The sequence below is a fragment of the Lynx rufus genome, unplaced genomic scaffold, assembly GCF_022079265.1.
Source record: "Lynx rufus isolate CCGP_SWC_20201006 ecotype Redwood Valley unplaced genomic scaffold, mLynRuf1.p SCAF_2, whole genome shotgun sequence".
In the NCBI taxonomy this organism is placed as follows: domain Eukaryota; kingdom Metazoa; phylum Chordata; class Mammalia; order Carnivora; family Felidae; genus Lynx; species Lynx rufus.
In genome coordinates, this window is record NW_025814834.1 from 22,246,141 (window position 1) to 22,390,319 (window position 144,179).

Sequence of the window (144,179 nt, forward strand, 5' to 3'; positions counted from 1 at the left end):
ATAAATATAGGCTATTATTCATAATGTGACTTAATTTTTATTTTCAGGCTCAAAGTGCTCTGAAAAGTCAAGTTTAAAAAAAATGCTTTAGTCCTTTAATTTTACTCTGCTTGCTTTGATTGCACTGGGGCTTTTCTTTGAATATCTAAGCAACAGATTTCCAAATCTCTCTTAAGTTACATAAATGAGCAGATAATAATCTCAACCATTATTTGTTGTTTCCTGCTAGCTTTCCTCTCAAGAAGGTGACTTTTCACTGATGACTCCCCAAATTCTAGGAGTTCTTTATTGCATTCAGCTAGGTAGTATCTATAATCACTACTGTCTAATATGTATTAGGTTGAGCCAGATGGAATCACTGTTATCCAACCATTTTTGACCTAGAAAAACAGTAATTTCATACGCCTCACTCTAATATCTTTGCTCCAGTCAAACCGGTGCCAATGTTTCCTGTCATTTGTGTCTGTGTTCACGCGATTTTTCCCATCAGAAATAATCTTTCTCCTCCCTCCTACTACTTCAAACCTCTCATCTTCCGAGACTTATCTCCTACTTTCACCTCTCCCACAAACGTAGCTATGATCACTCAAATCATCATTAAGCAATTTTAAGCATTCTCTCCCCTGACCTTTTGTGATACTTCTATGTACACCACATAACTGAACACAATTATGATCTGTCTCATATTATTTGTATTGTTTCTCACATTAGTCTTGTCTGTAACTAGACAGTCAATTCTCTGAGGGGAGAAACTATAAGTTTAAGCTTCTTCTGTAGCCTTTCAATGAATAATTGTGCTGAAAATCAATATGTCCTCCGGTATTTCAACTGATTTGGACTTAACATCCTTCAAAGTTGACCTTAATTAAACCTAGGTTTATGTAGGTGCTTAAAAGTTGAACTTTAGAGTTAGGTAGACTTGGGTCTATTTCCTTGCCCTTTCAATTATAAGATGTATGCCCTTGGGATAGTTACTAACAATATGAAGCCCCATTTGTTCCTCTGTCAAATGGAGAGATAATGATGTCAACACTGTTGGGTGATGTTAGGGCTATAGACTCTTTTTTGGAAATTTAATATAAATGCAATGTATTTTTAATATTTTGAGTGATTCCAGGAAAGGTAAGATTATCATTGTGTAATTCTGGGTTAAGAATGAAAAGTATTGTTATAGTTATTTTAAAGGTAATGCTTTTTGGTTTGACTCAACTTCCCAAGCTTCCAAATTGATACCTAAAAATGGCATAGATAGATGTATAGATAGGTAGGTACATAGATAGATAGATAGATAGATAGATAGATAGATTTCGGGGGAGTGAGGGGCACAGACATTTTTAAAAGTTGAAACACACTGGATTCCTGTCTAGTTGAGTACACAGGATGATATTATGTCTCTTATTACCTAAGAATAAAACTCTCATCATTATATCATTCTTGAACCTGGAGTTTTTTCTTTTGCTTTGATTTTGGAGAGAGAGTAGGCAAGCAGGGGAGAGGGGCAGAGAGAGAGAGAGAGAGAGAGAGAGAGAATCCCAAGCAGGCTCCCTGCCCAGTAAGGCTCTGGATGCTGGGCTTGATCCCACGACTCTGGGGTCATGACCTGAGCCTGAAATCAAGAAACCGACACTCAACTGACTGAGCCACCCAGGCACCCCAAACATTGAGGCTTTTGTACAGTAATAAGTGCCAGCATTTATTAAGAATTTACTATGTTCTAAGGACTTTACTAAGTGTATTAGCTTATTGTATTCATACAACAGCAATAAAATATTTTCTATTATCCTTACTTCACAGATGAAAAAATATCTAATCTATCTTTTGCTATAGTGAGAAAAGTAACTAAATGAAGGGATTTGCAAAAATATGAGGAGAGATTTAATGAACTATCTCTCACAGAGAGTGACTTTACAACAGTAACTAAATTTTAATTCAGCTTTCTAAAACTCTAGAATGTATTGCTGAAGGGCTATTAAGGGTTATTACCAATACTAGTAAAGTGAATCCAATATGAACAAGGCATAATTTCTAAAGCAGTATATATAGATGGAAAAAAATAAAACTTTGTAATGACCATTGCTTTCAGGGATAATAGTATATAGTCATTCACTCATTTATTCTTCTTTTTATTGAACACATACTGTATACGAGGCATACTTAAACATACTAGTTACCTCTTACTTGTCCATTGAAAGAAATTTAAATTATTGTATGGATGTTGATTAAGCTGATTACAAAATTTTGAAACACAATGGAACCCAAACTAAGGCCAATGCTCATTTCCTAAATGAACATTTTATGTGCAAACAAACAGCTGCTGGAATTCAACAGAATTTAAAACAAGCTGTTTGTAAATTTTACTGACAGCTGTTTTTGGTGATTTTTGTCAACAGAATTTTCCTGCTTTGCATCGCAGCATTTTTTTATTATCATGTCCCCTCGAAGAATAACTTGCTTGCTTTAATCACGTTTACAGAGATTTATGACTTGATGCTTATTCAGTGGTAGAGCTTCTCAACACAAAATGTCAGTGAGCCTGTTATAAATTGCTTCTGGCATTCCTACTCTATCTTTTATTTGGCTGGGAGTATTTCCACCTGAAAGTGATAAATTCCTGCTATAACCACTTTATGTGCTTCAGTAATTACACTGTACAGAAAAAGGGGGTTTCTACTGAGGTGTCTCCTTAAAAATAGCAAGCAATAAAAGGCAGTGGAATGGGCTGAACTCTGAAGTCTATTGAACAAAAAACAATGACCAGTGAAATATCTGTGTCAGGCTAAATTTGATAAATGGTCAGGAAATACAGAAGATACCAAAACCTTTAAAACCACTGCTATAGGGACACATTAATGTAACTATGTCCTTAGACTAGTTACTTTTGAGCCTGTGACAGAAATTTGGCAGATGCCCACAAGAATGGAGTTAACACTCTTTCAAACACCATCTCAGAATATCTAGATGCTTCTAGAGACTTGGGTAAATTTTCAGTAAATGTCAAGGTCTATGTGACGTTCAGACTCTGTCTTAACTGCAAGTCTGAGACGGCAGCATGTCAGAAAAGTTCGGGATAATCCATTGCAGCCAATAACTCGATCATATGCACAATTGTGCCAATCAAGAAGAGATCCACATTGGTCATGATGGCATGTATGAGTGGTGGGTCCTGATTAGTTTTGGCCACACTTTTTTGTTTGGCCACACACTTTTGTGTTTTGTTTGGCCACATACAGAACAAAAAGTGTGTTCTGTATCTATAGCACACAGAACAAAGTTACTGTTTTTAATTGCTGAGGATGTTTTGCTCTTAGAGGATGAACAAAATGTTGTAAACAATTTCCAACTTAATAGAACAAACACTATAAAGATTTTTTTATTATCTAGTACAAACATCATTCCATGGATGGTGTTAGAAATCCAGTGGACACTTCATTTGAGATGATACTGAAAGAGATTAGGATCGTTAAACAAAATTCAAGCTTCCTTTCAGAGTTATTGAGTCATATTTGCAAAGCAATTACTCCAGCAAGCATCTCTGATCCAACAGTCATGAAATAAGTGGCTCCTTCTTACTCAGAATATGCACTCTTTCTTAAGAGAATTTAAATTTTTTAATTGTTTGTTTATTTTTGAGAGAGAGAGAGAGAGAGAGAGAGCATGAGCAGGGGAGGGGCGGAGAGAGAGGTAGACACAGAATCCGAAAGCAGGCTCCAGTCTCTGAGCTGACAGCACAGAACCAGATGCGGGGCTTGAACCCACGAACCGCAAGATCAAGACCTGAGCCGAAGCTGGACGCTTCACCGACTGAGCCACCCAGGCACCCCTCTTAAGAGGATTTTAAAGCAAGTATAACTGGCTTAGTGCAGCTCAACAATGCCAGAACTAGTCCTATAATTCGGAAAATGTATTCAATGCCTATTGTGAATTAAGCTTTGATGTATTATTAAAGCTTAGTCCAGTCCATCATGAAGGGATTTCCATTGGTTGAGCTACACTACTGGTTTAGAACATTTTCACAGTTTGTAATTCCTTTCTCACCACAACCCTACCAGTGTGAGGTTGGGAGATGTCAATCCTAAATTTAGAAGAGATGAAACTAAGTTCCAAAATAGGTTAACACAACGGGCCCCTGGGTACAATCGTAGGAAATGGCAGGACTTGGTTTATAACCCAGTTTTGCTTCACTCCAGAGCTCTATGCACTTAATCATTATGCCACATTGGATTCCAGAAAAAATAGCACAGAGCTTATGACTTTAACTTAGGTTAAGAGCATTTTCACGCAGGAAGGCCAGGTGAGTCAAATGTAGAGAGCACAGACCACACTCCTGGATGCTGTGGAGGTTTGTTCCATTCAAGTGTTCCTTATCGATTGTTCTCAAACTGCATTTTTTGCAGGGACAGGGGGGAGGGTCTAGGTTTCATAGAGGTCCTTGCAAACCAAATTTATATCTGAAAAAGACGATGCACTCAACAGAGTCAAAGCAGTTGATTCCACCGTGTGACACCATAATTAAAAGTCAGAGAAGAATTTGGGTACATGCTGAATTTGTGAGGTAGCTTCGCATTCCACGGGAGGAGAGCCTTGGCATTATGTCTGTCCCATTTTGCTTGTTAAATATGTTTATCCAAGTGCATAGGAGGGAGATTTACTATGTGAAATCCTTCACAACACAACAGAAGAAAGAAATTAGCATTTAGACAGTTTGTTTTCAACAAACTGTTATATCGAGCCTGAAGATCAGGAAAGAGACCAGACCGAGATGCCTTTGGAGTATAAACAGCACTACAGATGGTAATCAATGCAGTTAGGAAGGGCATGAAGAGAGAAGGATATATAAACAGGCTAAAGCAAACCAATTTGTCTGCCTCACAATGCCCGTAGGAACCAAATGTTACACTGGGTGGGCTGAATAATTTTGGAAGAGTCTAAGGTACTGCTTAGCTGGAAGAGAACAGACTAGGAGCAAAATGGAGCAAAGAACCTAAACTCTGATGTACTCGGGAGGTCCTTGCAGGGACACAAAAAGGGAATTAAGACATTTTAGTCCCTTTTAAACTGGAGACAGGATATTGCTAATACACTAAGCTAAGGCTTTACCAAGACCCCATAGATGGAATGGATTTTCCTGGGAAGTTTTTCTCTGGAAGCAGAGTTACAGGATCTTAGGCATTCTTGCTGTACCTCATCCTGGATTGGCCCATCTTTTGTACACATAAATGCACATGGGAGAAAGGACTGGCTTTTATCTTTTATGTTTAAATTTTTTTTAATGTTTATTTATTATTAAGAGACAGAACGTGAACAGGGAGGGGCAAAGAGAGAGGGAGACACAGAATCAGAAGCAGGCTCCAGGCTCTGAGCTATCAGCACACTGCCCGATGAGGGGCTCGAACTCACAAACCGCAAGATCATGACCTGAGCCGAAGTCAGACACTTAATCGACTGAGCCACCCAGGCACCCCTAAAGGACTAGCTTTTAAAATTCAGGATCTAAGCCTGGGAGGAAAGGTTGATTAAAAAACACATATCCCATACCATCTCACACCTGTCAGAATAGCTAAAATCAAAAATAGAAGAAAGCATAAGTGTTGGTAAGGATGTGGAGAAAAAGGAGTTCTCATGCACTGTTGGTGGGAATGCAAACTGGTGCAGTCGCTGTGGAATACAGTATGAAGTTTTCCCAAAAAATTAAAAACAGAATTATCATATGATCCAGTAAGTCCACTACAGGATATTTAACCCAAAGAGTACCAAAACACTAATTAGAAAAGATATATGTACCCCTATGTTTATTGCTGCATTATTTGCAGTTGCCAAAATAGCCAAGTGTCCATCCATAGATGAATGTATAAAGAAGATTGATCTATCATCTATCTATCTACGTGTCTATCTCTATCTACACACACACACACACACACACACACACACACACATACAGTATAATACTACTCAGCCATAAAAAAAAGAATGAAATCTTGCCATTTGCAACAGCATGGATCAATCTAGAGGGTATGATGCTAAGTGAAATAAGTAAGTCAGAGAAAGATAAACAGCATATGATTTTAGTCATATGCAGAATTTAAGAAACAGAACAAATGAACACAGAAAAAAAGAGAGAAGCTGAGAAATAGTCTTATTAATAGAGAACTGGTGGTTACCAGAGGGGAGGTGGGTGGGTGAAATAAATGAACGTGGGGCGCCTGGGTGGCGCAGTCGGTTAAGCGTCCGACTTCAGCCAGGTCACGATCTCGCGGTCCGTGAGTTCGAGCCCCGCGTCAGGCTCTGGGCTGATGGCTCGGAGCCTGGAGCCTGTTTCCGATTCTGTGTCTCCCTCTCTCTCTGCCCCTCCCCTGTTCATGCTCTGTCTCTCTCTGTCCCAAAAATAAATAAAAACGTTGAAAAAAAAATTAAAAAAAAAAATGAACGAGATTAAGAGTACACTAATTGTGATGAGCATTGAATAATATGTAGAATTGTTGAATCACTATATTGCACATCTGGAACTAATATAACACTGTGCTAATTATACTGGAATTAAAAAGGAAAGGTAGGGGGCGTCTGGGTGGCTCAGTCGCTTAAGCATCCGACTTCAGCTCAGGTCATGATCTCATGGTCTATGAGTCTGAGCCCCACGTGGGGCTCTGTGCTGACAGCTCAGAGCCTGGAGCCTGCTTCCGATCCTGTGTCTCCCTCTCTCTCTGACCCTCTCCCGTTCTGTCTCTCTCTGTCTCAAAAATAAATAAATATTAAAAAAAAAGTTTAAAGGGAAAGGTAAAGTGGGGTGCCTGGGTAGCTCAGTTGGTTGAGCGTCTGAGTCTTAATTTTGGCTCAGGTCATGATCCCAGCATCCTGGGATTGAGCCCTGAGTCAGGCTCTGTGCTGAGTGTGGAGCCTGCTTGGGATTCTCTCCTCTCTCCCTCTGCCCCTCTTTTCTGCTTGTGTGCTCTCTCTTTAAAAAAAAATTTTGGGGGGAGCACCTGGGCAGCTCAGTCGGTTAAGCGGCCTACTTCAGTTCAGGTCAGGATCTTGCAGTCTGTGAGTTCAAGCCCCACATCGGGCTCTGTGATGACAGCTCAAATCCTGGAGCCTGCCTTGGATTCTGTGCCTGCCCCTCCTCTGCTTGCACTCTGTCTCTGTCTCTTAAAAATAATGACAGAGCAGCACCAGAGGAAGGCAATGGAAGGGGAAGCTGCAGATGAGAGAGTAACCTTGCTTATTCTCTTGATGAGTTTACTACGCTGCCATCAACCAGCTGCTGAGAATTTCATGAGATGTAGCAAGAGGTGATGGGGCAATGGCAGAGGGAAAGAAGAGGAAACTAACAGCAGGAAAACCTCACTGCCCCTGCACCACAACTCATTTAACAGCACTGTACAGATAGTTCAGTAACAACTGTTTGGTCCAAAGTGTGAAATTTGCATTTACTCTGCTCAGTTACATTATGTCCTAATTACAAAAGCATCTGATAAAAGTATTCAGTGTTATTCTGTGGTAAGTAAACCATTAACAGTACTGGTTATGTATGTCTCCCTCTCTCTCGCTCAAAAATAAGTAAACATTTTTTAAAAAAGTACTGGTTATATATGTAATCATCTTCATATTACCTACCATATATTGAGCACTTATGATGTAGGTGATTTTACATTTATCTCATATAATAATCCTCCAGATCTACAAAATAAATATTCCCACTTTACAGATAGGGAAACTAATGTTCAGAGGACTTAAGACTTGATTTAAATCACACAATTATTTAGAAGAGGAAGTGGGATTAGAAGTAGGGATGTCTGGCTCCTCCATTATATACCATAGCATCTCTAAGTGTATTTAATGTTTTAACTTTTCTAGAGTTTGATTTCTCTGAGGCTCTGCAAAGAGTAAGCAATGGCTTAACAGGGTTAATAATCAAAATCAATTTCTTGACTGCCTGTGAGTTTAAGAAAATATTTGGTTAGTTCAATATGCTATTATAGGTCAGTTAAAACACCCTCTAAGATCTTCCTTAGTTTTACCTATTCCGTTTCCACTAACCAAGTGGTTATTTGGCAATGTTTTAGATGGCTACAGTGTAGCCTAAGGATTGGAGGGGACTTGGGTGGACACAGGGATATCAGCCACAAGGCTACAGCAACAATCTAAGTAAAAAATGAGACAAGGGGCCTGTGGTGGAGTGAAGACAGAGAAGTGGGTAGATTTGAGAATAAGTCAGAGGGGAAAATGCAATGATTTGGCAGCGGATTGGATGGAGAGGGTGAAGGTGCTCAGTACGTGTTGTCCATAAAATATGGTGAGCAATGAAAGATCATTGTGCGGATCTGATGAAGTTTTGGGGTGATGGTGGGGTGGTTCGAAGCTGACAGCCAAGTAAGAATTCTTGAAGATGTCTTTGGTGCAAAAATGTGATTTTATTAAAGCATGGGGACAAGACCCATGGGCAGGAAGAGCTGCACTGGGGTCCTGACAGGTAGCTCATTATATATCCTCAGGTTGGGAGGGGGTCAGGGATAGAGTAAGTCTTTAAGGAATTTTGGAAACAAGGTTTCCAGGACCTTGAGGGGCTAGCTGTTGCTAGGGAAACACTATTTATTACCATTTAATAAAACTTCAGCCATGAGACCCTTTAGATATACATGGGGGGCGGGGCACAAACTTGGAGTATGATTGCCAGCATATACCTTGGGGTAGCTGATATAAAGGAAGTTGACTTACAGGATCCTGGAGTTTGGGACAGTGTTAATGTTCTCTTTTGCCCCCCAAAGTGTCATCCTTGAAGCAGCTGAGCTCATAGAGGGACGTCACTGCTGGTTTAAAGACTTGTCAATGGGCAGTAAAAGAATTTAATTTTTCATTTGCCTTAGTTTCCCACATTACCACGCAAGCACATAAACCCCTTTCCTTTGTTCTGGGTAGCCAGGAAGTGTCTGAGGATTATCATGTTTTCCACCTGCGCCTGGGGGTGGGTGGTGGCCAGCCTGTATTTTGCCTTTAGCTTTCCCCAAGCTCCCTCATCATATCTTTAACAAAACAAAAAAACCTGGAAGGGGGAGGGGAAGGAGAAAATTAACTTTGTTAGGAGTGAAGAAGGTGGCACATTCAGTGTCAGGACCAAAACTTTTACAAGTTCTATGGTAGTCAAAACAGCACTGATTAGTCTCTACTAAACAGACAGATTAGTCTCTACTAAAAGTTCCTCGCTTTGAGGTCCCTAAAACCCACGGCTCAGAAAAGTCAAGGACTCGCTTTTTCACGTCTTCTTCCCTCCAGGTTGCCTGGACCCGTCCCCTTTCCCGCCAACTGCAAGCCCCACCCCTCCGGCCCCGCGCGCGGGACTTTTGGCGCGTTTCCGGGGCTCCGCCTCCCAGGGCCCCGCCCTCCCAGCGACCCGGCCCGCACAGAAACTGGGACCGTTCGGGCTGGGGTCGGGTCGGAGGTTGGTCGCGTCTCGGTCGTTGCCCGAGCCCGCCGAGCCCGCCGCGTCTCCAGCTCTGGGAAGAGCCCTTCCGGCGAAGGCGGGGCGATGCCGGGGAACCGGCAGCCGAGAGTCCGGTCCGGGAACGAGCCTCGTCCCGCGCCCGCCATGGAGCCGGAGGGGCGCGGGGCCTGGGCCCACAGCCGCGCCGCGTTCGACCGGTTGGAGAAGCTGCTGCGCTGCTCGCGTTGGTAAAGATGGACCCTCGGGGGAGTTGCCGCGAGGGCGGGGGGAGGGGATCTTTTCAAACCCCCGGTTCTCTCCTTCCATTCCTGCCCCGCAGTCGGGTCGGCGAGCAGACTTTGTGCTTGCCCAGGGATCTGGTGTTAGTTGTCCCCTCCCTCGCTCCCATCCCCTTCCTTTCCGAGCTGCTTGCTTGTCTTTTCTTCGTCTAACCCGACTAAGGTGGTAGTTGTCGAACTTTAGCGGGCCGAAGACTCGTCCGGAGGTGTGGTTAAAAAAATGCAGATTTCAGGCCCCGCCTCCATACTTTGAATCTGTAGGGCTGGGGTGGGGCTAAGGCATCGGGACTTTTTACTGGGCTTGGGATCCCTCCTGCCCAGGGCTGCGCAAGTTTGAAGGGGCCCGCTAAGCTTCAAGCAGCCGTCACTCCTTGCTGAGCTGACCCTTTGACCATTACTCCGTAGCAGCTCTTTCTTGGGAGAGGAGAGTTTGGGGGACCCTTGCTGGAGGTAGATTGAAGATGGCAGTGTGATGGACACCGCCATTCTATTTCTCATTCAGTTTCTCATTTCCTTGGTTTAGTCAAAAGGCTGTATGGCTTGGGGTTCCGGCTCTTAGAGATGCTATTTATTATCATTTTTTGCTTCTTATTTTCCTTCATGCTGTTGCACCATGGGAGCGCTCTCACTTCAAGGTTTTCATTATATCTGAAGACATCATGTTCATGACTGGTACTCCATGCTTTTCCTGTAGCTCTTCCTAGTATCCAAACCAAGAAGGGCTTGTCACCCTTATCATTTCTTCCAAGAGCATTGATTGAGCACCTGCTGTGTGCACAGCTCTATGTTTCTGCATGGATATAACTCAGGTTTTCTCTCCGCTTGTAGCCGGCCTATGTCTTTTTTGGACTTTGTTTTGACCCCCCCCTCCCCGATTTCCAACCTGCAGAACTTACATAAAGCACAAGTTACCGCAGCTGTTTCTTTAAAAATGAGGACTTAATGTTTGTCACCGAGTTTTGCACTTACATTTGGTTTTACAAAAACTTAAAAAATCACCGCGCTCCTTAGAAAAGCGGCACTTTTGCTAGAATACATGGAGACATTCTGAGTTGTGTGTGTTTTTTAATAACACAGGGGTCCTCCATCTGAGAATAAGAAATTTAAAACTAGCTCTGCTAGTTGCTATAATAGAAGCAATTATAATAACACCTTAGTAGTCAAACAAAAGTTAGACATTCAGATAGGACATTTCTGTATGGAAGGCCCTAAGGCAACATCATAGTGCTTCACTTAGAGTGTAGAGTCAGGATGCCTGAGTTCAGGTTCCAGCTTTGACATGGCCCAAGTCATTTATTTATTTATTAAAATTTTTTTTTTCTTAAATTTATTTTGAGAGAGAGAGAATGCATGAGGTGGGGAGAAGGGCAGAGAGAGAGAGAGAGAGGGACAGAGAATCCCAAGCAGGCTTGTGCTGTCAGCACAGAGCCCTGTGGCGGGGCTTGCTCCCAACAACCCTTTGATCATGACCTGAGCTGAAATCAAGAGTCTGACCCTTAACGGCCTGAGCCATCCAGGCATACCATGTGTCAAGTAATTTAATTTCTGTGCCTCAGTTTCCCCATCTGAGTGATAATAGTGCTCTGCTCATCCACCTATGGGGATTCATTACTAATAAAAGATACTATTGAACACCTGCAAAGTGCTATTTTGGCGTTGGGGATTCGTTAGTGAACAGAGCAGGCAAAAACCTCAGTCTTTAGGAAGCTAACATTCTGTGGGAGGGGGGAAATGAAATGAAATTATATGTGTAAAGTGTTGAGTATGGTGGTTGTTATAGAATAAGTGATAAGTAATAGGTGTCTTATAAAAATACAAAAAAAGCATAGCCTGCTTGCTGAATGGTTTGGTGAAGGCAAAATAGGTGCTTTATAAAAAGAAGAATAATCCGTAGGTTGTCCTGAACTATAATTATAATACAGCCAATTTCACTTAAAAAAATTTTTTAATGTTTATTTTTATTTATTTTTAAATTGTTTTTAAATTTTTTATTTTTTTTTAAATTTTATTTATTTTGAGAAAGAGAGAGCACAGGTGGGGGAGGGTCAAAGAGAAGTAGAGAGAGAATCCCAAGCAGGCTCTGCAACATCAGTGCGGAGCCAGATGCAGGGCTTGAACTCAAACTGTGAGACCATGACCTGAGTGGAGACCAAGAGTCCGGATGCTTACCTGACTGTGCCACCCAGGTGCCCCGTAATGTTTGTTTGTTTTTAAGAGAGAGACAGAGTGTGAGCGGGCAGGGGCAGAGAGAGAGCGAGACACAGAATCCAAAGCAGGCTTCAGGCTCCAAGCTCCTATCTGTCAGCACAGAGTCCGATGCGGGGCTCGAACCCACGAACCGTGAGATCGTGGCCTGAACTGAAGTCAGACGTTTAACCAACTGAGCCATCCATGCATCCTGCCAGTTTCAGTTTTTATCCCTGCCAAATATTTTTCTAGTTTCTAACAAAAGTGAGCAGACAATAAGAGCCAGAGGACTGAAAGTAGACATCAGTAACTAGGTCCAGACTTTTATTACAACTTATCCTGTTGGCTGGAGAATAATACTGAACTCTAGTGAATTTTCTTAAAAAGTTAATATATGAACCACTGATGGAATAACAACTAAATCTCAATGGTGTCTTTGCAGATTTTCACCAGGGCTTGGCAAACTTCTTCTGTAAAGAGTCATATAATAACTGATGCTGACCACCATCTGTGTTCTTACTATTTTTTGTCTTTTACAACCCTTAAGAACATAAAAAGCATTCTTCGTTCAAGTCTATACAGAAACAGTCTACTGACTTGATTTGGTGCATAAGCAATAGTTTGCTGAACTGTTTTAATAGATAGAATGTCTTAAGTTTAAAAATCCTCAGTGTAAAATTTTATATGACATGGGATTTAATATTTAGAAGTGACTTTGCATTCCTGTTGGTGTCTCTGTATGTCTTGGCACTGTCTACAGTGTATAAAGCGTGGCCCGTTTCTTCTTACCCCAGGAAGGTAATCCCTTTTTCCCCACCCGCGCCTTTCCCTGTAGCTGCCTGACGCCATTGCTTCAAAGAACAACTCAGGATGGTCTGCTTCTTGCTTTGCTACCTACCATTCCTGGCAGTGTCCTGTTACTTGAAATTGTGTGTCAGTATGCCCTTTTACAGAGTTTCAAAGTTCTACCCAGTGGACTAGTGATTACCCCGATTACCCTCACATTCAGCTTGCAGCTGTCATCTATATTGTGTTCCCAGGTGTCACCTGTCTTATACAGCATATTGCATCTGTTTTACGGGAAGCATTGCTTGTGGCTGAGGGTGGATTGGCTACATTACAGGGCATCCTTTCTTGACCTTTAACATAAGTAGGACTCCAAGGTGAAGCTGATGAAATTTTTTCAAGAGGCCAGATGTGACATTTGTGTTAGGTCCAAGCCCCACAACCAGATAGAAGCTATTTAAAGATTTGGAAAAATGAGACAGGAAGACCGTATCATTTGAGAGGCTGACAGAAAGCATAGTAATAATGTGTTCCTAAAGGAAGTAGGAAAAAATAATAAGGGCTGTAATGTAAACCCCAGGTGTCATATGACTATTTTGTGAGTTAAAATTAGGTACCTCTTGACATTTTTGGGTGTGTGCAGGTTGACCTCTACTATAGTGTAATTTGGAGTTATAGCATTTAAAAAAATTTTTTTTTACATTTATTTATTTTTGAGAGACAGAGTGAGACAAAGTGAGAGTGGGGGAGGGGCAGAGAGAGAGGGAGACACAGAATCTGAAGCAGGCTATAGGCTCTGAGCTGTCAGCACAGAGCCCAACATGGGGCTCGAACCCACAGACCATGAGGTCATGACCTGAGCTGAAGTTGGACCCTCAACCGACCGAGCCACTCAGGCGCCCCTGGAGTTCTAGCACTTTTTAAATCAACTTTTAGTAAAAAGTAAAAAAGCAATCTTGTGATTTTGGGCATAGATGATTTTATTTTTCTAAATTATTTTTTGTCATTTTAAAGGCGATCAAGATTATTTTCTCTTATTGCATCGCTTAGTGATTAAGAACATTAATTTTGAACCCTGGCTTGAAATCCTGCTTCAGTGATTTTTGGGTAAATTAGTTTATCTTGTATGCTTCCTTTTCTCATTTGTGAAAATGAATTAGTAGTAGTTTCTATCTTATGAGGTTACCAGAATTAAATGAGTTAATATCTATAAGATTCTTAGAGCAGTGCCTTTTATGTTCTATGTGCTATATGGATGTTTGTAAAATAAAGGATGGATTTCCTGACCCCAGCATTAAGCTTTTGTCTTCATTAGCTTTGCTCAGAAGCACTTTAATAGGCCAGTGATCCTTAAGTGGGATGATTACTCCTTTAGCTTGCTCTGATGCTGGTTCTTCTTTAGGACCATAAGTGATCACTGATGGACAACATTAGTGGTGACATGGTGAGACATTTTTTACCTTTAAGGAGCACACGCTTAACTATAAGGGGTAAAATGCACACAGAGTTCAGGGTAAATTATGATGGAGCCCAAGGAGATGTAGAGAAGTATACTTGGATGGTGCCAGTGGAGGAAAGCTTCATGGCTTTTGAATTGGGCCTCGGAAAGAGTTTCGTAGATGGAGACTGGTGGAGTATGCTAATCACAATATGCTAAAAGGTACTGTAGAATAAAGGGGAAGTGAGTCAGATGGGCAGAGAGTAATTGGTAGCCTAACAACTGACTATTCAATTGGTTCACATAATTCCTAAGTAGAGCAATTTGTGTAACTTTCCTGTCACTCTGATGTCCTCATCTATAAAATGAGGAAAATGGACAAAGGGCTTTGTAAGACTCCCTCTAGTTCTGCAGATTACATAATTATGAGTTTCCTTTGGATACAAATTATTGTTTAAAACTTTCTATTGACTTTTAACATACATCCAGAAAAGGGCACAAATCATTGGTGTTCAGCATGTATCCTATATCTCTTCCAAATGTAGAATGTATTTACTTATGTGGTATTTTGATTCTTTGATACACATTTCATAAAGACAGGTTCACATTTGTGGCCACAGTGCTGAATTCATGGTTTCTTAGTGTTTGTTAAATTAGTGGATGAAAGAATTTAGGTTAAGTTAGGATCACATTTAAGGAGTCTTTGCAAGTGGAAATACCATAAGGGCCTGGTTAATTTCACTTGACTCACCTAGAATCCTCTGTAGGTTCCTGGGGTTAGTTACTCATAGTAAACAATGACTAGGGTCTTGAGCAGATGTAGAAGCCAAGGTCTTTCGCCCTGGGAGGTAAAGGTAGAACCATGAGTTACACAGACCCATTATAGGCCTCCACATACCTGGTGTTCTATAGTGCTTGTGTCTGCCAGAGAAACTTACCACAGACATTGAGCACCTGTTCCCCATAGCATTGGGGATGGTCTTACAAGTGAAGTTCTTGTTAATATGAACCTGGGACTTTGAGGAGAGATTTTAGGCTGGGAGTGCACTCTTGACAGTCATCTGCATTAGATGTTTGAAAGCACACTTCTGGAAGTGAGCAGGGAAGAGAATATAAAGAGCCTTAAAATCAACATTTGAGCATTAGGTGGAAGAGGTAAAGCTTTAAGGACAGTTACTTAGATACTGTTTTGCTTTGGAAGAAAAGAAATAGAGGACAGAATAACCAGAAGTATTTGAGGCAGGTATGCATAATATTCTCTGTGCTCATCTGTCTCATAACAATAGATCCCATTATAATCAGTCATTAATAGACAGGAGTCTATTGCCCATTTGGCTTTTGGGATATTGGCTCCTTGATTTATTCAATATTTATCAACACTAAATAATTAGACATGATTAAAAAAATTTTTTTCCCATGTGATTTACTTGAATCTGGCATACAAAATACACAGAATAAGATGCCTTTGTGTCATTATTCATATCCCTTGTTAACAATTTTGTTTATTCTGAAGACAAATACAACAGATTGTTTAATTGGCTTGAAGATCCTGTGCATTTTGGTGTTAAATGTGTTGGTCCACACTTAAAAATAACTTGGCGATTTTCTAAAATGTAAGAGCATTGTGGTAGCTATCTTGCCTAATGTTAAGTAGCAGTTTATCTCAGTAAGCTTAGGGAGCCATTCTGTTAAGAAATAGGTCTGCCTCAGTATTGTAATCTCAACTGAATTTACTTTCCTTTTCTTCTTTGCAAAGAAATTTTTATATCAATAGGCCCTTTTTAAAAAAAAAAAAATTGTTTGTTCTCCCTACTTAGTTCTTCCCCAAGTTATAATCCTCTGACTGCGCTGATCTTTCCAAATCAACTACATGTGAAGTAACAGAAGTATGACTGCAGATTGGAAAAAGTAGAGTAGCTGAATTTTCAAGGTACAAAAATCCTGTTACCATGCAAATGTCTTTTCTTATTCTTCTGGACTTTTTTCTTTCTAATATATATGTATATCAAACAAAGAATAGGGTAAAGATAAAATAGAATTCTTAATATAAATTCATTTTTGCATGTACTCTTCCATTTGCTTCATTCACTGAGGATTTATCGAAATTCTGCTGTTCGTATAGCACCATGCTAGGGAGGTAGTGGTGGGGAGCTCAGAAAAAATGAAAGTCAAGATCTCTTGTTTGTAGGGCTAGAATCTATTTGGAGACCGGGGGGAAAAATAAGGAATCAAGCAGATAAAATACAAAATAATTTAGCTTTCAGCATTGATTTCCAGGGCTCCAACTAGATGCCATCTCTCTGGAACTTGAGAACATTTTGTAATTCTCTTAAATCATACACTAACTTTGCTTATCAGATTACCTAGTTAGATTATAAGCTCCTTTATATAGATTGTATTGCAGTCAACCTTGTGTTCTTTACATGTATGGTGTAAGGTACAGATTTTGCATGAGTGATGGTATGGAAACTAAAATTCAAGAATTTCTGTGCTTTGTTTAGTGTCATTTTTATTATATCATCCTGTATAATATTTGGGTAATGTGTTGGGCTTGAGTAGTTTTGGGAGTTGTGAGGAGGAGGTGTATTCTAGGATGGGAGAACAGCCTGAGCAGTCTGGTTTTGGATCTTGGGTATTATTTGAGAAATGTTACAGACACTGGCCTGCTGAGAGCAGAGGTTTTTTTTTTTTGTGGAGGAGCAGTGCAAGAAAATGTTGCTTGCTTTGGAGTTAACTGGATTCTGAAGAACTTTCTAATATTAAGTTTTTAAAAATTGAAATAATACATGCATTAAAATATTAAGGTATATGGTGATTAAATATTTAAGGGAATGACAGGTGGGCCTGAATCCTTTTCTTTAAGAACCCACTATGATCAATTTATTATGTATCCTTTAAGAGGTTCTCTGTGTTTGTATAAGCATTGTAAGCCTCAGATGAGAAGATACTATACATCAGGGAGATGTATCATGATTTATTTAACCATTTTCTTGTTAAAATTTAGATTGTTTCTGGTCTTTGGCTTTAATAAGCTGTGCTGGAGTGAATATCCTTGTCCATGGCCTTTACAAAGTTTTAGTTGAAATTATTTGTGAACAGGGTGCCTGGCTGGCTCAGTCAGTGGAGCCTGCAACTCTTGATCTCAGGGTTGTGAGTTCAAGCCCCATGTTGGGTGTAGAGAGTACTTAAAAAAAACTTAAAAAAATAAAATTACGCATGACTATAATCAACAAAGTCATTAAGTCAGAGACGTAATAAAAATATTCATTTGCTTCATCTGTACTCCAGATACAACCTCTTTCATCTCTTAGTTCTTCATGGTTTACATCTACATTTCCAAATAATAGGTTTCTATTGCTACCTCTTGATTTTTTCCATTTTAGACATTATTTATTAACTTTCTAACTTCCTGCACTAAAAGATCAGTTTTCTTACTATTATCTCTTCACTTTCTACTGTGGGAGATGACTGGGTATAAAATTTGAAGGACAAAATAATTTTCAATCATTATTTTGAAGGCTGGGTATCCCTTGTCACCCTTGGGATGTCATATGCTGTTCTGGATCCTTAAAACAAAAAATATTTATATGCATATATGTATATATATGTGTATATGTATATATGTGTATGTATGTATGTATGTATATGTGTATATGTATGTGTGTGTGTGTATACAGACATATATATATAACGTTTTATTTCTTAATCTCTGGAATCTCTTTATTATCCTGTCTAGACAGACATCTTTGGTATTTTAGAGTTTCAGTTTTGCAAGCACCTGAGTATCTCTGAAGGATAAATTCCTGACACAGGAATAGTTGAATTAAAAGTGGATGCATTTAAAATTTTGATACTTACTGTCTGATTGTAATAAAAATTGTTTTATTGCAGAGTATCTTCTCCTCTAAGCTCTAGCCATTGTCTGAAAGCCTGGCTTTGACAGAGATCAGTGCCACTCTTTATCTGCTCTGTGAGCTCTTCATTAACAATTTTTTGAACTTGACACCACACCTCCCTCTCCAGTCTTGGGTATAACACCCCTCTCACTGCTCCTTCCACTATGCATGCATACATACTTTTCTGCACATGCACATACTTCTCTGTCAGTCTTCCAGTGTCCTTCCTCATCTGCTAACAGCACCAAAAAATATATTCTAGCTCACTAATTAGAATTAGTATAATTTATCAATTATTCATAGATACTGGAATCATTGCTAATCACACTATAGCATCTCATTGCTAGGGTGAAGGGTCAGAACCAGAGATAAAGGGTTCAGAGTTATCGTAAAAAGGAAATTTAAGTTTAGAAATAGAATCAAGGCATTGAGTCGAGTACTGCCATAGAAAGCCAGAAGACTGTGAACTGCATCCTGGGGATAAGCCTATAATTGAGAGACAGGAAAAGAAGCAGCTAACGAAATGCTGGAATAGGCGGATAAATGTGCTATAAGAAAACTAAAACTCAACAGAAGGAAAGGTTTCAGGAAAGAATGTGAGATCAATGTTGCCTCACAGAGAAGTCAGGGAGAACGAGGCCTAAAAATGCTTTAGGGAACAGTTTCAGCAGAGTTGGGAGTTCAAGCTAGGGAGATAAGGAGATGGAGAGAACCATGTAGAGCACTTTCTGAGGACTTTACATCCACAGAGAGGGGAAGAGCTGGGGCTGAAGGTAGAGTGAGGCAGGAGCTGAAGAAAGGGCTACTTTTTAGGGTGGAGGAGAGAGTACCTGTGCGTGTTTAGTTGCAGATAGAAGAAGAAATTTTGCTGAGTGTAATGATGAGAATCGACTACTTTAGGAGACAGGGAAGATACTGGCTCTAGGGACAGGGAGAGCAGCACATTTTAAGAAGGAAGAATGACTGCAGGACATCTTTCCCCCTGAGCCCAGAGGGAGGGACAGGGTTATGGGTGAAGAGGAAGGAATAGGCCCAGGTGGTGAAAAGCTCACAGTCAGGTTAATGGGATTTAGGAGCATGGAGATTGTTTTGAATAGCCATCTATTCAAGCATTTGTTATACAAAGGTGAAGAAAGTACCAACTGAATTTATAGAGACCCGTGTATATATCTGTCTGTATATATCTGTCTTTTTATCATTGTTATTCATCCCCTGAGAGTAGGCAAGGAAGGAGTGGACTGTGGGGCCTATCTGGTACTACTGGCATCTGTGAGTGTCTAAAAGGTCAGTGCAAATAGGGTGGTGGTGGAGATGTCCGTGAAGTAGTAATTGTGGCCTGGGAATCCAAGGAGCTAATGAACTGAATGGCCTTGTCTGAAGGCAGAGAGCAACTGAAGGTGGAGGTTTGGTCAGAGTGGTGGAATAAAAAAAAATATAGGGAGTATATAATGATAGGAGGAAGTGAGATACATCACTTCTGAGATCTTAGAGCCAAACTTGTGATGAAGTAGAATTCAACACACTCGATTAGGAGAGATCAGATTAGATTTGGTGGGTGAAATAGTGAGCAGAAATTATAGGAGGAGCGTGAGCATTGTAGCAGAGATCATCTTCATTGCCAGAGTCACAAAAGTGCCTGGCACTTCACAAGTCATATTTTTACACTGTGATCTGTGTGGTGGGATAGAAAACTCAGACATTGTGAGTTTTTAAAAAGCAATGGGTTTTATAATGTCAGTGAGCACCATTTTTGGTATCTTGAGGATAACATTATAGGTGTGTACTCTGTTTTTAGCATTCTTTCTGAAAGCTCAATTTCACTTTAATGTTCACATCTATTAAATGTGCTATTTGATACTTTTGATCTTTCAAGAAATGTGGAAAACTGTTTTTATTGATATGTGGTACATATACAGAGGTAATTGGATAATAATGCTGTAAATACCTAAAGGTCCTAAGGTTAGTGTAATAAACCAAGCACAAAAAATATTCATCCTTCAAAAGCTTTATTTTCTCCTGTTTGCTCTTGCTGCATTACGCTCTCTGAATACAATGACTTGATGTGTTTATTAATAAGTACGTACTGTTACTTTCTGAGGATTATCAAATGTAGCAGGTATTTTGATGCACAGTAATTGTGTTTCTCTCTCTCTTTCCCCAATGCCATGACTCTCATTCCGTCCGTAGAATGTCAACCTGATGATTCCTGTTTGCAGTTGCTTAACGAACAAAACAGTCAGTTAATTGTGAACTGAAAGAATGGCTGTATTTTTGACAAGGCATCTATGTAAAATAAATTGCCTCTTAACAATAGCCAGAAACCAGTGCATTCCTATGGGAAACCATGAATGCTTACGGTCAAGGTGGTCAGATGTTCTGATTTTCCTGGGTCAGTTCTGGTTTACACCTGCTATCCCAGTGTCCTGTTTAGTTGTCATGCCCTGTCACTCCCAGAAATGTTCTCATTTGGACGATATGTTATATGGTCATTCTGCCTTTTAGGCCTTATTTTGAAATTTATGGTCTATACTTTGAATCATTAAGCGAAGATGTATCTTAGTAATTGAAAGAAGCAGTCAGTGGTCGGTTTTGCCATCCTCTATAAAGGTATAGGGATACTTACACAAAGTTCCTTCTTTCTGAATTCCCACTACATGCATTATAAAAAATGTTACAGTTTGTACTGAGTTTGCTAGTAGCTATTTGAATTCAGCAGATGTGTGATGACACAATATTTAATCAGGGAGTAACAGCCTTTCAAATAAATATATCCTAATCTTCTGCTTTGGAAAGAGAAATACAGTAGTGTTGGCCCTTGGATTTATGAAATGTTGGGTAATAAGTGTTTATCTCACAATGACCTAAGTCTTGATTGTCTTCCTTTCTTCAAACAGCACTAATATTCTGAGGGAGCCTGTGTGTTTAGGGGGATGTGAGCACATCTTCTGTAGGTAAGTAATTATGACTTGATCCATAGTGTAACTATATTTTTTACTAGGTCATCCTCCTGTAACCATATTAGTAATATGTTGTGTGTTATGTTTGTGTAACTCTCATAGGCTACAAATAACTTACTGTACATTGTCTCATTTTGATGCATAAAACTGTCTTACTTTACAAATAAGAGCATCAAAGCTCAAAGGGGGTGACTTGTTCAGAGTTGCATAGCTTAGCAAGTAGCTTGGGGAGAAAAATCTGTTATGTAATTGAAATACAGCTCTTTTTTTTTTTTTCCCTTCTGGTTACTTTGGAGTCTAGACCTTCCAGATTGTGAAAATCTTGCTCTGGATTAATTTTCTGGGGCTTCTGTAACAAAGTACCAAAGACTGAGTGGTTTGGAATGACAGAAATGTATTGTCTCACAGCTGTGGAGGCTACAAGTCCAACAGCAAGGTGTCAGCAGGGTGGTTGTTTCTGAGGGCTGTGAGGAAAATCCTGTCCCATGATTCTGTCCTACCTTCTGGTGGTGGAGAACCTTTGTCTTCTGGCAATCTTTGTCCTTCCTTGGATTGTAGGTCTATCACTGATTTTGACCTTCATGTTCACACAGCCTTCTCTTTAGTGTGCATGTTTGTCTCTGTGTCCAAACCTGCCCTTTTTGTAAGAATGGCAGCTTTCCTGGAGTAAGGCTCACCTCGATAATCTCATGTTAATTTGATCTCGAGAAAGACCCTATTTCCAAATAAGATTAGGTACCGGGGGTTAGGACTTCAACATCTTTTTGGGGGACACAGTTCAAGCCATAATAGTTACTATGGAATTATGTTCATGTTATAGTATGAAAGCCCTGGCATATAGATTAGAATATTAGATTTTCATCTCATTCTATTTCTTATTCTGGAGAAATCAATTAAAGGACTGAATGTCTTGGTTTAATTGTCTCTGAGACAGGGTCCATGTAGCCTCCTTTGCATCAGTTTTTTAATGACTTCAGTAATGACGCATGACTATCTGGCATGAACGACTTCGGCATGAAGTTTAAGCACACAAGAAAATAATTTACTGTGTGACTGCTGTGGGCTGATGTGTGGGAAGTGACTATGCTTGGGGTCCCAGTTTTCCTTCTGGAAACATGGATTTGATATATGGGGCATATCCAGCTGGAGGCTGGGATAGGGAATAGTACATGTTGCCCATCCACTCTCCGTTTGGATGATGACAAGGACTTCACATGGGCAGGGCACGTGCGTCAGTCATCCTCCTTTCCCCTGTGCCCACGTCAGAGATCTTCATGGCAATAAAGCGGACTGCCGACTACAGAGCTGCTCAAGGCAGAAACCACAAGTAATACCCAACTGCTCTTTTCTTCCTTGTCACATCATTAAGTTCTGTCACCTCCACCTCACAATGTGCCTTGAATCTTGAATTTTCCCACTCTTCTCTGTATTTACTACTGTTTATTTGATCCAAGCCACCATTGTATTATCTCTCCTCAGACTAGTATAATAAGTTCTTAACTGCTCCCCTTCCTCATTTTCTACATTCTTAATAGTGATCTTTTAAAAATGTAAATCACATCCATATCCTTACCTTCCTTAAAGTCCTCTAGTGGCTTCTTTTACAGTTAGAATAAAATCCTTACTCTTCACTATAAGGTCTGGAAGACCTGTACAGGACCCAATTCCTGCCTGTCTCCAGCCACACTTCTTTCTAGCTCACCCTGTCTAGCTAGCTACCTTCTCCTTTTAGTTCATTAAACACACCAAAGTCATTCCCGCCTCAGAACTTTTGTACTTGCTATTTCCTCCTTCTAGAATGTACTGCCAAATTTTTGTGAGGCTAACTTTTCATCAGTTACATTTCAACTCAGATGTCACCACCTCCAAAAGACCTCCCATGATGCCCTTATGAAATATGCCCACTTCCTGTCCTTACTTGGTAGTAAGCAGATTTATTTTGTTTCAGCTGATGTACTCGCTGTATGTAATAGATCGGTGACAAATTTTGATTATGTGATGCCAAGAATTGGGTAACTGTATTCTTTGCAGATTTGCAGCTGTGTAAAACTGCTAACCAATGTTGTAAATACCATGCAGTTTTTTTAATGTTTATTTACTTTTGAGAGAGAGAAAGAGACGGAGGGAGGGAGGGAGGACCAGAGAGAGAGGGAAACAAAGAATCTGAAGCAGGCTCTAGGCTCTGAGATGTTAGCACAGAGCCCAACATGGGACTCAAACTCACACACCGTGAGATCGTGACCTGAGTCGAAGTTAGACACTTAACCGACTGAGCCACCCAGGCACCCTGTAAATACCATGCAGTTTTAAAAGATGGTTTGATATATACCAGTCTAGTTGAAGCATTGAAGTGGAGGGGTGCTGGTTGGAGGGGCACAGATTTTTATGTCATCGACAGTGTTATGGTAGTTCCAAGGTACTTTCGTGTCAATCCCTGATAAAAGTAGTCCATGTATTCTCTAAGGTAGAAATCATTTAAAACATATGGCAGACATATGCAGACTTTTTGGCTTTGGATCATTTTACACCTTTAAAAATTGAGGATCCCAAAGCAGTTTTGTTTGTATGTGTGTATTTACCATGTAAAACTGAGACATTTAAAAAATACCATTCACTTAAAAATAACAGTAATAAACACATTACGTAGTAACATAAGTCACACTGTTTTAAGGAAAAGTAACCATTTTATAAACCAAAGAAAAACTAGTGAGAGTGACACTGTGTTATATTTGTGCAAATCTCTTCATTGCTTTGATGAATAGAAGACTGTAGATTCTCGTATCTACTTATGTAATCATTCTGTTGTGATCTAATGTTTTGATTGCAGTATGTGAGTGAGGAAGATCTTGTATTATACATATGCATAGTTGGAAAAAAGAAGGATTTTTAAATAGACTTTTTAGATAATTATGGATATTCTTCTTTGATACGACACCATTACTTAGCAAGTGCTAGTTTCTTTAGATTTGTTACAGTGTGGACTTTAAAAGGATACCAGTGAACTTTTTGTATTCTGTTCCAATAAATTTCATTGACTTATCCTATGCTGTGAATGGATCTTTCACCCAGCATGATTTCCTGACCACATCTGTCGGTCATTTGGAAAATACTGGCTTACTGAGTTATACAGATCTATTGAGAAATAATATCTTTCCCCAGAATTCTAGATTAATGTTCACAAAATAATTTGAGAACATTTATAAGATGAACATTATAGAATGTGTAAAATAGACTGAGTACTGGTGTGGTGCTGGGTAAGTGTCTCACCTAATTGGATCTCATTTTCTTTATCTGAAAATAAGGTAATGATTTCCTGATGACTGGATTGTGACTCTTGTCAATAGTGTTCCTCAAATACTTAAGTATTACATAACAATTGATGATTTCAGTCCCCTGTACAATCAGTTTCCCTATTTTCTCTGTTGGAGTTTTAAGTTAAGGGTTCTTAAGTACAAGCAAAGAAACTCAAAGAAGTCCCTTTCTTTGCTAAAGAAATTTGACATTCATCTGGAAACTCTCTCTTAGCCCAGGTATGGATTACAGATTTGTTTTATAACATTTATTGGGTTACTTTGCATCAGAAATCATGCCAGAATCGAAGATACAAATAATAGAACTAACCACAGGCTTTTTCTGGAAGGATCTCATAAGAATCCTCTGTGCCTACAAATGAGTGGGTCACATGAAAAGGAATGTGGTATTTGGGAGAGATGTGGTTTTTATCAGTTAGGTTACCCAGTCTTGTTGGAGCTCCTTTGGTGAGGCTAAGGGAAGAGTGGATTGTTAGGTTTCTTATTTCTGAATCCACAGATAAGCTTTGGAGGGGGATTGTGACCCCCCCCCCTTTTTTTCTACAAGAGCTTATGTATATCTTCAGATTTGCAAAGGGTTTGTAACCCCTAAAGTTAAGAAAATCCCCCTAACTGTGAGACTAACTCCTAGACAGATAACCTGAGATGATTTGAGTCTACAGGTTATAAAAATGTCTGAAAGAATCAAGTATCTTTTCTCAGAAACTACTTTAAAACCTTTAGACACTTGTCTGCACACAAAACAAAAATTACCTTTTCCAGTCTCTTTGCAGGAATTTTCCATGAAACATAGTGTTAAGATTTAGGATAGAAAAGGTTGAAATGCATGGCTGTTTTGCATTTGGTACTAAATATGTTTCTTTATGTCCCTTTCTGTACTCTTACCCCTTAGAAGCTATAGATTTATTTGCATGAAAAAGATTTGCAGAGTAATGTCTAAGTAAAATCTCTTCATATCAAATGGCCTAAGTGACTTTAGGTACAGATTTGTATGTGTGTATCATACTCTTTCAAAAACATCATTGTAACAAATATTATATGATTGCCCATTGCTTGTTAAGACAACCTTTATTTACTTCTGTTCAAACTGTTTATGTTTATCTTTTGGAATTAAAATTCTGCTGAATGCATTGATATGTATATATATATATATATTTTAACATTTTTAAAGTAATTGTGTAAGTGACTGCATTGGAACCGGATGTCCAGTGTGTTACACCCCAGCCTGGATACAAGATGTGAAGATAAATAGACAGTTGGACAGCATGATCCAGCTTTGTAGTAAGCTCCGGAATTTGCTGCATGACAATAAGCTATCAGGTGAGAAAGATCACTCTCTCTCTTCATGAAATATCTGATGATGAATTCATATTGATCGCAGAAAGTATGTAAAGATCTGTCAGGAATTCTGATGGCATATTTCAGATTTGAAGATTGACAGCGTTTGCAATTATTTTGAGAAGTGACAGATAACTTAGAGATCACTTAGAGAAAGCAGGGTCCAAAGAGGTTAAATGATCTCACCTAACATCACATGTGTAGTTAGTACTGGAAATGAGAAATAGAGCCCATTTCTTCTGATTGTCAGTCCAGACACTTTGCACCACCTACATTGCCTGCTTTTTACACTTATAATAATTTCTGAATAATATACATGGAAAAGTGATTTTGTCCTTAAATTCACTTAAATACACTTTTACAAGATAGAATACAACCTTCTGTGCATCACTTTTCTAGACTGAATTAATTAGATGAGCACATTTTGAAAGAGCAAAAATCTAATATTCATTTTCTTTTCTATTTAAATGGGGGTTAATGTTTTTCAAATTGTTCTTAGACTGTGTGTATTAACTATATATCTTCCCATTGTGCTTTCTGCTGAGAACTAATTAGCTGTGGAAAGAAAGTAAAAGGTTTTGAATCTTCATAATTAGATACTGGAATTGTCTTTTTATTGATCAGATCATGTCATTTTAGCTTATGTTTATAGGATAACCTTTTCTTGATTGGCAGGATGCTGTGAATGATTGATAATGCTCACATAAAATGGTTGAATTTCCATTTCTAAATCTTCTGATCTTAGATTTCTGACAAGCTGTGTTATTGTCAGCTACTAAAGGTGAAGTTGATTAGACAGATTAAAGAAACAAGGCAAATACTTTGTCTTATTGACTAGGTCCATATTTTTAAGAAGAATTTAAATCATAGTCTACCTATGAAAAGTTTTCTTCATCTCATCATTGTATTAGACTATTCTTTTAGGATATAATATGCTATGTGATAAAGTTTTACATGTTTTCAGATGTAATTATATACTCGTATACATTTCAAAAAGTATTTACCTTTTTGAAAAAATAATACTGCATTATAAATCTCTTTAAGAGCATAATGAAGAAACTTCATTATTATCATCTGTATTTTTTTCCTTCTTACTCAGAGGTAGGGCTGATAGTGTTTAATTTTCTAATTAAAATGATTAGTGTATGATATGCCCCTCCCTACCCCCCCCCCCCATACAGATACCATTGATTAAAGAGAGTTCATGCATCTTTGGAGGGAGTTGAGGGGGAGGATTAAAATCTTTGTTTTTTTTTTTTTTTTAAGATTTTCTAATTTTTAAGTAATCTCTACACCCACTGTGGGCCTCAAACTTACAACCCTGAGATCAAGAGTTGCATTCTCTACAGACTGAGTCTTCCAGGTGCCCTTAAACTCTTGATTTAAGTGTACAATATGAAAAATGTTCATGTCTGCCTGAAAGTGGCTTTTGTCAGATCTTCAAGATGTGTGGTCTCTTAGGAACATTGGCCATGCATTGACATCTGAGGTGCTATTCTGAGAATTCTGTCTGTCGTGATGGTTTGATGTGATTCTTCTCCAGTTTCTGTGTAGTAATATATTAGCTTGCTCAGGCTGCTGTAACAAAACACCACAAACTGTGTGGCTTAAATAATACAAATTTATGATCTCACAGTTCTGGAGGCTAGGAGTTCTAGATTGAGGTGTTGGTATAGTTAGTGCCGTCATAGTCTGTGAGGGAAGGATGTCTGTCAGGGAAGGATGTCTGTCAGGGAGGTCTGTGAGAGGAGGGCCTCTCTGCTTGGTTTGTAGATAGCAGTCTTCGTGTTACATGGTGTTCTCCCTGCATGCGTGTTTATGTTAAATTTCCCCATATTTATAAAGACACCAGTCTTTTTGCACTATAGAGTCCCACTCTACTAGTTTTTACTAACTATATCTGTAATGACCCTGTTTCCTGAGGTCACATCCTGAGGTACTGGGAGTAGGACTTGGATAGATGAATTTTATGAGGAACACAGTTTAACCCATAACAATGTAATGTGTAATGTGACCTTTTTAATGCTAATAAAAAGGGAGCGGAGTAACTCTTGATGGGTAGTGAATTATAGCATAGTGGGGTATGGGTATAGTGCCTTGGGGTGCAAAGAAGAATAAGGTAGGGGACTTCTCCAGAAATTCTACTGTCATTAATGATGGTTGAGTCTTTAGTATGGTTTTCATATTTTGTGGACCATGTATGAAATGTCTCCATATTTAATCACTGCTAAGGATATTTATAAAAATTATCAGGTTTAGAATAAGTTTTTGCATGGGGCCAGAGGCCGTTTAGAATGTTGTCTTTGTCATGTAAAAATAGATTGGGAGTTTGAGGAGAGGATTATGGTGATTCATTTTTCGAAAGCCGTTTTGTGTTCATTTTCCTTATTATAGTGAGTAGTAACTACTTTTGTCTGACCAGACTTCAGCAGTGCTGGCTTTATCATTACTTATTTTAGCATGAATTGAAATTTCACAGTTTGGATAACATACAATCAAAATTTTAGGAGCAGGAAGGTCATCCTAAATCACTTATTCTGTAGGTGAGGAAATTGAGGACTTAGGTTATGCAGGAACGTCACAGTGTGAGTTTGTTTACTTACTTACACTGTACATTTAGCACAATGCTTTGGTTAGGTGTATAGGTGTTCATTATACTTGTTGAATTGGAGACAAATTGGCAGTGGTAAGGGTTAATTCATACCCCAGAGACTAAACTTAATTAAAGCTATTTTATTTAAAATTTTTTTAATGTGTATTTATTTTTGAGAGAGAGAGCATGTGCATGAGTGCACATGAGCGGGGGAGGGGCAGAGAGAGAGAGAGAGAGAGAGAGAGGGAGGAGAACAGGATCTGATGTGGGCTCTGGGCTGACAGCAGAGAGCCCTGTGTAGGGCTTGAACTCATGAACCATGAGATCATGACCCGAGCCGAATTTGGACGCTTAACTGACTCAGCCACCCAGGCATCCCCAAAACAATTTTAAAACAAATTCTCAGGTTTTGATTTCAACAATTCATTTTATAATGGTAACATCTTCCTTTTCTCCTTTTACAGAAGATGGTAAATCTAGAGTATAAACATATTGAAATATAAATCTCTGTCCAGAGCTATAATTTACATGGTGCCAAGCTTATTCTGCTGATTAGTGGCATCGCATTAACTTTTCCTCCTGAGGTTCTGCCAAAACAAACTAGCCTCAAAGGGCATTGGAGTTTTTTTGAGGGTATTTCTCTGTTTCTTTATAGTGTATTCGATATTTTATGTAGTACCTTATGTTAGTTTACGTAGCAAGTACCTCTAAAATTAAAGTGGTATAAGGTGTACTAGGTTACTAGGTAGAGGGAACTAACAGTTGGGGACAAATTATGTTTTATCCTCTTTTTTTTTTAATGTTTGTTTATTTGGGGAGAGAGAACACAGGTGTGTGGGGCAGGGAGGGGCAGAGAGAGAGAGAGGGAGAGAGAGAGAATCCCAAGTAGGCTCATGCTGTCAGTGCAGAGCCCAACACAGGGCTTGATGCCCCAAACCATGAGATCATGACCCGAGCCAAAACCAAGAATTGGATGCTTAACCCGCCGAGCCATCCAGGCATCCTGGTTTATCCTCTTTATAATGAGGAAATTGGAAACAGATCTCATAAAATAAGGGTGTTAGATTAAGTGATCCCAAGGTGTAGCTTGAAAATCATCTAGTTCTGTTAAATGGGTGTTGACGATGATGAATTAAGTGGGATGGTCAGATATCTACATCTCTATTTTTTTTAAGCCCTGTAGTTCACAATTTATCTTTCAAAAGAACCTTGTTAGTTGCATTTACTATGAAATATATAATTACTGTAATTAAGGTGGGTAATTAGGAAGAACTTGTCAAATCATGGACATGGTATATGATATACTAGAGATAAAGAAGCCTGATTTATAGTAATGCTTTTTAAAATGAGCTTCTAAATACTTGAACAGGTTTTCCTCAGTTCAGTGTATTTTCAAGAGAAAAGATTGTCACAAATTTTTCTGAAAACCATTTATGGATAATTTTACCTTATTCTTTATAACATAATCTGTTTTCTACTAATGGAGTTAAACTTAAAAGTTTGTATTTTATATTGCTTCCCATCATATTAAATCAGACCTTGCAGGTGCTGGTTAGGCTCTGTGAAGCATTTGTTGGTATTGGTGGTGACGTCTAAAAAAAAAAAAAACATTTTGATTATGCTTTCATGGGATCACAATTTCCTTTTCTGTTTTCTGGCTTCCAAAGAGATGCTTGTCTTTCTATAGTGAATTACATAGTATTTCATATATGTTATGACTTTCTTATAATAGATGAAGATGAACATTTGAATAGTTGTGTTGCTGTTGTTTTTTTAAAATAGAACTGAATACTTCTTAACTTACAAAATAATCATTCTTGCGGTTGAAGGCGTTAATGTTGCACAGATGGTAGCAAAGTACTTTCCTTTGATTTTTAATAAGGGACTAGTTTGTCAAAGAGATTTCTCAACTTCTGTTGTGAAACCTATAATAGAGAATAATTTGAAAGGCACACAATGTACATCATTATAATCCTTTGATGTAGATTAATGATAGCTAAATCACATTTTCTAATTGCCTCTTTTTTCTATAGTTTATTATTAAATTTTAAGAAAAAACTTGGCAAAGCTGCTTCTTAGCAACATGTGCATCTCTGTTCCTCGATATCTTGTGGTGTCCTCAGAAATATTTATATTCGGGGATAGAATTTTTAAAAATGTCATCATTAAGAAATTTACTATGTGGAGGAAGGACCAATATTTTTCTTCATGAAATGAATATGACAGTTTATAATGCTTAGAAGCATTCACTCATAAAAATTGTTGTAGCTGTTAATATTGTGATTTATGTTCCAGCAAGGTGGGGGTTTTGCTTTTTACAGGTTAAACTTAGAAATGCTGTGTAAAATGCAGAATTTACAATCATGTTTGCTGCTGTGGTCCTTGCTTAGTTAGGACAAGATGCGTAATTTCAAAAACAAGTCATTTCTGATACAATTGCAAGTCTAGAAAAAAGGTCAAAATGAAATCTTCCTGAGAGTATTTATTGCCACTGGATGATTAGTGAGATTATTGTGTATGTATAAATTACATGAATATATGCTCTTTTCATTCACTTCTTTGTAATTTAAGGGATACATAGACCTGAGTATGAAATTGTGTTTTGTTTGTTTTGTAAAGATTTTATTTTTAAGTAATCTCTATACCCAACATGGGGCTCTGACTGACAATCTCAAGATCAATAGTCGCACACTCCACTGACCAAGCCAACCAGGCACCCTGAAATTCTACATTTTGTAAATTTTATAAGCATTAAGGACTTAAAAAAAATTTTAATGTATTTATTTTGACACCCAGAGAAACAGTGTGCCTGTGGGGGAGGGGCAGAGAGAGGGAGGGAGACAGAAACCCAAGCAAACTCCGTACTGTCAGCACAGAGCCCATGCAGGGCTTGAACTCATGAACCTTGAGATCATGATCTGAGCTGAAACCAAGAGTTGGACACTTAACCGACTGAGCCACCCAAGGGTCCTAGCATTTGACTTGTTTTTAATTGAAAATGTCATCATCTATCTTTAAAAGAAATTTTGGAAAATCAAATACAAGTTTTTACAGACTACCAGAGGATTAACCGTTAAGTCTTTGTAATCTAGATTCTTAAAAAGTAACACTGGTAACATTTCGTGTTGACCTTTCCTCTAGATGTGAAATTATATCAGAAATGACTTGTTTTTGAAATCTACCAATCACTGCAGAGGAAGGACCTTGTTAGAAATTAGGCATTAAGTCTTCTGTGTGAATGGATACCTCACTCTGATTGTTTTTATTTCCAAGATACCTCATCTTGATTGTTTTTATTTCCAAGATCCTAATATAATAACACTTTGTGGACCAAGTGATGTTCAGCTAGGATGTAAGAAGGATGCCAGAGAGTCTGACGTTACTCAGCTACACACTCCTGGCTTCAGCTGGGTTTGTTGGTTTACTCTCTGGCCAGTATAATGCTACCATTTGCACCAGGAGGAAGGGATGGCTTCTTTGGAATAGAATGGAGTTTGACTGAATTCCTTCGCTAGAGACATGTCTATGAAATTTCTACAGAGCTAAATACGAATTATTTGTTTTTTAAAATCTATTTTTCATTTTTCTTACCTGTTTAAAGTGCTGTCTTTACGGATCTATTTATAAACATAGGAGCTTTATGCTCACGAAATAGGAGGTGAAAGAGGAATAGAAAAATCAGTTTTGAACTAAAGAGATTGGAGATTTTAGTTTACTCATCCTCTGGTGTATTAATGATTTTAAATGATAAAATAAAAAAATGTTCTGTGTGAATAAAAAATACCTAAAAGGAATTTAAAAATAACTTCTTTCATAATTTCCTTTTCTCTTGTTAATATTTTAAGGCATGAGAATGTTGAGAAGAAATCTATTCCCAGAAACAAATAAGAAAAATGAAACTAAAATTATGTTGTATCTCTTAAGTATTCAAACTTTTCAGGAATAAGCACACTTGGCAATTTTATATAACACCTTAGTAGCATCAGACACATTTATTTCCTACATAGCAGATGTTACCAGTTCTTAGGAAAAAGATACCACTGGTTTTCTTTTTAAAGTAGCATAGTGTTAGAACGAAGTTTGTTAAAATTTTGCTTTAGAGTCTGTAATGGAAGAAAAGTCTTATAAATAAACAGTTCTCTTCATCTTGAATGAGGAGTGACTTCTCAGGAAAAAAACATTAATATGATAGCTTGCTCTTTCTTTCTTTTCTTGCTTTTCTTGCTTTTCTTTCTTTCTTAGGACAAATAAAACATACTCCAAGTACCTTTGTTGGTCAAAGGAGATTACTAATTCTGTCAATTTGGAGAATGAGTTCAGGCAGTAGGAAATTATTTGTTAGGCATTGTTAACCTTGTCAGGTGGTGGTGGTAGTTTTTCCAGTTTCCCTGCCTTTCCTGGGTTCTTTCCTATACCTGAAACGGCATCTTGGTAATCCAGTTCCTGTGGAGAGGAATGCTGGATTGGGTGACCTCCCTGCCTCTCCTCTCTTTTTAGCTTTAATTCTTTAAGTGAGAGAATTGAGTGACTCTCAAGTTTTCTTCTAGCCTTTAAAACGTAACCTCTCTTATATAAATGCTTCTCAAGATTTAAGAGCAGATATCAAATAATTTATTCGCCAGTATTTTTCGAGCACCACTGATTGTGCTCACCACTGTGCTGGGCTGACCTGGGTTGGTTTTACCACCCCTGTGTGGGGTGGGAGGAAAGAATTTTGAGGGAATATATATATATTTTAAACATTTTTTTATTTTTGAGAGAAAAGGGGAACACAAATTGGGGAGGGGCAGAGAGAGAGGGAGAGAGAATCCCAAGCAGGCTTCTTGCTGTCAGCTTAGAGCCCAATGTGGGGCTTGATCTTGCACACCTGTGAGATCATGACCTGAGCTGAAACCAAGAGTTGGAGGCTTAACCAACTGAGCCACCCAGGTGCCCTGGGAATATTTTTTTAAAGAAAAACAAATGGGCTGAAAGGCAAAAACTAAATAAGACAACTTGAAGGAGGATCACTGACAGAATCCGAAAGTAGATCACTATACAACTCATTCACTGACTATTTCTTACTCATCTGTTAATGGACAAGATTGGTAGGTCTAAAAAAATACAATACATATAGAGATGATAATATATAGAGAGGAAAGAAAAGCTCACTTTTCCTGTGTGCCTCCTCTACTTCACTAGATGTGTGGGTTTTCCATACATTAAGTTGTTCTGTGACATTGGCTGGGTGTCCTACAGTTTCACTCTGTTCTGACACTGCCTGTCTGGAGATAGCATTAAGAGCCAACACAGGTTAAGAGCTCAGTCCCACAAGTCTGCCCCCCACCGCCCTTCAGATGCTACCTGGCTGTATCTTGGAGGTTCCCAGGACCTCCTTGAGTTTGATTAATTTGCTAGAGTGACTCACAGAACTCAGGAAAATGTTTTACTGAACTAGATTACTGTTTCCTATAAGTGGATGTAACTCAGGAACAGCCAAATAGAGGAGATTCATAGGGCAAGGAGTGTGGGAAGGGGTGTGAAGCTTTATTGCCCTCTCTGGGTGTGCTGCTCTCCCAAGACCTCCATATGTTCATCAACTTGGAAGCTTCCTAAACCCTTCCTTTTGGGCATAATTGATTAAATCATTGGCTTCTAGTGATTAGTTCAACTTGCAGCTCCTCTCTCCTCTTGAAGGTTGGGGGTGGGACTGAAAGCTTTAACTTTCTCATCTTGATTGGTTCCCCTGGCAACCAGCCTTTATCCTTAGAGGGACTCCGAGAAGTCACCTCATTAATGTAAGCTTAGGTGTGGTTGAAAGAAGCAGTTACGAAGAAAAGACACCCATTTTCTCTTTATCACTCATACTATTTTAGAAACTGGAAACATAACTAAATATTTATAACAAAAGATGCCCCTATAGGTTCTCTTGGAAAATTACAAAGGTTTTTGGACCTTTGTACCAAGAACTGTAGATGAAGACCTAATATATTTTATTACTTTAAATTACAATATCGCATGTAGTGATACTTGGTGAAAAGTTTTAATGTTTTGTGAAAATAGGTATGAGTTCAAATGCCAGCCCTTTCAGCAACTAGGTGTATGACCTTAAACAAGTTTTGTTTTCTGTTCAATTTATATAAGAAATATAAGAGAGCATTCTTTTTACAACAGATTAAGCTATATAAAAGTGTAAAGTGTGAAAGTCCTCCTCCACCATTTTACCTCAACTGAAAAGTAGAAATTGCTTTCTTTTACAGAGGTGCTGTTTTCATTGTTTAGTTTTCTAGTTCCATGAATTTATGAAGATATTTGGACATAAATGCAATAGAATTTTTATTTATTTATTTTTTTTAATGTTTATTTTTATTTTTGAGACAGAGAGAGACAGAGCATGAATGGGGGAGGGTCAGAGAGAGAGGGAGACACAGAATCGGAAGCAGGCTCCAGGCTCTGAGCTGTCAGCCCAGAGCCCGACGCGGGGCTCGAACTCACGGACCGTGAGATCATGACTTGAGCCGAAGTCGGATGCTCAACTGACTGAGCCACCCAGGCGCCCGCAATAGAATTTTTAGAACATAAATGAGATTGTGCTACACTTAACAAGTGTCTTGAAGTGGCCACATAAGATCTTGTAGTGTAAATGATCCATAGTTAATTCATTGCCGATTGATGAACACTGATTTCCCCCCCTGATTTATGCTATTAGGAATATTGCTGCAGTTAACATTCTTACACATTTATGTTTGCAGGTACATGCATGGATATTTTCTATATTTGGTAAGATAGATGACTAGAGGCCAAATTGCTTTGTGAAAGGGTGTATACATTTAAAATTTGCAAGTATTTTACCATATTGCCTTTGAAATTCCTGGATTTGATTTGCTGATGTTTTATTTGGCAGTTGTGCAACTTTGATTGTAATTGGCAAAAGGTCCATCGTGGATTCCTGCATATATAGAGTGGGTTGCGATACAGGACATGAACTCTAAGCTTAGGGAATTGACTTTCTGTGGTAAGCCCAAATGGGCTTGCTTTTTTTTTCCTGCTGGGAGACACTGCCCAGTCCCTCAGATATGCGCGCTGCAAACACAGTCCTGAGAAGTGTCTGGGTACAGAGCAGCCAGGGCCTTGCCTTCTTGGCACACCCTGCAGACGCATGCAGGACACTCAGAACCCCTGGCAGCTCGTGTTCCCCCCTTCCCCCCATCAGTGTTTCTTCTCTAGTTGCCTTCAGTGGTGTAAGCCTGAAGCACGTGACTCATCCTTGTCACCGCCACCTTCTTGTATTCACTTCACCAAATTTTATAAATTTTATCTCCTAAATACTTTTCAAAGATTTCTTTTTTTTCCCTCCTACCACCTCTCCAGTCTTGTTACCTTCTACTTACACTCCTATTCTGGCCTCTTAACGATTGCCTTCTTCCAATCTCTTTTCTCTCGCTCCACTCAAGACTGATTTTGTAAAACACAGATGCACTCATGCCATCTGACTTACATAAAACATTTTATTGGTTTGAAGAGCATCGAGGAGGTCCAGTGGCTGGAATGGCAAGTAAGGAGAGAACAGGAGATCAGGAGGGTAGTGGAAGATCAGGTTGTTTCTGGCCTGTTAGGTGGCTACTAAGATTTTGGCTTTTTTTCAGAGCCAGAGTGGAAGTCTGGAGGGTTTTAGTGACATAATTTGATGAGTTATAAAGGGATCGCTGACTGCTCTGTTGAGAATAGACTTATGGCGGAGGAAGCAAGTACAGAATCAGGGAGATGATTTAGGAGGTTATTATTACTAATCTAGTGCATGATGATGGTGTCCTATACCATGCTGGCAGGAATGGAGGCAGTTAAGAAGTAGTCAGATTTTCGATGTATTTTGCAGTTGGAGCTATAGAACTTGCATTTTGCATATAAGGCATAAAAGAGATAGGAGAGGCAAGTTTGATTCTAAGGTTTTTGCCCTAGGCTACTGGATTCATGATATGCCATTTACTGAAATGGGGACAACTATAAGAGGAGCAGGTTTGGGAAGATGTGGATCAGGAACTCAGTTTTGGTCATGTTCTGTGTGAGATACTTATTAGGAGTAGACGTGCATGTTAAGAGTTGTTGAGTAGGCAGTTGAATATTAGTCTGAAGTTGAGGGGAGAGGTCTGGGTGGCACATACATGTTTGAAGTTGTCCCTGTATATAAGCAGATATATATATATATAATGTTCACATATATATGTTCACAGATATATATATGTATATAAACATATATATGTATATGTGTTCACATACATATATATATAAACAGATATATCTGTTCACATATATATATCTTACATATATATGTGTGTGTGTGTGTGTGTGTGTATGTATGTATATATATAAGATTACCAAGGAGGTGATTGCAGGTGAAGAAGTCTCAAGCCCTCCCACCTCAGAGATTGATGGAATGAGGAACACCAGAAGTAATACTTGTGGCTGAACTCTTTATGTGCTTTATATGCTAAGCTCTAGCCACGTTGCTTTTTATCAATTGAATATGCTAAACTCATTTCTACCTTAAGACCTTGGCACTTGTTCTACCTTCTACTTGGGAACCACTTTCCTAGATATTTATGTGACTGCTTCCCTTTTGTAATTTGTCATGAGGTCTCAACTCAAAAGTGAGTTTTACAGAGAGGCCTTCCTTGGTGACCTTAGCTAACGCAGCAAAGTGTTTGTACGGGTACTCACCCACAAATTGTGGCACCTTATCTACTTGGGGACAGTGATTCTTTTCTTTTTTAAAGTCTACTGATTCTTTGTGTTTTAATTTCTGATTATTTATTTTTACTTTTTTAAATTATTTTTATTTATTTTTAAGTTTATTTATTTTGAAAGAGAGAAAGAGAGTGCAAGCTGAGGAGGGGCAGAGAGAGGAGAGAGAGAATCCCAAGCAGGGCTTGCAGGGCTCAACTCATGCAGGGCTCAAACTCATTTACCGTGAAGTCATGACCTGAGCTGAAATAAAGGGTTTGGGTGGTCAACCGACTGAGCCACCCAGATGCCCTTAATTTCTGATTATTAGTAAAAAGTTGAAGAAATTCTTATAGTACATATATTGTAACTGTATAGCTTAATGAATTTTCACAAACTGAACTCACCCAATAAACAATACAAGTATCCTAGAAGAATAAACACTATTCTAGAAGCCTCTTGTTGCCCCTTTTTAGTCACTAACTCCTTTCCCCATAGTTATCGGAGAGTCAGTATTTTGACTTAACACATCATATTAGTTTCAGCTGGTTTTATGTATTGTTTTGTATCTGGCTTCTTTTGCTCAAGCGTATATTTCAGTATGTAGTTAAAGTTCATTCATTTGCATTAGTTTCTTGTTTACATAGCTCAAGATTATATGAGATGACACCTAAAGAGTTGTGACTATCTTCAATCCCCTAGATTCATTTTGTTTGAAATAAGTTGAAGTCATGTTGTGTGAGTCCTCCAATTTTGTTTTTCTTCATTATTGATTTAGCTTTCTAGGTCTTGTGCCTTTCCATATTATAGCTCCTTTGCTTTCTTATGTAAATTTTAGAATCAGCTTGTCTATTTTTACAAAAAAAAACAACTAAGATTTTTATTGGATTATATTACAGTCTGTAGTTCTATTGGAGAGAATCAATGTCTCAAGATTGAGTCTTATTATTCATGAGCATGGAATGTCTTTCCATTTGTATGGATTTCTTTCATAAATATTTTATAATTTTCAGAACTTGTATGTGTTTTGTGAGATTTATGTTAAGTATTTTATGGGCTTTTTTGGTACTTTTATAAATGGTACTAATGTTTTTTAATTCTGCATTTTTTTGTTATATATCATATAGAAACATAGTTGAAGTTGAACTTGGTATATTGACCTTGTATTCTGAGGCTTTGTTAAGTTAAAGTTACCTGTTAGTTTCATTAATTTTTTAAAAAAAATTTTCCTTGAGATATTCTATGTAGTGATTCAGGTTAATTATAAATAGATGGTTTTATATTGGTGTGCCTTTTATATCTGTTCCTTGGGGTGCTATCTAGGAATTTCAGTATATGTTGACTAGGAGTGGTGAGAACAGACATCTTTGCCTTGTTCTTGACAATAGGAACAAAATGGTAGTTGCAGTATTTTACCATTTAGCATGATATTAGCTGTGTGTATTTTTGCCCTTCATCAGGTTGAAGAAGTTCCTTTTTGTCCCTTGTTAGTTGGTCTTTTTATAAAGTCATAAATGAATGTTAGATTTTGTCATTTTTTTCTGTATCTGTTCACAAAATCACATGGTTTTCCTTTAGTTTGTTGATGTAGTGAATTATTGTTGTAATGAATTGTTGGTTATTGATTGGTTTTCAGAAGTCTCAATGAACAAGTGTTAATTTTTTTTACTACTGCTTATTAAATCCCATATCTGCCTGCCTGCCTGTCTATCTATCTATCTGGCATATCTTTTCTCCATGGCTCTTATTGTCACCAGCATGCTGTATGTTCTACTAATTTACTTGTATGTTCTGCCCATCCTCAGTGGAATAGAAGTTCCATATTTTGTTCTCTGCTGTATCTCCAGTCCCTAGAATGTTGTCTGGAATTAAAGTAGGATTCTGTGTATACTTGTTGAATGAGTGAATATCTCCTCTCAAGGAGTTCATAGCCTAGGACAAGGGAAAGGTACACAAATGAAGTGTGATACACCTTAGGAGAACTATGAACAAAATCCTTTGGGAGCTCAAGATGGGGGAGATTAAGTTTGTGTAACAGATTTCTTTTCCTTTTTTCTATCAGATTTGAAAGAAGACACATCTAGGCAAAATGTATTCAATGATGCAGAAAATAAGAAGAATTCAATAAAAATGTGGTTTAGTCCTCGAAGTAAGAAGGTCAGATATGTTGTGACTAAAGTTTCAGTGCAAACCCAGCCTCAAGTGATAGATGATGGGAACGCTCAGCAGGCCTCAGTGTACAAATTTGTCTCTACAAGTCCTCCAACAGGTGTTCCTGAGAGGGCTAAAAAGGCTTCCACGAGGTCCGGAAAAAAACAAAAAAAGAAAACTTTAGCTGAAATCAACCAAGAATGGAATTTCGAGGCAGAAAAAGAAGATGGTGAACCTGACTCCAAAGAGGAATTTAAGGAAAAGCTGGTGTCTTTCTGTAGCCAGCCATCTGTTATCGCTAGTCCTCAGACAAATGGTGACATAGACTTACTAGCAAGTGACTCTGTAACCGAATCGGAGTGTTCTAGAAGCTTAACTGAAGTCTCTTTACCATTGGCTGAGCAAATAGAGTCTCCAGAAACAGAGAGCAGGAATGAAGACGCGACTCCTGAGAAGAATGCTTGTGTGAATCATCTTACATCTAAGCAGCCCTTGCCATCAGGTCATAATGGGCGACCTGGACGTCGCAGCAGACGGTCCAGTCTCATTTCTAAGAGATGCAGAAGCAGCATTCCTGGCACGAGTGGGCAGCAAATGCTGCTTTCAGAAAACAAACCACTGCCTGGCTGCTCTTCACCACCTCCAAGCAAACGTAAAGTTGGTGACACATTAAGGAGGAAAAACAGTAATATATCAGACGAATCCATGAGCCTTTCACCAGGTTCACCACCTTCTACACTGAATAGTCCAAGTTACAGACGGATGATGTTCAGCCCTTCAGCAATGAAGCTGTCTCCCGGTAGCCTTACAGCTGTGAAAAGAAATCATAGAGGAGAGACTTTGCTTCATATTGCTTCAATTAAGGTAGGATGCTTGCTGTGAAATACAATTTTAGAATGAGACCGACTATAAGAAACAATTTCTGTGGAGCCTGTGAACAGTGACATGAGATTACTAGGATAATTAACCTGCTCATGTGATACCTCCTTTGAACCAGAGAAGCAGAATTCGTAGGGACTGTGTCCCTACCTCAGAGCAGTGGCCCCTGGGCCTGAGGAACATAATCTTATAAGAGAAAGCCAGTATTTCAGTATTTCAGCTTCTCCTTTGCCAAGGGCTTTCATTTCTCTATTCCATAATGATTTTGTTCAGTTTTCACCAGTTTCTCATGCTTTAGGAATATAGACAGGGGCCAAGTTACTGCTGGCAACACATTGTTACCCAGCCAAAGAGCTAGGGACAGTGTGGGAGATGACAGACTTCTGTATGTTTGACACTTGTAGTGGGCACTGCCAGAATTTGCAAGGTTGAAAGATGTGGTCTGTACATTTTTCCAATGACCTGGAAATTTGATTATCAAAAATGGCTCCCGTGGTTGACCCTGAAGGAACGTGTCTGTATCCCACAGCCAGACATTTCTTTTAATAGTGTGTTCATTAAAGTTACCTCTCTTTATTTACTGCCTCAACCCTAGGGCTATGGCAGTGTTAGTTTTTTTGGAAACTAGCCCATTTGTCAAGCATGAGGTATACGTGCAAGGGTTAACCTTTGGAACTGACTCAAGAACTGCACATAGAGGGGAGCAGTTAGCACCACAGCTTTACAGACTTTGATTTCATGCAAGTGTTATACGAATCAAATACAGGTGAGCTTAGTACTAAATTAGGATAGCTTTTATGATCTTTTAATAAGTTCACCAGGAGATCCTTGGGTGTTTTGCACAGATAGAGATCTTTGGAAGATCTGGAAGGAACCCATTGGAGGCCCCCGCATATAAGGCTGATGAGCATCAGGCAACATCTGGGAAGAATATGGAATAGACATTGAGTCCAGACATTCCTGTATTTTTGTATGGTGAAAGGGAAAAGCACAAAAATGAGCTTCCCCAACTGTTAGGGCTTTAATTTTATTTTTTTTCTTGCTTTATCTTCCAATAAATGATGACTATAGAGTACTCTATATCTGATACCAGTGAGGAGGGAAACTGCAACATGACTACATGCCGGTTTCTGCACACATATCCTTTGAACAACTTGAATTTTCAGTTGGTCCCTGTTATATTTATTTATTTTTTTTTGCAAAGCATTGATTTAAAAAACCAGACTATATTTTTGTCCTATTTGTTATGTAAATAATAGATATGCGAATAAGCTATTATAATCTTAACTTTATATTGCTATAAATGCTTCATAGACACAAGTAGCTAGCATAATAATGATGTTTTCATTTCTGACTAATATATAAGAATGTAGACTGCTTTAGTTTCTACATTTTCCTTTCTGGGAATTATTTTCAGACTACCAGGCAGGATTCCATTTACATGGGTAGAGAATTTTTCTTTTAACCATATGTTTACTAATGAAGATCTCTAAGACCTAGGCCATGGTTTGACAAACTGTTTCTTAAAGGGGCAAATATTTTTAGCTTCCCAGGCCATGTAGTCTCTACAACTATTCATGTCTGCCCATAGTTCAAAAGCAGCCATAGACAATATATAAACCAATAAAAGTTGACATACAAAATCATGCATCTGGTCTACAGGCCATAGTTTGCCTACCCTTGGCCTCAGCAGTGGAAAAAAGACAAAGAATCTTAAGACAGGAAAAATAAGATGCGTCTTGTGAATTTTCTCTAGTGAAGATTGCTTCATACAAGTTTTGTCGTATTAACTAGTTTACCTAGGAAGAGTCTTCTTGCCAGCATTAAAGTTACCCATTTGATTCTTTTGCACTTATCAAATACTGTTATTGTCATTAGTTGGCAGATTCTGATACAGTACATTTAAGACAAGGTAATTGATTTCTATTGTTTTTTTTTAAATCACTGTTTAATAAGAGTGCTCTCTTTTAAAAATATGTTATGAGTTGAATGTAAACCCCCACCCAGGTTGATTTTCGTAGAACAAATACGTGCGAAAAAACAGTTGATTTGTCAGTATATTTGTCTTTTTATAAGTAGTATTCATTTCATTTTCTGCTCTAATTTTCTCATTTGCGGCTGCAAATGTATACTAGAAAACCAAATATTGTGATTCTGCTATTTTATTTTTTGTGTCCACCTACTTTAGAAAAAGATTTGAGGTGGCTCTGAAGTTAAAATACTAAAAATGGAACAAGAAACAGGGAAATAAAAGTTACTGCTGCTGAACAGAATGTAGATTTGATGACCTTTCAGGCAGCCAAGCCTAGCCCACTGAAAATAAAATCCACAGTCCTTCCTATGGTCTACACAGCCCTGTATGATCCTCCTCCTTCAGGCTTCTGCTCAAATGCCACGTCTTCAGAGAGACTTTCTCGCTTACCTAACCAAGCAGTCCTGCTTGTTTTGTTTTCTTTCAGTTATTTCCTGACATGTTTTATTTTTTTAAGATTTATTTTATTTTTTGAGTGCAAGTAAGGGAGAGGGGCGGGGGGAGAGAGACAGAATCCCAGATAGGCTCCACTCTGTGTGGGGCTCAGTCCCTTGACCTGGGATCATGACTTGAGCCAAAATCAAGAATTGGACACTTAACTGACTGAACCACCTGGGTCCCTCTATTTCCTGACATTATTATTATAGATCTCTTAGTTTCTTGCTTCTCTCTTTAGAATGAGAGCAGGAATTCTGTTTCTTCACTGTTAGATCTCCAGGATCTAGAACATTGCCTAGAACATAGCAGATGAATTTGATGAATAAATGAGCAAATTTTCCACTCAGTCATGATCTGAACCCCATTCTCCTGTCACACTGAACTTTATTTAGCCTTATGAACTATTCAGTATGTTCATTAATGCTACCAATACTTTGCACGTGTTCTTTTCTCTGATTTATATTCTTTCCTCTACGGCTTCCCTTTTCCTTCCTGGCTCTTTGTATGTAACCTTAAAAATCCAGTTTACATCCTACCTTCTTAATAAGTCTTTCTCAGGATTCCTAGAGTTAGTTTCTCCTCTATGGTGACATTATTTTGTTTGCATTTATATTCATTTAGCTTTCTGTGGTTATCCAGAATATATTCTTCATTTAAAATTTAATTTCAAAGTGAGTAATAACTGCAGGTTTCAAAAATACGAATAAAAGTATTTATAGTAGAAAACCTCACTCCTGTTTCTGCCCCTAGCTGCACTATTACTGACAAGCCCTTTTTGCTTAACCACCTTACTAGTGTGTCCTTTGTGAATTTCTTTATGTAAATATAAGCAAGTCTATTCCATATTGGTACACAGCTTTCTGTATGTTTTTATAGTAGCATTGCCTTCTGTACATTTTTATTATTTGACTAGTCCTTACTAATGGATGTCTGTTTGTTTCCATTCTTTTGCTTTTATAAACAGTGCTGTGGCAAGGAATCTTTGTTTCATATGTGACCAGGTGTATTTTTAGGATAAATTCCTAGAAGTCGACTTCTGGGTTAATGTAGAGCATCCCTTACCTTATTTACCCTGATAACCTCCATACCTGGCAATAGAAGGGTCTTGGTAAATATCCAGACTGCCTAAATTCAGGCTGCTGGATGTTGGACCACTACTATGTCACCGGCAGATACTGTTTGTACTGTCAGTTCTCAAATCCTTTTTTCCTTCAGGATCCTGGATTTACAGGTGAGCCATTCTACTTTTTGGACATTCAGCCCTGTATGAATACAAACCCTACAGACCCTACAGGATTCTTCTTGAATTCCTTATTTATACTTTCATTTTATTATACTGCAGAATTTCAAGCAGAATATTCATTAATATGATGTCTGGGATATTGTGCATATTCTCATGTAACCAGAACAAATTTGAGATTCAGTTGGCTCTTTTTATTGCCCGTGTTTCTATTTGAATGTGGATGTCACCTATGGTTAAAATGCTACTGAGAACATTTTGTTATAAATGAGAGATTTTATGAGAAAGTGTTACTGTGCCTAGGTGGAAACTAAGATAAACACTCATTTATTCTTCTGATTTAATTTTTGAAAACTTAGTATTTGATATTTCTCTAGACATAAAGAAAATTTTGATTTGTTATTTTATCATGTAGGATTTGTGGTTGCTGGAATTAGCCTCAGATTTCTAGCACAGATTCTTCAAATGGTAATGATTGCTCATAATTCATGCCACAGCATTGAATGTATCATGATATAGAAGGCTTGACGTTGACACGTCATGATATATTTTTGATGCAGACAGAACGAATCATATTTTTCAGGCAACTTATAAGGCATGATACACTTAACATAGCAAAGGTGATGAGGATCTCCTGGGTGGAAAGAACATCCCTTGTGAAAAGTCTCCTTCAGGGTCTGACTTTGTCATTCATCGTATTTTAAGGCAGTCACATTGTGTGAACCCCGTTTACTGCTCGTCCTTCATACCAGCTTCCTGAGGAAGTTGCAGAGGACTCCCGAGCAAACTGGCATCTATGATATTTTCAAGATTGTAATTTCTAGAACATCTCTTGGAGGCAGTATCCATTTTTCCCTCTGTCAACCACCACCTTTATAATACTGAACCTTCTTAATACCAGTAGCTTAACATTACACAGACTAGGTTGTCAGAAGCTTCTGTGAAGTTATTTTATTCAGTAAACTCTTGAAAGCTAGGGAAATGTTTAATATATTTTAGAGCTTCATTCTGGATGACAAAAAAAAAAAAATTAAACAATATCTACTTGCCAAAGGAAAAGTTCTAGGTAACTGATTAGTTCATATATGTGGAAAAGCTTAACCATTTGGGATAAGTCATTGTCATTGTAATGCCCTGTACCTTTTTTATCAAGATATTTATTCTTAATTGTATTTTAGAAGAGCTAACCTTTATAATAAGGAAAAAAAATGTGTGTGTGTTGGAAAGTTACTTTATATTGCTGTAATATGAACGGATGTGTGAAGAATCTGTTTTTGAATGAAAGATTAGCAATTAGAAAATTCATTGTGGCACACACGTTCCGTTTGTTTTCAGCCTTTAAGGTATTACTTGAAAATACCAAATCCATTTAAAATTTCTTGTAAGCCTTGGTAAATACTTTCCTTGGATGATTTTTTTTTTCTTGCTGTGGTTTAAGAAACTCTCAGTTACTCTTTGAAGTTGTGGAGAGTCTGAAAGTGCTTATTACTGAAAGTCTGAGTGCTTATTACTCAGAGAATATTTTTTTAGTGAAGAAAGTAATTTAAAGAAATTAGAAGCAAAAGTTCATTTATTTCCCAGAAACTCCATATTGGTTCAAGCTTACTCCGTTACTGTGAACTCTGTCTAATTTTCATAATTTTATTTATGTGCATGACATTAAATTTACATAAAGTAGAACAATGAAAATGTGACAAACTTTTAAGTACTAGGGAAGAGAAAGCATATTGAGTATGAAAAACAAGCAGTTTGCAAATGGGCTATATGTTCCAGGGAAGTATAGGGGTGCTTTGTAATAGAAGACCCTTTGATAGTTTGGCAAGATTACAAGAAAGAAAAATACCACTGTGTAGCATCTTTCCAAGAGAATCTGCTTTTAGTTTCTAAATGTCTCTGTTTCTATGTGAGTGTTCTCATGTGACTTTTCATTCCACAGTTGTATTTATATTTATGGGCTTTGTTAGGTTAATGTGTTTTTGTGATTACTATGTAGAATTAGAATGGGGAAATCTTTCAGAAGGCTTTTTGTGTAGTTTTGTGTGTGGATACTTTCATGTTGAAGGTTGGAAGTGTGTGTGGTTCTGGCAGTTCATCTGCCCCAATAATCATGGGATTGTTTAAAAAAATTCAAGTATCTTGACAGACATTCCTAGTTTCATTGGGAATGGACTTAAATATAGAGCAAAGGTTGCTAAATAAATGGTAATTTGTACTACTAATATAGAATTTGCACCCCTAAGAAACTGTGGGAAAATATGTTTTTATTGGGACTGGGACAATTGATTTGAAACATATATAATGTTTATTTTTTAGATCCATTAAATATTTAGGGTCATTTTGGTAATTTAGGAACTTAAAAAAGTATGTTGCAAATGGATTTTTTCTTAGTTTATTTTGAGAGAGAGAGAGAGAGAGAGAGAGAGAGCATGTGTGGTGGGAGGAGCAGAGAGAGAGAAGGTGAGAAAAAATCCCAGGCAGGCTCTGTGCTGTCGGTGCAGAACTCAACATGGGACTCTATCCCACAACCCTGGGATCATGACCTGAGCCTGGCTGGATCAAGTCATAATGCTTAACTGAGCCACCAAGGTGCCCAAGCAAATGGATTATTTATTTTTATTTTTATTTTTTAGAAAACTAAGTAAGCTACCATCTTAAGATTTGTTGTGCTTGAGAGGCAGCAGCCCAAAACAATCAAATGAAAGCAAATGTTACTGTTTTTAGGAGACTTAGTGACTTCTACATATAATCAAACCAATAGGGGAAAAACTCATTTTAGAATATTGAGGATGGGGGTGAGAGAGGAGAGATTTCCTTCTCCCTAAAGAAGCTCTTCACAAAACCAGTTGAACACCTATGTGTCATAGGTAACTTTTGCTATATGTAATTTTTAAAAAAAAAATTTTTAAAGTTTATTTCGAGAGAGAGCACAAAAAGGAGAGGGGGGGAGAGAGAGAATCCTGAGCAGGCTCCTCCCTGTCAGCGCAGAGCCTGATGCGGGGCTTGCGAGATCATGACCTGAGCGGAAACCAAGACTTGGACACTTAACTGACTGAGCCACCCAGGTGCCCCATTTGCCATATGTAATTTATTTATTCAGCCTTTTTCAGAGTAAACTCTGTCAGTAATATTTGGAGAAAATAGCCTTGCTTTTACCTAGAAAAATATCTTATAGCAAATAAGGCGAATATAAACTAATGTATTAAGGATAAATGGAGTAACTGTCGATAAAAAAACAATTTGGAAGTTTCAACTGAGTGGCCTTCTTGACCTTGATTTTGTTTTAAACAGTACTTGGAAATCATTTTAATGCATGCTCAAAAAGGATGTTTTTCACAAATGAAGTGATGAGTTTAAATACTTCATTATCATCCGTTGATTTTTGGTTAGTGCCCTTTATTTGGTATTTTGAAATGACTTTTGATAAGGGTTGCTAATCTTAGAGATTTTGAACTTGATATTCAAGGATGGACCATATGACTTCATGACTTCTTGGTACCTTAGAACATTTCATCTATACATGACTTATTATTTATTACTCATGAGCAGTAGGCGTTAGAGAAGAGATTTAAATTTGATTCTATCTTTAAGAAGACAAAATTTTAAAAATAAAACAGAACTCAAATCTCAATATCTTCTTTTTTTATTGATGATTTTTAATTTCGTTTTATTTTTTTCATTCTATTAGGGCGACCTACCTTCTGTGGAATACCTCTTACAAAATGGAAGTGACCCAAATGTTAAAGATCATGCTGGATGGACACCATTGGTAGTTTTCTATTTGTTTTTTCATTCTCGTTTTATGTCTTATAGTTATTATACTGTATGCAGTTGTCTATACACTCTCTTTTTAATCTGAAGAACATACATTTCACTAAGCAAGAGAAAATGATTACTTTTCATCTAGCTTTTCAATTGTGACAGGGAAGAAATTGGCTGCCTTTTCACTGACTACCTTTAGATTTAGGAATCCAGTTACACCACATTGCTGAATATAGCTAATAACATGGAGGTAACTATTGGAGCCGACATCAGGCCTCATTTTGCCACATTCCAAATTATTGGAACCAGATTTCTTGGAACAAAGAGAGGTCAGAGGGACTGGGTATAGGATTATATCATAAGGCAGTGATTCTTACTGAAGATCTATTGTAGCCTCATTTATACCCTACCCAATCGCAAATATATAGAGGCAGTAGAAATCTTTGCTTACAGTGAACGTTTTTAAAAATCTGCTTATTATTACTAAAACTGCCATGTGGAGTATAGTCTGGAAAACGAATAGCACAAATACATGGGAACAAGTGCTGTGTGAGCTAATTGCATGCAATTTGAAGACAGCTATAGAAGTGTCAACAGAGGAGGTAGAAGCCCTTACCCTGTAAGCTGGAAATTTATCATAAAATTGAGAGAGTCTTATTAAGCCAGGTGTAAAAAAGGTTTAAAGTTGTAGAGAATGACTTCTCCTTGCCAAATTTTTAAGCTGGGAGGGTTTAGTCTGAATAGAGTCACTTTGTTGTTTTGACTCTGCAGGCTAGTTAACCTTTTCAAAGAAAGGTCAATTTTTTTTTTTTTTTTTTAAAGCCAGTAAGGCAAGTTGTAAAAAAGATTGGTGAGTGATTTATTCGAGCACCTGATGTCTAATTTCTGTCATTTTCTCCTGGAAATAGACCTACAGATATTTGGTGGGGTATTGCCCATTATGAATTGAATAGATGTTCTTAAAAAGCACAGTATGTCAGTGGTTTATTAGAATATAGTATAGTGGCATTTTTAACAGTTCATTAGACATAAGGAAAGATTTGCACACGAGGCATCTTTGAATGCCTTGAATGAATGCCCTGTTAACGTCAGTAAGCTCTTTTTACTCTACGTTATTTGTGTTATCATCGACACCAGCCATACAGTAATCTGTAGCTTCAGCAAATAGTCTTGTCTTGTAAATACTCTCTCCAGGATACTCACTTTGTGGGGTGGTTATGTATACATGCGGGTGCACCACTTAGGGTATGGCTAGGTACCTGATTTAGTAGATTCTATCAGCCTTGGAGAATTTCACCTTTTATGCATGATCTAGTTGTTAAATACTTTCTAAGTTTCTTGTTTTTAATTTTTTACTGTGGAACAGTTGAGGAGCTAGAGTTGGTTTATAGCTACATTTTCTTCTTAAAAAATGAGCAGTTGACTGAAGGCTCAAATAAATACCATCTTTTTCCATGAATTGCATACATCTTGATCATCATGTATGTCATCACTAAGATTGGTAATAGGGCTTTTGCTCCAGGCCGACACTTACGGTCTGTATGAATATTTAGGTTAGACCAATTTACTGACTGAAGTTCACATTTATTTTTCTAAAGTGCAATTTTATTATGATATGATGCATTATTCTTCCTCATCACTTTTTTTACTTCTTATTTAATCAGCACGAAGCCTGCAACCATGGGCACCTGAAGGTGGTGGAATTGTTGCTACAGCACAAGGCGTTGGTGAACTCCACTGGGTATCAGAATGATTCACCACTTCATGACGCTGCCAAGAATGGGCACATGGATATAGTCAAGCTCTTACTTTCTTATGGAGCCTCCAGGAACGCCGTGTAAGTTGTTCAACTTAAAACCTGGTTTTTAGTTGACTTGTGTTCTTGAGTGAAGGCTGTGAGGAAGCAAGGACTTGAATACCGAAGTTGGTGGCTGTCTTTCTTGTCTTTTACAACTGAGGTTAGACATGACCATTATATTCTGTATTTAAAATCAGCACTCATGCTTGGGGCGCCTGGGTGGCGCAGTCGGTTAAGCGTCCGACTTCAGCCAGGTCACGATCTCGCGGTCCGGGAGTTCGAGCCCCGCGTCAGGCTCGGGGCTGATGGCTCGGAGCCTGGAGCCTGTTTCCGATTCTGTGTCTCCCTCTCTCTGCCCCTCCCCCGTTCATGCTCTGTCTCTCTCTGTCCCAAAAATAAATAAAAACATTGAAAAAAGAAAAAAAAAAAATTTAAAATCAGCACTCATGCTCTTTTCCTTTGTGATACTTACATATTTGAGGGAGATTTGCTCCTTTAATTCAGAAACAATTGCCAAGTTAATTTTGGACAAATTCACTTACTTAGAGTCTGTAGATTGAGTCATACTTATTAATAAGAAAATAATTAGAAGCACAGAAATAACTGTTTTGTATGCTTCCCAGTATTTCAGAATTTGTTTTAAATATTCTATTTTTTTATGATTTTCCTTCATATTTAGTTAAAATATGTAAGAATTTTGATGTTGGGCAAGTGCTATTGAGTTATTTCTTAGATTTTTCACATCATTCAAATGAAGCTGTGGGTAAATTGTTTTGCAATGTCAGGGCACAGAGATGCATTAGTGAATGCTGGCGGCTGCATTTTAAAATCGCTATTGTCAACAGTGTCACAAGCAATTGCCATATGTGGATTTTATATCTTTAATCTATAACTTGGTTCATGTCTCCCTATATATTATTTTATTCTTTTCAGTTAATGAGGTAGTTGAAATGGAAATAGAAGAATTGCCTCTTCATGTCCCCGTTGCTTCAATAGGTTTAGAAAGAGCACCTGAAAATCAGGCTTACTGTGGTTACAGAGGCAAATAAGAATTACAAAATGCAGAACTTCTAAGTTGTAATTTTTTTATAGCATAATTGAAAAACAAATTAATAAATAATGCAGGAATGTACCATATCTTGGTGCTGTTAGTTTTGGTAAGTGTGTCTAATATCCTTTGTGTCTATCACATGTGATGAGATAGTTGGGGCAAACTCAAGGGATACATATTTTTATGTATTTTTTTCTGGTTTGTGAGTGTGTGTGCTCATGCGCGTGCGTGCACACACACACACACACACACACACACACACACATTATATATATATACACATGGACCTAACAGATATGACCCTCCTGGGGGGATAGCCAGCCATTTGATAAAGCAAATGGTTACTTGGGTCAGGTGAAACTGAATAGTTTCCATCCGTGGGTTCTTAAATCAGCCATGACTACTTTAATGAATGGAGCACTGGTCAGGGCGTTAGGGAATTCAGCTTTTATTTGTGACTCCATTATTGACTTTATAGCCTCAGGCAGGTTAATTTCTGTGCCTTGGTGTCCTCACCTATAAAACATGGGTGATGCCTGCTGCTTTTCTGTTTTTTTCAGAGTATAGTGAGGATTAATGAGCCAAAACACAGGGCCTGTCTTGTGGTTTGTACACCATGATTCTTCACTATACTGTGAAGCTTATTAATATACAAGGTGTGGGCATGAGACAGTGAGCCTAGTCTGCCTTCACAGGTGCCCCTCAGATAAATATGTTGTTTTTAAATAGGCTTACCTAACGAAGTGGCAGATTTAGGTATATCTGTAGCCCAGCACCATCCAGTAGATCTTTCTGTATTGATGGAAATGCTGTATATCTGTGCTGAGCACTCAGTAGCCACTAGCCATCTGCTGCTGTTGAAGACTTAAAATGTGGCTGTTGCTACTGAGGAACTAAATTTGGAAATGTATTTTGTTTTAATTGAATAGCCACATGTGCCAAGTGGCCACTGAATTGGACAGCTGGTTGATATAGTTAGGATAGTGGGGAAGAAGGATTTATTTGGGGAAAGGCTGGGAATAACATTAGGTAGAGGATGGTTAGGGAACCATGGAGAGAATGCAGCAGTAGATTGAATCTAGGGTTTAAGAGTGTGATAGCTGTTTCTAAATATTGTTATTCCTTTTTTTCCAGACTGGTTGGTGGTCATCATCCTTAAGTATTTGCTGTGTTTTTCGCTGTTTTATTTCCTAGTAGTGGTTGTTCACCGAATTGACTTCACCCGTTTCCTAACTGGTCTCCTTTTCAGATGGCTTTTCTTTTGTTCATTCCCCATTACTGCAACCTAAGAACTTGAAAAAAAAAAAATAAATAAATAAATAAATAACACAAGTCTGGCCAAATCACTTACTAGCTTAAAACCCTTCATTGGCACCTCTTATTGTTTTTCAAAACTTTCAGACATTCATTTGTGGTGCAAGTTAGTAAGTATTTGAATGCATGAAAAGATGGTATATTTTTTCCTCTCTTTTGAAAAAGGGTCCTATGAGATGACAACAGGAATTGCTTCCCCCTGCTCCCTAATTCACTATAAGTGTGGAGTGAAAGTCTAAAGCCATGTTTCCATAAGCTGCACCTTTGCTAGGGTGGTAGAACTGGTTTCCTATGTGCTCCCCGGGCAGAATTGTTAGTCTCTTGTCCACTGGGCATCCATAATCCATAGCATGTTACCTTTTGTAGGTTCATGGCTTTCCAAAGTAATTCCTGTAGCCTTGGTGTTTTTAAGATCTGTTTTTCTGCCAGAGTTCTATATATTGTCTTTTTGAATTAAGTACTGACAAGTGACTATAGATGAAATTCATTCCTTGACTTCCTCCATTTAAGAGGAGCATGGGGAGGGGCATGGGAACTGTATGGGCTTCTTAGTACTCTTTTTTTTTTTTTTTTTTCCCCCCCTTTCTCCTGAAGCTCTTGTCTGGTAAGATGGCTCCTTAATGCCACTTTATAAGCCGTTAATATCTCAGACTCTGGAATCTGAGTTGGCAAGCATAATACTTTCTGTTGTTTTTTTTAATTTAAATTTTAGTTAATTAACATACTGTGCAATATTGGTTTCAGGAGTGCAATTCAGTGATTCATCACTCACAAGTATATTACTTTTATTTTCTCTGCTTATTATATCTCTTTTACTCTTTTTTTTTTTTTTTTTTTTTTGAGGAATAGTTGACATACCACGTTACTTTAGTTTCGGGTGTACAACATACGGATTCAACTAGTTTGCATATTACACTACGCTCGCCACAAGTCTAGCTGCCATCTGTCACCATATAGTGCTACTGCAGTGCCACTGACTGTATTCCCTGTGCTGTTTCCCATGTTCCCGTGACTTACTCGTTCCATAACTGGCAGCCTGTGTGTCCCACTCCCCAACCATCAGTTTGCTTGTATCTCTTTTACACGGAATGGAACTTTTCTCTCAATAACCAGGACTAGGAAGAAGGTTTGGAACTGGAAAGGGCAAAGGCTGTTGTTTGTCCTTTGCTTTTTATGGCTTAGTTCTTTGCTCGAAGTTGTAGGTGGGTAGGGTCTTTCTGCTTCATCTGTGTTTCTAAATGGCAGTCTTCAGCTCCGTAACATTTTGGCAGTCTTCTTCATTCCCTCAAGGTTCAAGTAGTCTGTTTTACTTAGATGCCTTTATTTCCTGGTTCTTCAGTGACATCCTGTTAGGTTTTCTCCTACTCTTGCCCTGCTCCTTTACTTCCTCATCCCCCAGTTGGTTATCTGCTCCTTCTGTTCTAGTGGAGTAAACTGATTACAGAGCCATGTGACACATGCCTTCATAGGCCAGTGCACAAGATTGTGTGAAAATCTAGAGTAGGGACTGTAAGTGAGACTAGAGGAAGTCATGAAAGACTTTTTAGGGGAAGGAGCACTTCTACTGAATTTTGAAGAATAGGGGGATGGGCTTTTCAGAAAGAGATGGTGGGTGTACGGCCAAGACTGCTTGTCTATTCAGTTCTAGGAGCTTCGATTAGTGATGGTAAGACTGGTATTAAAGGGACAATGATAAGAGGCTGGAGAAGGTGGCAGAGACAGACAGAGGCATAGTGTGCCACAGGGTTCAAATGTTACATTGGAAAGTTCTTCCTGCTCATGGGCCAGGACCTCAGTGAAGAGGTGTGTCCAATAACCTGGAGAGGTGAGTCTGAGCTGAGGTAGTGACAGTGAGCAGTGTTGGGGGTGGGGGGGGGAGGGAGAGAATTCACTCTTTTCATCAGCTTCTTCCTTCAAGTGAAGTCTGATAAGTTAAGAAATATCTTACTAGGGTTGTGATTAAAATTGGGTAAAGGTGTGGATTATAGTGGAATTTGATTTTTCATTGAGAAACAGTATGTTTTTCCATTTATTTGAGCCTTCTGTTACACATCTTAGTAAAGTTTTTCATCTATTTTATATGTATCTGCATTTATGCATGCACTTAACTATTAGATTTTTCTAGGCATTTGATTCTTTTGTTGCTCTGGTTAACTGGATGTTCTGTTAATAAATACAACTTGTCATTCCTGATGTATAGGGAAGCTGTTGATTTTAGTACATTTCACTTATATCTAGCCAACACCTAATTCTAAGGATCTGATTATCATTTATCAATTCTAACTTCTTATTGCATTTGCCAGTGTTTCTGGAACAATATTATAAAATAATGGTGATAGTTGGCATACTTGTTTTATTCTCATTTTTCAAAAATACTGACTCTAGGTTTACAGTGAGTATTAAAATCAATATTAAAAAATAAAGATATTCTATTTATTTTGCTATTTTTTAAGAAGACTATACCTTATTAAATGATTTTTAGCTTATAATGAGGTGATCTTAGACCTTTTGCCTGTTGGTATCATTAATACATTTTAAAATATCTTTTTAAGTTTTATTTTATTGAGAGAGAGAGAGAGAGAGAGAGAGGGAGGGAGGGAGGGAGGGAGGATGCCAGCATGAGTTGGGGAGATGCAGAGAGAGGAGAGAGAACCCCAAGCGGGCTCCTCACTGTCAGCGCAGAGCCTGATGCGGGGCTTGAACTCAGGAACCATGAGATCATGACCTGAGCCGAAGTCAGATTCTTAACTGACTGAGCCACCTAGGCACCCCTACATTTTAAAGTATTAAACCATGTTGTATTTCTGTGATAAACTTAAATATACTGTGCTATTCTTTAAGCAAATACTTTACATCAGTTTGCTAGGATTTTATTTAGTATTTTTACATTTCTAGTTATAAGTTGAAATTATCTGTTTTTTTATTTTTAATTTTTTTGCCCGCAGATTTTTATATTAAAATTATATTCATAGTTTCTTTTTAAAAATTTATTTAAAAAATTTTAATTCAGTATGGTTAACATACTGTTATATTAGTATCAGGTGTACAATATAATGATTTAGCAATTCCATACATTACTCAGTGCTCATCAAGGTAAGTGTACTCTTAATCCTTTTCACCTATTTCACCCATCTCCACACATCCCCTCCAGTAATCGTCTGTTTGTTCTCTACAGTTGAGAGTCGATTTTTGGTTTGTGTCTCTTCCCCTTTTTTTTCTTCCTTTGTTCATTTGTTTTGTTTCTTAAATTTTATATGTGAGTGAAATCATTTGTTATTTGTCTTTCTTTGGCTTGTTTCACATAGCATTTACTCTCTAGATCCATCCATGTTGTTGCAAATGGCAAAATTATATTCTTTTTTATGGCTGAATAATACTCCACTATGTGTGTGTGTGTGTGTGTGTGTGTGTGTGTGTGTGTGTGTGAGCGTGTACACGTACGTGTGTGTGTACACATACATATACTGCATCATTATTCATTCATCAAATGACGGACCTTTGGACTGCTTCCCATAGTTTGGCTATTGTAAATAATGCTGCAGTAAACATCGGGGTGTATGTATCCCTTCAACTTGATGTTTTTGTATTCTTTGGATAAATACCCAGTAGTGCAATTAGTGGATCATAGGGTAATTCTACTTTTAATTAAAAAAAATTTTTTTTTAATGTTTGTTTTTGAGAGAGAGAGGGAGACACCAGAGCTTGAGCAGGGGAGGGGCAGAGAGCTAGGGAGACACAGAATCTGAAGCAGGCACCAGGCTCTGAGCTGTCAGCACAGAGCCTGACATGGGGCTTGAACTCATGGACCACGAGATCATGACCTGAGCCGAAGTCAGATACTTAACTGACTGAGCCACTCAGGAGCCCTTCTATTTTTAATTTTTTGAGGAACCTCCATACTGTTTTACACAGGGGCTGCACCAGTTTGCATTTCTACCATCAATGCAAGAGGGTTCCTTTTTCTCCACATCCTCCTCAACGTGTGTGTCTTGTGTTGTTGATTTTAGCCATTCTGACAGGAGTGATAGCTCATTGTGGTTTTGATTTCCATTTCCCTGATGATTAGTGATGTCGAACATCTTTTCATATGTATGTTTGCCATCTGGATGTCTTCTTTGCAGAAATGTCTGTGCATGTCTTCTGCCCATTTTTAATTGGATTTTTTTTTAATTTTTTTTAATGTTTTATTTATTTTTGAGACAGAGAGAGACAGAGCATGAACGGGGGAGGGGCAGAGAGAGAGGGAGACACAGAATCAGAAGCAGGCTCCAGGCTCTGAGCCATCAGCCCAGAGCCTGACATGGGGCTCGAACTCACGGACCGCGAGATCGTGACCTGAGCTGAAGTCGGACGCCTAACCGACTGAGCCACCCAGGCCCCCCTTTAATTGGATTATTTGTGGGTGTTTTTTGTTGTTGAGTTGTAGAAGTTCTTTATATATTTTGGATACTAACCTTTTATTGCTATGTCCTTTGCAAATATCTTCTCCCATTCTGTAGGTTGTCTTTTAGTTTTGTTGGTTGTTTCTTTCAATATGCAGAAGCTTTTTATTTTGGTGTAGTCACAATAGTTTATTTTTCTTTTGTTTCCCTTGCCTCAGGAGATCTAGAAAGATGTTGCTATGGCTGATGTCTGACACAGTACTGCCTGTGCTCTCTTAGAGGATTTTTATGGTTTCAGGTCTCATATTTAGACCTTTATCTATTTTGAGATTATTTTTTGTGTGTGATGTGAGAAAGTGGTCCAGTTTCATTCTTTTGCATGTTGCTGTCAGTTTTCTCAACACCATTTGTTGAAAAGATTGTCTCTTTTCACTGGATATTCTTCCCTGCTTTGTCAAAGATTAATTGACCATATAATTGTGGGTTTATTTCTGAGGTTTATATTCTGTTCCAGTGATTTATGTGGCTGTTTTTGTGCCAGTACCATATTCTTTTGATGACTATAGCTTTGCAATATACTTGAAGTCCGAAATTGTGATGCCTCCAGCTTTGTTTTCCTTTTCAAAGTTGCTTTGGCTCTTTGAGTCTTCTATGATTTCATACAAATTTTAGGATTGTTTATTCTAGTTTTGTGAAAAATGCTGTTGGTATTTTGATAGGGGTTGCATTAAATCTGTAGATTGCTGGGGCTCCTGGGTGGCTCAGTCAGTTGAGTGTCAATTTCGGCTCAGGTCATGATCTCACCACTTGTGGGTTTGAGCCCAGCGTCAGGCTCTGTACTGACAGCTCAGAACCTGGAGCCTGCTTCAAATTCTGTGTCTCCCTCTCTCTCTGCCCCTCCCCTATTCATGCTCTTTCTCTCTTAAAAATAAATAAATTAAAAAAAAAATTTTTTAAAATTTGTAGATTGCTTTGGGTAGCTAGTACAGACATTTTAACATTATTTGTTCTTCCAATCAGTGAGCATGGAATGTCTTCTTATTTTCCATTCGTGTTGTCTTCAATTTCTTTCATCAGTATTTTATACTTTTCAAAGTACATGTCTTTCACCTCTTTGGTGAGGTTTATTCCTAGGTATCTTACTATTTTTGGTGCAGTTGTGAATGGGATTGTTGTCTTAATTTCACTTTATGCTGTTTAATTATTAGTGTTATAGATGTGCAATAGATTTGTGCACATTGATTTTATATCCTCTGACCTTACTGAATTCATTTTTCAGTTCTAGTAGTTTTTTGGTTGAGTCTTTTAGGTTTTCTTTATATGGTATCATGTCATCTGCAAATAGTGAAAGTTACCAATTTGCATGCCTTTTATTTCTTTTTGTTGTCTGATTGCTGTGGCTAGGGCTTCTGGTGCTATGTTGAATAAACATGGTGAGATTGGACATCCTTGACTTGTTCCTGACTTTAGGGGAAAGCTCTGTTTTTCCCCATTAAGTATAATGTTAGCTGTGTTTTTCATGTAAAGCTTTTATTATGTTGAGGTATGTTTCCTTGAAACCTACTTTGTTGAGGATTTTTATCATGAATGGATGTTGTACTTTTTCACATGCTTTTTCTGCATCTATTGAAATGATCATATGTTTTTTATCTTTTTTGTTTTGATATGATGTATCAAATTGATTTACTTGTGAACATTGAACTACCTTTGCATCCCAGGAATAAATCCTCCTTGATTGTAGGAGTTGATTTTTTTTTTAATGTATTGTTGGATTCAGTTTGCTGATACTTTGTCAGTGTTCTTAAGAGATACTGGCCTGTATTTCTCTTGATGTCTTTATGTGGTTTTGCTATCATGGTAATGCTGGCCTCATAGAATGAAAATGGAAGTTTTTCTTTCTCTTTTATGTTTTGGAGAACTTTGAAAATAATAGGTATTAACTCTTTTAAATGTTTGGTAGAGTTCATCTGTGAATCTGTCTAGTCATGGACTTTTGTTTGGTGGGAGTTTTTTTGATTACTCATTCAACCTCATTGTTGGTAATTCGTCTATTCAGGTTTTGTATTTCCTCCTGCTTCAGTTTTGGTATGTTACATGTTTCTAGGAACTTATCCATGACTTCCAGTTTGTCCAGTTTGTTTCATAATATTCTCTTACAGTCCTTTGTATTTCTGTGGTGTTGATTGCTATTTATCCTCTTTCATTTGTGATTTTTTTTTTTTCTTTGAGTACTGTCTTTTGTTTTTTGATGAGTCTGGCTAGAGGCTTATCAACTTTGTTGATCTTTTCAAAGAGCCATCTTTTGGTTTCATTGATTTGCTTGTTCATTTACGTATTCATTTTTAGTTTCTGTATCATTTCTTTCTGCTCTCGTCTTTATGCTTTCTCGTTTGGGGTTTTATTTGTTTTTCTTTTTCTAGCTCCTTAGGTATAAGATTAAGTTGTTTATTTGAGATTTTTCTTTTTTCTTGAGGTAGGCATGTATTGTTATAATCTTCCCTCTTAGAACCCCTTTTGATGCATTCCAAAGATTTTGGACCTTTGTGTTTTTGTTTTGTTTTTTTTTTTAAATGTTTACTTATTTTTGGAAGAGCCCAAGTGAGGGAGGGACAGAAAGGGAGAGAGGGGGACAGAGGATCTGAAGGAGGCTCTGTGCTGACAGCAGTGATACCATTATGGGACTCAGATTTAACTGTGAGATTATGACCTGAGTTGAAGTCAGATGCTCAACTGACTGAGCCACCCAGGTCCTCAGACCATTGTGTTTTCATTGTCGTTTGTCTCCATGCATTTTTTGCTTTCTTCTTTGATTTCTTCTTTGATTCCCAGTCATTGTTTAGTAGCATGTTATTTAATCTTCTTATATTTGTGCTCTTTCCAGATTTTTTCTTGTGGTTGATTTTTAGTTTCATTGTGTTACTGTCTGAAAAGATGCATGGTATGACTTTGATCTTTTTTAATTTGTTGAGACTTGTATTGTGACCTATGTGATCTATTTGGGACAATGTTCTGTGTGCACTTGAAAGAAATGTGTATTCTGCTGTTTTTGGATGGAATATTTTGAATATATGTGTTAAATCCATCTGACCAGTATGTCATTCAAGGCCCCTGTTTTCTTGTTGATTTTCTCTTTTGATATGGGTCAATTTATGTAAGTGGGGTATTAAAGTTCCCTACTATTGTATCACTATTGATTGTTTCCTTTATGTTTGTTATTAACTGTTTTATGTACTCCCATGTTGAATGCATAAATATTTATATTCTATCTTTTAAAAAATAATTTTTTTCTTTACATTTATTTATTTTTGAGATACAGAGTGAGACAAAGCATGAGCAGGGGAGGGGCAGAGAGAGAGGGAGACACAAAATCTGAAGCAGGCTCCAGGCTCTGAGCAAGTGGACACACAGAGCCTGATGCGGGCTTGAACCCACGAACTGTGAGATCATAACCTGAGCCAAAGTCGGATGCTCAACCGACTGAGCCACCCAGGTGCCCCTATATTTGTTCTGTCTTCTTGTTGGATTGTCCTCTTACTAATTATATAGTGTTCTTTGTCTTGTGTTACAGTCTTTGTTTTAAAGTCTGTTTTGTCCTATGTAAGTATTGCTACCTAGGCTTTCTGTTGACATCCATTTGCATGATAAATGTTTCTTCATTCTCTCACTTTCTATCTGCACGTGTCTTTAGGTCTGAAGTGAATCTCTTGTAGTCAGCATATGGATGGCTCTTGTTTCTTTAGCCTTGCCATCATGTCATCCTGTGTCTTTTGATTTGAATGTTTAGTCCATTTGCTTTCGAAGTAATTATAGCTAGGTATGTATTATTGCCATTTTGTTACTTATTTTGCTGTTGTTTTTATAATTCTCTGATCTTTTCTTGCTCTCTTCTCACAGTTTTCTGTCTTTAGTGATATATTTGGACACCTTTGTTTTTATTTTTTGCATGTCACTGGTTTTTGATTTGTGGTTACCATTAGTTTTGTATATAATGTCTTCTGCATATAGCAGTCTGTATTAAATTGATAGTCGTTTAAGTCTGAATCTATTCTCTACTTATCTTGCCCCATGTTTTAGGTATATGGTGTCATACTTTACATCCTTTTATTTTGTGAATCCCTTGACTTTTATAGACATGCTTATTTTTACTGCTTTTGTGCTTCCTACTTTTCTTACCCTTACTTATGGTCTTTTCTTCCCACTTAGTTCCATTTAATGTTTCTTGCAGGGCTGGCTTAATGGTTATGTATTCCTTTAGCTTTTATTTGTCTAGGAAACTTTTTTTTCCCCCTTCCTATTCTGAATAATAGCCTTGCTGTGTAAAGTATTCTTGGCTGCAGATTTTTCCTTTCAGCACTGTGCATATATCATGCCATTCCCTTCTGACCTGCAAAGTTTCTGCTGAAAAATCCGCTGATAGTTGTATGGAGTTTCTTATGTGTAACTATCTTCTTTTCTCTTGCTGCTTTTCAAATTCTGTCTTTATCATTACTTTTTGCTGTTTTAGTTACTATGTACCTTGGTGTGGACCTTCCTGGCTTGATTTTGTTGTAGGAATCTCTGTGCCTCCTGGATCTAGATATCTTTTTTACTTCCCCAGATTAGGAAAGTTTTTAGCAGTTATTTCTTCAATTAAATTTTCTGCCTCATTTTTTCTCTTTTTTTCTTCTTCTGGGCTCTCTCTAATATTTGCATTATATTACACTTGATGGAGTCCCTGAATTCTTTTAGTCTGTTTTCAATTTGTATAATTTTTTTTCTCGCCCCTGGTCACTTGATTACTTTCCATTACTCTGTACTCTCAGTCACTAATTCATTTTTCTGCTTCCTGTAGCTTACTATTTATTCTGTGTACTTTATTTTTAATTTTAATTTCATTTATTTTATTCTTCATCTCTGGCTCTTTTTAAGGGTCTCACTGATGTCCTCCACCTTTTCCTCAAGTCCAGTGAATGTCTTTATTATCATTACTTTAAATTCTTTATTAGGCATTTTTTTTTATCTCCATTTTATTGAGCTCTCTTGCTGTGATTTTGTCCTGTTCTTTCATTTGAGACATATTCCTCTGTTTCATCATTTTGTCTGTTTCTTTCTTTTTTTTTTTTTTTTTTAATGTTTGTTTATTTTTGAGAGAGGGAGACAGAGACAGAGTGTGAGTGGGGAAAGGACAGAGAGAGAGAGAGACAGAATCCAAAGCATTGGGCTCGAACCCATGAACTGTGAGATCATGACCTGAGCCAAAGTTGGATGCTTAACCATCTGAACCACCCAGGTGTCCTTCTCTGTGTCTGTTTCTGTGTGTTAGGAAAGTCAGCCAAGTCTCCTGCCTTGTGAAGTGATGGCCTTATGAAGAAGAGGTCCTGTAGTGTCTTGCAGTGCAGTGTCCCCTGTTCACCAGAACATGGCACTTCATGGGTGTCTCCTGTGTGTGTTGCGTGAGCCCGGCTATTGTGTCCTGACTGCTTTTTCCTTGAATCTAGTCATCTGCAGTGGTTCTCTTTGCCAGTTGTGGGCAGTGTTGGGTCCCTGGCAAGGGTGGGGTGCACAGTTTTAACAGGATGCGTGATATTCCATGAAGGCCCTCTACCACTACCACAACCAAGGCCCTGTGAAGTCTGCAGGTAGGGAGATGTGGTATTAGCAAGGCTTGCACGGGTCTTCTGGGGGAGGGGACCCACAGCGCTGGAACTGAGGCCGGCTTGACTGGCGGGAGCGGGGCTTGCTATAGACAAGTTAATAAATGTTGGCGCACTGTTGCCCACAGGTGGCTGTGTGTTCATGCCTGGCAACGGGGGAGGGAAATGTTCTCGGTGTAGTCTCCCTGCAAAACCTACCCCTTGCTCTGAGATGAGTAAATAACTCTCCCGTATCCCCCAGGTGTTTCCAAACTGCTGCTGCAAGATGCTGCTGCATCTCCCCAGGCTGTATGTTGAGCTTTCTTTAAGGCCTGAATTCTACTTCCTAATGCCCTCTGGGCTCTCCCAGAGGGAGAGTATTCAAATTCCAGGCTTTAAGTCCTGCTGGTTGTAAGAACTGTGAAGCTTCTTTCACTTTCAAAGCCAAATGTTTTGGGATTTGTCTTACCTGTGTAGGCTCCCATGATAGTCCTTCTCTGTGCCTGTGGCTCCCTCCCTCCCAGGGAGGCTGTGGTCCAATTAGCTTCCTACCACTTATATGCCCTTCCTACCTTCTTCAGTGTGACCTCTACTCTTCTCTCTCATTGTGGGGTTTGTTCTGCCAAGCTTCGGGTTGTTTTCTGGGTTATTTACACTGATATGAGTGTTATCTAGTTGTATCCGTGGGGCAGGGTGATCTTAGGGTCCTCTTACTCCTCCATTTTACCAGCCTCTTCTCTTCCACTTCCTGGAAAGATACTCAAGGATGCTTTCTGCCTTCTCTGGTCTCTGGAACACGCATGGAGTATCTTACAGAAATAAGCTCTCCCTCCATTTGGGACATCATTATCTATTTTGATAATTTGTATAGTATATAATATTTGAAAATCTCTCCAGTTTTGTTACTAGTAGTTGCCACTCTGAAATAGTAACGTATTGATAGAATACAGGAACTAGAGTGAAGATGGACTTTTTGTTGTCTCATTACTTTATCTTTACATATATTTTATATTTTATTTTTTTAATGTTTATTTATTTTGAGAGAGAGAGAGAGTGCCAGTAGGAGAGGGGCAGAGGTAGAGGGAGAGAGAGAGAATCCTAAGCAGGCTCTGCACTGTAAGCAAGGAGCCTGACATGTGGCTTGAACCCACAAATGGCAAGATCATGACCTGAGCCAAAATCAAGAGTCAGATGCTTAACAACTGAGCCACCCAGATGCCCTTTAAATTTATCTTTACATATTCCCTGTATACTATAAAAATAAAGTTTACTTATTTTGCAGTTTTATCTGAGACTGTGATTTTTAGGAGTCTGCCCATGAAGATCATCTTACTGATGCTTTGCATAGGGCATACCAGTGAGACAGGGTCTGTGAGGAAATACTGTATTTATTATATTTCTTATATGTATAGCAGAGTATCGCAAACCCATAAAGGTTTGGATCTGCCTTTATATGATTTAGTCAAATGCTGTGATTGTTCTTGAGTACTGAATGTTAAAAAAAACTATCTTTATTTCCACATACTTCAGGGCCCTTTAAGCTAAGGAGGCATGTAAGCCAGCCTTGGGTCCACTGATTTGCACTGTAGTATAGACACAAGGAATTGGTGGTTAATATAGTTCCTATTGAAAGCAACGACTTACGTCCTTGACACCAAACGTAGATTCTTTTTACTCGACATTTGATATATTTTGATTGATTTTATACCTTTTCTGCTACTGTAGGAATTTAACTTGAATTATTTCAATTGGGTGTAAAGCAAACTTGTAGAGAAGAGTAAAGATTTTTATAATTTAGTCTTGGGAGGGAGAAGAAAACGTGAGACAAAATCCATCCTTAGACTAAGGGTATTTTTGGATGTCTTTGGAATGTAGCAAAGCTTGTATATGAGGACTAAGGGATCCATGTTAGAAAGTTCTGTATTCGGATATGTTCTGCTGTTAAGTTGTCATAAATGGTGCTAAGACCATGTGACTTGGCGTGTCTGGGTGGCTCAGTCAGTTAAGCATCTGACTTCGGCTCAGGTCATGATCTCACAGTTTGCGAGTTCGAGCCCTGTGTTGAGCTCTGTGCTGATAGCTCAGAGCCTGGAGCCTGCTTCAGCTTCTGTGTCTCCCTCTCTTTCTGCCCCTCCCCTACTCACACTGTCTCTATCAAAAATAAACAAACATTAAAAAAAAAAATTAACCAAAAAGACCATGTAACTTAAAATTTTGGAGAGAAGGCTCAAGAACCATTTTTTTTTTAGTATTGCTTATAACGTGTGAAAATAAGTCTTTTTATAGCCCAGGCGGTGGAAAGAGTCAACAACTCAGAAATATAATTAGGAATTGAATATTTATGGAAGGCCAGGTATGAGAAAAGAAAGAATGGAATATGGTTTATCACAAAGCTAAATGAATTTAAAAGCAATTTGTTGAATACTGGTGGAAGAAATCTTGAAACCTTATAAGGTAAGACTTGGTAACTAGGAATTAACTACGTATAGTACTATCATTGATATTCTTTATCTACAGTCTTCATTGTTTAATTTAAAAAATCCAGGGACGTTTAAAAGTTCACCAGTGAAGTCTTCTAGTCCTGTATTTTCTCATGGAAGCTGTGATCCTCAGCTGTGAACTTCCTACTGTAAGGTTTTGGGGCCCTAAGTCTTTATGATAATGGAGGGAATATGTGTATACTAGAAGGTCATATATATCTACTTCAAACTTTATCTTTTGTTTAGACTTAATGTTATTCTAATACCTTACTGTTTTTTAAATCACAGTTTACTTACAATACTTTCTTATTTGCTTTGGCCTTTTGCTATGTGAACTTTGCCACTTTTAAAAATACATTTTACATTTAAATATAATATTAACTCATTTAACTCTGATTTTACTTATGTTTTGCATGAGAAATTACCTCTTATGTACTAAAATAAGAGTCCATTACCCAAGAGGGAAAATTACTTCTGTTTTAACCTCAAATAAAAAGTTTCATATCTTCTATGCTTCTTCTTTGTCTGTGAATATTTATATTGGTGACTGGTCAAAACTTCACTGTTTATCTATCTTCCCTACTGCCTTCAGTGCATCCAATGTGAACCTGAAACAAAGCTCTTACATCCCATCAGAACTATTTTGACTGTATGGAGAATAGCATTTTTTTTTTTTTTAAGAGATATATAAAGTTTAGGATTTGGCACATGGTCTGCCATTAGCATAGTTTCCCTTGCAAGCGTGTAGAATTCGTAATTAGAAAATATTATATGGACCATTGGACCTATTAATTGTCCCATTGCCCTAGTTAATTTTTTAAAAAATTAATCTCCTATAACAGATAATTTATGTTGTACAGCTTAAAAAATAAATGTTGCTCTTTTGAATTTCTGTGCTGTTTCCTGCTTCACAGCAAGCCAAGTGACTTGAAAAATTAAAATCTATGTGTTTGCAATTTTATAGGATTCATAAAGGATTTCACTCATGGACTGTCTTGGTAGCCTGTCATGCGTGATAGGTTTAGTATTAGTAAAAATGCCTTTTTGCATGAGTATCTGGGACTGAATGATCTGTGTATGCAAATGGAAGTCTAAATTTGCCCATCTCTCCTTCTCCCCTTTTAAAAGTGGTGAGGGGCGCCTGGGTGGCGCAGTCGGTTAAGCGTCCGACTTCAGCCAGGTCACGATCTCGCGGTCCGTGAGTTCGAGCCCCGCGTCGGGCTCTGGGCTGATGGCTCAGAGCCTGGAGCCTGTTTCCGACTCTGTGTCTCCCTCTCTCTCTGCCCCTCCCCCGTTCATGCTCTGTCTCTCTCTGTCTCAAAAATAAATAAACGTTGAAAAAAAAAATTAAAAAAAAAAAGTGGTGAGACTTCTCTTGGGAATAGTCATGGGCAGTTTCCACCATATTCTTGGACAGAAAGGACATGAAAGGGTTAATGCTGTGACCTGAACTGTTGCCTTTGGGGTGAAGCTGAATAGTTAAACACAGCAGTTCAACTCTTTAGTAAGAACTTACTTCTCATCAGTCTTAGTGATCAAAAAGAATCCTAGTGAGGAGAGTTATTCTGTCTTCAATTAATAATCAGTCACAGTGATAGTCTCCTGTACGTGTGACATGTCACTTTTCTTCAAGTATTACCTTTTTTTCAAATTTTATTTATTTATTTATTTATTTATTTATTTATTTATTTATTTATTTTCTTTAATGTTTGTTCTTTTTTGAGATAGCGGGAGCACAGTAGGGGAAGAGAGAAACAGGGAGAGAGAGAATCCCAAGCAGGCTCTGCGCTGTCAGCACATAGCCCAACTTAAGGCTTGATCTCCCAAACCATGAGATCACTGCCTGAGCTGAAACCAAGAGTTGGATGGATGCTTAACCAACTGAGCCACCTAGGTGCCCCGCAATTACGTACATTTTAAACTGATTTTTTTTACACTAAGTCTGTAAAGAAAATGTTAGTCCATTCAAATATATCATTATGGGGAAAAAGGTGTGACTTTCTTGTACCCATATCACCCATGTGATATGCTGTCTCCTCTTACTCTGGTTTTTTGAAGGTGCCGTATAAAAACTTGTCTCTAATTTCAGATTTCAGTAGTCCACGACAAAGGAGAAACATGACAGGATTTAATAGGCTCTGTCTCCTGTGATGCAGGACTGAGGCTTAACTGATTATCTTTCAATCTGTAGCATTTGTATGTGCCATTCTCCAGTTCATTAGCAATACAGGAGGGCTCAGGGTTTAGTGAACTGTGTATAAGCAGAAGCTGTCCATAATCCAAGTGCATGTTTAAAGACCATATGAGATAGTAAGCTTTGTGTAGTAAGGACTCTAAATGTAAATTAGAATCCTGCCTGTCATTTTATGAAGGAAAACTTCAGTACAAGCATCTTACTTGTGCAGACAATTGTTTTACTGGTTACTTTTTGTTTGAAGCCCACAAGCTGATGGTGGTGCTTTGAGAAGTACTTTCATTAATATTATTCTATGTTGTCGTAATGGACTTTTATTCATACCTGTGTAAAAACAACTATGCTATAGTTACTACTTATTAAAGTACACTTGATTGGGCTCCTACCTTTTATGTCTGTGAAGTGTGAAATTTTCAGTTGTTTTGTTAAAAAAGTCTTTTTGTGTACAGTGATTTTTTTGATGGCCTATAGTGTGACATGGTTTTTTGTTGTTTATTCATTTTTGCACTTGGTGGTTTAAGACCCAGAATATGGATTCATTATCTCAGATTTCTGTTTTTTGATTGTCATACTTACAGAATATATGTGTGAGGAGACTGTTTATTTGGTATGTGAGCACAGTATTTTAAGAGAATGAAACTGAGAAGTATCAAGTATAATGGATGAAATTAGTTGCCTTTTGAAATAAACTGAGATTGTTTGCTCTAAGTGTATGGGAATTTGGAAAGACCCCAAATGTAGCACAATGACTTGTCACTTTGTTGTAAATCAGAGAGCCAAAACACAATACAGTTCTTGTAGAGAAAGACTGTTGTCAGAGGAAGGTTACACGTTATTGAACCTAGGCCTAAAGGGAAATCTGAGAGTACAAATTTATTGATATTTACCAGTGCTAATCCAAAAAGAAAGAATGACTGAACCTGATAGTGATAAGTAACAGTGATTAGAGAAATGTTTGCTGTGGTTCATTTCTTTTCTTGATCACTAGCTTTCTTTTCCTGCTATGCCATCAAAACATCTTTCCCCATGGTCATTAATGACCTTGTCTCCAAACTGGTGCTTTTGTCCCTCATTTATGTGCCCTTCATGCAGCATCTGAGTTGACAGCTTCCTCCTCCCTCTTCCTTCCACTCTGTTTCCTTCCAGATCTTTCTCTATACATTCAGTGCAATTTTAAAAGATGGTATTGTTCCATGTTCGCCATTTTATATCTAGTTGAACACATTGCATTTTCATGGCTCACTTTAACGGCCATTGCATAGACATACCATAATCTTAAAAACTATGAAGTCTTATAAAAGAAATGCTCATTTTAGGACACTTTTCTGGGGGGCTCCTGGGTGGCCCAGTCAGTTGGGTGTCCAGCTTCGGCTCAGGTCATGATCTCACAGTTCGTGGGTTTAAGCCCTGTGTCGGGCTCTGTGCTGACAGCTCAGAGCCTGGAGCCTGCTTCGGATTCTGTGTGTGTCTCTCTCTTTGCCCCTCTCCCACTTGTGCTCTGTCTCTCTCTGTCTCTCAAAAATAAATAAATACTAAATTTTTTTTTTTTAAAAAGAAAACTTTTTTTTATGTTGGCGTATTTTTTTTTAATTTATTTTTAAAAATTTATTTATTTTAAATTCAAGTTAGTTAACATGCAGTGTTTATGGGTTTCAGGAATAGAGCCCAGTGATTCATCACTTCCATATACCACCCAGTGCTCATCCCAACAAGTGCCCTCCTTAATGCCAATCACCCATTTAGCCCATCCCCCCCACCCACCTCCCCTCAATTTGTTGTCTGTATTTAAGTTTCGTATGGTTTGCCTCCCTTTCCGTTTTTATCTTGATTTTCCTTCCCTTCCCCTATGTTCATCTGTTATGTTTCTTAAATTCCACATATGAATGAAATCATATAATATTTACCTTTCTCTGACTGACTTACTTTGCATAGCATAATACACTCTGGTTCGATCCATGTTGTTGCAAATGGCAAAATTTCATTCTTTTTTTTTTGATTTTTTTTTAATTTATTTTTGAGAGAGAGAGAGAGAGAGAGAGAGAGGCAGCGCATTAATGAGGGAGGAGCAGAGAGAGAGGGAGAGACAGAATCTGAAGCAGATTTCAGGCTCTGAGCCATCAGCCCAGACAGAGCCTGATGTGGGGCTTGAACACATGACCCATGAGATCATGACCTGAGCCGAAGTCAGACACTTAACTGACTGAGCCACCCTGGCACCCCAAGATTTCATTCTTTTTGATCACCGAGTAGTATTCCATTGTATATATATTCCACATCTTCTTTATCCATTTATCAGTCAATGAACATTTGGGCTCTTTCCATAATTTGGCTATTGATAGTGCTGCTGTAAACATTGGGGTGCATGTGCCCGTTCAAATCAGCATTTTTGTATCCTTTGGATAAATACCTACTAGCAATTGCTGGGCCGTAGGATAGTTCTGTTTTTAATTTTTTGAGGAACCTCCATACTGTTTTCTAGAGCTGCTGCACCAGTTTGCTTTCCCACCAGCAGTGCAAGAGGGCTCCCCTTTCTCCACACCCTTGCCAACATCTGTTTCCTGAGTTATTTTAGCCATTCTGATAGGTGTGAGATGGTATCTCATTGTGGTTTTAATTTGTATTTCTCTGATGATGAGTGATGTTGAGCATCTTTACATGTGTTTGTTAGTCATCGAATGTCTTCTTTGGAAAAATGTCTGTTCGTGTCATCTGCCCATTTCTTCACTGGATTATTTGTTTTTTGAGTGTTGAATTTGATAAGTTCTTTATAGATTTTGGATACTAACCCTTTATCTGATATGTCATTAGCAAATATCTTCTTCCATTCCGTCGGTTGCCTTTTAGTTTTGTTGATTGTTTCCTCCCAGAATAGCTAGGGCAGTCAGATTGCCCTGCATCATAACTCTCCTCTGTTTTTTCTTTGGCGCACAGCTGGGATTCAAAACCCAAAGTCTTAAAGGACCTGGCATCACTCAGACTCACTCTCTTCCTCCTCCAGAGCAGAGCCTCTCTGCTGAAGAAAGGCCCTTGGCTGGCACCTGCAAGGTCTTTTGTCCTTAGGGAGGCAGTAAACCCCCTTCCAAAAGTACTCCAGGAAGGGGACTATTCCCTCCCAGTGTATCCCAAAGATCACAACACGACACTATGCACTCAAGTACCTCGTCCCTTCTCTCCAGGAGCATGCTCCACAGTTCTGCTCCAAAGAGAGCAGAACCTCAGAGTTTGAGCTCCATAAGCTGTTTGCAAAAAAGAACTGAGACCTCAGTACTTCTCGTTCCCCCGTCCATGGTCCAGGGAGGTTTTCTTCTTGTGCTGTCTCAATGCTGCACTATCTCAACACCTCTCTGTTCTGTCTCTTCATGGAAAGGTTCCCTTTTCTTCCACAGCTAAGCTGTTTTTCTCTCTGCTGATTCACATCCATGTACCTCGTACTTGCCAAGCTGTCTTCCTACAGCTGTGAAGGTCCTTCTGCCACTCTGCAGATCAATTTCCGGGGTGTTCCAAGTACTCTGACTTCAAAGCAGCTGTATTTGAGGGACAAGGAAAGCCCAGGGTCCCCTCTACTTCTCCGCCATCTTAACTCTATCATTTTAGAAAACTTTTTACCATAATACAATATATTAAAATTATTTTGAAACCATGTGTAAGGAAGTGGAATAGTAGACAAAAGTTGTACAGTTTTACCAATTTACTTATAATTAAAAAATGAATGATGGGCAGTATTGAATATTATTGGAATAAACAAGGAAAAACACAACCTTAGTTAAGTCACTGGAACCTTTTTGTTTTCTTATCTATGAAATAACAGATTTCTACAGGTCTCTGAATTCCCTTCCAGTGTAATATTCAGTGACTTATGAATTAGCACATGCTGAGAAGTCTGCATCCACTTATTCCCTAAACCACAGTTGGTTCTCTTGATGGCTGTGATTACTATATAATGTACATACATATTAAAATTAATTTTAAAAGTGCCCTGTCCACTACTTTATTCATTTGTCATGTGGCACGGTTTTCTTTCTAGTGGATCTGAATGCTTGTCCTGTGTATTTATCTAATTTCTGTATTTGTTGACATAGAATACAGAGACTATAATAAGTATGGTAAATTATTTTTATTTGCATTTGAAAGCATCCTACCCTTGGTGATTAATGATTATAAAGCTATATTAAGAATATGAATACAGAAGAATACAGAGTTGTGAAAAAATTCATGTGTAAGTAACAATATATCCAATTAAAAATACTCCCTAGAATGGTGTGATGTCAAATTGAAATTTCACATGTTTTTTTCCATTGAATTCAACAGCTTGTGATACTTGATTCTTATGCTTTGTATGAATTCTGAGTCATTTATTTTAGTATAAAAGTTGTGTATTATTAAGGAAGTTGAAAAAATTCATCCCCTGGTGCATCCATTTAGTTAAATATCAAGTCACACATTCTATTTACTTAAACCTATCTGCACTTATTTTACCAGTAACATATTTGGTTTGCGGCCTGTGGATTATGCAGACGGTGAAAATATGAAGTCACTATTGCTGCTACCAGAGGAGAATGAATCATCATCAACTCGCCATTGCTCAGTAGTAAGTATGGATTAGGCTTTGGGAAATTTAGGTCTTTTATTGAAATTGATTATGAAAGGAACATAATACATCAATTTCCAGTTAGCAAGTTGCTTTCAATCACCAAAAAATTATTCAACATTTTCTTTGTATTAGCTACTGTGAGTTCAAAGACTATTATAATCAGAATAAATCCATCAACAAATATTTATTGACTCCCATATATATTTTAGGGAGCATTCATACTGCAATCAGTGTGACAGATAGAACTCTTACTCTCAAGGAACTCACATTCTAATAGAGATGTCTGTAAGACAAAGATGTCTGTAAGACAGATGTCTCTTACAGAGACACTCTGTAAATATGTAAACTAATGTAAATGAAATAATTTCAGGAACTTAAATTGTGTGGTTTGAAGATTTTGTAGAGTATAATTGAGTGGAGCTTGAGGGCTCCAGAAAAGGCACTGCATTAGCTGGAGTCATTGGAGGGCCTTTAGAGCACTGATGTTTGATTTGAAACCTGAATGAGAAGGAGGAGGTATCCAGGTGAACATCTGGAGGACAGGTGTTCCAAGCAAGTGTATAGGGTCCCTTAGTGGATGAGTGTGGCATATTTGAAGGTTAGAGAGAAGGTCCTACTTGACGGTGACTAGTCAGTGTCTAAGAGTACTGGAAACCACTGAGAGGATTTAAAGCAAGGGAATGATATGATTTGGTTTATGTTTTAGGAAGTTCACTCTGGCTACTTTGTAATAAAGAGACTGAGGTGGGGCAAGAGTTGAGGCAGGGAGATCACTGAGGACTGTTTCATTGTGACAGGATGAGTTATCGTGACCTCCTGGATTAAGGTAATAGTGGAAATTACGAGAAGTATGAAGTTGAGTGTCTGTTTTTGAGTTAATGGTACCATACTTTCTGATGGATTATATGTGAAGTGTAGATAAAGAGTAGAATTAATATGACTAGCAAAGGGATAGTAGATGGTAGGGCCGTTTCCTGCTGTGGGGGAAGGAAATCAATAATTCTCTTGACCAATTTTATGCCTCTAAGGCAGCAAATGGAGATCTTGAACAGGCATGTGAGTCTGTAGTTCAGGAAAGAGCTACAAGCTAGAGAAAGTGAAAAGAATGCTTATTCCATAGGAATTTACAGTTTAATGGTGAATATAGATATAAAAAAGTTCATTACATACTGTAACAAATTTATAATAGAAGCCATAAAAATGTACAGGAGATCTACAGAGAAGGAAGAAGCTGATTCCAGAAGGGATCAGAAGAGCTTCACAGAGAAGGTAACAAGAAAGCTTGTAAACTTTTAAAGGTAAAAGTTTTAGCAAGGTATCTAATAGAATGCTGTTGGCTGCAGATAACAAAACATTTACTCAAATGCCTAACGGCAATATATTCTTTTATGTAAAGCTAATCCCAATTTAGAATAGCTTTCTTTGGTGAGTTCAGCAATTAAATGGCTGCGCTAGAGACCCAAATTCTTTGTCTTTCTGCTTTGCCATCCTCAGCTTGGTGGCTTTGTCCTCACCAATCTCCCTCCAGTGGTTATAGGGTGATAGCCACAACTGCACATGTGACTGTGTCCACCATTAAAAGAAGGACTAAAACCCTTCCTAGAATCTTCCACCGGACTTCCCCTTATGTCTTACTGGTCAGAACTGGTCACACAGTTCGTGTTGACATACTTCATGGTTGAAGGCAGGGAAGGTTCTTGAAGAGTGGATATCTGGAAAAATGGGATTCTGTTAGTGTGGAGGAAGTGAGCATTGCCGCACTGCAGTCAGGTATACAAAGTGGGGATGGCAGTCCAAATCTGAGGAAACAGAACTCATAGACAAGGAAGCATAAAGAATCTTTGAAATCTGAGAAACTAGTTAGTGTGAGAGGAGCACAAGGTATATTATTAGAGAAGAACCAGAGGTCAAGAGTGAAGTTGGGCTCAGAATGTAAAAGGCTTTGGCTCCCCCCAGGAGGAGTTTAGACATTACTACGCAACAGGGCACTCTTGTGCATTTTCAGTGTATTGGGACTGCAGAGGACAGCTGAGAGTGGGCCAAGACCAAAACCTGGTTAGGAGGCTGTGTGGTAAACAGAACTCTGATGGGAAATGGTGGTGTGATGTGGGCAGGGAGAGAAGAAGAGGGTTTTTCAAGAGAGGGGTGTGGTGGGTGCACTCAGCTGCTCAGATAGGGGAAGAAGAGAGAAAGGGATGAGTTCAGGTCAAAGATGTGGTCATAGCTGCTGTCGCAGGCTGGTTACCTTTGTGCTCTGACAACTGTTTATCTCCTGCCTTCTCCTGGACGTCAGCCCTGCAAGTGTGCACCAAGGTGGTTTTCATAATGAACTGCAGGAGAAAGTAGAAATCTTTCTACTTTACTAGTAGAAATTTACTAGTTTACAAAGAAGAAAGCTGAAACCTAGTATGATTTGCTCATGGTTAACAAGCCATTAAAAAAAACGGAAGAAAGAAAGTAGGGTTTTTTTGAATGGATCAGTGAGAACTTGAATTTCTTAAAATCTTAGGTCAGTACTCATTCCGTTCCACCATACTTAACAGTGTAAATTGGCATGTATTTATTCATTTGGACTTGAACTCTACTGGCAGAACATAGCATAACTGAGTTGTCATTTGCCAATGTTCCTTTTATGAAAAGCTGGAGAAGAATTACGTCAAATGTGTCAAAAACAAAGATACCTTTATGGTGGTCTTGGAGTGTGAACATGGCGATGTCCTCAGAGAAGAGGAAGTTGTTTACCCCCCCTCAGTTCTACCCAGTTACTGCTGTGTTTTTATAAAGTGTAAGAAGCCTGTACCTTCTGCATGTCTCATGGACATGGCCTCACAGTATCATTATTACTATCTTCATGGTAGATTTCTGGTGAAGAAAAAGATAATGGTTATATGGTAAGTCCTAAGGTGAAAGGGTTGTGTCCTTCTGGAATCTGTCTTCCCTCAGCTGCTGCCAGACCCCCTTTCACTCATCATTTTTCTGCCACGTTGCACCGCCTTACTGTTTCTAGAATCCACCAACATGGCTCCCATTTCAAGTCCTCAGCACCAGCTGTTTTCTCTGACAGGGACAATTGTAGGGAACTGGACATAGATGTGGCACTCTGCATCACTCCCTTTAAATCCCACTTGGGTGTCGTCCTATCCGAGAGGGTTTTGTACTACTGTTTCTCAAGTAGCAGCCTCCCAGGGCTTCGTATCCTCCCAACCCTGCTTTATTTTCCCTCACCACTGATCATTTGACAAAATACATTTTTATTTTATTGGGTTTCCACCCTCCCTTCCAGTTAGACTATAACCTGCATGAGGTCAAGGACTTGCCTCTTTTGTTAATGTAGCAACCTCAATACTGAGAACAGTGTCTGGCAAATAGTAGGTGCTCAATAAATGTATGTTAAATGCATGAGAAAGTACTGGAGGGCCCTCCCTGATACATGCTTGCTCCTAAAACCAGGATAAGTGCTTAGTAGCTGAGTCTGAATTCCTTCAGATTCGTGATTTCCAAGTCCTGGGAGCTGCTTCAGGAAGAGCATCATGTGGAAGGAATTGGGTGATAAGTGTGTGGGGTTTGAGTGTCTTTACTTCCAATCTAGAATTTTTGTTTCATGGTTGTTGGAAGGCATTGTTTGAAATCTGAGAAGCTATCTCTAGTGACTTAAAAGGCTGTTGCTGTGTTCATTTTGTTATTTCTCTGCCCATGATCCTTTTGAGTAGCATTTTTATCCTTTTTCTTTTCATAATTTCAAACCCTATTTTTTATAAACATTAATTAAGAATTTAAGAAAAATTTTCATAAGAGTTTAATGCCATGTACATAGCAACTAATATCTATAAAATCAGGGTATTGAACCCTTGGATGTGTTCTGAACATCTTTTGAACCTCATGGTGAATAACCTCTGCTTATTCAAACCACGTGCCTCCTCACCCGCACCTCCTGCCCCCAACAGATGGGTGGCTTTGGTGGCTGTTTGCTTTATGTTGTTGTTGTTGTTGTTAATAGTATTCCTTAACTATGAGAAATTAGTGTCGGTTTCTATTTTTTGTTCAGAGTTACAAACGATGATAGGAAAATGCTTGACCCACTTTGGTGCTCTTCTTGGGCTGATGGAGATAGTATCATATGCTATATATATAGAATTGATATCTTTTCACTCTTGTATTTTGTACAGAGAACTCACTTTGCTGAAGTGGAGTTACATAAACTGGAAAGTAATGTGTTCCATTTGGAGCTATTTTTATGGCACATATTTGTATAACTGACAATTATTGAATCACTATTTTTTACTATTATTTAGTAATTGAATGATCCATCAAGTGCACTGCACTATTTTCATCTTAGGGAATGTTTACAGTGTTTAGGTTAGACATGGTTAAAGCACCTTATAACTTAGTGAATAGGAAAGATAACATATACAGAAATGTGATGTCAATATGTGTGTGATGTGTATAGCATGTCCAGTCAGACTTTTGCAACGTGAACCTCAGGTGAATAATTCAGGAAACAACATTTTTTTGAGAAAGAGAGAGAGCGAGCATGTGTATGCGAGTCAGGGAGAAGCAGAGCAAGAGGGAGAGAGACTCTTAAGCAGCCTACATGCTCAGCAATGTGGGACTCAGTCTCATGAATATGAGATCATGACCTGAGCAGAAATCAAGAGTGAGACGTTTAACCAACTGAGCCACCCAGGTGCACTTAGGAAACGGAACTTTTTTTTTCTTTAATTTTTAAAAAAATGTTTATTTATTTTGAGAGAGAGGACAGAGTGCGAGTCCGGGAGGGGCAGAGTGAGAGGGAGACACAGAATCCGAAGCAGGCTCTAGGCTCCAAGCTGTCAGCACAGATCCCAACGCGGCGCTCGAACCCACAGACCATGAGATCATGAACTGAGCTGAAGTTGGATGCCCAACTGACTGAGCCACCCAGGCGCCCCAGGAAACTGGACATCAACTTTCAGTTTTCAAATAGTTTTCAAGTTTCAATACTCAAGTGCTGAATATTGCCATTAGAAAAACCTTTCATAGAAATTTTTTTAAAATGTTGTGTATGTACTTACTTAATACATGGCAGAATTTCATTGAATATATTTTGAGCGAATGAATGATTGGAATCGATCTGTTTATAGATGTAGCTAACAGCTTAGTGTTATATGGTAGGGCATCAGACTATGAATTATCACTACATTGATATGTGAATATTTAAACACTAACTTTCTCTAATCTAGTTGTTGAACTGCACTGGTGATCAGACCTTACTGTTTCACTTTGTTCTTCAGAGCTTTTGAGAACCCCAAAATCCCATGCATACAAAGTCACACACATCGGAGGGCCTTCTGTCTTGTATTTGAAAATTACAGTACTGTGTTTGGCTTTTTATTCTTTAACACAATAGTGCTGATTTACTTTTTGTTTTCTTCTTTGCCGGGACGTTGCTTGTCTTTTATCAGGTAGCTTTTGGCTGACTCTCATTCCAGTTCCATTTGTTAAATTCTCTTGGCTGCTGTTGAAGGCATTAGCTCATTGTTTCTTTGAATCTTTCACTTAATGCTATCCATTGGTGTTTTCTCTTTATACTTGTTGTTTTTGTCTCCTGGAAGTTCTACTTCTTTCTGTACAACTGAAAATATTGGTCTTTGTTAGAGCAATTCTTTTTCATAGCTGCATTGAGTTATTACTGTTGGTGGATCTGGTCTAACTTCTGTATTTTCTTGTCTGTTTTAATTGTCTTGGTTTTGATAGGTAACTGTTTTGATGTTAAGAATTTGTTTTCTTGGGACACCTGGGTGGCTCAGTCGGTTGAGCGTCCAACTTCGGCTCAGGTCATTATCTCGTGGTCTGTGAGTTTGAGCCCCGCGGCGGGCTCTGTGCTGACAGCTCGGAGCCTGGAGCCTGCTTCGGATTGTGTCCCCCGCTCTGTCTGCCCCTCCCCCACTCATCCTCTGTCTCTCAGAAATAAACATTAAAAAGAATTAAAAAAAAAAAGAATTTGTTTTCTGTTTTTGAGCTCAGTGTTGTTAGACGCTTTAGTGTTCTTTGATTTATTTTTTTATTTTTTTTAACATTAATTATTATTGAGAGACAGGGAGACACAGAGCATGAGGAGGCGAGGGGCCGAGAGATGGAGAGACACAGACTCTGAAGCAGACTCCAGGTTCTGAGCTGTCAATATAGAGCCTGACGTGGGGCTCGAACTCACAAACAGCGAGATCATGACCTGAGCCGAAGTCGGCCGCTTAACTGACTGAACCACCCAGGCGCCTCTAGTGTTCTTTGATTTTTTTTACATAATCTCAGTTTAAAATGAAAAGACCAGAGGTGCCTTGGGTGGCTTAGTTGGTTAAGCCCCTGACTTTTGGTTTCAGCCCAGGTCATGATCTCATGGTTTGTGAGTTTGTGCCTGGCATCAGGCTTCATGCTTGCAGTGCAGAGCCTGCTTTGGATTCTCTGTCCCCCTCTCTCTGCCCCTCCCCTGCTTGCACACACTATCTCAAAATTAAAAAAAAAAAAAAGACCAAACCAAGTTTAACTTTAGTAGAATAAGTTAGTGGAGGGGAGATAGGGAATTAATAATTTTAAGTGGGTGTTTTGGGTTACTTAAGAAAAGAAGGTGGAACTCCTCATTGTCTTAGTCAGTAGAATATGCAACTCTTGATCTCAGGGTCGTGAGTTAGAGCCTCACGTTGGGTGCAGAGATTATAAATAATTTTTTTTAAGAAAGGCTTACTGGTGACAGAATGAAGTTATAAAATTCTAGAGAGATCCAGTTTAGAATCAAGGAAACAAGATGCCCTGCGTTTACATTACTATTTAGCATTTTATTCTGGGGTGAGGTGGGGAGGAAGGACTATGAATTAACTATTCAAATGCATTGAGCATTAGGTTCTGAGCCACAATTCGATGGAAATTATGGGGAATTACTAGATAGAGGAAGATAAATACTGAGATTCAAGCTTCTATCAAGTGAAAGTTAATAGGTTTCTTTAGTTTTTAAATGATTTTAACACTGTGGTATCTCCCCTTTCATTAATAGACAAACACTGGTCAGCGTAGGGATGGACCTCTCGTGCTTATAGGCAGTGGGCTTTCTTCAGAACAGCAAAAAATGCTCAGTGAGCTTGCAGTGATTCTTAAGGCTAAAAAATGTGCTGAATTCGACAGTACAGGTGAGGATTTTTATATACTTACTTATTTTTGTCTGAAAAAAGTTTTAAATAGGCAATCCTATTTTATTTGTAGAATTCCCCTCATCAATTACATGTTTTAATCATTGGGGAATGGCAGTATACTTTGAATCTTATAATCTAAAATGTTTTTACAGACCTAATTTAGTCAGGAAATGTAAAGTTTAAAGCTTTGCACATATTTTAGGACAGAACAGTGTGTCAGAAGGGCAAACTTATGTGTTTGCTAATGACAAATAAATTGTGTACAATGTAATGCTTTAATTCTTTAGTTACAATTTGAAAATAAAAGAAAAATATATGTTAATGTGGCTTTAAGATACATGGTTTATGATCTGGTTTTTCATGCTGTTGGCCAGGATGGAGAGTGATACTTAGTTTAAAAAGTCTTATATCTAAGTACACAAATGGTTGCTTTTGAAGAAAATTCAGATTATGAAGCACAGACTAGTTATAATCATTGAAGAATTTTTTTGGTATATATTTGTTTCTGTTACTTCTTTTTTTGTATTCTAGTAACTCATGTCATTGTTCCTGGAGATACAGTTCAAAGTACCCTAAAATGTATGCTTGGGATTCTCAATGGATGTTGGATCTTAAAATTTGAATGTAAGTATTAGATTTGGGAGAACTACAAAATGAATTGAGTAGATTAATTTCATTAAAAAAAAATTTTTTTTTTAATGTTTATTTATTTTTGAGAGAGACAGAGACAGAATGTGAGTGGGTTAGGGGCAGAGAGAGGGAGACACAGAAGCAGAAGCAGGCTCCAGGCTCTGAGCTGTCAGCACAGAGCCTGATGTGGGGCTCGAACTCACGAGCTGTGAGATCATGACCTGAGCTGAAGTCGGATGCTCAACTGACTGAGCCACCCGGGCACCCCAATTAATTTCATTTTTTATGGTGTACTACTGCCAATAATTATTTAAGGAACTTAACGCTAATTTTTCTTACCTCCGGTTAGTCGCTACAGTTTGAAAAAGCTTCCTATGTTGGTGGTATTGTTTAGATGTTCTTGGTGAGTGTCCACAGAATTTTTTAGTCTTTTTTAAAGTTTTTTTTTTCACAATAGGAACTATTTTAATAAAGAGTAAATGGGTTTTAAGCTTCCAGCAATCCAACAATATATGTAACTTAAACACATTTTAAATATACTACCATGACATGAAATAATTTGTTGCTTTTGCCTTATGATTTCTAAAAACTGTGCATGCTTTCTTAGTGATCCAGTATATTCTAGGAAGCTGTTAGGAGTTAGACTGCCTTGTACTCCCTGATTTGGGGCGATTGCACCAGCCATTATCCAAACTCTTACCTGCTTCTGGTTGGTCCAGCACCACCACCTGCAGAGCTGCCTTCTACCTCCCCTGCTCTCACTTGATTGCTTTTCCTGACCTTGGATTCACTTAGGACTTCAGACAAAAAGAAAGCTCATATGGAGTTACTTCCTATTCTTCAGTAGCTAAAGTATCTACTTTTTTTTTTAATTTTTTTTTTTTTCAACGTTTTTTTATTTTTGGGACAGAGAGAGAGACAGAGCATGAACGGGGGAGGGGCAGAGAGAGAGGGAGACACAGAATCGGAAACAGGCTCCAGGCTCTGAGCCATCAGCCCAGAGCCTGACGCGGGGCTCGAACTCCCGGACCGCGAGATCGTGACCTGGCTGAAGTTGGACGCTTAACCGACTGAGCCACCCAGGCGCCCCTAAAGTATCTACTTTTGATACGATGGCTGAAGTAGGACAACGTGTGTACCTTTTCTGTTAACTAATTTGTTAGAAAAGAGTAATGGCTGTAAACAGGTTGCCCGGGGAGTCTTGTGAGGATGCAGCTGAGCGTCTGGACCCCAGTGGTGGGTACATCACACAGGGCTACACATGTGATTAAATTGTATCGATCTGCACACACTCGTGTGCACGCATGTAGCTGAGTGCGTGTATAACTATGAAATCAGAATAAGCCCTATAGGTTGTATCAGTGTCAGATTCTTCTGTAGTGTGTGGGGTGTTAACATTGGACACTGGAGGAAGGGCGGCGCATGGACATCTCTGCATCCTCCTAGGAATCTGTAATTATTTCAGGTTAAAAAGTTAAAAAAGAATAGTATTTTAAATGAAACTTTCTTTGTAAGAAGCAAATGATGGATTAGAATTAGCTTTAAGAAACTTTATGTTTTGGCTTTGTGCTTTGAAGGTTTTATGATAGAAATGCTTGATTTACCAAGATCTTAATTGTGTTACTAATTTAATCTCAGTTTGAAATTAATTTGGTTTGTAGAACAGTTTCCCTTTCGCAGTTGGTATTCATGTCCTTTTTAAAGGCAGCCGCCACTTTCCTTGCGATGCCCGTGTCCACCCAGGGGTCAGACCCAGCTGAGGCTATGACTAGCACTGCCACTCATCTGTTCTCGTCCCTAACTGTTACTAGTCTCTCCTTTAGTCTCTCCTGGTCATGGCCAATTTAAGAAGTATAATAAGCAATTGGACTGGGTTATTACGTACATAGAAAAAAAATTTCTGCTTTACTCTTATTTTTGAACCTCTTTTTACCTTTCAAATCTGTGGCAAGTTTTATTGGGCTTCAGTCATTTTAAAACATTGATTTAAAATGGTTCCATGATGGTAGATGCCGTTTTACCGAACCTGCTGCAGAAATTTTGCCAGTGGTTATCAGAAGGAGTGGGTTTTCATAATAATAAGGTCTTAACAATGAAGAAGTCGTGTGAAATTTTGAATGTTAAGGCATTGCCGGTTAAGTCTAGTTCTTGTGAATATGTTCAACTTGCATCTGGTTAAATATATAGGCTACGTGATTGGTTTCCATAAAATCTGCCTTTAAGAAATGGAAGTTTTGTCAGTTTAATGGCTTAGCCATGTCATTTTTATAGAATCACCATGGACTCAGACTGACTCAATAGTGTGCTATTTGGTGATTCTCAGTCGTGAATAACACTCCAGTGTCAGTGCTTCTGTAGGATAAGGGATGCATGGGATCTCTTATTGAAGTTCATATGCTTGTACTTTCTAACACAGAATCCAAAGAGAAATAGGGTCAGATTTTAAGACAGTTACTGTAAATAGTCACTGGGTGTATCAACAGAAGGCAAGAAACTGCAAATACCTTCTCTTCTAGTCTTTATTTCTCACTACATTGATCTTAGTGTCAGACGCGTCAGTTTGATTTTTAAAAATGTTCAAATCTATTCAAAACTGTCTGAAAACATCCACATTGAAGAAAGATGAGGTGGACCAAAGCTTTCAAAATTAATTGTAAAGATTTATGACTTATTAAAACTAGGTCTTGTGTTTGAAGATATCCATTAGCTTGCTGGTAGACAAAATCTTTATTGGCTTAACTATACAGAAATGTCACTATTATCTTTTTATGGGATTTTCCATAAACCAAGAAGATTCAAGTGGGATTGTTTTTTTTTTTTTTTTTTTTTTTTTTTTTTTGAGGGGAAGTGGCACAAGGGCGGGAGGGAGAGAAGAGAAAGAGAAAGAGAAAGAGAAAGAAAAAAGCAAGCAGGGCTCACCTGAAGTAGGGCTCATGTACACCTAAAGCAGGCCTCAAGCTTATCCAAAACAGGGCTTGAGCTCTCCCAATGTGAGACTCGAACTCATAAACCATGAGATCATGACCTGAGCCGAAGTCAGATGCTTAACAACTGAACTACCCAAGAGTCGTCAAGAGGAAATTTTATCTAAACTTTTCTCTGTGGATAATTGACTCATTTAACAAATTAAACAAATTTAAACAAACGAACACTAAAGAATTACTGCTAAATTTAATTATTGGATATTTTCTGTTTAACCGTGTTTTGTCTTACTTGGTCCATCTCTTATTTTTTCCATGTGATATGTGAGAGTATATTACAGTGTCGTAGTTAATGCATATACCAACAAAGATTCTGAGATTAAGCCATAGTGATACTATTGTACCAGCCATCTGTTTTGTAGTTTTTATTTCGTAGAAATGGGAAATAGAGATAGGAAAAGTTCCTTAAGATTAAATTTTAGGGCTTAAGCCCTGGTCTGGTGCCAGTTCCTCACAGGCAACGTAGAACCATCATTGTACAAAGGTTGTTAAAACATGTCTAGAATGAAAAAAACAGAAGATGCGTGAATACGTAATTTTTATCGTCCTTCTAGACTGTAAGGTGGAACTGCATGCTAAAGATGTAACCTAGCCTTCAAAAGGGGGAAACATCTTTTACTGACCTGTCCTTGTAGTACCCTGCTTTCAAAATTTCCTCCAGCCTAACCTTTAAAAAAAAAATTTCTTTTGTCTCTTCATTTCTCATCTCAGTGTGAAGAGGAGAGCAGATGGCTGTCATCTTTTCTTTAGTAATCTCTCTCTCTTGCCCACTCTCATCTCAGTTTAAATACAGTTGCTGCTGGAGAAGGTTTGAAATTCCTTAGCACCAGAGGGCATTGCTCGGGGAACGTGCCCAACATTTTACATTGGGCTTGTGTCTGTGAGGTGAGGAGGCACCACATAGGGTACTTTGTTTTTGCTTTTGTTTTTGTTTTAGTTGAGGATGATGGAGCCTAAAAGACAATCCTTATACCATCATATAACCTCGTAGTCAGGTTAACAGACTCACACTTTTCCATTACAATGTTTCTTCAAATTTTATTCACTTCAGTAAAATAGAATCTGTTCAGTTCTATTTAAACTTTGCTAATTACCAAAAAGTAAATATACCAAAGCATTCTGTCAACTAAGATTGATAGGCAACTTCATGCTTACAGAAATCCTTCACCAAAAATGCTCTGAGGATTATTTTTTTTAAGAAGTAACATCTTTCGGGGCACCTGTGTGGTCCAGTTAGGTAAGCCTTTGACTTCGGCTCAGGTCATGACCTCACAGCTCGTGAGTTCAAGCCCTGCACCGGGCTCTCTGTGCTGACAGCTCGGAGCCTGGAGCCTGCTCGGTTTTTGTGTCCTCCTCTCCCTGTCTGCCCCTCCCTCATTCATGCTCTGTCTCTCTGTCTGTCAAAAATAAATAAACATTAAAAAAAAAAAAAAGAAATAACATCTTTTGATCTAATAGCCCCACTTCTGAGAATTTGTCCTAAGCCAGAAATATGGAAAATAACATTTTCATTGTTATTTCTAATAGCAGGACATAGGGGGAATAAATATGAAAGAATTAAGAAAAGTTTAAAGATAGTTTCTGAAAAAAAAATCATGTTATTATATGATAATGGTTACATTTGAAGTATTATAAAAAAGGATTGTTTACATTTTAAAAAAGCAAAAAACAATTATATCTTCACTTTTACCCTAGGTAAATGTGTGAAAGCATACAGGCAAAGGAACAATCAAAAGAAAACTTGTGGATTAATAGGCAGAGTCCTATTTGTAACACTTTTGAAAGCAATGTGTGTCGGTTGGGTGAAATCCATGCTCTCTGGAAGAAATTTAGCTTCTCAAATTTGAATAGCAATTAGAAAGTATATCTTCTTTTTCAACTTTCCAAAGATTAATTGTATAGGTAAGAGCTTCAGTGTTTATCAGGGAAATTAGAACCTGTGTGTATATTTCTGTAGTCTAACATGCCAGATCTTTTACACCTGTTCTCTAGACTACCAAGGACATTTTGTTATGGTGATTGTCCTGCCAATCAAAGAGGAAATTCCTACATACATAAACTTTAAATATATGACTAAAAAAGAATACCAAGTATGAATTTTTAAATTATTTTATTAAGAAGAGATTTTGGATATTAGACTGAGTTTGATCTTTAACCACAACTCTAAAAAGGGAATTATTTTGATATTATGAATAATACAGGGTTTTAGAATTGATACCCATATTTTGCCTAAGAAAATTTTATGATACAGCCTATAATACATTTTTAAGATAGAATTTGACCTGCTTCTCAATATACATTAAGTAAAATAAATAAATTCAGCATACTATCCCATGAAAAAATCTGTTTTTATATATAAATATGTTTGTAGTTAGAATACTGGCCTAAAAAGTAGCCAGAAATAGCCAGTTGTTAACTGGTATTTATATAGAATTACAAAACCTAATGATCTGCCGTAGTGGTTCCTGTGATATCCCAAGTCTAGATGTTGATGATGGCCTGAGTGGAACACTGAGCATTTATTTTATATTTTCAGCCTTCATTTCATTGTCCTTCCACTCTTTTCTGTGGCATTTTGTAATATGGGACTTATTTCTTCTTGTACTGGCCACCCAGGTTTTCAGAAATTGCAGGGAGAGCATAAGTTGTTTTTCCATTTTTTTGTCACAGTTGTGTAAGGTTTCCTGTGATGATTTCCTTTTTTCTAAAGGTTAGTGATATCATAGGCTCTTTGCTTAAAAAGCCCAATTGAAAGGCATTTGAAAAATAAATTATTTTGTTTGTACAATTTGGATATTCATTTTTAATAGAGTCAGAGGGTAAATTCTTCAATATTTATTTTACTAATATTTTGAGTTCCATAAGTGTCCACTTTGGATATAATGACATATTTATTAGGACTTAATTTTGACATAGAATGATGTTTGATTCTGTATTTTATTTGTTTATTTTTTTAAGACATTACATATTGGCTGAGAGTGATCTTTAATTCTGAAATTTTCAGTGCTATTTCAGCTATGGATAGCTCCAGAAAAATAGCAGTTCTTTAAAATAAGGGTTTATTTACTGCTCTAGGTTTTGAAGAAAAAGAGCAGATTCTATAGCCCTTCATGGAGGGGTAGTTTCCCCCTCTGGACATTTAACAGACCTCCATGTCAAAGCTTTATTCCATCTTCATTGTATTCTGTAATCATTTGTGTATAGCTGTGGTTTCAAGGACCCCTTTTTTCCTACTCCTTCCCATTTCCATGATGTAAAACTAGATTTTTCCCCCCTTCTAAAACTAGATTAAGATAAAGCTGATTAAGCTTAGTATAGATTCACAAACATCATCAGCGGTTTGTGAAAATACACATTCATTGATATATGTGATGTTATGAGATGTAGGAGGTTAAGAGTGGTTACTAGAGATTTAGAATGAAGGAATATTTTTCTGTATAGTACAAGCTTCTCTTAAAGCCACTGTAGCCCAGAATCCATAGGCTGCATTACTATGCAAAGATTCCAGGCTTTACTAAGGTAGCCAGAGCTACCTTAATGACTGAGTTAATGACTTTGAGTTAAGCAGCACTTGGGGAATTGGGCTGCTTTCCCATATATAAAAAAAGTAATAAGATCGGGGCCAAAGGAAAGCTTACCTGAAATGGTAGACATGATCAGGAATATATCTGGGCTAAAAGAATTTCTGAGTTTTAATAAAACCGGTACTTCATTCCTATATTTCTGAAAATGGTAGTTTCAGTCAAAATCCCAAAACAATGAACATGTGAAAAGGAAGAAAGGATCTAAACTTTTTATAAGGATAGTGGCTGGACACATTATAAAGTGTCTATCATTCTGGCATATGTAGAAATCTGTGTTTACATAAATAACATAGCTTATTCACCTAGTTATTTCAGTTTGGAAATTATTAGCTGAGAAAGCTAATAAGTGGTCTTGTATATGCTGCTTATTTCTTCAAAAGAGAGGATAAAGGATAAGTTCTTTCTGCTGAACTATTTTAGTGACGGATGGTGGAATAATGACGACTTTGCCAAGTACATGGTATAAACATAAAACATTTTTTGGTTAAATTTTAAGAACTATCTTTTAATTGGAGGAAAGTGGCCTATTTTTAAAATTTTTTTAATGTTTATTATTTTTGAGATAGATAGCAAGCAGGGAAGGGGCAGAGAGAGTGAGAGAGAGAATCCCAAGCAGGCTTCTCGATATCGGCACAGAGACCAACACAGGGCTAGAACCCACAAACTGCGAGATCATGACCAGAGCGGAAATCAAGAGTCAGACGCTCAACCGACTGAGCCACCCATGTGCCCCAGAAAGTGGTCTATTTTTAAATTTTGACATACATATAGAGAGAATAAGCATTACAATATATATATATATTGTATTTTGGATGATTTTATGTCAGTGGATGTTATGAAAGTTCTGATACTTTGTTTAACACAGAAGATGGGTTTAAGAATTTTTGCTGCAGTTTGCTTAACTTTTTATTGAATAAATAAAAATTTGTAAATACCATCCATTGTTTTGACTTGTTAATTAGGTCATATTTTGCCTGGTAGATTCTTCCATTTCATTGATGATGTTAATGTCTCACTTTAAATTGCTGAAAGTTTCTTTTTTTTTTTTAGTAAATCTTGGTTTACCTCAAAAGAGGTTCACTAGAAAATTGACACGAATTTGTAATTTTTGTAAATGTCGAGAAGAGTAGCAACTTAGGCATCAGATTAAGTAAAATCATTGATTCACTGAAAACAAAGCCAAATGCATTGTTCGCCCCATACCCCCTCCCCCAGGATAGTCGGCACTTTTTGCCATTTGTTATACTTTTTGCTAATCTCTTAAAAAATATGGATCCGGGGCGCCTGGTTAAGCGTCCGACTTCAGCCAGGTCACGATCTCGCGGTCCGTGAGTTCGAGCCCCGCGTCAGGCTCTGGGCTGATGGCTCAGAGCCTGGAGCCTGTTTCCGATTCTGTGTCTCCCTCTCTCTCTGCCCCTCCGCCGTTCACGCTCTGTCTCTCTCTGTCCCAAAAATAAATAAAAAACGTTGAAAAAAAAATTAAAAAAAAAAATATGGATCCTCCTACTTAGTCATCTATTAAGTGGTTATATGACTTATTGTAAGAGAGGTACAATACCTTAAATTGGTGTAGAAAATGCCTGGCATTTCCTTAGATGCTTCATTTTTTTTTTTTTTTTTAAACAAAGAGTAAAGCTTAAAGAAGAAAAAAGATTAAAAAAACTGCTCTAGGAATTGGAAGATATCAGAGTTCTCATCTCCATTGTGTCACTGAGAAAACTGCTTAAATCTCTTAAGACTTCAGTCTCTATCTGAAATGAAGAGGTCGATTAGACAAAAGCATCAAGAGTTTCAAATTGGCAGCCTGAGGACCAGAGCAGATACCACTTATGTGGACCAGCTCTGTCCCATGTAGCCATTCAAGTTTCAAGTTTCCTGTACATTTCCTAGTGGTTGCAGTCTCCCCAGCTTCCTACCACTTAACATGATGTTCCTCACACATTTACCTAATCTGAGGGCCCTCGGAGACACTCGAGTTGCAACCCTTGGACTAGATGTCACTCCTGACTTTCAAAAATTGATGTTTTCTGTGCTGTGACAGCAATTAACAATACTTAGTCATCATTCAAACATGTTATTAAAGACCTGGACACTATTCTTTAATTTTCAGGGGGAAAATGCTTTATTTTCTTCTTTAACTTGATATAAGTGGCACAGAGAGTTGGCAGATTGTTGCTTAGAATAAGAGAACATCAGAGGAATGTATTCTTAATTCAACTCACTAATTAGAGCAATGGATTTTCCTGTCTTACCCTATAGAACTGTACTGAGCATCTGCTATAAAGCTGTAAGTTTTATGATTTGGGGCACCTTCCCACTACAGAAGCACTGAAACGGCCATGCTGCCCTGTTTGTGACTGCCCTGGGCAGTTTGTGACATTCTTGTGTCTGCTGATTGATACTAATGCCAGCACGGTGCCAGGATCAAAAGATACCAGTGTAATAAATAAGGCTTTTTTGACAGTTTAAATAATCAACCAAATAAATTTGCAGAATGGGTAAGCAGCCGGCATAGGCACAGCCCATTTATTTATCCTTGTAGTTAGACATTTGCCATTCACTTGTTACAGTAGTTACCATGGGAGTATTCAGTCCTTGACTTTATATGCTGGCATGTTCATCTAAAGATACTGATAGGAATGTTCTGCAGAGCTATAGGAAAGGAGGTTTAGGAAGCGGGGGGGTGGCTCATGCTGAAGACATAAGAAGTAAAAAAAAATATTCACATGTAAAATAATGAGTTTAAGGTAAGTCCACGATTTAGATTGCTAATGTTTTTTAGGTTGGTTTTTAATATAGAAACAGTATATGATGTAAGCACACTGGCAGTGTCTCTGGTATGATACTTTGACCTAGTCAAAATTTTTGAGACTCCTTTTCAATAGACAGTACATATTTTAATATTAGCTCCATTAGAAAGATAGTTTTTTACTCAGTGGGCAATTATTAAAAATTACAGTATTTTTAAAATGCAATTTTTATGCAATGCAGAAACCCAACAGTTTTTATAGAACCATTATATTTATGATAAGTTAGTGAGAATAATAAGATTCAGAAATTCATCATAACAAACTTGGCTAAATATGAATTTTGTATTAAAAACATTGGGAGAAGGCACACCAAAGCATAAGCAAAACTAACAAATTAATAATCACATGATAGGGAATTATAGATATCCCAGAGTTGAATGTTGAATTTGAATATACGTTATTAATAGTCCCAGGTTAAGAAAAAAGTTCAGTCTCTTGACAGAGCTCTGCTTTTGGAGAGATGGAGAATTCGGTTGTTAAAATCTTCCGATTTTATATATTAAAGCAGCATCTTGGATCATCTCTATTGAAACATCTCTAAAGCATTTGGCATATTCTCCAAGTCGTCCGTGGACTGGAGACTTCAATTGTGTACCTGTCAAATCCCAGACCTGTCCCAGGCTCTGGGACAAGCACTGTAGTGTCCCTACTGGGTGGCCAGCTGAGCTAGGTGTGTGGACCCCCTGAAGAATCTAACAGGAGGGTAGACCCAGGCCTGGAAATGAGAGGTGCTGCTGGTAGGCCCTCAGGTTCAAACCATTGTGGGTTGCACTACATGAGGGACTTTTTATTCACCTTCATTTTGGTAATTGGTATAAATAAAAATTTAGATTTGTATAATTGCTGTGAACAGCGTATTGATGTAGGTTTCTCAGAAAAGAAACTAAAATTAGTGTTCAGTACTACTTCATTGTTCAGTCCTCTGAAGGAAAGATTTTTTTATATTTTCTTTATGTGGAAAACATTTTTAATCATATTTTGTTTTAACATAAATAAGGTGTCTGTTTCTGTTTCAGAACAATACTTAAAACAGTGATGGAGAAAAAAAGTCATTAGGTAAATTGTTTCAGTAAGAAACAAATACTCACTTGATATTTATTTTCCTTTTATCCTTTTTTTTTTTTTTTGTTAGGGGTGAAAGCATGTCTACAAAGAAAAGCATGTGAACAAGAGGAAAAGTATGAGATTCCTGAAGGACCACAGCGAAGCAGGCTCAACAAAGAACAGCTGGTATTTTTCTTTTGTTACTACTTTCATTGTTCTTATTATAACTTTATATCATCACCATCAGGAAAAACTTCTCTTGCCCTTTCAACAAGTACAGGTGACTGATTAAAATTTTAATTGTGCTTATTTCAAGCACTTGATTCTGAGAGATGATCACAATGAGCAGTAAAACCCAGAAGGTGATAATTTCATACTGTTAATGGATTGTTGGCATCTTGAACATTCCCATAAACCTTTCAGAATCTGGGGAGAAGTCTCAGATGCAGAAAGTCACTTGAAAGAAGACTTACGGCTGCTGCTTGGATTGAGTTCCCATATGTCTTTATTGCCACATACTGCAGGTTTAATGGATGCTATTCCATTATCCTGTGTACATATATATATTAGAAATGACGAAGAAGAATTTTCGCAGAAGGCAACTGTGAAACTTCTTTATTCAATAGAACACAAAGAAATGTGTTTCATAGCTAATTGGATCCCTAGCCATGGCATCATAACATACTCTACCCCGGGGCGCCTGGGTGGCGCAGTCGGTTAAGCGTCCGACTTCAGCCAGGTCACGATCTCGCGGTCCGTGAGTTCGAGCCCCGCGTCGGGCTCTGGGCTGACGGCTCGGAGCCTGGAGCCTGTTTCCGATTCTGTGTCTCCCTCTCTCTCTGCCCCTCCCCTGTTCATGCTCTGTCTCTCTCTGTCCCAAAAATAAATAAACGTTGAAAAAAAAAAAATTAAAAAAAAAAAAAACAACATACTCTACCCCAAGGAATATGTATCTGGAACCCTGGAGGCCACCCTCCCGCCAGGACTGTCCTGGAGACGTGAGGTTGGTAACATATAGAGACCTGAGTAAGGATGGGCAGAACTGGATAAAGATCCAGAGAAATGATGTTACTCCTATAATTTTATTAAATGTAGCCCAGGATCCCTGAAGCACATTTCAGATACCCTAGGAGTTCTTGAGGCTTTAAGTCCCACCAAATATGAATAACATTCTGTTAAAAGAAGTGTGATGAGCACTGTTTGTTTGCTTTTTAAAATACATACCCGCACACACTCATTCCCACACGCATACACGAAGCACACCTAAAATCTGAAGGGGGGAAACTACCTGAGATGGTGACTCAAGGAAGAAATCATAAATAGGAAATCTATAAAGCGAAGTCTTTTTCCTGACCCAATAGTGTACTTGAAATGCAGCTTATCCCAGCACTTCTTTGAAGCAGCTTAACTGCTCATGACTATTTATCTTTATTTTCCTCATTCCTATGCAGTGTTTTTAAATGTTTTCATCTGCTTTTAACAAGTTTTTTCTTGTTATTTCAGTTGCCAAAGCTGTTTGATGGCTGCTACTTCTATTTTGGGGGAGCCTTCAAACACCATCCAAAGGACAACCTTGTTAAGCTTGTCACTGCAGCTGGGGGCCAGGTTCTCAGTAGAAAGCCCAAGCCGGACAGCGACGTGACTCAGACCATCAATACTGTCGCGTACCATGCGAAAGCTGACTCCGATCAGCGCTTCTGCACGCAGTATATCATCTTTGAGGATCTGTCTAACCATCGCCCAGAGAGGGTGCGGCAGGGCAAAGTCTGGATGGCTCCTTCCAGCTGGTTTATAGATTGTGTGATGTCCTTTGAGTTGCTCCCTCTTGACAGCTAAATATCGCACCGGATTAATGTTTCAAATTGAACTTACACAGTGTGAGACCCAGCCATTGCACTGTTTTCATCATATACATGTTTACAAATAGGTAGACTCATTCATGCACGTTTTTTCCTTGAATTAAAAAAAAAAAAAAACAAACTTATGCCAGATTAGGAATTCATTCTGTGTTTGCCATTTAGATGCTGAGATTGCTTTGAAGGATGTTTCTTTTTAAAACTGGTGTATGTTTTGATTCATCATGTCTTTATTCAAATTATCAGCTATTAAAGATTAAGGAGAGAGTTTCAGAACTATGGGTTAAATATACAAGTAGTATCATTATCATCTCAGCCTTTTAATGTTCTTTGATGAAAAAAAATCCACACTTGCTGCCACCAGCAAAAATACTTCCCATCCTTTGGTGAACAAGGAATATTGTCAAATAATTGATTCTGGCTTTATTGTAATGAAAGTAGAGTACCTGGTCCCAATGTACCACCACAGGTGTTAAATTCTTCTGTCTACAATTGTCGTCATCTTACGTTGTGTTTAGTTTCTTATAATGTACGTGGATGTCAGTTCCTACATTTTTATCCCTTTTTATCTATTCATCAAGAAATCATGACTTAAACCATAACATTATTCTTTGGTGGTGAAAACATTGGGCTTATGGTACATATTTTTATTGTATATGCTTGCTTATTGTTAGCTATCACTTTGTAACTGTTTCTCTACAGTATATGTATGTATAGATACACTTAGAGTATATGAGTGTATATATACATATATATAAATACATATACACACTTAGAGCATTTTCTTTAACACATTTTAGTATCAATATTGCTTAGAAGGTCTTACTAGACTAGCAAATTGTCAATCAAATATTAACAAATTAGGAACCAGTCTTTCTCTGGTAGACCTTGCTATATATGCTAAAATAATTGTTTTTGAAGGTCTTAATTTCTTTTTTTGTAAAGTTTTTTTTTTTTTTTTCTCCACTTTAGATTGCTGTGGAGGCAGAAGTTGGGGATTACTTGATTTAGAACAGATTTTTGTCCATGTGATACATAAGGCTCTAACAGTAAGTCTAAGGGTAGGAGTGGGAAGGACTTACTTCTCATACCAAAACAGTTAAGGTTTGATGAGAAGAGTGGACAGGACACCACCTGAGAACAGGAGGCCTGGGGGAGGTTCCTCTGATTGAAGTGTTCTCATTTGTGAATGAATCGACAAGGTAAATGAGATCATTTAAAAATATTCTTTAAGAAGCAGAATTCTTGAGTAAGTCTCCCTAGAAATTGAATCTAGTGCTAATATTAAAGACATAGGAAGGGAGACACTGTGGGCCCGGCCAGGTTTGGTCCCTGGTGGGCTAGAGAACAGTTTAAGTCCTGGATGAGAATACTGAGAGTGTGAAGTTAATAAACCTATTAAAGTTCATTTATTTGTAAGTTTGAGATTCTGCGGATTATTTAAAAATACATTTTACTGTAATTCCTCTTTTGACATGTTACTTTTCCATATCAAGAAATACATTATGTAAATGCAGTGATAAACTGTGGACCCTGACCTTCAAGGATGAATCGGCTCTGAAAAAGCTCTCCAACCAGTAATGTGTTTGTCCCACATTTCATCCTAATGGAGAATGATGAACACCATAGCACCAAACAAATCTGAGGGGTTAGATAATGTCTGGATTACATAATTTAAGACTCTCTGGGATTTGGGTTGTCATTTTTGACTTATAACTGACTTTTAGTCACTTTCTATTGCCTCATTGGTCACATTTCCTAGACAGGTTTGTGTGTGTTCCTCTGATTTGAATCCCTGTTTGTGAAACAACTTTGACGGTTGTTTCGTCGCTCACTCTCCTTCAGTCATTTTCTGGGTTTATCCTCCCTCTCCCTTCGTTCTACTGTGTCTACCACTAGTAAACAGTTGTTTTGTAGTTTTTCTTTGGTTTCTTTAAATATATTTTGACAGCAGTTGGTTGATGTTAAGCTGTTAAATCTTGTGATTTCCGTATAGATACACTTGTAACTGTTTCCATTTTTTGATCATAGATTCCAGCTTCTTTTTTATTTACTACAAATCATTAAAGTTACTTGTGTTTCTGTGTCTCTGCATCTTCTATAGAAGTAGCTCATTCTGCACCGTTGAAGAACAACACAGGTTACAAGACCTGTGCTAACAAAAGCTTATCTTTTGGGACATTAATGCATTGCAATTAATTTTGGATAGAAATATTTCTAAAGTATATTAGGCACTTTATTACGTTACATAAATTTGTCTGAATACAATGTAACCTCGATAGTTGGAATCCTCATTAAGGGCATCAGTTATTACAGGATGATTCCTTCATGGTTCCGTTAAAGCCAGAGGGTAGGTGGCTTGGCCACAGTATTACACATGGCTGCTTTCTAGTTCTGCCTGCGTTTTGTAGTTTTTTTTCCCCCTTGGCAGCCGCTACTTTGTCACTACTTATCTGTTCCCGTTAATACTTTACCCTAACTTTTTTTTTCTTTTGACTTGCTAAGGAATGAAAACCAGGTGGGAAGTATACTAGAATTACGAGCAAAATGGGGATAAAGAATGTGTGAGGGTTTTGGTGATTCACCCATGAGTTAGATACTTCAATTTTGTAGATAAGATTTACCATTTACTCTACCTATCTTGACTTCTTTAGAGACTGCTTTGTGAATTTGGTGATTAGGTGACCTCTGTATGTTTTGGGAGGTTTGATGTTCCTGTGGGACTAAGAAGATTCAGGGAGGGGCAGTCACGTTGCACATTACCTGTAATTATCTCCTTAGGTTGGGGCAAAAACAGTGTCCGTTGTGATTTGAAAGTTCATGGACCTCATCACAGTCACAGATGTATATTCTCTTCTATAACCAGAACACATTAAAATGACAGGAAATAATATTTAAGACTGTAAGCCACTTTTTTGTTTGAAGATGGACTGCCCTACAAATTGTGAACTTGACGTATGATTTTGTCATCAAATCACCCAATAAGTAAAAACTAAGCAATTATAATTTTTTTTTTTCAGTCAGCTAACACATATTATGTTTGGCTACTTAGTTGTATACTGTCTTATGAATTAAGGATTGCTGATTATTTGTGTGCCTTTCTAAGGCACATACTGCACCTTTTGATAACTGGAAGTTGTTAATTAGGATGGCATTGTGGGAGAAGTGGGGAAGGCACCAGACTATTCTGTGACCTGGCTTAGAAGGTGGATGACTAACTCTCCAGACCCAAGGAGGATTCCTTTGGCCCTCAGTGCTCCCATATGCCTGTGCAGGCCACTTCCAGAAGGTCAGTAAGCCTACTGTCAGGCTTGGAGATTGGATTAAAGATACTGGGGGGGGGTGTGTGGATGGGGGGGGTGGTGAGAGGGCATGACTCCTGTGCAGGCTTTGAAGTCTGTTAGACCTGGATTTGTGTATCATCCCTTTACTAGTTTAGCTAACCTGTGTCTGCGTTTATCAAGTGGGAAAAATGCTCCCCATCTCACGTAGACGTAAAGATGGAAAAAGCATTGAGCACCTTGTTTGTGGCACTCACAGGATCAACCTCCTGAAACCTTGGTGAGCAATATACATCAGAGGCCGTTCTAAAAGCAGCTCATTAAAAGGTGGCTTTGGGTAGCAAGGCTCATCTCAGTCCTGAGTAGTCCTGCCTGTTGTCCCCAGCCTCTGCTCTACTGTTTGCTGTCCTGTCTTCACGTTGCTGGGGTTAGTCTTAACAATGAGGACCTGGCCTGTCTAATTTCTCACCTCTGACCTCTCTCCCCATCTCTGAAGTGTCCCCATCTGTGTGGCCTATCCTGCCCATTCAGCGAACACTTGATTTAGCTTTCATCCCATGGATGCATCTATTTTGGGTACCAGGATTGCTTGGGTCTCCACACTTGAGATACACACCCCTTTATTCATTTACTTGGGTTTTGGACATACTAAGTTAATCTACAACCCAGAAAAATCGCTGTTACCATTCTTACCTTTTTTTTTTTTCCCTTTTCAAGTGCACACAGCTTTTATAACTAAGGAATAAAACCCTGAATATACTTTGACTTCCCATATTTTTCCATGTGATTAAATATTCTTGTATGTAATTTCCAATAGTTGTAGCCTATCAACAGGATGATGATAATTTAAATCCCTGCTATTGTATATTTGGGTTATTTCAGTTATAGGTAAGTCTGTATAAACATTGTTGTGATAAACATAGGTCCTGGGGGAAGGAGGAGGTTTTCTTTACAATGTCAAGCTAAGTTACCACCTGTCGTTACTATCTCTAAAAAATGCAGTGCGCACCCTACACAATTAAATTAAGACCTGTAGTTACACTTAAAATACAAAAATTAGAAAATGAGCCTTAATTGATTGTTATGATTTTCATGAATTGCTGAGACTTTACACATAAGGTTCAAAACACTCCCACTCTTACGGTTTCGAAACTAACCAGAAGGGGTGCCTGGGTGGCTCGGTTGAGCGTCTGACTCTGGCTCAGGTCATGATCTAGCGGTTCGTGGGTTGGAGCGCCACATCAGGCTCTGTGCTGACAGCTCAGAGCCTGAAGCCTGCTTTAGATTCTGTGTCTACCTCTCTCTCTGCCCCTCCCTCTCTCCCTCTCTCTCAAAAATGAATAAATGTTAAAAAACCTAAAAAAAAACCAAAAAACACAAAAACAGAAAAAGGAAGGGGAAAAAAAAAAAGAGGAATCTTAGGCCTTTCGGTAGAGACCTCAGAGATCAGCTTGCCTGTGTTAAGATGAGGAAACAGGCCTGGGGAACTCAAGAACCTTTCATTGGCAGGGCCCAGATTAAGTGTGCGTATTCCCTTTATTGTGCCAAACCACCTCCCAAGCTACATTGCTTTAAGTAGATTGAAGTGTTTGCTATTATAGGAGCCTGTCATCTTGTACTTAAGTGAGCTTATTGGGCTGGTCTGGACATCCAGAAGGCGAGATGGCATCTACCCCAAATGGGCTGCAGCCCCCACTTTTACCTCAGCAAACATTATTAATTACTACATCTGTTTTGAGAACAAAAAGAGTCTTAAAATCTTTTTTAGCTTGTGTTTCAGGCAGCCACAACCAATTGGTGAAGTTGGTTTATCAGAGGACGTTTTTGCCATCACTAAACTGAACCATGCCTTAAAAATTGAAGTGATCTTCATGTGTTTATTACTTTCCCCACAGCATGCCAAAAGTATAGGGACATATTGCAGTCAATAATTGTGGCTCGGTACAGAAATGGTTCTCAACTGGCAGGGCATGTCCTCTTAGTTGGGAGTTAAAGAGGTTAAAACAAAAACAAAAACAAAATACTCCAAGATAAGGAAAGAGTAGGAAGGAGAAATATATTTGAAAAAGCTTTCTAGGTGATTTTTAATGCCATCATTTACCACAGCTGCAAGTCATTGCCTGGCACCATTTATTGTTGGAAAATTCCTTTCAAAATTGTATTTCTGATTCAGGCACCTAGTGCAATGCAAAACGTGTGTGTGTGTGTGTGTGTGTGTGTGTGTATGTCCAAACGTGACCATATATTTTGTATGTAATGTGTCTGATTCCCTAAGACAAGCATTTCTGAAATTGAGGTATGTGGACTTTGATGGAGAATACAGTGATGCATATGCCTCACCATCGCTACTGTTCCCATCGTAATAATGCCTTCTTTTCCTGTGAGTGCTGATGTTCTGACAGCTGGTGGTAAGTTGGGATTATTTTTCTGGGTGGTGGAGGTAATGGTTAGCAAGGGTGATATTTAATTTATTTTAAAAGGGAATTAATACATTCTTAAATTTTTTTTTTCAACGTTTATTTATTTTTGGGACAGAGAGAGACAGAGCATGAACGGGCGAGGGGCAGAGAGAGAGGGAGACACAGAATCGGAAACAGGCTCCAGGCTCTGAGCCATCAGCCCAGAGCCCGATGCGGGGCTCGAACCCACGGACCGCGAGATCGTGACCTGGCTGAAGTCGGACGCTTAACTGACTGCGCCACCCAGGCGCCCCGGGAATTAATACATTCTTAAAAGTAAACCAAGTCTGAAGGTTTTCTTCTACTAACCTTTCTTTTGCAGCTATGTGACAGAAGCATGAAGAGTAGGCAGTTGACTTTCAGTAAGTATCCTCTTATTTAAAGGGCTATGCAAAGATTCACTGGCATTATGCACAGGAGTTTTCTCTTTTTTTGAAAAAATATACATCTGGCTTTAAATTTTCAAAAGAGGTTGAAAAAGAGTCTGATACTGGTCTACTCACTAATGTGTACATTGATTCATTGGATATTTATTGGGAAGCTACTGGATATCAGGCTCTGTTCACTTCGAACAACTAAGATGAATAAGACATGGCTACAACCCTTAAGGGGCTTATGCTCTAGCAGGAGAGCCAAACAAGTAAAGGAGTAAAGTAGAAAGTAAAGATTGCACAGGCATTGCTCTTGGGGAAGCAGGACCCTGAGACCTATGCAGGAGAAACGCCTTGGTGGAGTCCTGCACACCAATGGGCATGTCTATGTCAGGACATACTTCTACTTTTTTTTTCTTTAATGTTTGTTTGTTTATAGTTTTTACTTTTGAGAGAGAGAGAGAGAGCAAGCGCAAGCGAGCACGAGCAGGGGAGGGGCAGAGAGAGAGGGAGACACAGAATCCCAAACTGGCTCCAGGTTCTGAGCTGTCAGCACAGAGCCCTATGGCAGGCTTGAACTCACGAACTGCAAGATCATGACCTGAGCTGAAGTCTGATGCTCAACTGACTGAGCCACCCAGGCGCCCAATGTTTATTTTTGAGAGAGAGAGACAGAGCGTGAGCAGGGGAGAGGCAGAGAGAGAGAGGGAGACACAGAATCTGAAGCAGGCTCCAGGCTTGGAGCTGTCAGCACAGAGCCCGAGGTGGGGCTCAAACTCACTAACTGTGAGATCACGACCTGGGCACTAGTCGGAAGCTTAACTGACTGAGTCATCCAGGCGCCCCAGGACATACTTCTTTTTTTTTTTTTTTTTTTAATTTTTTTTTTTTTCAACGTTTATTTATTTTTGGGACAGAGAGAGACAGAGCATGAACGGGGGAGGGGCAGAGAGAGAGGGAGACACAGAGTCGGAAACAGGCTCCAGGCTCCGAGCCATCAGCCCAGAGCCCGACGCGGGGCTCGAACTCACGGACCGCGAGATCGTGACCTGGCTGAAGTCGGACGCTTAACCGACTGCGCCACCCAGGCGCCCCAATGTTTATTTTTGAGAGAGAGAGACAGAGCGTGAGCAGGGGAGAGGCAGAGAGAGAGAGGGAGACACAGAATCTGAAGCAGGCTCCAGGCTTGGAGCTGTCAGCACAGAGCCCGAGGTGGGGCTCAAACTCACTAACTGTGAGATCACGACCTGGGCACTAGTCGGAAGCTTAACTGACTGAGTCATCCAGGCGCCCCAGGACATACTTCTAAAAGTCTACCTCACCTACTTGGCAGAAGAAACAACCAGTGCTTGTTCTGGGCATAATCAAGTATTTTTTGAAAGGGTACTGAGGACTCGTTCTTAGGATCAGATGACTTAATATTTGCCATGATATTCACTAAGCATTTTTTGATTCCCCTTGAGTGATATGTCTTGTCTTTTGCAGAGGAGAATGACATTTTATCCATATTTTATTAGAGGGATTTTTAAAATTATTTTTTCCTTTAATTAGGAAGACAAGTCAGAAATAGGAAATGCAGCTTGCTGAAGCCATGAATAGGAAATGAGTTTTTTTGCTATCAGTGTTTAATTTGCTAAGTTAGCAAGTTTAATCTCAAGATAATTTAAAGAGTAGTTGAAGCTCTCTAGATTTATTTCATCTACCTTTTGAAAAAGATGCATCATTTTAATATTCATACTGGTTTTCTATGAATTCAGATGTAGTCATTAGAAGGAAGATTTTCTCTTTTTTAATGTAAAAAACATTTTTAAATGAATTGTTGCTATTTTGAAATTTTCCATTTTATAGGGAATTAATTTGTTTACATAGTTTTTAAAAAGTGAAGTAGTACTAAAAGGTTTAGACTAAAATGCATCAGTCTCCTATATTTCTGAGTTTCTACTCAGAAACAATCACTTTGTACTCTTTTAGAAGTTTATATTGGCATTTACCTTCTACATGAGTAAGTACGTATGTACTGCATTCTTGTGATTAATCTATTTTAGACATCTGTGATCTATTATGGTAGCTGATTCATTCATTCATTCATTCATTCATTCATTCATTCATTCATTTATTTTTGTGCTCCAAGATGCTTCTTTCCTTTCCAAATCTTTCCAAACAGGTAACTTAAATTTCTTCTTGGACTTTCACAATGATGGCTATGGGACATATTCCCTGATTTCCAAGTTTTGTTTTTTGTTTTTTTTTTTATAGTGATTGCATTTCCTTTTTATAAATATTTTTTGTTTCTCTTAAATTTTTGTAAGTTTTTTTTTTTTAATTTTTAAGGTTTATTTATTTTTGAGAAAGAGAGAGAATGCAAGTGGGGGAGGGCAGAGAGAGAGGGAGACACAGAATCTGAAGCAGGCTCCAGGCTCTGAGCTGTCAGCACAGAGCTGGACATGGGGCTCAAATTCACAAGCCGTGACATCATGACCTGAGCTGAAGTTGGATGCTTAACCGACTGAGCCACCCAGGTGCCCCAAATTTTATAAGTTTTTAAATGTCTGTCTAAAGGTTTGAACCTATGTCCACATCTTCAATTACTTTCTGACATCTTTGAAAAAAGTCTCACCATATAACTTTTCTCTGAGACAAAAACTTGTTTGGGTAACAGACTAGCTTCAGTTCTTCCCAGAAGCATTCCTCATGAAGGCTTCTGTCTTCTCTCTTCAGTGTGGACTGGACTGCTTGCCAATGAAATCTACTGCAAAGCTTTTATCTTGAGACTTACCTGCTTTCCCAGGTCCTGGAAAACCCCTTTGCTTCTCTTCTCTATTGGGCGGGGGGTGGGGTGGGGTGGTCCCTGTTCACTGCTTTACACATTTATCATGATGAAGCATATCCTCTCCAGCATCTTCATGAGAAAGAATACAATGTGCACATATTTTGACTGAAAATGTTTTCATTCTGTTATCCCTCGTGATTTTGACTTTGGTTTGGCAAGTAATTCTTATGTGGCAATTGTTTTCCCTCAGAGTGAGGTTTTGAGAAGTGAATTAGCATCTCTTGTCTATGCCTGTCTGCAGGCACTTGGTTTTGACCTTTGTTATCTATGAAGCCATTTTCACCTACCATATGTTGTGTCCAGGGGTCAGTCAGATTACTCAGTGGATTTTAGCCAGAGGTAGCTGCAAGCACATTTGTACTCATTCTTCTGAAAACGTTTTATATATAATTATATATAACTCTACCTTTTACATAAAGTTAACAAAATGATGCTTCGGTTTACTTATGCCATTTGGAAATAATTGGACATACTCCTGTCTTAAAATGGTATAATGTGACCCTTTGAGATAATGTTTGATGAAAAAAAAAAAGGCAGGTTAGTCATGTGGGGCTTAGGACAACTTACTAACATAACTTATAAACAGTTTCTTTTCTGAATGCGATTTGGGCCCTTGAATGATGATTTTAAATGGTTGAATCGTTTCCTGCCCTGATAAGCCCACTGATTCTATTCATAGTACTCTATATACAAAATATCAGTACTTCATGGATAATCTTTTTAGCCTTTCAATCTAATGTCTCTTGGCCAGGGACTTTTTTCTTTAGGTAGAACTGTTGGGATTTATAACTCTTCTAACCTAAAAGTAAAAGCAGTATTGATAGGAGATCTAAAAGATCTATCTAAAAGTTAGGAGATCTAAAAGAAAGTCATCTAGATGTAGGGGAGGTAATGGGAGTTTTTAAAAAGTATAAGAGAAAGAGCTATCAATGATAACACAAAAAGATAAGGTCAATTGATGATGACCAATTGGGCATTTTGGCTGGTGGAATATTAAGTGGAAACCGTATTAATCTCCTATAACCATGGTTGAGGAAGAAGAAAGGACAAATTAAAATATTTAGAATAATTGTTTTTTGTCTTTTTATATTACACTATAATAATTTCTTAAGAATTGGCAAGTATCCAGGGGTGGCTGGGTGGCTCAGACAGCTAAGTGTCCAACTTCATCCCAGGTCATGATCCTGTGCTTCGTGCATTCAAGCCCACGTCAGGCTCTGAGCTGTCAGCACAGAGCCTGGAGCCTGCTTCAGATTCTGTGTCTCCCTCTCTCTCTGCCCCTCCCCTGCTTGCACTCTGTCTCCCAAAGATAAATAAACATTAAAAAAAAAAAATGGCAAGTATCCAGAATGTGGAGGGGGTGGTCCAAGATGGCAGCCTAGCAAGATTCTGAACTCACTGCCTCCCAAGAACACACTGAATCTACAGCTATGTGTGGGACAGTTCCCTCTGAAAAAGACCTGAAAACTAGCTGAGCAGCTCCCTCATAAAAACTAAGTTACAATTGACTTAAAAAGAGACTGTTGTATAGATAGGTTCATGATTACCACAAAGCAAAAACCTATCACAGATACACAAAATATAATGAGAAAGGAACCTAAGCATAGAACTAAAGAAAGTCATCAAACCACAAGAGAAGAGAGCAAGAGAAGAAGAAAGGAAAAGGGAGGAACTATAAAACAGCCAGAAAATGAACAAAATGGCAATAAGTATGTACCTGTCAGTAATTACTTAAAAAAAATTTTGTTTAATAATTATTTATTTTTGAGAGAGACATGGGGCTCTCACTCACTAACCACGAGATCATGACCTGAGCTGAAATCAGAAGCTCAAGCAAATGAGCCACCCAGGTGCCCCTATCAATAATTACTTTTAATGTAAATGGTCTAAATTCTCCAATCCAAAGACACAGAATATCTGAATGGATTAAAAAACAAAAACAAACAAACAAAAACAAGACTCGTGTGTATGTGCCTATAAAAGACTCACATCAGATGTAAGGAAACACAGACAAAGTGAAGGGATAGAAAAAAGTATTGCATACAAATGGAAACAAAAAGAGAGCTGGGGTAGCTATACGTATGTCAGACAAGTGGACTTTAAAACAAAGACTGTAATAAAAGACAAAGAAGGGCATTACTTAATGATAAAGGGGTCAATCCAACAAGAGGAAATTACATTTGTAACTATAAGTATTCAAACATAAGAATACCTAAATAAATATTAACAGACTTACAGGGAGAAATTGACAGCAGTACAATAATAATAGGGGACTTGAATACCCAACTTACATCAATGGATAGGTCATACAGGCAGAAAATCAATAAATAAACATTTGCCTTAAGTGACACATTAGATGGATCTAATAGATACAAAGAGAACATTCCATCTAGAAGCAGCAGGACACACCCTCCTCTCAAGTGCATGTGGAACATTCTCTAGGATAGATCCTACGTTAGGCCACAAAACAATCCTCAATAAATTTAAGACTGAAATCATATCAAGCATTTATCTGACCACAGTAGTATGAAACTAGAAATCAATTAGAAGAAGAAAACTGGAAACATCACACATATGTGGAAATTAAACAACATGCTACTGAATAACCAATGGGTCAATGAAGAAATCAAAGGAGAAATCAGAAAAATACCTTAAGACAAATGAAAATGGAAATACAACATACCAAAATGTATGAGACGCAGATACTCAAAAGATTTTTTTTTTGAGAATCTATACAAAATCAGTTCTAAGAGGAAAGTTCACAGGATGCAAGTCTACCTCAAAAATAAATAAATATATAAATAAATAACTTTATACCTAATGGAACTTAAAAAAAGAACAAAGGAAGCCCGAAATTAGTTGAAGGAAGGAAATAACAAAGATCAAAGTGGAAATAAATGAAATAGAGACTAAAAAGACAATAGATCAATGAAGCTAAGAGTTGATTCTTTGAAAAGATAAAATTAATAAACCTTTAGCTAGACTCATCAAGAAAAAAAGAGGATTCAAATAAATAAATGAGGAAAAGATACAACTGATACCACAGAAATACAAAAGATCACAAAAGACTACTCTCAACAATTATATACCAACAAATTGGACAACCTAGAAGAAATGAATTCCTAGAAACATAATCTTCCAACACTGAATCATGAAGAAATATAAACTCTGAATAGACCAATTACCCATAAGGAGATTGAACCAGTAATCAAAAACCTCCCAACAAACAGATGTCCAGGAACAGACAGCTTCACTGTTAAATTCTACCAAACATGCAAAGATTTAAATCCCTATCCTCAAATTCTTCCAAAAAATTGAAGAGAAGAGAATACTCCCCAACTCATTTTACAAGACCAGCATTATCCTTATACCAAAACCATACAAGGACACAACAAAAGGAAAATTACAGGCCAATATCTCTGATGAACAAAGGCACAAAGAGTCTTAACAAAATGTTAGCAAACTGAGTTCAACAATACATTACAAGGCTCATACATCATGATCAAGTGAGATTTATTCTAAGGATGCAAGGATGATTCAACATCCACAAATCAATCGTCATGCACCACATTAACACACTGAAGGATAAATATATAGATGTAAAAAAAGTTGGCAAAATTCAACACTTATTTATGATAAAAATTCAACAAAGGGGTATACAGAGAATGTACCTCAACATAATAAAGGCCATGTGTGACAAACCAACACCTGACATCACACTCAGTGGTGAAAAACTGAAAACATTTCCTCTCAGATCAGCAACTAGGCAAGAATGCCCACTCTCACCACTTTTATTCAGCACAGTATCGAAAGTCCTAACCAGAGCGCTTAGTCAACAAAAAGAAAGAAAAGACATCCAAATTGGAAAGTAAAACTGTCACTGTTTGCAGGTGACATGATTTTATATAGAGAAAACCCTAAAGACTCCCCCCAAAAGTGTGAGAACTGATAAACAAATTCAGTAAAGTTTCCAGGTACAAAATCATATGCAAGAATCAAGAAAACAACCTCATTTATAATTATTTCAAAAAGTAAAATGCCTAGGAATAAATTTAAGGAGGTGAAAGACCTATACACTGTAAACTATAAAGCAGTGACAAAAGAAACAAGAAGACACAAGAAATTGAAGAAATGGAAAGATATTCTGTGCTCATGGATTGGAAGAATTGATACTGTTAAAGTATCCATATTAATTAAAGCTATCTACAGATTTAGCGCCATCCCATTTGAAATTCCAAAGGCATTTTTCACAGAAACAATAAATAATCCTAAAATTTGGGTGGAACCATGAAGCATCTCAAATACTCAAAAGCAATCTTGAGAATGAAAAAGCTGAAGGCATCATGCTCTCTGATTTCAAATGATACTAGAAAGCTGTAGTAATCTAACAGTATGGTATCGGCATAAAAACAGACACATAGATCAGTGGAAAAGAATAGGGTCCAGAAATGAACCCATCCATATATGGTTACTAATTTATGACAGAAGCCAAGAATGTACACTGGGGAAATGGCAGTCTCTTTAATAAATGATGTTGGGAAAACTAGACAACCACATGCAGAAAGAAGAATAAAACTAGACTACTATCTTATACACAGAAATCAACTCAAAATGGATTAGGGACTTGAATGTAAGACCTGTAAATATAAAACTCAAAAAAAACCTTTTTGACATTGACCTTGACAGTGATTTTTTTGGATATTACTCTAAAGGCAAAGGCAACAAAAGCAAAAATAAACAAGCAGGACAACATGAAAGCCTTCTGCACAGCAAAGGAAACCTACTGAATGGGAGAAAATATTTACAACTCATATATCTGATGAAGGGTTAATCTCCAAAATATATAAAGAGCTCATACAACTCAATAGCAAAAACCAAAAACAAATATTTAAAAAAATTGTTTTAATGTTTATTCATTTTTGAGACACAGAGACAGAACACGAGTGGAGGAGTGGCAGAGAGAGAGGGAGACACAGAATCTGAAGCAGGCTCCAGGCTCTGAGCTGTCAGCACAGAGCCCGATGTGGAGCTCCAACCCATGAACCGTGAGATCATGACCTGAAGTCAGACGCTTAACCAACTGAGCCACCCAGGTGCCCCCCCCCAACAAAAAAAAAATAAATAAAAAATATTTTAAAGAAGGCAGAGGCTCTGAGTAGACATTTTTCCAAAGAAGACCTACAGATGGCCAACATTACTAATTATCAGGGAAATGCAAATCAAAACCACAGTGAGATATCACTTCACATCTGTTAGGATGGCTATTATCAAAAAGAGAAGAAATAACAATTGTGGAGAAAAGGGAACCCTTGTGCATCATTGGTAGGAATGCAAATTAGTATACCACTATGGAAAACAGTATGGGGATTCCTCAAAATTAAAAATGGAACTACTGTATGATACAGCAATTCCACTTCTGGCTATTTATCTGAAGAAAATGAAAACATCACTTTGAAAAGATACATGCACCCCAAAGTTCATTGCAGCATTGTTTATGATAGCCAAGATATGGAAAGAATGACATCTTGCAATTTGCTACAACATGGATGGACCTTGAGGGTATTATGCTAAGTGAAATAAGCCAGAAAGACAAATACTGTATGATTTCACTTACATATGAAATCTAAAAACAAATAAACAGAACAAAATGGTGGTTGCCAGAGGGGAGGAGGGTTGGGGGTATATGAAATGGGTGAAGACGTATAAACTTCCAGTTATAAAATAAATGAGTCATGGGGTTGTAATGTACAGCATGGTGACTATAGTCAATAACATCATAGTGCATATTTGTAAGTTGCCCAGAGAGTAAATCTTAAAAATTCTCATCACAAGAAAAAAGTATATGACCATATAAAGGTGGATGGTAATTACATTTATTGTGGTAATCATTTCTCAGTGTGTATATCGAATCATGTTGTATACCTAAAACTAAGACAGCAGACAGCATTTCATGTCAATTAACCTCCTTTTTTAAAACTGTGTGTGTGTGTGTGTGTGTGTGTGTGTGTGTGTGGAGAGAGCATGAGCACTGAGCCCAAGCTGGGGAGGGGCAGAGGCAGAGAATCTTAAAGACCACTCAGCACACAGTCCAATGCGGGGCTTGATCTCAACGACTGTGAAATCATGATCTCAGCCAAAATCAGGACTCAGAAGCTTAACCAACTGAGCCATCCAGGAGCCCCTCAATTATACCTCTTTAAAAAGATAGAATTGGCAGGTAAGATAAGCTTATTCACTGTCATCTTGTGGCTTTTCATCTATAAGAGAATACATTCATTCAATTTCAAAATATCCCTACATCGTGGAAGTTAGGGGCAATAAGCCAGTGATCCTACTATGGGTAGTAAATAATCTTTAGAAATACCATATTCAGGTAGTTATGTCTGTGGAATATCTTAAATAATATACAATAATTTTTGAAGGAAAGGAATCTATAGAAAAAAATTTTTTAAGAGTTGAATATGTCTTTCATGGGACTATCCCTACTAAAATTGTTAGCATGTGCTGAGTGTCAAGAAATTGTGAATTAGAATCTTGATCCTGAGCCATTAACTTCTTTTGCTTTGAAACTTTTCCAAAATTTTGTTCCTTTATAAATCATTTCCATTTGTAGGTGATCTTCAGGACCTCTAAAAATAGCACACTGCTTCAGTTGTCTTGTTTAAAATGTTGCATCGCATCTGAGCAAAAACGTTATAGAACCGGAGTTCAGAGTCTTTGAGTAGTAGATTTTCCTTTTTCTTCTCCATCTTATATTTGGGTGTTTTCTTCTTGCTAATTCTGTCACCAGATATTTTTAATAGGTTTTTTCTTATAGTAAGTTATCTGCTTCCATCTCTGTCCTACATCTTGAACAGAAGACAGATCGTATTGTCCTTTGCTTACTGTTTTTTGTTTTTTGTTCTTTTTTTGCTTCTGCCAGACTTCCGTTGACTTTGATACTACCATTCTCCTGCTTTGCTCCGTGTTGAGATCCTTTTGTTGTCTGTTCAGTGGCATTCAGTGTCAAAAATTCTGACCTTCACTACTCTGCAGTTATTTTCTAGCTTTGTCATCCAAGAGGAAAATACGTTTCTCGGGATTCTTGGAATTATCTACTTTTAGGAAGCCATCAGAAGGTCATCCACCTGAGTCAATGGAACACTACTCTCCACCCCCCTCCCATCCATTATTGGTTTTCTTTTCCTGTACCCTCCACCCCAGAATATGGCTTTTACTTCAACATTCACTCAATGTAGCTATCAAAAAATTACCAAATTTTAATTTTGTTATTGGTGAAAGTCAACAATCCTTTGGCTTTTATTACAGAAACTGTGATCTGACTTCTACAGACTCCTTAAAGCTAGGACTACATGGTCACCGTAGCCATGAATGCTTTCTTGCTGCATGCTCTACCAGGACTGGGCACCATTTTCATTGCTTTATATGTGCTAAATAATTCTTGCAACAGCCTTCATTGCCTCAGGACTATTTTTGTCCCATTTTAAAAATGAGAGAGGCTCTGAGAGGTTAAGTAGTAAAAGAATCTTCAAGAGTTCCAATGCAAGATGGATGAAACAGATAGAAATATAACCCATGTAGAATAATGTCCAGGTTCACTGCTAATGGCAAATTTCTTATAATGCTGGGAAATGGCCTGGCTGAAAAAGATAACTATGATGTCTCCCCATCTGCTTTAAAATATGAAAGTAATGTGATTTTAATACGCCGGCATTTGAGAGAGGACAGTGGCCTGTATACATTTCTTTTGCCTCAGATCTGATAAAATTGATTTTTTATCCTCTCATAGGTCATTTCAGAGAAGGTTCTTGCTTATTAGGTAAAAAATATTTTAGTAATGAAAGAACACATAAAAGAGGCAGACTTGTCCCATCTAGTGAAAAAAGTACATTAAAATTTTTGGAGAAATATTTAAGGGCTGAGCTGTCTGGATTTTACCAAAAATCCAGAACCAAGTCTTTAATGTTGTAGGCTTGAGTTGTCATTGCCTTTGTTGGAAAATAGGCATATTTGTTTTCTGCATTTATGAGTACAGCCAGTTTCACTGTGGCATTGATGAGTTTGCTGGCTTCAGCTGCTGGGTTTTTGCTATTATACAGATAAGAGATGATGCAATCGTACAGAAGCTCCTGGTATTTATGTAGATGTACTCTATGGCTTGAAGGATTCTGCTCTACCTAATTTCAAATCACTGCCAGGCATGGTTGGGCCAGTACAATGTTTCTCAATTTCTTAAAGCTTTGCTACATATTTCTGCCACATAAAAGTCAAGGATGTATTAAATTAAATCACCCACCTCCTGATAATAAGATTGGTGACTGCCACTCTTATATCAGAGCACACTCATATCCACGACTGAAGATGTCAAGCATTTCTGTCTCTATCAGAACAAACTTAAGTATTTCTGATACAGGGTTCAAATATAACATTTTGCCAAATATTTATGTTTATTTTATATTAAGAACATAGCATGGAAAACATTATATTTTTTCCTTAACAAAGAAGGATTCCTCTTGGCTTATATATCAGTGCCAACTGAGGTGACTCTGAACTCAGAATTTAATAATATTTTTGATTCATGAGAGAGAACAGCACACGTTTTGCCCTTCTGTAGCAATATTGGTTCTGCACAGGAGGTGGTAGTAAAAAATTTATTTTTTTTCTGAGTACACTAAGCATATGTGAATCAGAAGACACATGGGAAGTAAATATATGTTCTTCTGAGCACTGTTTTTGCAAAGGCTCTTCTTGACAATAACCACACTTTATGTTCCTGTCCTTTACAATATTCTATAATTTCTAACACCACATAAAATAAATTTACACTTTCCTCTTTAAGTCAGCAGTTGTAGGTTCTGCTATCAATCCCTCAAGTTAAAGTATATTGTGTGTGGTTTGAAGCAGCATAATATAGTAGCAAGAGCATTAGACCAGGAGACGGAAGTTCTGGATTGAGTTCCCACTGGGCCATTTACTGTCAACCAAGACAAGGCCTTTCAAAGTCTGTTTTTTGTTTTTTGTTTTTTTTTTTTTTTTTTTTTTGACCTGTGTCAAAAAATAATCTTTCACTATCCCAGGGTGGCTTCATATATCAAGTAATAATGCACGTGTAAATTTTTAGATCCTCTGCAGATATAAGGGATTATAATTTAGGAGGCTTTCGACAACATACTAGCCTTTGTAAATTCAGGGCTTGCTTATTCTCTCACAGGGAGTAAACATCTGATAGATGTACTTGACCAAAGCAGACAAAGTTATTGGCCGTCAAGAGAAATGAGAGTTTTTGACATCAAATAGGTCTGATATTTTAGAGGAGAATGGCATCTCCAGAAGCTTTCCAGTTCCAAGACAGATTTGTAATAATTGTCATATTATTATCAGAATATTTACAACCTATCTAAATTTGAAATATTTTATAGATGCCATGTAATCACAGATAAATCAAATGAATCTTTAATAAATGCCATATACTCTTAAAATTATGGAATGCTTTGTTGTACACCAAGATACAACTATGATGTAGTTCTGGTAATAGATTATTTATTATGCTTCCTTCATATGATTTTAAGGCAGTGAGTTATTTCTTAAAAGAGGCTATTTACATTTTTAAATGAGATATTATTAGATGAAAATATTTTTATTTTTAAGCCTCAAAATTAAAAAAAAAATTAATGTTTATTTTTGAGAGAGAAAGACAGAGCATGAGCAGGAGAGGAGTAGAGAGGGAGACACAGAATCCAAAGCAGGCTCTAGGCTCTGAGCTGTCAGCACAGAGCCCAACACTGGGCTCAAACCCATGAACTGTGAGATCATGACCTGAGCCAAAGTCGGACCCTTAACCAACTGAGCCACCCAGGCACCCCTTAAACCTCAATTTTTAAAGACAGAATATAAAGGATATTTTCTTGAGCTAGTCATAATTACATACTCTCAATGGCATAGGAGAATCATAAATTCTAATCGAGATTAATCTTTACACTGGATTCTCAATCACGCATAGATTCAGTATCTCCTACAAAAATTAGAAAAGGAGACTTTAAGTGGCATGGACTATTAAATTCACAAAATAATCACATGAAAGTGATCTAAAAAAATGTCCGTAGTCTGAAGTTTTGTTCTTAAGAGTGTAGTAAAAATATGTGAAACTGAAATTGGGCTCTGAACTTGTAAACTTGCAAAATTCTACCTAACATTTCAGGAAATATGTTTTGAAAAGTAGTAAGAAATCCAAGGTTAAATCAATATGACTAACAAAATAAATTATCAAGAAGGTGTTTCTTTTCTTCCTGTTGTGTGTGTGTGGGGGGGGGGATTTTTTATTGAAGGAAAACATTCTACCTCTAAATGCATTCTTCTTAAAATGCTCAAAATAATTTCCAAAAGAGTAAGTCCTTCATTGAAAATTTTACACTGCTTATCAAAAAGTCTTTACTCTTTACTTTTCATTTACTTATTTACTTTTACTCATTTACTTTTCATATTATAAATACGTATCTGTCCAAAAGCATTGTTTTTTTTTTTTTAATTTTTTTAATGTTTACTTTTGAGAAAGAGGGAGAGAGGGGGAGAGAGAGAGAGAGAGAGAGAGACTGTGAGCAGGAAAGGGACAGAGAAAGAGGGAGACACAGAATCTGAAACAGGCTTCAGGCTCTGAGCTGTCAGCACAGAGCCTGACACGGGGTTCAAACTCATGAGCTATGAGATCATGACCTGAGCCAACGTTGGACGCTCAACTGACTGAGCCACCCAGATGCCCCCAAAAGCATTGTTTCTTAAGTATTTACCTGTTGACAAGTTCTACTGTTAGTCATATACAGGCACTATAGAATTAAAGATGAGAAGACATAGTTTCGTTTTTTTTTAACAGCTATGATTTTCTAAAAAAGGTTTTATTTATTTATTTTGAGAGAGAGAGAAAGCACAAGCAGGGGAGGGGCAGAGAGAGAGGAGAGAGCAAGAATCCCAAGCAGGCTCTGCACTGCCAGCACGGAGCCCAATGTGTGGCTTGAACTCTCAAACTGTGAGATCATAACCTGAGCTGAAAGCAGATGTTTAAGCAACTGAACCACTCAGTTTCCCTCAGAAGACATAGTTTCAGATTCATGAGGATAAATTTTCTTGATGATTTAAACAAGTTTAAAAATGATTATTTTGAAAGGCAACAAAACTTTTAAATCTAAGTCAGACAAATCGTATTTTTATCACTTATCTAACATGGAAGGGTATATGTGAGTCATTTACGTATTAATATAACAAAATTTAGTGACTTAAAAAATGGGTCCTATTTCACGAAACTGGTTTGACTAGATTCACCTGGTTGGTTCTGCTCAGCATGGTATCAGCTGAGATTGCAGACATCTGTAGATTTGACTCATTTAATATGTGTTGCTCATGTGACTGGCAGTTAGTATTGGCTACACCACCCCTTTGTGTGTTGGTTCTTCTCCATACGGCTCTCAACTTAGACTTGGATTAGACCTCTAAGAATATGTCAACTGCCTTTCAAAAAAAAGGGGGGGGGGGGAGTAGTATTTCAAGCAGTGAAGGAAGAAACTGCTCTTGAAACAAAATCTCTTGAGGCCTACCCTCAGAAGTTACACATTATCACTTGTGCTGTATTCTATGAATGGAAGCATACCATAGGGTCAGCCCAAGTCAGGGGAGTGGTAATAAAGCCCACATCTCAATGGAAGGAGAGATTGAAGAATTTACAGCCATCTTTAATGCACGACAGGGAGATAGTTCTCCATGTCTGGTGAGAAATTATCATGGCATCCTAAAAATTGTTTCAGAATCTGCCAATACTTAGACGATTAGTTGCTTTTTCTTAACATCCTTCTTCATTGCTTCTGAATTCAAAATAAAGTTAATTTGTATACATAGAACATTGTGATTTTTTGATCTGGCACACATCTTTGGGGAAAATATGTGTAAAATGGCTGCAGAATAGTTACCACCAGCCCATAAAAATAGACAAAAAACCTTACAGTGTTTATGCTCATTGTTTAGACTTGATTGGACCAACAGAAATTTTGATCATTGTTACAAATAGCTGAGATTTCTAGCTGTTGCCTCTTACTACTCATTCTCCCCTCCTTCCTTAGTATAGATATAAAATCTTTTAGCCCAACTAAAAGACTACATTTCCAGGTATCCATTGTAGTTAGCTGTGTGATTAAATGCCAATGGTCAGTCACAAGAAGTGTTGGATGAACACTTGTCTTTTTTCATCATTGTGGAGAGCCTATATCAGCCCAGGACTGGCAACCTCATAGTCTCTTTTATGAGAGATATAGTTGTGTCTTCTTGTATAAGCTACTTCTGTTTGGTTTTTGTTATTGTTGTTATAAGGAGCCAAGCTTAATCCCACTTGATTTATCTGCTAAGCAAATCTGCCATCTCCGATTTAAATTTAACAAAAATGTAGTCAATGGTGATAAATAGCTTCTCTATGGGTGATGTTAAACACAATTCTTGTTTTTTTGTTTCCTTTTGGGTCTGGAACTTGTTTGGTGACTTCAGTGAAAGAAACATTGTGTACACACATGCTCATTTGCAGGCAAGGAACATTAAGAAAACTTTAAAGCTGACCTCAGATAATATTCTGACTGTTTGCCAACTCATAATTTTCCAAAGACTACACCAAAGAAAGTTGATTCTTTTATGTTTATTGATTATCAGAGCACTACTGAGTCACAAGCAGAAAATGAGTAAATTTAATTAAAATCAAATAAAAAGGAAAATACAATTAATATATAATCAATGTTTGATACAAAGAAAATTATGCAATATTTTTATGTAAATAGAATTTTTTTTAGGCAATGTTTAAATTTTATTTTTCTTTCTATAAGGTGGCACCTTTCCTCAAAGAAGCGATGCAATTTTGCACATTAGTTTATAGTGAAAGGAATTCCATTTTTCTCTGCTTGTGTTTTGGTTTGTTTTTCAGTAGATGAACCAGTGCCCATGCCTCCTCACCCAGTAAACAGTCCCTGCAGGGTTCCTTGATGACACCCTTGGTCTTGAACCACAGGGTAAGCTGCAGTTTGGGCAGGAGGTGGATGGGGAGAAGCAAGGCCACAGTGGCCATGCCATGTTGGGCTTTGCACCAACAGACCTGCAGCTGAAGGGGTCCTAGAAGGAGAGTGGAGAGTGTGCAGAGGGTAGGGGGGACGGGTTGGAGAAGGTTGGCAGGGGTGTTGGGTGGTTCACTGGGAAATGATTTTGATGGAGCAGAAGGTTCAGGGCAGACAGCATCATTTTCCTTACAAACACAGTTGCCATGTTGTGACTGAATCTGGGAAGAGGGTGTCCTGGAAGGCTGGCAGTGCTTCACGTGCACTTCCTAAATAAAAATATTTCAATATAATCCTGAAAATTTATTTTCTTCAATTGTGTTTTTATGTTCATTTTGCCTACTTTTTTTTTTTAATAACAGATTTATTGAGGCATAATTAATTCGTATGTCATAGAAGTCACCCTTTTAAACTGTACAATTCACTGGGTTTTAGTATATTCGTGGTTGTGGAACCATCACCACCATCTAATTTCAAAACAGTTTCATAACCCTAGATAGAAACTTCACAGTTGTTAGCAAGCATTCCCTATTTAGCCCTACATCCTGTCCCTGGAAAACAATCTACTCTTTGTATCTATAGATTTGCCTATTCTGATAGTTTCATATATGTGGAATTATACAATACGTGGCCTTTTGTGACTTGTTTCTTTCACTTAGCATAATGCTTTCAAGGTTTATCCATACTGTAGCATTTATGGGTACTTCATTTCTTTATGACTGAATAATTTCCATTATTCAGATCTGTGTTTTGTTTATCAATCCATCAGCACATGAATATTTGAGTTGTTTCCACATTTGTGCTATTATGAATAATGCTGTGAAAAATATCTGTATACAAGTTTTTGTGTAGATATATGTTTTCATTTCTCTTGGGTATATACATAGGAGAGAAATGGCTGGTTCACATGGTGAACCATGTTTAATCATTTTCGGAACTTATAGACTGTTTCTCAAGTAGGTTGTACCATTTTACATTGCTAGCAGCAGTATCTGAGGGTACTGAGTCTCCACATTCTCCATAACACATATTATTATCTGACTTTTTGATTCTAGACATCCTAGGAACTGTAAAGTAGCAACTCATTTGGGCTTTGATTTGCATTTCCCTGATTACTAAAGATACTGAACATTTTTTCATGTGCTTATTGGCTATTTGTACATTGCCCTTGGAAAAATATCTGTTCATTACCTCTGCCTATTTTTAAATGGGGTTGTCTTTTTATTATTGAGTTGTAAGAATTCTTTACAACCTAAAGATACAAGTCCCTTATCAAATATATGATTTGCAAATATTTTCTCCCATTCTGTAAATTGTCTTTTTATCATTGGTATCTTTTGAAAAAAAAAAAAAAAACCTTAAATTTTGATGATATCTGATTTATTTTTTCTCCTGTCACTTGTGTTTGTAGTATCATGTCTAAGAAACTGTTGCCTAATCCAAGGTTATGAAGATTTATTCCTACATTACCTTTTAAGAGTTTTACACTTTTTGCTCTTACATTTAGGTCTTTGATCCGTTGAGTTAATTTTTATGTATGGTATTAGGTAAGTTCCCTGCTTCATTCTTTTGTGTGTGAAATGGTCCCAGCACCCTTGTCAAAAATTCATTGGTACCCTTGTCAAAAATCAACTGATCATAGGGGTGCCTGGGTGGCTCAGTTGGGTAAGCCTCTGACTTCAGCTCAGGTCATGATCTCCTGGTTCATGGGTTGGAGCCCTGCTGATGGCTCAGAGCCTGGAGCCTGCTTCAGATTCTGTCTCCCTGTCTCTCTACCCCTCCCCTGCTTATGCTCTGTCTCTTTCTCTCTCTCAAGAATAAATATTAAAAAAGAAAATTAATAAACAACTGATCATAAACATAAAGGTTTATTTTTGGACTCTTAATTCTATTCCTTAATCTAGAAGACTAGCCTTTGCTAGTCTCTGTCTACTACAGTCTCAATTACTGTGGAATTCTAGTAAGTTTTGAAATTTCTCAGGGTGAGGTCTCCAACTTAGCTTTTCTTTTTCAGGATTGCTTTAGCTATTTTGTGTCTCATATATTTCTACATAAATTTTAGGATCAGCTTGTCTATTTATGCAGAAAAAGGCAGCTGAAATTTTGGTAAGAATTTTTTCAATTCTTCAGATAAATTTGAGAAGTATTCCCATCTTAACAATATTAAGTCTTCCAATTCACAAACATACATGGGATATGTCTTCATTTAGTTCTTCTTTAACTTATTTCAGTTAAAAAGACAGAATCTGAAGCAGGCTCCAGGCTCTGAGCTGTCAGCACAGAGCCTGATGTGGGGCTCAAACTCACAAACTGCAAGATCATGACCTGAACCGAAGTCAGTTGCTTAACCAACTGAGCCACTCAGGTGCCCCATAGAAAATGGAATTGTTTTCTAAACTTCATTTTCTGATTTTTTATTGTTAATATATAGAAATACAACTGATGTCTGTATATTACTCTTGTATCCTACAACCTCACTGAACGAAGTTATTAGCTTTAGTAGTTTTTCTCTGGATTTGTTATGATTTTCTATACACAAGATAATGCCATATGGGAGTAGAGATAGTTTCACTTATTCCTTTCCATCTGGATGCTTTCCACATGGGAATAGAGATAGTTTTACTTATTCCTTTCCATCTGGGTGCTTTTCATTTTTATAATATATGATTGATTGATTGATTGATTGATTGCCTAATTGCCCTGGCTACAGCCTCCATTACAGTGTTGAATTGAAGTGGCTAGAGTGGACATCCTTATCTTGATCTTAGAGGTCTTGCACCTCTAAGTGTGATGTTAGTTACAGGTATGTAATAGATGTTCTTTATCAAGTTGATGAAAGTCCCTTCTATTCCTAGTTTTCTGTTTTTGTAATGAAAGGATTTTGATTTTGTCAATTTTTTTCCCTCTATTGAGATGATCATGTGTTTATTCTAATTCTATTAATATTGTGTATTACATTGATAAATTTTAGTATATTGTAAGACCCATTCATTTCTGGAATAAATCCCACTAATCATAGTAAATAATCCTTTTTATATATTGTCATATACTTTTTGCTAATATTGTGTTGATTAATTTTATGACTATTTTCATAAAGGATATTGGCCTGAAATTTTATTTTCTTGTGATGTCTTTGTTTGATTTTGGTATCAGGGTAATCCTGGCCTTATAGAAAGAATTGGAAAAATTTCTCTCTTCTATTTTTTTGGAAGTGTTGATGAAAGATTGGTATTAATCCTCCTTTAAATATACGGTAGAATTCATCAGTAAAGCCATCTGTCCCTGGGCTTTTTCTGTGTCCCTGGGTTGTTGTTGTTTTGGGTTTTTTTGTTTTTATTTTTGTTTTTTTATTATTAATTCAATCTTTTTCTTTCTCTGGGTCTGTTCAGATTTTTAAAAATTTTCTTCATGAGTTAGTTTAAATTTGTGTTTTTCTAGGAATTTGTCCATTTCATTTAGGTTGTCATTTTTTTTTTTTTGGTGTACAATTGTTCCTAGTGTTCTTTTTCAATCCTTTTTATTTCTATAAACTCAGTAGTAATGTTCTCGCTTTCATTTCTGATTTTAATAATTTTAGTCTTCTCTCTCTCTCTTTTTTTTTTTTTTTTGGTTAGTCTAAGCAAAGTTTTGCCAATTTTTGTTGATCTTTTCAAAGAACCAGCCTTTAGTTTTATTGATTTACTATCTTATTTTTCTATTCTCTCACTTATACCTTATTCTAGTATTTATTGCTTGCTTTTGGTTTAGTTTGCTTTCCTTTTTCTAGTTTCTTATGGTGTAAGGTTACATTATTGATTCAAAATCTTTTTTTTTTTTAATATAGAAAGTTTGAGCTATAACTTTCCTTCTAAGCTCTGATTTAGTTGTATCCTTCAAAATTTTGGTACATTGTGTTTTCACTTTTATTAATATAAAAGTATTTTCTAATTTCCCTTGTGATTTCTTTATTGATCCATTAGTTATTTAGGAGTATGTCTACTCTTTATTTTTTATTTTTTAAAATTTACATCCAAATTAGTTAGCATATAGTGAAACAATGATTTCAGGACTAGATTCCTTAGTGCCCCTTACCCATTTAGCCCATCCCCCCCCACAACCCCTCCAGCAACCCTCAATTTTTTCTCCATATTTATGATTCTCTTCTGTTTTGTCCCCCTCCCTGTTTTTATATTATTTTTGTTCCCTTCCCTTATGTTCATCCGTTTTGTCTCTGAAAGTCCTCATATAAGTGAAGTCATATGATTTTTGTCTTTCTCTGACTTAATTTTATTTTTTATTTGTTAAAGTGTACATCCAAATTAGTTAGCATATAGTGAAACAATGATTTCAGGAGTAGATTCCTTAAGGAGTATGTCTACTCTTGATATCAGATTATGAGCTAAGGATCAGGAAAATAAATACTGAATAAAAATTTTAATAATTTATTGTATGGAGGGGCGCCCGGTGGCTCAGTCAGTTGGGCATCTGACTGTGAGGTCATGATCTCACCGTCTGTGAGTTCGAGCCCCACATTGGGCTCTGTGCTGACAGCTTGGAGCCTGCTTCAGATTCTGTGTCTCCCTCTCTCTGACCCTCCCTCATTCATGCTCTCTCTCTGTCTCAAAAATAAATAAAAATTTAAAAAAAGAATAATTTATTGTATGGAACAGATCATACTCTAAATACACATTACTTGAAATTAATTAATAGAACATGCCATTGCTCATATTCATCTTACATCTGTGTTCCTTTTATATTATGTATTCTAAGATGGTATGGATAGATCTTCCCAAGGTTTTATCATTTTTTCACCACCTACAATAATCTATATTTCTTCTAATTTGATCCCAATTTTCCCAACTGTTCAGTAATCAGTGAAACAGCTGTTTTTGTCTTTTCCACCTTGAGGGAGCAATAGGACAGCGAAGAAGTCATATGTTTATTCTATCTTCTACTTTCAGCATAACAAGAGATTCAGTACAAAAGAACTGAAATTTAATGGGTTTGTTATGTTTCTTATGTGTTATTTTATTTTTTAATGTTAATTTTTTTATTTTTGAGAGAGACAGACAGCATGAGTGGGGGAGGGCCAGAGAGAGAGAGATTGGGAGAGAGAGAATCCCAAGGAGGCTCTATGCTGACAGCGATGTAGGGCTTGAACTCACGAACCACGGCATTATGACTTGAACTGAAATCAACAGCCAGATGCTTAACTGACTGAGCCACCCAGGTACCATTATGTGTTATTTTAAGTTATTGAAGTACCACGTGGTAAGGAAAATTGTTTCCATTTTACTTATGAGACTTGGAAAAATTAAATAATTTTGAATAAAGTTACAGTAATAGATGATATATCAGGGATTTGAACCCACTTTTGTGCCATGTCTAAGCCCATATCCTTTCCACTACATCTTCCTCCCAAGAGACAAAGAGAATGGCCTTATGCTGACTACATTTTGGTAGTTTTACAGTGAGCATTAGGAATATACCAGCCATATCCAGGCTGTACAACATGTTCTCTACTTTCTCAAAACTCTCATTTGTTTTTCCTTTAATTCTTACCAGGATGTTCTCATTTAAATGATCCCACTCTCAAATATGTTGATTTTTGAAGTGTTTGATATCTTCTTTACATATAGCTCTTTATTTGATCTGATTGATACCTAAAATAATTTGCCTAATTTTGCTGTGCAGTTCTATCTCCATTTTCCCCATGTTTTGTTCCAGTATGCTTGAAGTTAAGATGGTTGTTCTTATCACTTATCCTTTTCATTTTTTTTTGTTCTTTTTGCCACAGCCATTGACCTCCCTATCATCTCTCATTGTCATGTTATGACAATGTTATCTTCTATATTGCCATTGTTAGCTTAAGACTTCTAAGTTTAGTGGTTAAGAAGATGGATTTTGAAGCTAAACTGTTAGCTTGAACTTCTTACTCTGCCTCTGATCCCAACTGTGAGAACAGGAGGAAGTCACTTCACCTCTTAAAACCTAACACACCAGGTTATTGTGAACTTCAATAAGTGGACACATGTAGAGTGCTTGGACAGTGCCTAGTATAAAGTGTTCAAAAGCATAAACTCTTATTTTTGTTATTAATATTATTTGTTTGCCAATATTGATCCAAATATATATATAATTTTTTTCCAATAAAAATATAAGCTGAGACCTAGCATTGTAATATTTTTATAAAAGAATTTCTACATGGGTAGACAGTAACTTCCTATAGTTTCTTCACTTTTTCAGTATTGAATTTATAGCTTGTGTTTTCTTTTTTTTTTTAAGTTTATTTATTTTGAGAGAGAGAGAGACAGAGCAGAGAAGGGGCAGGGAGAGAGGGAGAGAGAATCCCAAGCAGGCTCCACACTACCAGTGCCCAGCTTGGTGTGGGGCTTGAACCCATGAACCATGAAATCATGACCTGAGTGGAAGTCAAGGGCCGGATACTTAACTGACTGAGCCACCCAGGTGCCCCACATTTGTAGCTTTTCCTGAAAAAATACATATATATATGAGTTTGTTTGAAGTGGTAGCATACCATAATGGAAGAAGCTAGAATTTATGGTCTTGAAAAGAGTTTTGTAAACTTCGTAGGGCCTGATTCCTCTTTATCTTTCAAGCGCAGGACAATCAGTGGTCCAGTGGTGTGGGTTAACTTTAATGGGAGGGATGCATCCTTGTATAGTTCTGGGAGGGCCCACTTCCTCTGGTCGTTCCACTAGAACCAGTATCTTCACAGTATTTTGATGTTCTCATTATTATCTTGGAACTCTTTTCTTATAACTCTGCATCTTCTCCAATACATATTTCTCAAGTCTTGTTCTTTTACGAAGAGATATTTGCCAGAAAGTCAAAGCATAGAGTCTGCATTGGACCTTCTGTTCAGGCTTGAGGTAAAACATAAGCATGTATGTTCCCCCATGGATACAACTTTATAGCCTTTAAGAATGGAAGATAGGAGAAATGCTTTTGGTAAGAGAACTCATTAGCTCTTCTGGCTTATAAATTTCCTTCTTTTCTCTGCATTTACTTCTACCCAACCTTTCAAATGAAGGTAATTCAATTGCACTAAAATAAAAATCATCTGAGGCACTTGAAAATTATAGTTGCGGGGATAAGACCCTTGATATCCTGAATCAGAATCTGTTAGTATAAGGTTTTACAGATAAGTATTTTTTAAAATAATAGCCAGAATGTATACATTTTGTATATATTTCCCCCCCTCTTTTTGATATGCTTATTAGTCCAAATAATTGTACTTCTGGGTTCGTCTGTCCTTCCTACCCTCCTACCTTCCTCCTTCCCTCCTCTTCTCTTCTCTTTTCTCTCTCTCTCTCTCTCTCCTGAGAATTTTCATACTTTTATCTTTTAGTCTGCCTTCTGGGAGATTTCCTTGCCTTATTTCCAATTATCTATTGAAATATTTATTTCAAAAACATATTAATTTTTGAGTGCTCTTGTTTTCTAAATATTACCAATTTATGTTCTTTCTCCTCCCTTGATATCTTCCCAAGGGGTGCATTAGATTTTTTTGGAATTAACATAGCAATAACTTATCTAGATCTAGGAATATTCCTAGAAGTTGTAGGATATTTAAAATAATGATGAGGAAAATAAGTAAATTTGGAACCCTAGAGAATATTCTTGCCTTTAAAATTGTAGTGAAAATCTCTTTGCAGTTTTATTACTAAAAATGCTAAGACTCTTAAAAATCATCATTCCAATTTTGTTCATGTTCTCTGCCTGCAATATCCCCTTGAATATCTCTGAAGATACAAAAATAGCTTCCCTTTTACCCGGGGTCATTTGTCTTGGTTTTTATCTTTAATGTTACAGGTTTTTCTCAGCTTCTGGATATTGACCTTGGATATTCAGTCAAATTCTAGAAAGAAGAATTGATGGGTGAGAGCTCTATGTATATGGGCTAGGTTAGTAACAATATGCTTTTGATTTGTTTTTCTAGATGTGTGTGTGTGTGTGTGTGTGTGTGTGTGTGTGTGTGTGTGTATTATAAAATACTATATTGAAGGAGCAATCACAGTGTCAGAATCAGAATGGATACACTCAAGGACATTAAAACATATTCACTAGCTATCCTAGTTATTATTCCAAGGTCTTAAAAACAACTGTTTAGAAATGGTTTATTTACTTTTTCTTTTTTGTTCCTGGGAAATTCATGTCAGTTACCAATACTCTACATGCAAGTATGGGGATGTGAGGGTAGAGTGGGAAGGGAATAGACTTTTCTGTAGTGTACACAGACTTACAGTACCCTATTTCCTGCCCCACCCCCTCCCTTCAGTCCTTTGTCTTACCTGCTCTTTGTCTTAAGTCTGGAGACTCGATTAGTGCTCTGTGGTATTGAATCCCATTTTGCTTAAACTCTAGGCTACAGCTTCCACAGTGTTGTCTCATTTGTCATTTTTCCATATTTTTTTCCTCTTCTATAAATATTTTGAAATAGCTCATGTGCTGAGGACCTACATCTAATCTTAGAGGTCTTTTATCCTTTGCTGTCTTTTGAATGAGATTTAGTAGAGAGGAGACAATGCATATTCTCCGTCAAACTACAGTCGTGGACATCTAATCTATTGTTGTGCTGCAGTGATTCCAAGTGATGTTTTCAATTACTTCCCTAGACTCAGCCATGAATTCAGGTTTGACTTTAAGTTATATTGATAATTAGGTTGATAATGTGATATTCCAAGGGTCTTTTTACTCTTGAGATGCTCTCTCACTGGTAAGAGCTATGGGTAGCATCTTGGAATCTTCTTTTGCTCTGACCCAGGTGTGCTATATCTGCCAATTTTTTTCTAGTTTCTGGCATATCTACACAACTTTTTCCACAATTAATTATTTGAAAGGAATCTGGTGGAATGGAGTTAAATACTGTTTAACTTGGAAATCCTTTCTAAGTCTTGATTTTCAAATAAAAACTTTAAGGTACATTAAAGTATTTTAGGGTAGTAACATAGCTAATAAGTGACAAAAATGGACTTAGATGTAGATTTTCTGACTCTTTCCCTAATGCTCTTTCTTTCATACTACATCACTGCTACCAACTGGTTTCTTGCAGCTGATTGGTTCCTGAGGAATGAATTATTCCAGAGCAACTAGTATCATGGACCACAGGTACCAATAATTCATTGTATCTTTGTGTCTTAAATTCTGACTGTTAAATTATTCATATTTATGTTGAGCTAAAATGTGTAGCCAGTAGCTAATACTAGTTGGTGTTGGCTTTGTCTTGAAGTCACAAGAATAAGTTTATTTATTTTCCAAATAGTGATTCTTCATTAAAAGATTTGCCCTCTTTTTTCTTTTTATCTTTTGCACCACGAGTCTTTGTCTTTTCCTTTTCCTTTCTCTTTTCTTTCAGCAGATTTCTTTTTGATATTTTAATTATGGTAAAATGCACATAACATAAAATTTACCATCTTAACCATTTTTAAGTGAACAGTCCAGTAGTGTTAAGGACATGCACGTTATTGTGAAACCAATATCCAGAACTCTTTCCATCTTGCAAAACCGAAACTCTATGCCTAATCAACAACTCCCCATTGCCCCTTCCTCTAAGCCCCTGGCAACCTTTCTACTTTCTGTCTCAATGAATTTGACTGCTCTAAGAACCTCATGTAAATGGAGTCATAAGATATTTGTCTTTTTGTGAAGGGCTGTGTCACCTAGCATACTGGCCTCAAGCAGTTCTTTTATAACATGATTTCAAGCCCCCGAGCAACTCCACTCACTCCTCTTAATTCTCTTCTGTTTGTCCATATTCCACTCAATAAGGTGAGTTCCAAACAGCACATATTAAACCAGACATAGTCTGAGAGGCAGAGAAGAGAACTCATTGTGAATATTACATTTCTAATAAAGAATGTGCGAGATTTTTTGATGGCCTCCTGCCCCACTGTTGAGTCATATTGAGCTTTGCTATCACTCAAAACTGCTAAATCTTTTCAGCCACTTTTTCCTTGCCACCTCTGCCCCTCCCACCACCCCCCCCACCAATGTGTATCATCAGGCACGAAAAACATTAGAAATTGCATATTAAGGTCATAATGAGATTTTAAAAATCTGCATAGGGTCTGCATGGTGAATGAATTTTCGTATGCAGTTTCTTCTATAATAACATTTCATATTTTCATTAAACTCTGGTCCATAGGTAGAATGAATACAGTGACTTTAGGAGATAGAAAATAGTAAAAATTATTAATATGCACTGACCCTGCTCTCCAAATGCATGTTATGTGATGATTCAGAGTTACTATGCTGGGCACGTTTTTTTATGCCCCCACTTAAAGCACAAACATATGAAATTGAATTTTTTCTTTGCAAACATACATTAGTTTGCATTTAACAGGCTAGCAGTTCTCAAAATGATGTCAAGCCACATTCATATAGCTATGATAAAATGGGTGGTGAACTTCAATATAGGTCATTTGTTACTAACAAGAGTACCAGAGTTTATAAATGAGTTACCTCTGTTAAAAATTAAGGTGGACCCAAGCCTATCTCTCTCACCTACTTTCTGGTATGGGAGAAAAATGGTTGAGTTGTAATTCATTATCTGGGTGAAAATGGTACATAATTCCCAGCCTTGTCCTTGGAATGTAACTGTTATTAATGTGCTTATAGTACGTGAGGGATTATGAATCTTTTAAATACGTGAAAGTTGCACATATTAAAAAAAATTACCAACTAAGTTTATAACAAGGAAGAAAGTGAAAAAATGCGAATAAGATTGTGAATCTTAAGTTTATATTACATGCGTTCAAGTTTACATTCCATTCCATTCATTGCATACATGCATTGACAAGCATTGGTCAAAAATGCTTCAGGTCCCACCCAGTTATATCTTTGTTTCAGCAAGGTCTGTGTAACCATGGAAATGTAAACATGTGAACATCACCTATCATATCTGTTGAAGCTGAAAAAAAGATTGAGAACCACTAATCCATTAGGATTATACATATCTGAGAATACAAATACAATTTTTTTACACTATAAAAAACTTACACATATATACTATGTTTTATGAGACACTTGAAACGTTGCTATTTCAGCAAACAACTACCTCATACTGGTCAAATTCCCTAAGAATATAACTCACTAAGCCCTGCTAGGGTAGGATTTTTAGAAAGTACTCATTAAATAGATTGCATTTTAACCTGTGAAATAGTATTAAGTATTCATAGTCTTAAGTTTATTTTTGAGTTTGAAAATTATTCAGCAGTTAATAGTAGTATTTCCCTCTAAATACATCTAGCTTCTTAAAACTATATTGGATTTTCAAACAGTATGAGCATTCTCAGAAAATACATATTACAGGATGATCAGTTGATCATTTGCTAATAAAAAACAATTTATATATTTATCAATAAACGGGGACAGAATTCTACACTTTTATGTTCAGAATCATGCATAAGAAATGGAGTCGAACTGAATTCCTTTACAACTAAATAATACAAATATTGTTTAAATGAAATTGTAAAAAAAAAAAAAAAAGACAAAATGGAACAAAACAAAATGTAGTCAAGATGCCACGTAGATAGCAGAGACTGGCTTTGCTTACTAGGTGAGGCTGGCTGGTTGGTCTTATCTTCCCCTAATGGTTGCAAACTGCCAGCTGTGGGCTGTATTGAGTTCACAGATATGCTTTTGATATTACAATGTTTAAAATTTTTTTAAATACTTATTGGTATTGAGCTGTTACATAAAATTCTGATTCTTACTTCTTTTGAAAAATCTAATGTTGTGATGCCAATGAACCTTCATTCTCTGGGCCAGCAGTTGGCTTGGGCTGCCCAGTGCTGGCCTTTTTAGAATGGAGCCTATGCCCTCCTGTTCTCCTTAGTGCTCCCAGGGCCATGTACTCTTTATGCTAAGAGCATCTCATGCATTAAGGTACCTGGTTGGCTACTGTAGCATTTATATTTGAGACTTCTATTCCAAATAACTCTGTACATTGCTGCCACGTTAATTTTTTAAAAATATTCTTCTTCATACTTTTGACTGATTCTAGTTGTCTTTAAATAAAGTTTTCTGCCTCCTTAGTAGCACTTTGTCCTCCACTTACATGGAGATTCCCTATCTTCATTGCATAAACCCTTCACCTTTCCATTTTTCAAATGGTGATATCCCTACCTGCTTCTACGCCTTTAATTAGAAAACTTCTATGACCTATAGCTGAATGATGGTTGACTGAATGATGTCCTCTCAGGCATGGCTGAATGATGTCCTCTCTTGGGCATAATCATGTCCTAATCCCTGGAATCTGTGAATATGTTACTTTATATGGCATAAAGGGGACTTTGTAGCTGTGATTTAAAGATATTGAGAATGGGAGATTAGATTATTCTGCTTATTATTACCCAGATGTAATCATAAGGATCCTTGTAAGAGACACGGGAGATCAGACTGGGGAAAGGTGATATAAAAACAGAAACAGAAATTGGAATGAAGTGGTTATGAGTTACAGAATGCCAAAGTAGCATTCAGAAGCTGAAAGACACAAGGATTGGTTTCTCCCCCCAAGCCTCCAGAAGGTACCAGCTCTGTTGATACTTTATTTTTCTCTTTAAGACTTAAGTTAGACTTTTGACTTCCAGAATTGTAGGAGAGTAAATTTGTGTTGTTTAAGCCACAAAGTTTGTGGTAATTTGTTATAGTGGCCACAAGAAAATTACTATAATCTTCTTTCTCTATCTTTGCTTATAAATGTTACCTTCTTCTTGAAACACTTCTAGTCATCAAAACAGTGCATGATCTCCCACTGATTTTATGTCTTAGTTCTGCTAGGATGGAAGATCATTGAGAACTGGTCCTTGGTGATTTAAGGACTGAATTTTTCCCAGGACTTATTAAGTGTTCAAAAACAGTTAATAGTTAAGAAATATTTTTTGAATGCAGTGAAGAAGGCATAAAGGGGAAGACTAGGGATGTTGATAGCTAAAATGGCCGTGATGAGCAATTGTAGGGAATGACGATAGTTTATATGTCCTGCTATCTTGCAATGTTTGTGTATCTCGATTTCTTGCATTTGCCTGATAAACCTAAGGGAGAGGAGAATAGAGAAGAGAGGAGAGTGGAGTTAGTTAAAGTGGGAAAAGTGGATTTCCTTGGTTTCCTTTTCTATTTTGATGTAGTATGGATCATGAAAAGCCTACATTGCCTATTGGAGTACCAGAAGAGGCAATTTTGCTCAATGAATTTTAAACTCTAATTCTATCAAGGGCTCCTCCTAGATGGCTTGGGTTACAGTATTTCAAAGCATTTTTTCTTTATGGGACTTTTGGTCTTGGGTTACTACTCCACTCTACAAATTACAGATTTCCTTAGCAGATGAGATCAAGATAAGTTTTCTTTGTTTTTCTGACACATATTAGAGTAGGTTACAGCTGTCTAAATGGACAATGTGTTATTTCAGTGCAACCTAAGTGCTGGCATCCAGTCAGAAAGTCTCCAGGGAAGGGTATACATTTGCATAATGTCACCGAAGGTTTGTGTTCCTGTATTAACTGACAGAGATGGGCAGTGACAGGATGCCAGACAGCTGCATTAATGACAGAGCCTCTGAAAATAGAGAGTGCATGTTCTTTCAAGATGACATCAGCCTTCAATTATAGGAAGGTGGGAGGACACCCTAAGGAAGGAGAAATGGAAAGATGAGAAAAGAGCTGATGAAGAGTTGACAGGGTAGAGTGTAGTGTTTGATCAATGAAGGAAGGAGGGAAGCAAAGGTTTTAATTATGTTAGACTTTTGATAACAGGATGTGAAACTTAGTACAAATGGATTAAGCATTTTGAAATGTTTATATATCTAGATTACTTGTGTTGGCCAGATGAAGGTAAAAGGACAAGAATGGAACTTGGTTAAAATGGGAAGAGTGGGTTTTTAAAGGGCTAATGAGAGAACAACTAGATTTGCTAATAGTATTACTGTTATTTTTCCGTTCTATGTTGTTGATCACACCTTAAAATATTATCTTTTATATGTGTAACCAGAGCGAAATGTGCCCTAATTCTGCCCTGTGGAGGCACAAAAGGACGATTTCTGTTTTTGCTTCTTGCTCATCCCAGTGAAGACCTCAGAACTTGGTCCCATTTTTAAAAGAATCTACTTGTGTGTAAACATCATAGAGTGTGACACAGACATTACTTGGGATTTTATAGAGATGATTTGTATAGTGTATGTGTAGTTGGGAGTAGTTCTGTCACATGAGTCACCAGTTCTGTCTCAGCCACAACTACTAAATTTATATTCTCAAACCCACTGAAACAAAGGGCTGATTAATAGGACCCATCAATTGTAGAAGGCAGATAGCAATTATCTTTTGTTACTTATGCTTGCTTTTGGGGTTGTAACCAGTACCTGACTGGCTCATTGTCTTAGGTTGGGTTCCCAGAGGCAAACCCTTGGGTGAGAATTTTAGTGTAAGTAATTTATTTAAGGTGTTCCCAGGAGAAACTAGGAAAGGAGTGAGAGGAGTAGAACACAGAAATGGAAGAAACCAAGCAAAGTTGACACTTTAGATGAAGTCCTAGACTTGATCTAGTCCTATGCAGTAAAAATTATACCCATAGTTTGTGCCTTGAGGCAAGAAGGCTTCCAAGTTGTGGCACAATCATTGGCAAAGGGCCAACCCAAAGGGTAATAAGCTCATATGTATTTGAGGCTCTGTGTTTGTGGAGGCTAAGGGCTTCCATTGCCTAAGGTCAGTCCATCAAAGAAAAGATACCACTGTGAGCCCTGAGAGGCAAGTGCACATTAAGGCTGCACAGAAGGGCACAAAGAAACAGGGAGGTGGGATCCAAGAAGATTTAGGCTGAACATGAACCATGTCTGCTACCCTTATCAAAATATCCTTTCCAAAATGAGTGCTCTCTTCAAGAGGAATTCTGGGGTACAGAATTGCTCTCTCCCATTTTATTTTTATTACCCCCTCATCAAAATGATTTCCCTGCTCTTGAATATTATAGTGGGAATTAATCAAGGCAAATTGCCCTTTCAAAATGTCAGAGAGAGTGGAACAAGCTGTACAAGTCAAAAATTTGCTATCTCTATAAGTCCTTCATCCTCTTGACTCCATTTGAATACTTGGCCTAACCTGACTTTCTGGGTTCTGGTCTGGTACCTCCAAGTGACTTAGTCATGGTTATTTCTAGTGTTTTTCTAGATAATCTATCACTTCACTGGTTTTGGAGTGACATCTTGACAAAAGGCTATCTTTACATGGTCTCTTGAGGTTTTAACCATGTTTTGAATTACTGAGATTCATCCTCTCTTATTACTGATGGTGATGATGGTAGTAATAAAAGGGACAGTTACCATTTATTGAGTGCTTCTCAGGCAACTTAGATATAAATTCTCACACTAGCCCTAAGAATGGGTATTATTATCTTCCTTTCATGGATGAGGAGATGGAGGTTAAGTAGAGAAAAAACAAAAACAAAAACCTTTTGTTTCTCCATGACCTTTCTACTCTTTCCATACACTACAATGCACTTAGGATATGTAATTCTACCCCCACTTCTCCTCACATCATTACTTGGCTCCTTCCTGGACAATTATGAATTTTACATAATCGAGACAAATTAAAGGCAAACGCATGTTTATTTTATTCAAGGTCAGTAGTAGGTTGCCTTGTGTAGAGGGGCCTACTGACGAATGGCAATCCATTGTTTGACCTCCATATGTGGACTGTCAACTAACAGCAAAAAAGATAGTTAGCTGTTGTTTTTGCAGCCTAGTGGTTTTTTTTGAATTGATGGTTTCTGTCCTCATTAGAGGCTCTTAGCATATCAAAAAGGTGTTTTAAAAATCACTCTGAGAATCCAAAGAGCAAACACAAGCATATTTTGGTGTATTCATAATGAGGCTAGCTACTTCAGTTAACAAATAGGCCATAACACTATGAACACTGTGAAACCACCCCCCCCCCCAAATGGTTCACACAAATGAGTCTAGTGATGTGCAAGACCCCTGGGAGCTCGACATTTCTCTGATGCCATGACTCCTATGACACTATTGAGAGGTTAGAGCCTGGAAGAGATCATCTGCCATGGGGACCAGTCTGGGCTGGCTTTTATTTTCTTTTTAAAGTCTATATTAAACAAGTTTTAGGTTATTTTAATTTTCTTATCAAAATCTTCATCTGTCTCTCACAGTAACAACTTTACCACCATCTCATGATGAGCTCGTTATCGATTATGTAACAAAATGTGACAGACTAATGACATCTTTAAGAAAATATTATCTCACAATTTTGTGAATCAGGAATTTGGGCAGAGATCACCTGGGTGATTCTTTTACTCCATGTGGGTTACTCAGTGGACTTCAGTTAATCTTTGGGTTGTTGAAGTAACTCAATGGATGGGTTAAAGTGAAGAATGAATGCAGCTGAGGTAAGAACAGTAAAGTGGAATATCAGATTGAAGGACTCTGTGAAGGAATCAGAAGCAGGTAATAAAAAATGTGAAGAATGAAAGAAAAATATGAAAGTTAGAGGTAAAAATGTTAATGACTTTTTAATATTAATCACAGAAAGAGAAAAAGGAATTAATGGAAGGGAAAAAATACCTAAATCAATAATGGTGGGTACAGGTTTCATATATAGAAATCTATATGCATTCTCTTGCAAAATATAATACAAACTAAAAATATAAGAAAATAAGATATCTTTCATAATAGCAACAGAAACTATAAAATGTTCAAAAATGATCCTAATAGAATGTACGAGATCTTCAAGGAGAAAAATTTTTTAAAGTTATAAGTTATAAAATAAAACTTAATAAATTAAGTCAAGAGACACAGTATATTCAAGGATGAGGTCATATAACATAGTCAAGATGCATGTCTCCACCTAACCCCCAAATTATTATTTTTTTTACATTTTTTAAAATTTATTTTTGAGAGACAGGGAGAGACAGAGCACGAGCAGGGGGAGGGGCAGAGAGAGAGGGACACACAGAATCCGAAGCAGGCTCCAGACTCTGAGCTGTCAGCACAGAGCCTGACACGGGGCTCAAACCCACAAACCGTGAGATCATGACCTGAGCCGAAGTCATACGCTTAACCAACTGAACCACCCAGGTGCCCCAATCCCCAAATTAATCTTAAACTCAATGCAATTCCAGCTAGAATTCATAAAAGATTCTTTCATGAAATTTGAGAATATGGTTTTCTAAAATTTAGATGGAAAAATAAAAATCTATGAATAAATATAAACTCTTATCAAACACTGGGATGTATTACAAAGAAATAAAAACAAGATAGTACTGGAACAGAGTAAGAGAATTGATTAATGGAAAGTATGGTCCACACATATGGGAATTTGGGTTAGGATAGTCGTAGCATTACAAATCAGTAGGTATAGGATAGATTATTCATAGATGATCTTGGATAAACTGTTTCTCTATGGAGAGAAAAAAATAAAATTAGATCACTAATACCATATGGACCTCAGATGAATTAAAGATTTAGATTGATAATGATACAATTATAAGGCTAAATATAATAAGAGAATATCTTTATTAACTTGGATTGTGGAAGAATTAAAAAAAAAAAAGATCAGATTCCTGAAAGCAGAAACCATCAGGTAAAATTTTATGTGTTTGAATTTTACCAAAATTAACTTTTTTTGTTAAACAAAATTTACCATAAACCAGTTAAAATGGGATGTTATATTGAGACAAAGATATTTGTAATTTCTAAAATATAAGAAGGTGTGAATACCTAGAACATAGAGGAAATGTCTGCAAATTTCACAAAGAAAAAAAACGAAAACACAATAGAAATTGGACAAAGACAAGGAATAGGTAATTCAGAGAAAAAGAAGTTAAATGGCTAAGAAGTATATAAAGAATGTTCAGTTTTTTAACAATTAGAGAAATGCAAATTAAGTTTATGAACAACATTAATTTTGCCAAACATCCAACGTGAGAAAGTGACATTAAATACGGATGTACCTTTAGACCTCACACAGCCATCCCTGTGTATATACCTCAGAGAAACTGGCACAGACCCATAAGGAGATGTGTTTGAGGAAGGTCACAGCAGCATTTTCATTGGGCAAAATTTGGTCCTTGATAAATGATAGTCTCTCCGGAAATGGAATCTAAAGTGGGTATAACCACATGGTGAATTACTCTGTTGCTTTTAAAATTAATCAGCTACATTAGCAAATAACAGTGTGGTTAGAACTCGAAAATAGTATGAGTTTAAAAAAAAACTAATACAGGGGCGCCTGGGTGGCTCAGTCGGTTAAGCGTCCGACTTCGCTCAGGTCATGATCTCACGGTCTGTGGGTTCGAGCCCCGCGTCGGGCTCTGTGCTGACAGCTCAGAGCCTGGAGCCCATTTCGGATTCTGTGTCTCCCTCTCTCTGCCCCTCCCCTGTTCATGCTCTGTCTCTCTCTGTCTCAAAAATAAATAAACATTAAAAAAAAAAACTAATACATAATTATATTGAAGTCTAATAGCGTTTATGAAGTTTTGTAAAACAATAATTTTAATTTTATTTTTTAACTTTTAATTTTAAATGTTTATTAAAATTTGTTTTAATGTTTATTTTATTTTATATAGAGAGACAGAGTGTGAGAAGGCGAGGGGCAGAGAGAGACATACACACACACACACACAGAATCTGAGGCAAACTCCAGACTCTGAGCTCTCAGTACAGAGCCCGAGGTGGGGCTCAAACTCATGAACTGCGTCGGGGCGCCTGGGTGGCGCAGTCGGTTAAGCGTCCGACTTCAGCCAGGTCACGATCTCGCGGTCCGTGAGTTCGAGCCCCGCGTCAGGCTCTGGGCTGATGGCTCAGAGCCTGGAGCCTGTGTCTCCCTCTCTCTCTGCCCCTCCCCCGTTCATGCTCTGTCTCTCTCTGTCCCAAAAATAAATAAACGTTGAAAAAAAAAATTTATAAAAAAAAAACTCATGAACTGCGAGATCATGACCTCAACTGAAGTCGGATGCTTAACTGAATGAGCCACCCAGGTGCCCCATTTTTTTTTTCATTATAGAGAAAGCATGAGTAGGGGAGAGGGCAGAGGAAGACAGAGAATCTCAAGCAGGCTCTGCACCCAGTATGGATCCCAACTCGGGGCTCGAACCCACAATCCTGGGATCATGACCTGAGCTGAAATCAATAGTCGGACGCTCCACTGACTGAGCCACCCAGGCGCCCCAACACAAAAATATTTTTGGGATACATATTAATACACATGAAGACAGCATACTAGGGGCCTACTTTAGATACAGTGAAGTAGGTGTTTAGAGATGGGGAAAGGGAATGTGATGGCAACAGAGAAACGAAGCAGACAGGTAATAAAATAAAAGAAAGCAAAGAGAATAAACTAGGGATAATGGTGTGCCATAGCAGAGCATAACTAACTTAATTCTGTGTACCTAAGATAAAGGAAATAAAGACAAAAAGAAAAAAAGAAAAGTAAGAAAAAACAGAATTGCAGAAGAGAGAGTGAAGCAGCACTAAGAGACCTCGTGGAGGAGGGAGACCTGAGACCCTGCACTGACGTGCAGAGCCAATCAGCAGCTTTCAATTCCCTAAACTTCTGTGATCCTCCCATTCATTCATTCATTCATTCCATAGAAAATGTCCCTTCAGAGTTGTTGATGACAATGGGAATAATGACAACTACACTTGGTACAAACAATATTAGAAATATTGACAAAACAGGAAATCAAAACAAAAATCAAACAATTCTGTTAACTGCATTCCAACTTCTATTAAAACAAACTTTTAAAATTTATTTTTCATGACAGCCATAGACAGAAGACTCTATTTTCTTTAAGATTTTATTTTATTTTATTTTACTATTTTTTTTTAATTTTTTTTTCAACGTTTATTTATTTTTGGGACAGAGAGAGACAGAGCATGAACGGGGGAGGGGCAGAGAGAGAGGGAGACACAGAATCGGAAACAGGCTCCAGGCTCTGAGCCATCAGCCCAGAGCCTGACGCGGGGCTCGAACTCACGGACCGCGAGATCGTGACCTGGCTGAAGTCGGACGCTTAACCGACTGCGCCACCCAGGCGCCCCTAAGATTTTATTTTTAAGTAATCTCCATACTCACCGTGGGGTTTGAATTCACAACCTCAAGATCAAGAGTTGCATGTGCCATCGCCTGAACCAGACACCCCCAGTAGAATCTATTTTTTCAGAAAAATTGTTCTTAATCTAAATGTTGATTTAATCACAGTCACTTAAGATTGAGCAGTTTTGTTTTCTCCGTTGCACATCTTCACTTTTCACTGCCTAACATACTGTCAAACGAGAAACTGAAAGCCACTTGAATGTGAAGTCACACCAAGTGTATATTTTCTCCTAATGACTCTGCTGTCACCTTGCATTTGGAAACCTGCATTGACTGGCATGTGTGCTGAGAGCCTCTTCTTGTGAAAGCCAATTTGCAGCCGTTTTGGGAAATGTGAAATGATAGATTCCTTTCCAAATAGGAAATAGACACAGAGAATCAGTGATATCTGAGATTTTCAAAAACTTGGCCAAGATTTGATGATTTTGTATGGCAATGTCTGACTTCAAATTCTAGAGTCTAAGGAAACCATACCAGATATAGGATTGTGAGAATTCTAACCATATTTACTCACTTCATGAGATGCTGCTCATGAAGCATATATTCCTTCTGGGGGTAGTCCCATAAAAAGAAGAAGGTTTGGGGATGAAATACAAAGACAAAGATGCCCAGAAGAGCTACCTGATGTAGCTCTTGCCTTTAGAGCCCTTTAAGTATCTCCCTTATCACCCACTCTCACCTCTGCCTTGACAGCGTTCTGAGAAAGCATTGACATCTGTAGTTTTCTTACTGTGCTAATAATGGAAACTGGATTCCCTAAGGAAGACAAATAATGCAAGTAATAGAATTCTTCTACCTAAAAAAAAGTCCCTCATTTTGTTCTTGGGTATCTGTATCTTTTGAGTACAAAGTGACACTAAAACCACATCTTAAATGGTTCCCAAAGAGAGTACATACCTGAAATGATGGTCCAGTTATTTAAAATTTTTAAAAATGTTTACTTATTTTTGAGGGAGACAGAGAGAGAGAGAGAGAGCATGTGCAAGCAGGGGAGGGGCAGAGAGAGAGTGAGACACAAAATCTGAAGCAGGCTCCAGGCTCTGAGCTGTCAGCACAGAATCTGGGGCGGGACTTGAACCCATGAACTGTGAGATCATGACCTGAGCCGAAGTCAGATGCTTAATCAACTGAGCCACCCAGGTGCCCCATGGTCAAGTTATAAAAAAAAAAAAAAATCAGATTTTGTTTTTATTTTGAAAAATCAAAATACATATACATGTGTGTATGTATATATGCACACACACACATATATATGTAAATACACATGTATGTGTACATATACACACATAAACATACGCAAAACAGTTTGAACTCATGCATGTGCTATACACATACATGCACACACAAATATATACTTATAGATACACATGCATACATATATATAAGAATATGTGCACAGATATGTATATACACACGCACACATGTATACATATATGCACACATGTACCTACATATGTAAATTTATGTATATATACATACATATACAAATTCTAAATGTTACACACCGACCTAAGTCCATTTGGTCTTGTCAAAGTTCTTTTTTGGAGGTTTTCTATAGCATCCAGTAGTTAGAAGAGACAAGGGATGCTGGTTCAGTTTGCTTGGACCAGCCTCCATTTGTGCCTATTGTCCCAGTGTACCGTTCAGTCAGTAGTTGAGCACTCTTTAAAAGTGTGCTTAATTGGATGATAAATGACTACCCTGCTTTCAGTCTTCTCCCTAACAACCTGCTTACTGGGTAGTATAGCACTTTGGAAACAAGTTTTAGACCCCATTCTGTCACATATAAAAACAGCAAGCAGGCACAAAAAATAGCCTGTTCTGAAAGCATGAGGGAGAACCATCTCTGTTCTTACAGGCCCTCTGAGTACCTTACCTACAGGCCTTATGTGGACTAAACCTTAAATAATTCTGAGAGCTCTTTTTAAGAAAAAAATAACACAAGTGGTGCCTGAGTGGCTCAGTCAGTTATGCATCCAACTCTTGATTTTGGCTCAGGTCACGATCTCATGGTTTGTGAATCCGAGCCCCACATCTGGCTCTGTGCTGCCAGTGTAGAGTCTGCTTGGGATTCTCTCTTTCTCTCTGCCTCCTTCCTTGCTCACATACGCACTCTCTCCCAAAATAAATAAATAAACTCGAAAAAAGGAAAAATGTAACACCAAATTCTAAATACAAACCTGGAGATAAAAATATGTATTTAGAAAGGAAAATCACAGGGGCCCCTGGGTGACTCAGTGAAGTGTCTGGCTTCGGCTCAGGTCATGATCTCACGGTTCGTGGGTTTGGGCCTTGCATTGGGCTCTGGGATGACAGGGCAGAGCCTGGTTTGGATCTTCTGTCTCTCTCTCTGTGTCCCTCCTCTGCTCTTTAAAAAAACAATTTTTTTAATGTTTATTTTTGAGAGAGAGAGAGCGTGAGCAGAGGAGGGGCAGAGTGGGAAGGAGACACAGAATCTGAAGCTGTCAGCACAGAGCACAGAGCCCGAAGCAGGGCTCAAACTCACAAACCTTGAGACGATGACCTGAGCTGAAGTTGGATGCTTAACCAACTGAGCCACCCAGGTGCCCCTTCCCTGTTGTTTAAAAAAGCAAGAAAAAAGAAAGGAAGAAGAAAGAAAGAAAGAAAGACGAAAGAAAGAAAGAAAGAAAGAAAGAAGAAAGAAAAGAAAAACAGAAAAGAAAGAGAAAATCACAAAAATATCACATTTTTGTGGAGCTAACAGATACCACAAACAACACAAAATTCACATGCTGAATAAATATATAAAGTATAGATATTTTATTTTATCATAGCTTTCTGGATTTACCTCTTTGTTGAGTTTTTTATTGGCTATTATAGATTTATAATATCTGTATTTTAATTTACCAGATCTTAAAATAATATACCACTTCATATAGAAGAACCTTAAACAGTGTATTTCCTCTTCTCCCTCCTGTTCTTTTTGCTATCATTGTTATTATCTTTCTTCATATGTTATAAACCCCACAATATATTGTTATTTTTAATAAGTAAGACAAATTAGAAAATACAAGTCATATATTAGTTTCATACTAGTCATGTCCAGCTGTCTTCATCCTATTACATAGATTTGAGTTTCTGTAAGTGTCCTTTTATTTCAATCTGAAGAACTTCCTTTAGTAGTGATAGCTCTCTCTTTCTCCCTTTTTGATAAAAGCCTTTATTTTGTCTTTATCTTTAGAGTATAATTTCACTGAGTATAGAATCTGTGATTGATAGTTTTTCCCTCCATCATTGTAAAGGTGCCATCCTATTGTCTTTTTGGCTTCAGTTATTTCTGATGATTTATCAATGTAATTCCCCCTTTTTTTTCCTTTACGTCATGTGTTTTCTTTTTCTGACTGCTTTTAGACTTTTTAGCAGTCTTAAAGTTTTAAAGACGGTTTTCAGCAATTTGGCTATGATGTGCCTACTTGGGATTTGTTGAACATATTGGATTTCTGTAAGTTTACAGTTTTTGAAAAATTTTGTCCATTAATTCTTTTTTCTCTTCTTCCACCCCCTACTGAATTTCACTACTTTAATTTCACATATACGAGAGCTCTTGCTACTATTCCATAAGTAACTATATGCTAATTTTATTGAGTTTTTTTCTATGATTCCATGTGGATGGTTTCTTTTGCCATATTGATACTACATACATTCTGTAAACTTATCATTTCAGAGACTGCACTTTTTTATTTTTAGAAGTTCCTATTTGTTATTGGCTTCATTTCTTCATTTTGTTTATGTTTTTCTTTAAATATTAGAACATAATTATAATAGCTGTTTTAAAGTTTTTGTAATTCCCTTGTCTCTGACATTCTGTGACCTTTTGATTTTTTTTTTTTTTTTTTTTTTTTGCCGGTTATGGATCACATTTTTCTGCCTTTTTTTTTTATACATGTCTAGTAATTATTGATTGGATGCCAGACATTGTAATATTACATTATTGAGAATCAAGATTTTGCTGTCTCTAAAAAAAAAAGGTTTATTCATTTTTATTCAATTTTAAGGGGGAGGAAGGGTACAGAGAGGGAGACAGAAGATCCTAAGCAGTCTGCACTGACAGCAGAGAGCCTGATGCAGGGCTGGAACTCATGAACCACGAGATCATGACCTGAGCTGAAGTCGGGCAATTAACTGACTGAGCCACTCAGGTGCCCCAAGATTTTGTTATCTTTTTTAGAAAGAATGTTAAAGTTTGTTTTGCAGGCAGATGAGATGGTGTGAACTATCACACCATTGAGGCTTATTCTTAAGCTTTGTTAAAGTGAATCTTGTGTAGTCCTTACTGTAAGACCAGTTTAACATTGTTACTAAGGCATGGCTCTTCTGGGGTGTCTATTGAATGCACCTTTGTTTCAGTGAAGTCTCCACATTGTTTGTAGCTTGGATGTCTCCCAGCCCTGTGTGAGCATGGAAAAGTATTAAGATTACAGTCACCCTTAGTTTTTCTGGCTCAGGAGACTGCCTGTGCATATTTCTCGAGTTATTCCTCTGTATACACTCCTCTACTTTCTTGCCTGCAAATTTCAGCTGCCTCCATAGTTCTGATCAGCAAGACCACAGTGGTTTGTTTGGTGTCCCCATTTCTGTGCCACTGTCTAGAAAGTGCCTCGAGGCAGAAAACCAGGGCAGCAAGTAGGAATCACCTTATTTGCCTCCCTGGCCTCCCTGTTTTTCCTGGGCTCCCTGTTTTTTAGTGTCTGCAAACAATTGCTTAATTATTTGTGTTGAGGGGAAAGTCATATACTATTTCACCCATCATAGCTGGAAAAGAAGTCAAACCCACTAATCTTATTAATGAAAACAGTCTTTTAAAAAAATGTATTAGATTACTACAAGAATACAAATCTTTGTTTGTGTTCATTGATATAGAGAAAGTGCTAAAAACACTTGTTTTCACAGAGTTGCTTAATCAATATTTGTTAAATATGAATAAATCAATATAATCTACTTTTTAAACTAATATGACCTTTTCTATTGATCAGAAAACAAGAATAATGATGTGATTATATTAAGCTATTTATGCAGTGTGGGCTTTTGATTGGCACTTTTAAAAGATAATTATTATTAATAATTATTCAAATGTGTATTTCTGATTAAGGGACTTCAAATATTAACTAACCCCCCCATCCCAGGTACAGGAATAAGGTAAAAATATTGGATGTACACACATATGTTATCTACGTTAAAGTCTTTTAAAGAAAGATACAGACAACATACAACACAGAACAAAAAGGTAAAAAATTCTCCTTCCTGCCCCTAATTCTTACTCTTTCAATCCTCTTCTCTGTAGTAATTTTTTTTCATTAGCCTATGTACATATAAGTTACATATACATGTCTAATCCTCTTTCAGTCCAACAGATGATTGCATATTATATGTACTAAACTGCACCTTTGACTTTCATATAACTGTATTTGTTAAAGAGAATTTCATCACTCATCACATTGTTTTAACACTGTTGAATATTTTACTGACCAGATATAACACAATTTATTTAAAATATTCCTGTTGATGGATATTTAGTTTTTCCCCAGTTATTTGCAGTTACAAACAGTGCTATAATCAAAAGCCTTACATTGTGTCATTGTGCTTTTTTTAAAAAAAGTTTATTTATTTTGAGAGAGAGACAGAACATATGAGTGGGAGAAGGGCATAGAGAGAGAGAGAGAGAGAGAGAGAGAATCTCAAGCAGGCTTCACACTGCCAGCAAAGGGCCCGATGCAGAGCTCGAATCCACGAATCGTGAGAGCATGACCTGTGCTGAAGTCAAGAGCCAGACACTTAACCGACCGAGCAGCCCAGGTGCCCCTGTCGTGCTTTCATGTGCCATGGTTCCATCATACAATTGCACAAAGCAGCAATAAAAATGTACCTGAAACCCAGGTAATGGACAAGTAAGCCTTCAATAACAATTGTCTTTTATTGCTACATAATAATTGCATCTCTCAGGTTCAAAGTATTATAGTAAGGAACTTCAGGCACACAAATTACCCCAAAACATTAACATTGCTGTGTAATACCTCCTTACCTCTTCTCAATGGGCTGTGTATAATGTGTTGTATTACTGTGGTGGAAGTGCTTTTTACTAAGAAAATAAATAACATCCTAGAACTTCTTTGGTCTCTGGATTAGAAAAGAAGAAAATTTGAAACTTTGAGCCTGTGTGTGTGTGTGTGTGTGTATGTGTTCATGCACCCAAACAAATAACAAATAAATAAAATAAAGTTCTTCATATAAATGAGGAGCCAGTATCCTGTTTGCATTTTCCTCATTTTTTTGTCTACTGTGTAATTCATTGAATTAGGTGTTTGCATTCACAAGAGAATTGCATTTCTCTTGCTTTATTTTCTCATTAAATTTTTTTTGGAATGCTACCTCTGACAGAAGAAACTCTTGTTCACAATTCTAAAACATACACTAGCCATATGCTGATAGAATTAATGGCTACAGGTTTTCTCTGAGAAGAGAAGGCACAAATATTCTTTCATATATTAAAACAAAAATCTAACTTTCCTAAAGAATAATTGTAGGTCATGAAGTCCTTCAAGTACTTTTCTTGTTCGCCAATTAACATCTTTGTGTATTGAAGAAAGTCCCAGTGGAAGCTTAAAGACATTATTAAAACAAAGCAGAAGCTTGGATTTTGTAATGTAAAGATACTAGGTAGACACATGAGAGCCTGGACGTGGAATAATTCTTAGCTACTCACAATTAAAGGTCATTTAATATGACATTGGAAATGTAATTTTCTTAAGGCTTTGATCCTTAATTGTTTTTTTCCTTATCAACACCTGGAGGGTTCCCCAGACTTTACACACTTCAGTGTTCCTTTTACAGCAACTACCCAAAATGTTCAGAGCGGGTGATTTTGGAAATGTTTTGTTAAGACAGAGAAGAGCCAGAGGGCCACTCCTCTGGGAGACAGTCTGCTGGATTTTGGGTTCAGATCACAGCACATCCTAACGATGGGGAGAAATCTAGGGTGACTGCCAAATGAGAGACAGAGACCCAGATTTTCTGGAAAGCCAGTGGAACCACGTAGCTGTAAGAAAGATAAGGTACCATTCCAGGAACTGCTTCTGTTGACATTCCACTTGTACCTTCACTGCCCTGGGGTTTGTGGTAGACTATGATTTGACCAGTACTGTGATATCCAAATAATTGGAACTTGCTGAACAAAACATCTCCCCTGACATCCAGCTTTACAGTAATGACAACTATAAAGAGAAATCTGACAGCAAACTATTGTTATTACTTAACATTTATAGAACGTTAACAGCATGCTTGGTGCTGTGAAAAATGAGGAATACAATACTGAGATAGCTTGATGAGTTTATGTTGTCAAGTAAATAGTGGGAGCTAGAGCATTAGGTATCCTTTGAAAGGGCTGAGACTTTATTGAATTCAGTGGTTTGTTTTTCTTTCTCTTCTTGCTCTTTCAGTGTTCTTCTTGGATGTTTCATACCCCACACCTCAGCCGTTCTTAAACATGGCTACATATTGGAATCATCCAGGGAGTTTTTAAAAATAACATGGCTGACTGCTTCTCACCCTCAAACACACTGAAGTAAGAGATATAGAGTGTGTTCTGGGCATCAGTATTTTTTAAAGCCCCCTGTGTAATTCCCACATGCAGCTAAGGTTGTGAATCACTTTGTGGTTTTGTCTTTGTTACTGTCATTTATTTTTAAATTAATGGCTCTTGATAGCACTCCAGTTGAAACAACCTTTATCCCTATTTTAATGTTTTTCTCTTCTCTTTGTACCTTTTGGGAAAAAAAGGGGGGAAATGAACACTATTAATCAATTCCATGAGGTATTTTAACTAGGGTCTTCTGGAGACAATGTCTGGAGACCCAAAGCTGTGGGTTTAACAGTACAGATTTTAAGTGAATTGTTTGGCTATTAAGTCTCTACTTAGTTTGTGAATCACCTTCCAGCCCTTGCTCTGTTTGGAATAATCAGCTAAGAAAGATTTATGTTAAGGTCTCCAAGTTGTGCTTCCCAACCAGCTTCAGGTAGTTCTGGATTAAAGAGATGTCTTTTTCCCAACTCCTTTATAGAGACCCTGAGGGACCAGATCAGATTACATCTGCTCCCTTGACCACCCTATATCCTTCTTCCTTTCCTTATGTTGTCCAGAGTATATTGGATCATTTATAGGCTCTGAGATGCCATTCTAAAAGTAGCTCTCAGGTTGCATGTGGGCATCCTAAGATATACATACCGAATGTAAGCTTATGTCTAACTCCCATCTTTGAGGAGTAGATTGGTGTAGTAGTTACTTATTACTGTATAACAAACTATCTCACAACTTATCAACTTGAAACAATAAACACTTATTAGTACCTCACTGAGTTTCTGAGGGTCAGGAATTCAGGAAATGGTTTAGCTGAGTGGTTCTGGCTCAGGATCTCTTATGAAGTTGCAGTTAAATTGTCTTCTGAAGGCTTAACTGGGGCTGGGGGATCCTCCCTCACATGGCTGTTCACAAGCCCCAGTTTCTTGCTGGCTGTTGGTCACCAGCCTCAGTTTCTTACCATATGGGGTTCTCCACAAGGCTGGTCATGACGTGGCAGTTGGTTTACTCCAAGGTGTATGTCAAAGAAACAGAGTGAGGGGGCGCCTGGGTGGTGCAGTCGGTTAAGCGTCCGACTTCAGCCAGGTCATGATCTCGCGGTCCGTGAGTTCGAGCCCCGCGTCAGGCTCTGGGCTGATGGCTCGGAGCCTGGAGCCTGTTTCCGATTCTGTGTCTCCCTCTCTCTCTGCCCCTCCCCCGTTCATGCTCTGTCTCTGTCCCAAAAAAATAATAAATAAACGTTGAAAAAAAAAAAAAAAGAAACAGAGTGAGAGGTAAGCCAAAGTGCCTTTTATAGGTAATCTTGGAAGTGACATACTATAATACCTGTATTTTATTAGTCACACAGACCAACCCTTAAACAATGTGGGAGAAGATTTTTTTTCTCGTTGTTCTGTCATTTAATTTTTGAACTTTTTTAAAGAACAGCTTTATTGAGGCATTAATAGATGAGTAATGTTTCAATGTACAAGTTCATTGGTTTTAACACGTTTACACACATGAAATGATCACTAAAATCAAGACAGTGGATGTATCTACCACCCCTGAAAGTTTCCTGGTGGTCTTTTGTAATCCCTTCCTCCCATCCGTGTTTGGCCCCCCATCCCTAAGCAACTACTAATCTCCTTTCTGCCACTATAGATTAATTTGCATTTTCTATAGTAGATAACTTTGACCTCAGCTTCAGTGCTATTGATATTTGGGAGCAGATAATTCTTTGTTGTAGAATAATGTCATGTGCACAGCAGAGCGTTTATCAGCATCCCTTGTCTCTATCCACCAAATGTGTATAGCACTCTTGGCCCAGTTGCAACAAACAAAAATGTCACCAGACATTGCCAAATGTCCCCTAGGGGGCAAAATTGACCCTGACTGAGAACCACCATTCTAGAGTTTTATATAAATGGTGTCATGTGTTATATACTCTTTCCGGGGGCTTCATTCCCTCAGCATAGAGATTCATCCCAGTGGGGTCCTTTTCATCAAGCCACCTGATCAGAAGAGTCTCTCAGAGTGAGTTTTTGGTTGTCAAAGTAGGTACTATGTAGAATATTAGTCAACATAGGAGTCAAAAGTCTTAGGTTCTGATTCTAGCACTTCCACATACTAGCTGTTCTGTATTAATGATGTAAAAATATTTATCTTGCTCACTTTGCAAGATTACTGTGAGGATCAAGTCTGAGCTATATAACATTAAAATACTAGTATTTGCTTTCATTTTGGAGAGTCTATGAAAATAGAGTATTTTTTAACCAGATAATCTAAACTGTCATCCAATTTAAAATTTTTTTGTGAAATACTTGCACCTATAGAGTGTTCTTGTACTCCGACACAAAAATTAGTTGGTTCCCAAAGAGTCTATAAGACATTGGAGTTAAATAAAGCACTAGCAAGATAGGAATATGGATGAGGTACCGAGGTAGCAGAGAGAGGAAAGAGTGATGGATTCATTCAGGAAAGCACTAATACAAAGATTTCTTGGAGCAGGTAAAATCTGGGTTGGATTTTGAAGGATGAATGGGATTTTACTGGGTGGACATTGCAGAAGGGAATTCCATTAGAATGATAAACATGCAAGCAAGGAGGCATAAAATAGCTTGATGTATTTGGAGAACTGGGAGTAGCTTAGTATTGCTGGAGTATGAAACAAGATCACATCTGAATGGTGGGATATGAGCAATAAGCAAGAATCAACTATAAAGGAAATATTTTATCTTACTAATGAGTTTGGACTTTATTTTACAAATGGCAGGAAGCCAGTGAAGTGTTTTAAGCAAGAAGTACAAATTGGTTAATGCTTTAGAAAGATTGTTTCGGTGCTGTGTGAAGAATTGATTTAAATGCCTGTTTTCATTTCTGAAGTCTGGGGTTTTTATTTCATCAATATTTTATTGTTCTGTTGTTATAAATTAACATTGATTTGTGCAATTATGTTTCATTACTAAATGGCAAAAAAAAAATGACTTCTTAAAAGAGAGAAGCAATTCCTTAACGTAATTTTAAAGAGCAAGATTAAATATATATAAATTTTTTTTCTTTTTTTTTAGTGGGACTTCAGTCAATCATGACAGTTTGAAATTACTACTCTCCACCCACATTAAAACATTAAAAGTCCCCTGTGGCCAAAAGGTGGGGGGAGCATGAGACAATGAACAAAATAGCTCCACATGTAGCTCACACTGAAATCTTCTCTAGGGACAGGTAAAGGAACAAGTTGCCCTTTAGAAATGAGACTCACAGCCTATTCTATATTGAAGAGAGAAATAAGATTTATGAGCTACAAACTCTGTCTGATTTTCAAAAGGATAAAATTCTCAACTAACAGGGATCCTAAATATTTTATCCTCCTAGACAGATATTGAGACCCCCTTTGTAAATCTGCAATGTCCTCTTGTACGCGTCTCACCCTTGCTTTTCCTATTGGATGTTGTGAGATCTCATTTTCCTTAACTGAATGTCATGTCATACCCCCCCTACCCTCCTGATCACAAAGCAAATCTTGGAGGATCTTGGACTGTGCCCAGTATCAACCGAAGTCTGTCATGTAGGTGTGTTAGGGAACTGGAGCACGG

The 144,179-nt window shown here is 37.7% G+C and overlaps 1 protein-coding gene across 1 annotated transcript; it reads left to right on the forward strand.

Annotated features, from left to right (window-relative positions):
* The first annotated feature begins 9,447 nt into the window (after positions 1–9,447).
* On the forward strand, positions 9,448–92,322 carry BARD1 (BRCA1 associated RING domain 1). The gene is made up of 11 exons (XM_047085255.1): positions 9,448–9,660; positions 20,913–20,969; positions 25,458–25,606; positions 38,980–39,932; positions 47,343–47,423; positions 49,081–49,253; positions 70,727–70,835; positions 77,863–77,995; positions 78,530–78,622; positions 89,136–89,233; positions 90,551–92,322. The coding sequence occupies exons 1-11, from the start codon at positions 9,518–9,520 to the stop codon at positions 90,881–90,883; spliced, it is 2,322 nt and encodes a 773-aa protein (XP_046941211.1). The 5' UTR covers positions 9,448–9,517; the 3' UTR covers positions 90,884–92,322.
* The last annotated feature ends 51,857 nt before the right edge of the window (positions 92,323–144,179 follow it).

What these genes read in the sequence shown, in the direction of transcription:
- BARD1 (XM_047085255.1), top strand. Translation starts at nt 9,518, where the DNA reads ATGCCGGGGAACCGGCAGCCGAGAGTCCGGTCCGGGAACGAGCCTCGT. An exon ending in CTGCTGCGCTGCTCGCGTTG is followed by an intron (nt 9,661 to 20,912) that starts GTAAAGATGGAC and finishes TTCTTCAAACAG; the next exon opens with CACTAATATTCTGAGGGAGC. An exon ending in GGAGCCTCCAGGAACGCCGT is followed by an intron (nt 49,254 to 70,726) that starts GTAAGTTGTTCA and finishes TTATTTTACCAG; the next exon opens with TAACATATTTGGTTTGCGGC.